This window comes from Cupressus sempervirens, chromosome 6, assembly GCF_028749045.1.
Source record: "Cupressus sempervirens isolate cs-2001-9-10 chromosome 6, ASM2874904v1, whole genome shotgun sequence".
Classification (NCBI taxonomy): domain Eukaryota; kingdom Viridiplantae; phylum Streptophyta; class Pinopsida; order Cupressales; family Cupressaceae; genus Cupressus; species Cupressus sempervirens.
Genome location: NC_143123.1, coordinates 553,495,713 through 553,639,891, shown reverse-complemented (window position 1 = coordinate 553,639,891; position 144,179 = coordinate 553,495,713). Strand labels below are relative to the sequence as shown.

Below are 144,179 nucleotides of genomic sequence, written 5' to 3'. Positions count from 1 at the left end.
ATCAACTTTATTATACAATTTTTTGGGAATGACCTGACCTAACTCTATAGGTGTAGATTTAAATTGTATCATCATATCTATCAAAGATTTTTCAAGCTTCTCTTGATCTTCTTTATTTGAAGAATCAAAATTGATTATCTTTAATGCTTCTATATTTCCTAACTCTTTCATCATCTCACATACCTGGTCAACAGTCGTTGGAGGTGGTCTCGACACATTTTAAAATTTTCTCAGATCGTTAGACTTTATTTCTTCATCATCGTCTTCCTCCTTTGTTACAACTAATTTTCTCTTTGGCCTCTTAGGTAATTTCTTCTTAGGTGAACTGGTTGGTTTCCTCTTTGATAGAATTTCTTTTCATTTGGCAGCCAAGAATTGAGTTGTCTTTGATCTTGTTATTATTCTTGTTTTTGGCTCTTGGTGTGTAACAACCTTTTGCACACCTTTCTTGAGATCTTCTTTAACCTTTGGATAAAAAATTATTATTTTCTTGTGCTTTGTTTCCTTAGGCTTGACAATAGCTAGCTCTTTTCATTTAGATTCCTTAGCTTCAACTGTATGTTCAGATCCTTCCTCTTCATCATCTTTTCCATCAAGACCTTTGATTGTCTTCATTCTTTTCTTATCTTTCTTGGGCTCACTTATTTCTATACTCATTTGAACCTTTATTTTTTCATATGTGTCGAATGGCTTGGCATTCACATCAATATCCTCTAACAAAAGTGCAGTCAATGCTGCTATGACTTCATCAACTTTTAACACATAAGGCATCAGTCTTAACTAGACAACTCTAGGTAGTATGGTCTAGGCATAAAAAAAAATTGTGTCTACCATGAAACATATATCATTTAAATATTTATCTATAATGGATTTAGGAATCCTCATATGAGTTCTCATTTTGTTCTTGAACTCCTCAAAATAGTTATCCATATTTGCCTCAAAATTTTCTCCTAGCCGACTTATCAAGTCATTCATTTTCTCCATAGTTGGCTTGCTTCTATCCCATGCTAATGTGCCAATGGTAGGAAATGAATTGTGTACATAGAAAATTATACAAACAAACAGAGATCCAAACCTACATTATGTATTCTCCACTTTACTTATAGCTTCAAGATTCTCCGTCAATTATTTCAATTACAACTCAACAAGATCATAACTAGGATCATTTTTAACAATTTTGTAGCCTAGGTCCACTGTAATGCATGGAACACTATCCAATTCGTTTGACTAATAAAGCTTATGTGCAATCACTCATACTACAAATTTGACAATAGGATCTTCTAGCTGATCAATCGACATACCTCAACCATTCCGCCTAGCTTTTTTTTATTTCTCAACTTCATTTCTTGTTGCACATCTTATTGAATTTGGTCTATCCAAGGTAGGGTATATTGTTACTTGGTGTATGATGGCCTTGTTGATCTTAATTGGCCCATCTTCTAACCATACCTTAATGTTATGAATATGGATCAACACAATTTTTATCCATTCTACTTTGAAAACTTTCAGAAAACCTAGGGCACATGTAAGCCCTTTCTCAGCAATAATCTTATGCTCATCCTTTCATGCTCCATTATCACATGGCTTCTCATAAGCTCTTCTCAGATAAAAATCTCCAACTTCTTTGATTTTGCACAAGTAACAAGTTTGTACATCTTGAACTATTAGAACCTTTGGTAGAATTGATGATAGAGCGCCAATTTTATCTATTGTTGCTTCAAAATTTGAATGATTCCTAAAATTAGGTGGGGGACACTAATTGTTCCTCACAATTTGTGTGTTTCTCTCCTTTAGCACTCACTCACAGTTGCAGATGATGTAATTTTGAACTAGAGTTTTGAAACAAAAGTTTCTTCAATAACCTCATAAAATAACTAGCTTGAAAATAAAGGTTTCACTTACTGAATTATGTCAAATCACCAATGGAACACAATGATTTGCTTGCTTTGTCACTAAATTTGCCTAAATCACCTTTGAATTTCTTGTGCACTTGAACTCGCTTGGTAAAGTGAAGACGAATGCCCAAATTTGATATATACCTTCATTTTTTTCAATTAGGTCTTCAACAAATGCATTTGTACTCTGGTGGGTGCACAATGGCCATCTCTACCTTCCACACCTCTTTTCAAATACTCTGTCACTATCACCTCACTCAGTTAGTACCATTTCACTCACCCAATACATTAGCTTAGTGAATGTATGTAATTTTTTGTTCCTGAAGTTACTTGCTAAATGCCTAAAATCAGAGCCCAAATCTAGTTGTACGCTTGTATTTAGGTAGTTTGTATGGTTGGAGCAGGTAGACAAGATGGCCACATGGCCTAAGAGTGAGGGGAGTGATGTTTGTACAACTAGTTGGAGGTTGTAAAATAGGAATACCATATGGTCGTATGGTATGTGTTTGGTTGAATAGTCGGTGTGCAGTATAGGGGGTCATATGTTCTAGGATGATTGAGGTGAGTGTACGGTATGAGAGTGTATTATGTACATCTAAAGAGAGAAAAGTCTAATCTATACGGTGGAGTAGGATGCCATATGCTCGAATGACTTGGTTGTACGGAGGAATGAATATGTCTATACAGAGGAATGGAATGTCATATGGTGGATTTGGGAGGATGAAAAATGGAAGATGGAGATGGAAGATGGTGGATGGAAGTTGGTAGATGGAAGATGGGAGATGCAAGATGGAAGATGGTAGATGGAAGTTAAGAGATGGAAGATGGCAGATGGAAGATGGTAGATGGAAGTTGGTAGATGGAAGATGATGGATGAAAGTTGGGGAATGGAAGATTGCAGATGGAAGATGGTGAATGGAAGTTGGCAGATGGAAGATGGAGGATGGTAGATGGAAGTTGGAAGTAAGATGGCAGATGGAAGTTGGTAGATGGAAATTGGTGAATCAAAGATGGAAGATGGAAGTTGGGAGATGGAAGATGGTGGATAGAATTTGGGAGATGGAAGATGGAGGGAGGAGTACAAGGAGTACAAAGGGATGGAGTAAGAAGTACTGAGGGGGTGGAGGGAGGAGTACGAAGAGAGGTGGATGGAGAGAGGAGTACAAAGGGAGGAGTACACAAGGTATTGTATAGAAATTGGAAAGAGAATACAAACTCATATGCAAATAATATTAGAACACAACTCCATCAAATAAATTCCATTCAAGAATAGATATTGAATACTTATATTTTCTAATTAATATTAACAAAGAAATATGGTGCTCTGATTTTCCAAATCTGAGAAAAGTATTACATGCGATGGAATAGGGTGAGGTTTGAATTCCACCAAAACTAGAAAGTCAAGTAAGGAAGATCTTTCACTTCCAAAACAGAGAACAATAGAGAACTCTAACAAGCAATCCAAATAAAAATAATCCAAACCACATGCCAAGTACTACCTACATGTGATGCTTAAATACCCTTCAGAGGAACTCCTGAGGGTTTACAAAGATAGTTGACGGAAACTCCTACAGAAACAATTGAAATAAAAATGGGTCTGAGATATACTAAATCAATCAGAATCAAAAATACAAATATTAATAACTTGGGCCCCATATTAATTAATTAAAGTAACTAATTAAAGGTCATTTTATTATATTATTTAAATTTTGGGACCAATTAATTAATTAATTTAATTTAATTATTACATTAAAATTTTAGGACATGACAATGTAATTTATCTATCTATATCACTATACTTGGTCAATATAGACTAAATTACTAATACTCGACACTTGATAGTAAAACATATTTTATTGCCCAATACTTCTTTTAGATTTGTCCTAATGCATCTTAATTAATGGTTATATGGACTTTTAACCATTTACTTGTTAGGAACTAATGTATGATATTTCATGAAGTATACAGTCCCTAAATACCTTCTTTTGTTCAGTTAGATGAGGTGTGATCATCTGATCAATTGGATTGGGTGATCTCAGCTTTGCTTTATCCATTGCTTCTAGCTTCCACTTTCTCTTTCCATATTTTCTTCATCTCAACTTTCCCTTTCCCTTTGTTGCTTCCATTTTTTGGTGTTGATGCTCAGGTCCTACAATTCTTAAAAGCATATCCAACTTTAAGACAACTGAAACAAACTAGGTTTCCATTCAACCATTTCTTGTAGTTGTTAGAATGGAGTTATTGTTACACCAAAAGATTGATCTATCAATGCCTGATACAACCACTCAACTTATAGTACACATGAGGCAATTAAGACCTTGTTAGGAATCTTGAGGGGAGCATTGAATAAATTTCTAATAATCTCCCCCTAAGTGTTACCCTAGGGTCTGAGGATTTGAACCTGTGAACAACCTCTAATACCACTTATATTAATGGGGTTTTCGTTGCACCAAAAGACTGGTCTATCAATGCCTAATACAACCAATCAAATTATACTACATAGGAGGTAGTTAAGCCCTTTTCACGAATCTTGAGGGGAGCTCTAAACAAATTTCTAACAACAATTACTTCTAAAATGTGTCTCTGTGCAATTTTTTGGAATGTTCATATACTCTCCACAATAATGACAAATATACCATGTGTTGTAATTCAAATTGTAAGAGTTGCCTTGCTTTTCAGATGTCTAGTTGATTTTTTCCTTGGATTTGCATTCATGAGCTTGGTATCTATATTTCTAACAATTATAACAATGTCGTTCAAATCTAGGTGTAGTAGGTACATCACTTTTCTTTGATCTGCATTTGTGTGCTTGGTGTCCTTTCTTCTTACAATTAAAATAATTACCAGTAAAATTAGGGTTAGGATTTTGCATACCATTTTTTCTCATGTATATGTTAGCAGTGTGTTCAAATTTACCACAATGTTGACAACTAGGTTTGTCTTTGGATTTTTTATTTTGTTGTTCTCCATTATTTGATGACTCTCCTACCTCAGTATATGAAGAGTACTTGTCATGTCCTAGACTAGAAGTATCACTATATGACCTTGGTGATCTCATCAGTTCTTCAAAGTATCTGATAGCTTCACTTGGTTTGTTCATTCTCTCTAGTATTTACTTTTTAGATCTTAACTCATTTCTTAGTTGGTCACTTAGTAATCTCAGATTTGTGATCTCCATGTCTTTTTTTTCAACTCTTGATTTGCAATTAACAATTGGTTCATCATGTCCAACTAATTGTTTGTGAGCTTCTACACCTCAAATGAGCTTTCTTCAAGTCTAGTAGCCATTTGTATTTTTTCTTCTTCAGTTATGTCTTTGTCTTCTTTTGATTTCTTCTTTTTTTTAGTCACTTCACATAATCTTATTGATTGAATTTCTTGTTCTCTCTTGACTTCTTTGACTTATTTTTTCAAAATGTTGTTCATCTCTAGTTGGTCTTTTATTGTTGCATTGTTGTCATCGGTATTCCCACTGTTAAGAAATCCTTTTGTATCAATTTCCTTATAGAATGTATTATTTTTTCGAATGGTCATTTCTTTCCTTTTCTATAAGGACTTCCTTAACTCTTCTTTTTCTCTTTCAAGTTGTTGCAATATGATCTAGATTTCAATCACTTGATTCTCAATGATTTTTACCATCTTGTATTCCTCCATCTTCAAGATTTGATCCTCTCAAACTATTAGACTTTTTCAAGAGAAATAAGCTCTGATACAAATTCTTGGAAATTATAATGGGAAATAAGATACTAAGGGGGGTGAATCAAAATGTATGTTACTTTTCACTGATAAAACAATTCACACCTAATCCGTCTCATATCTCTAATCTTATACCATATGATAATAAATGTGTAATGTTGAAATGAAATCTATCTAATCATAACATCCATGAAAATAATCAACACATAACACAATTATTTTGGTTAACAAAAAACACTTAATATGAACGTAAAACTAGGGTGGAGATGAAACCCATAAATCTTCACTATTGCAACAACAAAGTTAACCTGTTAGGGTTACAATTTTGATCATATTAGATGATCTACCCTATGAGGGGTCTACTATGTTAAAAGCATTTAAGATGGTTAGTTCTTACCCTATTAATGGATTTTACACTTACAATAAAGTAAGGACTCTATAAGGAGATTTGAAATAGGTCTATTAGAACCACTTTGTTAAGAGATTTTCCCTGACTCAGTCTATTTAAATTGATTCAGTACCCGACCCTTAAGTTTTCTCTGAAATTTGATTATAGGTCTCCTCTCTTAAATATCTCAATCTAATCTCCTTATATGATATCTTTGTCATGTCCTTCACTGCTCTGGTTGCACTATCTGAACTCCTTCACTCTATACTTATCTTATTCACTCCTTTACTTCACTTCCATTCACATACACACTCCTCTATATGATTCACACATTGATTCTAGGGTTGGAACCACTTTTAAATAGATAATCAACAATCTATATTTCATATTTTTTTCATTTTCCCTTCTAATTTTATGATTGGTTACTCTACTTTCCTAGGGATTAATACCATCTGACAAAATGCATAATTTCCTCCTTAATTGTCTCTTCATCTTTAAATGTCATGTAGAGGTCGGCTAGAATGATTTACATAAGTGTTTGTGTAATTACAAACTCATATATCAATACGGGTTCACTTAGCACTTAAATGTTCTAACACTCGGTCATAACTAACATTCATGTTGTCACTCAACTTCTACAAATTCAATATATTATGTCACTCAGCAATAACTGACTTTCTGATTTCTTGATCTCAACTAAATTACTCAATTTATATGTGTGCACGGTCTCAACTAGAGTGCTCAACAACCTTTTACTTTCTTGGCATGTGTTGATAAATAAATAAGTCCTTTCGTAGCTCATCCTTCTCTGGGTGGCTCGGTCCTAGTGATGATCATCCAGCGTTGTCTTGGAAATGACTAAGTGTTAGGCACTAATAGGCAACTTAGGCTTAGAAATCAACCATCAAGACTCAAACATATTACAATCAAGCAAGCTTACAAGTGCATGGATGACACAAAATACAACATAGAACATTCTCAACCATGGCTTCACAAAGATTCACAAATGGAATCATATACGTAGGGTGAAGGTGGGATCTCCAAGAGGGGAAATGTCATGTCAATACCAAATCACATAATTATGAAATTCATCATACCTCTCGAAGGCTTTCACAATACATTCTTCTCTCCACAAATTTCCCTTATCACCCCCAAAACACAATATCAAAATAATGGCTTCAATGGAGCCCGTACTCCATGAAACCTCTCTTATCTAACAAGAGAAGAGGCTCTCAACTACATTGTTGAGCCCAACTAACCCCTTCACCCAAGGCTTCTCTTCCCTCCCAAGGGTGATTGAAGCCTTCACACCCCAAAACAATATTCATTTCAAAAAAAACAAAGAAGAACAAGAAGAAAAAAATGCAACAATGCATCATACTTCTTCAACACAACAAAACAACAGTTACACAATATACATTTACAATCCTAGATGAACATAATTTCAATTATATCCTTCAAGCTTCAATGTAAGAACAAACTCAAGGCATGAAGCATCAACCTTGGTCCAAGCAAATGGCAATGAAAGTTGAATTGAGCTCCCTTGTCCCTTAGCTTCCAATTCTCCAAACCCTAAGAGTCTCCAAAATTGGAGAGTGGGTGAACACCCAACTAGTTTGTCACAAGCCCTCTAAAAAGGCCTCAAACTCACTATCCCACCCATTAACTCAATTTTTGGAAAAAACGTAAAGGTCACTATCTCTTACACTATTTTCCCTACTAAAAATAAAACCTTGACCTAGTGTGAGGGTGAGGGAAAAGTCATTGAACATCTTCATTTTCGAATTGCTTAAGGAATGACTTGTTTAGAGGGTCTCCAAAGTTATCTAGGCATTTAAATGGTGGAATTTAGACCCCTAACATGTTATCCTATCATGTGGGTACCTTATTTCCACTAAAATGACACTTTGGGACCACTTTTAGGCCCTCTAAAGTCTCTATCAAGTTTGAATTCGAAATCTCACATGATAGTGACCTCTCCTATTACTCTTCTAAATGGGATTAAATTAAATAGTTAACGAGGATTAATTTAGGTTATATGACTTCATTCTCAAAAATCCTAAATGACACGTCATCCACAGATGGACAATACAAGTGTCAAGTGACACACTAAGGCATATTACACGTGACAATGACATGTCTCTAATTACACATGAAGTTAAATCTATTACACAGACACAATTCACATTTATGAAATAAAACACCTAACAATGAGGTTTCAAATATTCCAATAGATTCACCATGGCTATACTCTGTTCACATAAGTTTGAGCCTTGGTTCTACAATTAAATTCCATGGTTCAATTTCCTGCACACTAACTTGAGCATCAGTAGTCCAATGAAAAATCATATAAAGGTACATGTATAAATGTGTACAACTGATTCACATTACATAACTGCATTCACATTAAACATGCATATCAATTCATCACAATTTAACTTTCCTTTCCAATAATATCATATGAAATACTTGTAACATCAAAATATCATAACCTACACATTGACATTAATTCCTACTTAAACATCACCAGTTTAGCACTCTGCAAATCACCATGATTCATTCTCTATGATAACAATGAAACACTAAAAATGTATCCATTAAACTATTAAAGCATGCAAGGTAGGTCTAAGTACATAACATGAGTAGAGATCACCACCCTATAACATCACAACTAGTATCTTTTCCATTCAATTAAACATAGTGAAATTACTAATAGTATCCAATTATCATCAGAAGATAACATGTCATAACATATGGTGTATATCCTTAAAATCAATTGTGTCGGCTAACATAGGTTCCAAATCAATCATCAGATAAAACCATTACATTTTATAGGTCAATATAATGTTTCCTCATGAAACATCAACATATTTAATTTATCATCTCACAACATCATATCCACATAAGACTATTCACACAATAATTGACTTATTAGTTTACATCATACCTTAGCCCTACCGCATAGACACTTATCCAATTCTAATAACAATTTCCACCGACATTTATTAATAACTCTCATAAGGGTGAATGTTGAATCATCCTAATGAAGCATAAAATACTATGGATTCCTCTGCATAGTTCTAGGGCTAGTACCATCACATCTTTAGCCTTAATTCAATAAGGTCTCAACATATCAACCTAATAAAATTAAAACATATCATCTTACATCCCTAAATTTTCTTAGCTTTATATGATATCCATGACATTTAGGGTTTATAATAAGGCACTAGAGAAGGGCTCTTACAAATGCATTATACACTCAAATGAAGGAAAATAGATAGCTAAAAGAGATAAACCCCTAGGAGTAACCTCAAATAACATAGTGGAACTGGAGGCTCCCATGGAATGTCTGACTCTAAGCCTGTAACTAGGCTTCAAAAAAGTGGTCATTGAAGGAGAGTCTCAAATAATTTTAAATATGATTAGGAAAAGGAACACCCCAAAGTGGAAAATAAATTCCGAGCTTAAATTTTCTCTAACAATATTAGACAAAGTGAAGGAATTCAAAATCCAACACATATATAGAGAAGCAAACAAGGAGGCATACCTCGTATCAAACAAAGGTGCAGATCGCAAAGAACTTAAACTTCTGAATAATCTGCAATTAAACTCTAAACAAGGAAATTTTCAAAATCTGAGGAGACCAACACCCATCCTACCATAAATAACTAGAAATTAAAATATATACCTTAACTCCCCAAACAAGAATTTGGGCTCTTTAAACATAAGGAATATTCACTTAAAATAGATATTAAACAATGACATTAATTAGAAAAAACACCATTTACCATCAAGTCACATCAAAGTAGCATTTAACTAAAAACAACAATCTAAACAATATTAATAAGACCTCTCAAAACATATAATTAATTCACAAAGTAATAACTTTGGCTTGGGATCCAAATCATTATTTATATTGATATATGATTACATATACTAACTCCATTGTTGAGTATGATGTGAATTTAGAGATGCAAGAACTTATGATGGGGAAAAGCACATAAAAATAGAACAAAAATCACTATGAGGGGAAGGATAGCATGTATAGTAGGCATTACTGAAATAGAAACAAGGCAGTCATGAAACATCAAAAAAACCCCAAGATAAGGGTACCAATAAATGTATAAATCTCATTGTACAAAAGGCAAATCTTCCATGCTCCATATTCAAATTTAGTATAGATGTAAAAAATTTATAGGATGAACTAAATGTAAGGGAGGGTATGCCCTCTCAAGACCTTTGTTAAAACAAAGGAAATTGTACCATATATGCAGGGCAGAAATATCCCAAACAAGATAGGGGGTTTTCTTCCATGTTCTTTACCCCCCAATGCCTGCACTTGAACAAGGGAAAAACACTATGTAATTTATATGGTTCATAATATATAGGGCTTTAAGCCTTTTACAGATAAAGAAAAAATTAAAAAATAATTATATATTAAAGTTAAGATTTTTTCGTATTATAAATTAAATAAATATTTTTTGAAAAAAAAATTTTATAAAAAATATCATGTATTTAATTAATTTTGAAAACTTACATAAGAATTAAGAAAAATAATATTGAGAAATCTATAAATGATAGTATCAAAAGTTTATTTCTTCTTCTTCTTCTTTTTTTTTATCGGTAAAATGGCTAAGGCCATTATGATATATAGATAAAATTAAATAGTTACAATAGTGTTCCTCCGTTCAAACGGGCACTGGTAGGAAAGAACGGGGAAAGAAAACCTCCAGTCTAGCCCAGGACCTTAGTCCTATATTATTACACATACAAAGGGGTATACCCCAGTTAGAATATCCTGATTAAAATTCCCATTTGGTACTAATTTACATTGAAAAAATTGTACATTGCTTTGAAAATCTAGCATCTCCTTTTAGAGAGCTTCCTGCATTCTTTAATCTAGGCGAGATGATCAGAAGCTTGCAACCTTGTTTGATTACCTTGCCATTGAAGAGGTTAGTAGTATTGCTCAACATAACTATCTAGTGCTATATCAAATAATATGAAAAAAGGAGGCCTCTAACAGACAATAATAATAACAAGACAGAGATAGACATAAACTCTAAAAAGCACTTGCAAACCAAAAAGGACCAAAAGGAGAAGGAGGGAACAGAAAAAAATAGAGGCCAATCAGATCCTGAGATCGAACCACAACCAAACAATAAACACACCAAAAACAAAGGAAAGAACAACAAACAAAAAGATAAAGACAAGAAACAGGCCAAGGAGACACAGGTAGGGCCACGAAAACCAAGGCCAAAATAAAACAGGGCAGAGAGGAAAAGAGAAAAAAGAAAACGGCAGAACTAAACAACAAAGAAACACAACAACCAGAAACCAAAATCTAACTAAACCTCTCAGAGAAGGGAAAGAGGGAAAGCAAGAAAAGCCTAACCAACTACATGCTAGGACCATTAGACCTCAGAAACCCGATACAGCAACTCGACCACCTTACCAGCAAACCAACAAAGGAGAAGGAAACAACAGTAGGCAAAAAATAGAGAAAAAAGAAAATCTAAACTAAGGCAAACAAAAAAAAAAAGGAAGAAGAGAAACCAGAGGACAGAAGACAACGAAAACCAAGGAGAAAAACCAAAAAGAAAGAAAAGAGAAACACGGGGAGGGAAGAAGACGGAGTGCTAAGAAGCTCAAAAAGGACTACACAACCCCTCCAAACCCCTGCTAACAAGAGAAGCACAGCCACATTTTAAAGCCAACAACGATAAGATCCCTAGCTAAAATGTCATGCAGAAGCTTAACAGAAGAAACTCGACAAGCATTACTCCTATCCCAGTATCTAGCAGCTATTAAGGGAACAGAGAGATGACCAAAGGAATAACTCGACAAGCCAGACTTAACATAGAATTCTAATCGAGCGTAGGAGTTCAGATGGACAGCCCTCTCATTAAAATGGAAACTTCATTCAATGAAGAGATCCATACAATTCGAGTATTTCGAAAGAGAGAACCTTCTGATTACCGCTAAAGCGCTAAGGAAACTCTAGCATTAATACCATAGCATTACATAAGAGAATAAGTATGTGTGTTTCATCCCTATTGGGGACCATATACAAATTGAAAGGGACTAAACTTCAACAATATGTGCAAAGACCAGTTAGCGAACATATCAGAGGAATGAAAACTAGCTACTAAAGCAAAGAGGGAAAACACGAGCAGAGGGCATAAGCCAAATTCTTATCAACACATTTTCAAATCAAAGAAGATAAGTAACCCTTATGCGAAAATAGATCTAAATTAAGAGATGAGGGCCTACCTAATCATTGCTCAAGTGTAATAAATCAAACTACTATCATTTAGAAATGCAAAGGATGAATATTTATATAAAGCCAGAGCTCCATAGCCCAGAAATAAGATTATCCTAATAGGTAGTCATATATTATATAAAAACTTAGAGTTACTTAAACACATAGCTAAGAGAGTGAGTTATGATATAACATATGTACATATGTATCAAACTAAGTTATTAAACTAGAGAGTCGACAGCATACTAACAAAATTGCTTGCTCTGAGTGGAAACCTTACTAATAAGATACTAATCCTAAGCAAGGATCGTATTTCAACTGGACCTCTGCCTTCCTTCCACTGGACTGTGATAACATCCTCGATGTCGTTGAACTGTTCCACCTGGTAATTCGGCGAGATCTCAAACTCGAACCTCCTTCTGCTCGTCCTTTCTGCATTTGGTGTGCTGAAGTCTAAATCATTCAAATTCTCGAATGTCACCCCAAGTTGGATGTAGGCTTTGAAGAGTTGGAGATAGTTAAATAGCCATTCCATATTTTCTTTTGGAATGATGTCCCTCCAGCGCAAAAGAAAATTCAAACTAGCCTCCATCTTTGTCCACTCATGGTAGAATGTATAGTGCTCTCGTATGAGCAGAGATTGGCAGCGGGGAGCTATGACAAGATCCGAATGGCCCAGAGGAAGATTCGTGTATCTTTCGAGGAAAGGAATTCGGAATTTGTTGTCTATACTATAGACCGATTGTTCAAGCCCCTTTCTCCAAGAAGGGACAAACAAGTCATGACAGAGCCTAACTATGTTATCAACTTGAACTTTAGCTCTTACCAAACAGCCTATGAATGACCCAATGATGTCACTATTTGTTCTCCAGGTGTGTTCGTAATCAAAAATCCCTTCACCCATGGCTTTGTTAAGAGCAAACCGTGTCATGTCATCTATTGGGTGTCAAATATGATTCCATCTTTCAAGTTTCACTGCTCCACAAAAGGCCATAGTGCGTTTCTCTGAAGAATGAAAGAGAGCAATATTGGATTCCATGCTCAACGATGGCAAAGCAGAGCTGATTCCGACTGAAGACCCTTGTGATATGCGAAGGGAAATTTCTAGAAGACAACAATTAAACTACAGGGGCAAATGTGAAGAAGAGGGTAAATAATGAAAATATATACAGGGCCAAAACTCGTGATCAGCCATGATTAAAGAGATAATTACGCGATTCTCCTGAGGTTCACACATACGAAGCCGGCATCGAGATGATGTGAATAGTACCGCAGCCATCCATTTCGACTAATGATTATAAATGCTATGCTACAAAGTATCAAATAAATTAATGAAGATACAAAAGTACTCGATCTTTCGTGACATAATAAAGAGGATGGTTTAAAGAAAAGCTAAAAAGGATAGGAAGAGAATTAAATTGGCTCAAAGAAAAGACTTACTCAAAAATGAAAGAAATAAATAAAAAAGAAAATATACTAAGGAGCCAGAGAGTAACCATCGTTTGAAAGTAGTGAGTTAATTCCATCTGCTCCTAAGTTGGCAAGATGATCTGCAAGTTGATTACCTTCCCTATAGATATGGTCGATCCTGAAATCAACAAGCTTGTCTATAAGGGACAGAGCCACTTTTAGTTGAGAATTAAGAGCCCAATTGGGAGTGGACCATTTCCTAATAGCATTCACAATAATTTGAGAATCGCCTTCGATGAAGACTTTATGTAAATTAAGCTAAAGACATAACTGGATTCCTTGGAGGAGGGCTTCAAGTTCTGCTAAATTATTGGATGTCGGTGAGATTGATTGAGCTTTTTTGGCTATCCATAATCCATCCTCATTACAATTTTTTAATTAATTAAAAAAAGAAAGTGAAAAATAAGAAAAACATAAATACAATTATAATATCTTTGTATTTAAAAAAATTAAATAATAATATCTTCCAAATTTATATATTAAATTTAAGAGATTTTTTTTAATCAAAATACTAAAATTAAGATTACTTTTTATATTAAAAGTTAAATAAATAATTTTTGAATATTTGTATTTTCATAAAAAAAATATAACCTATTTAATTAGTTAAAAAGACTTTCTATACTAAAAGTTAAATAAATAATTTTTCAATATTTGTATTTTCATAAAAAAATATAACCTATTTAATTAGTTTTAAAAACTTTCTATACTAAAAGTAAGATTACATTTTATATTAAAAAATTTATATATATATATATATATATATATATATATATATATATATATATATATATATATATATATATATATATATATATCATGTAAAATTAATTTAAAACACTAACATAAAAATCAAGAAAAATAATATTTATGAATCTCTATAATGAAAAATAAAATAGATTTGTATTTACTGATCAAACTAAAAATAAAATTAGGCAAGAGCCTACAACACAATGGTAATTTGTGAGCCTCTCATGTGCGAGGTCTTGGGTTCGAATCTACCTTCACTAAACATATAATAATAATTGATTTCAATAAACAATAATTAATCTAGGCTTCGGCCGTTTACATGAAAAAAACTAAAAATAAAATAGATTTATATTAATTGAATAAAATATAATTTAATTTTTTTATTAAATATTTAAAATCTTCTTATTTATTTTTTAAATAAAATAATAGTAAATTTAATTTTTTTAATAAATAAAAATATTAAAGTTGAGATAAATTATAGTAAGATTTCTAATTCTTTAGAATAATAAATAAAATAGATTTGTATAAATTGAAAAAAAAAATCTCATAGTATAACAATTTTTTTAATTTATATATTAATAATTAAAATAAACAATATAAATCGTCTTTTTAAATAATGAAAATATCAAAATTAAAATAAATAACAATAAGATATGTAAATCTCTAATAAGAAATAAAATAGATTTTGTATAGAATAAAATAGATTTGTATTAACTGAAAAAAAAATTAATTAATTAATTTTAGCAAAAATAATAATAAAATTATTTATTTTTTAATAAATAAAATAATCAAAAAAATATTTTATTAAATAAAAATGTTGAAATTGGAATAAATAATAATAAAATTCTAAATATTTAAAACTAATAAATAAATAAATAAATATCTATTTTTTAGTATTTAAAAATAAATAAACTAATAATTAAATAATTAAATAAATATCTATTTTTAAATATTTAAAAATAATAAAATAACAAACTATGCAAAAATCTTCTCGCGCGTTGAATTCCTGCTTATAAATATGGAGTTAGAGTATTTTAAAGACCCACAAATTTGAGAAGATTCGCATACTAAAGGGTATTTGACATATTCATATAAATGAAGTTCAAATTAGGAGTTATAGACAAAAAGAGGTATGTCTTTGTCATCCAATCTTTAAAGAAAATGTTTATTTTTTCATTTTGTTATTTCAATGATGCCCTCTATGATTCATTCCTTTGTTTTGTCAATGTCTTTGTCACTTTTTCAGGAAATGTTTATACAATAGTAATGCACTCCAACAAAAATTTCAAAATGTTCGGAGTCTTCTTTTGGGGTGGTATAAAATTGGTGAAATAGTTGGACTATTGCATGTTGTTTTCTTTTCTACTATTTGTATTATTTGCGAGAAGGAATATGTGTGTAAGACCTTTATGATTCAACTAATGTTACCTTTGTAGTTGATTAGGCCATTGCATGTAGGATTGGATATAGTTCGACTGTACATCAATGTCATTGCTTGCTTTTGTTATGCAATGGAGGTCCTTTTTACCTGCATTCAGTGATATTCCATATCACAAGAAATGATTTTTGAAGCACAAGACACATTTCTTGTGCTCATATATGTAATGCCCCTCTCGGAAACCCAACAGAAATAAACCTAGCATGCTACAATATTTATTGAACTATTATTATTTTTAAATTTTAAACAACATCAAATAAAAATACATAAGCAATATACATAGACACTCAATTACACATACACAAATACAATACAACTTTCATTCCTCAAGGATTCCTTCAAGTTGAGCCACGTTTAAAAAAAAATATCTTAATTAGCTTTTATCTTAAGCACACTGTTCACAATCATAAATAAATAACAAATGCATAATCTCATGACCAAATACATAAATACAACTAATATGATAAAGAACATCTAGATAGCATTATCCACTGCACATATCATAGGGTATGCAATAATAAATACAAGTTCATCAAATATACTACATCAATCCATAGGATCTCAAAATAAAAGATACATGATACATTGATATATCAAATTCATAGGAGTCTTAAAGACAAGAACAATAATGATAATGATACAACTACATCAATGAACATCCAACATCTGTCAATCTAAGGGGACTCAAATGGTATGAAGTCGCTACCTCTCGATCATGTGGTCACCTAATCAAGCTCCCACTCTCACTGTATAGGGATATAATGTATGATCCACATACAGATATCAAATCATAAAAGCAATCCTAGACAAGGAATCGTTATAGCCAAATCTACCTCAAGGGTAACACAAACTATTGATAAAGAAAAGATAACCAAAGTTGAAAGAACAATCAACCAATTCCAACACCATATATCAAAGTCAACAAGAGATACCAAGTATAAATCAAGTATTGAAACCAAAGAGATACAAGACTAAAAGAATAACTATTTCCAAACAAAGTGCCAAATGTCAAAAGCACAACAAATAACAAATAACAATTGTCATCAAAGGGAGTAAATCCCCAATCAATAACTTCAACAATAAATACACCACCAATGAATAAATGAAACTCGTCAATAAAAGTCAACTAACAACAATAAAAGGCATCCAACCAATATATAACAACCCACAATAAAAATCCAACAAGTACACCACTAGAGGCAAATATTAAAAAAATACAAAGGAGACTCATGCTACATACTAGGGGGTGTCATCAAATGGTCAAACTACTTAGTTACCATGGACTAGTCTCTCACTAGACCCTGAACCCTCAAGCGTTGAGTTACCCTGGATTGATCACTCTAGACCTCATAACCTCAATGTAACATATGCAAAACTAGAATACCCTCTCATGAAGACGAGGAAAATTAGTCATAGCTCTCACTAAGTATCATCCAATTCCCATCCTTAGCCTATACAAGCACTCAAGGCATGTGTGAGGCAATATCTCTAAGTTATGTTTTTAATGCATGTCTAAATATTTTAAATTATTTTTTTATCACTTATTACATAACTTACAATAGTTTACCTTGGTATTGACCACTCTAGGCCCAAGACCCCTATCGCAAGACACTCTCGAAGACATGTACCTAGACAAACTCCCCTAAGCATATAAACCATAGTGTTGTCCCATACAACAACACCCATAATGATCGATTTTGGTTCCTTAATAGGTAACCCAAAAATAAGTTTGTTCTCCCAATCCAAATATACATAAATGCACCACAAAGAAAGTCTCATAAATATCAATTTCAATTCAAATCACAAAACTCATCATAACATCTGTAACAAATAAGAAATGATAAAAATGTCTCCGCTCGAAAACCTGGATCTCCTGCTCGAATATCTAGTTCTGCCGCTCCTAGCGCTTCTGCTTCTTCAGCGTTTGGTTATGCTAAGGTCTTTGCTCCCGCTGGTCGATTGGGTGGTGGAGCTGATTTTGGAGGACGATCTGTGGTTGGGGATGGGGCTCTTTCAAGGCTTGAAATGGCTTCTGTTCCTGTTCGTAAACCTGGTTCTTTTGCTCCTGCTCCCATTCAAAAATTTGGACCTGCTGCTCATGGCATCCCCCCTCCTGCGTTTGGCCCTCCTGTTGGCCGCACAAATGGAGGTGTTGTTATTAACAGTGATGATGGGCTTCATTTGGCCTCTTCTGTGGGTGGGGTTAGGGCTTCTTCTACCCCTCGCTCGGCTCCTGGGTCTCCTCCTTGTTCGGGAGGAAGGACTTTTGCAGACATGGCTACCTTCGAAGCTGGCTTACATGGTGCTCTCCCTCATGCTGGCTTACATGGTGCTCTCCCTCAGGCGGCTTCATCTAGGCGCCCTCTTGTGTTGCCTATAAGAGCTTTAAATCCCATCAAGGTTTCTCTTGATCCTGAATATGTTGAAGAAATTTTTCATATGACAGAAGAGCTTTCCGCTCTTGCTGCCATTTTTCGATTCCGAGGTTATTGGCCCTCTCTAGCTAATCTACATGTATGGATCTCCAAGAACTGGATGCCACTTATAGAAAATAATATCCACATCTTCTCGTGTGCAAAAGGTTTTTTTATAGCTAAGTTTCAAAGTTCTGATGACAAGAAGATTATTTTGTGTCACAATAATTTTTCTTGGCAGGGCAGATTTCCACTTATGGCCAAACCATGGCACGTGGATTTTGATACACTCTCGGAATCCTTTAATAAGTTCCCTATCTGGGTCCAGCTTCCTAATCTTCTGATTCATCTTTGGCAGGATTCGATTTTTGAAACTATTGGTAATGCTATTGGTGATTTCTTATATGTGGATGCTGACACTTTGGATATTCTCCATTCGACCTATGTGCGCTTTCTTGTAGATTTGGATGTTTCTAAGGGCCTTCCTGAGGCGATTTTCTTGGATTCTCCGAGGGGCTCTTGGACACAAATGTTGGATTTCGAGGGTATCCCTTTTCATTGCAAGAACTGCCACTTGACAGGGCACGTTGCTGCCCGTTGTGTTGTTGGGAAATCCAAGTCTAGACGACCACCTTCTTGGTGGTCTAGGGCCTCCTCTGAGCACTACACAGTGAAACAATCCCAGGTTGTTCCTGTGGATTCTGAGGCTAGGCTAGCGTCCATTCTGAGTTGGTGGTTGAGGTGGATGCTTTGGTGAATTCCCTAGATGCTCCTACGAATGTTGTGGTTGTGGATTGCGTTCTTTCTGCGCCAGTGGTTGAGGAGGATGCTTTGGTCTCTTCCCCTTCTTCGGATGATCCTCCTAGGGAGTCTAATTCTCTTAGGGAGTTTGATGCGGCTTCTGTGTCCCCTGGATTCCTCGAGTCTTTATCTTCTGAGGATTGGGTTGTTGAGGCAACGAAGTTTGAGGATGGTTGGATTGCGGTTAAAAGGAAGAAGACTAAGTCTTCTGCTCCCCCTTTAGATATGATCCTTCGGTCGCGTAAGGACAACTTCAAATCAAAAGGAAAATCTTATGTTCCCTTATGCTAACTAGTTTTTTAATGATGGTGAATTGGCCGAGTTTCTAGTTTGCTAGAAACTAGTTTGGGAGGTTTGTCAGGTTGCTTTGTTCCAGTCTGTTGACTTTCCAAATTCCAGTGTTCTTATGGTTGATTTTTCTGGTCACATCCATTGGTCTCGGGTCCCTGTAAAACCTGGTTTAGTTGTTTTGCTGGTTTCAAGTCCTCTTAAAACGTGGGTGTGCTTAATGGTTTTTCTTTCTATTTGTTGTAAAGGGTTTCAGGACCCCTTCAAAACCTGCTTTTACCTTAATCTAAAACATCTGTAACAAATAAACATTATAGAAGAAATCACAAAAAGCCTCTGTTGCACATCCTAATTTGGCCAACTATACAAGTCACACAAAATCAACATGAAATAGATATCACGAGACTTTAAACAAAACATAAGAAAAGTATGATTTTCATCCATATGGTTTAATTCCATCATTTATTATGTTTATATTGAGCCACAAGGATGTGTTTATCAATAGGGGGTTTACATAAATTGTTAAGTTAATATACTTATTTAAATGAATAAGCATTTAAATGTCAAATCTCTATGTGCATATAAGATGTCATGCAATAGTATCATGTTATTAATTTAAATAATTTTAAATCATAAATAAATTATATTGTTAGATTAAAAATTGCTATCAATTTTATTTATTTTTAAATATTAATTTGACTTCAATTTAAGTCCAATATTAATATTTACTTTCTTTAAATTCGTAATGCAAATACTTCAATATGTAAATGTAATTATTTTTTGGATGGTGTCATATGATATGTATTTAAATGACAATTATTGTGTCTTCATGAAGATGAGTTGTTATAGTGAAATCTTATTGTATTTGTATTCATGATTTATGTATGGTACTTACATACCCCATACTTGCATGTGTATGGTGTGTATTTTTGTTATATATTTATGTGTGACGTGTCTAATGTGGTTAGGGGAGGGAGTTGTAGTCACCTACCAGTCAAGATGTACACAATGTATCACTCCCCATCATTGCATGTCTCTCTTTGCAACAATCTATGACAAAAACTTTTGGAATGCTTTGAGAAGTGGGTGTTGTAATGTTTCATGTGATCAAATCATTGTCCCTCTTTCCCCTAGCCTTTCAAACCTCATATTTCTACATCCATGCCTTGGAGCTACATAAATATGTAAGAACACAAAATGTGTGAATCTAAAAATAGTAGTCTTCATTAATATATTCTATAAATATTTGGTACAACAACCCATTGTAATATAGTTCTTCACAAACTTCTTATTGTATAATGACAAATATTATGTGTATTCAATTAAAATATATACAAACTATTACTTTAAGATTTAGGGTTATTGCATAATCTAGTAGCTATTAATAAATATATTTGGATCTATATTTGATAATAACATACAAAGTAATTTTAGTTGCCACTTGTAGGTGAGTTAGTTTGTGCCTTGAGGTTTACTTCCTTGAGGTCATAGGTTTGACTCCCTTTCGTGGTGGAGAAAGGTTGTAGGCCAGTTTCCCCTATGGGACTTTCGTGCCAAGTACCTACTCCACTGGCCTAGGGTATAGGATTGGACTTTTCCCCCGAAGTTTTTGAAAATTATTTCATTGCTCCCTCACTCGTTGCTTCCACCATCACTTGGGCCAAATGGCTATTAGGGTTGCGTCCACTCAACCTATTTCTTCCAGCAATGGATCGGGGGTTAGGTTTTCTATCTCTAGCAACAATGTTGCCTCTTTTGCGGATGTGGCAGCTTTTGAAACTAATCTCCGTGGTTTGGGGGTTCTAGCTATGGATTGTCTAGTTTTTTTCTCGGTTGTGACTCATGTCACAATTTGCAAACCTATCTGGTCGGAGTTGGAGGATGATATTGTCGAAGAAATTGCTCATAAGATTGACGACTTCTCTGAGAGGGTAGCTATTTTTCAAATTTCGAGGCTTCTAGCCTTCCCTTTAGGCTCTTCATGCTTGGATTTCTAAGTAGTGGGACGTGTTGATTTCTTAATATGTCCAAATTTACCTTGGTGGCTAGGCATTTTCCATAGTAAAGTTTGATGTTGCTGACAACAGGAGGGCTATTTTGTGTAGTCGCTTCAGCTGGGAGGGTCATTACCCTTTGTTGGCCAAACCTTGGCACGAGAGTTTCACCCTTGCATTTGAATCTTTTTCTCATATGCCTCTTTGGGACAAGCTCCTAAATCTTCTCCTTCACCTGTGGTTGGATTCGGTTCTTGAAGCTGTGGGAGATGTCATTGGTGACTTCCAAATGGTGGATTCTAAATCTTTTGACATTCCACATACTAATTATGCCCGCATCCTTGTGGTGGTTGATATTTCAAAGGGCCTCCCTAAGAAGGTCAAACTTGAGGTCCCTAATGGTTCCTGGATTCAAACTCTAGAATATGAAGGAATTCCATTCCGTTGTAAGGTCTACTCTGGGATAATACATATTGCAGCGCGTTGTCCTACGAAAATGAGGAAATCAAAGAAAAGACCTTCTTGGTGGTCTAGGGCTTTGGTTCAGCATTACTCTATCCTTAAAGACTTTGCTCCTATGGTTTCCCTCGCTATTGTGGTTGCTACGGGTGCTTGTAGATCTACCCCGTCTAACTAGGCTATTGATATGTTGTTGGATGTGGATGTCGTGGTTGCCCCTACCTCTACGGGTCAGGTCCCAGTGGGCAATTTTTCTAGTGCGATTTTGCTTGTTTCTCTAGTTGAGTCAAATGTTGAAGTTTTGGTTTGGCAGAAGGAGGCTTCTCTGGTGGAGAAAGGTTGGACAAAGGTTAAAGGAAAAAATTACAAACGTTCCCAATAGTCCTCTGATCGATTTATTCGATCTCACTCTATTGGGATTAAAGAGTCCTAAATGGTTCTATTGAGTTTTATTTGGTGGCAAAAGTGTATTGTGTTATCAGTGGGGCCACCCCAGTTACCTTATTTTGGTTGGTAACCTATTTCACCTCTAGTCTATTGTATCTTTTGTTTGGGCTCCATTGGAAATATTTTGATGTGTAAAGAGTTTCAGGCACCCTTCAAAATTTGTTTTACTTAATCAAAAAAACATACAATGTCATTTCCAAATATTATAATTTTAAAATTCTATTCTAATTACTATGATAAATGCATTGATAATAAATTAATTGTGTATGTCAAAAAAAAATATCACAAACCCAAATAGTACTTACTTTTCCAAAATTTTGCTAAACATTATAATTGCAAATATATTATCTCATTCTAATTATATAATAATATTTCCTTCAAGGTTGTATAAAATAAAATAACATCAATTTTATTTAAAGATAAAAAATGCTCTAACACAAATTTTGACCAATGAATCAATGTCTACATATTGATCACATATCACAACTATTTTATATTTTAAAATTAATAGTAATTATTCAATCATTAAAATATTTTCAAAGGGATCCAAACTTTTAATAAGTAACAATTATCAAAATCGTCACATCCAAAGTTGCCTATTGTCTATTCCCTTGCACCTCATATGGTGCAAGTGCTAGTATATATAAGTTTATTATTAATCTCACTTCATAAAGAGATATGACAAAAAAAACTTTCTAACTGAATGATTCAGATGTTTTCTAATATAAATTTGAAAGATTTAAGGTGAAAACTAGTTTTTGAACAAAGGAGTTTACAACATGTATAAGTTATCAATTCTAATTGATTGTTTTATAATTTTTATTAGATTCATTTATTAATTTTGTGTATTTATTGATCATTATTTTTTCTTTTTAATTCAGAAAAAGGCTTATTATGACTATGCTTGTGAGATTGTGTTTTTATATTAGTATAGGATATTCAAAAAATAGAGGGATGTGTACAATAATAAGCGATATATACACAAATTTAAGAACATTTTGTGTAGATTTTGTATGTGTTTTTTATGCATTATATGATTATGTAGTATGTAAAAATGCAAATTACAAATAAACATAAGCAACTACACATATTCCTAGATAATCACATGCACTTCAAGTAATATGGAGAAAGCATGCCTATAAATACATAGATAAGATAGATAAGATAATTTTATTAATGTCCAACAAAAGACCACAACTTGGGTCTATGGGATTGGAAGCTTACAACCAAGAAGATAGAAGACAAGTGAAGCACCAAACAGTGTCAACAAAAGAACAAGCACAAAAAGTGAAGAAGAAAGCAAGAGACATCACGAAAAAGATTAGGTATCCATCTTCCAAGGGATAAAATCCAACAGCAACTGATATGGTCGACGGCTACCAGGGACCCTATGGTGTAGCTGAGTGCTACAAGAGGAGTATCACTAGTGAAGAAGTCCACTGCAGGGTCTCACTGATCTGGAATGGCGCGTGTTAGGGAAACTACACGGTCGCTTCACACCCCGAGCCGAAGCTAAGGGTGAGAAGGAGGTCATGATAAGTTGTGCTTGGGTCTGACTCGTCGGGAATGATAGCTGTAAAGTATGGTCGCGGAGCTGTAAGGACTCATGGAGATAGAGGCAATACAACGCTGATCTATGTCCCTAAAGAACTCCAAGAGGGATCTGCAATCTCTAAACAAACAATAAAATCACCCTCTAAACAAAATAAGGATGAGAAACAAATCCATTCTACTCAAAACAACACTTGCAAACCTCCCAAAATGATAAGTGTGCATGACTTTTAATCGATGATATGTAGCTTCTCACAATCCTGCAACATAAGAATGGAAAAAGATTGATTCTTATTGTTGAATGGGGAGGAGAGCTCTAAATTTATAGGATTTTTAAAGCAATGGATGGTTGGAATGCATAGTTCAATGAGGAGTTAGGATTACATAGGATCCATTATGTAGATGTCATGTGTAGGTCAAGTAGACTTATAGTTTGACCATTCAAAGGGCAAGAATAGCTCACACATGTAATACAAGGGCACCTTGGGTTCTAAACAATCTTGCCTCAACCAAAAAACATTCTATTTTGAAGTTGTTCAATTTGCTAGTTTGTAGAACCTGTGTGATCAATTCAGTGATCATTTATTTACTCAAGTTAGCATCTTAAATGATCAAATTATAATCGGAAGCTACCTTGGATAATGTTCCTAGGTTCACATCTCAATTGGATTATTGGTTCTTGAGTTATGCTTCATTCTCTCTTGGGTAACGTTTCATTGCATGCTCTTGGACCCTTTTGGCATATTTTGATCTTGAAATGGAAATCTACAATTTGTGAAGCTTAGTGGCACATAACTCTATGCTCTTGGATCATGTGTGGACCTAAATCTTAGTTTGGTTATCCTTGCATGATTTAATTGATTTGTTCCTTTTGATTTGGGACTAGACCATTTGTTCTAATATGTTTCTCGTTCTTAGGGAATGTAAAGAAATTGTACTTCAACAAGGAGATGAAAAATTCTTAAGAACCTTGACTAGGGTTGATGTGAAACCAAATTTTAATTTTCTTGATTATGATGGTGAGCTAGATTGGATGAATTACTTGATTGGATTATTGAGATGATAAATTTTTTTGAGTATGAAAGTACAAATGCAAATAAGAAGATAAAAATTGCTAGCACTAAGTTGAAAGTACATGCATCTTTATGGTGAGCACACTTGCAACTAGATGGGCAAAATAGAAGAAAGGACAATCAAATCTTGGGATAAGATGGTAAATAAATTTAAGGGTAAATTCTTACATTGTGATTATCGAGTAATATTGTTGAGGAAAATGAATAACATGAAGAAAAGAGTGTGCTATGAAGAAATACACCAAAGAATTATATATGTTGGATATCGGATCTAGAAATAAAAGAATGACACCCTCCAGGTGGTACTTGAACTTTATTTCTATTTCCTCATTCAAAGTGATTGAATGGTGCAGTTGTCAGATTTTAATGTTGGCAATCACGAATCAGCAAACAAAACAGTGTGAAATACAATCTTGAGGAAGGACATAACAATGTGTGTGTATTTCATTCATCATGTTTATACTAATTTTAGCCTTTGTATGCATCCAATGAAATAAAATGTTCCTCAGTTGTCGCCCATTTTTTGCTCTTCAGCGTATCAAAATTTCATGGTTTGATCACATTATATTTAATCAACGTACTTGGCCAAAATTTATGATTTAAAAAGCGCATGAACTGTCTGTATCATGATAATCATGCAACATCTTATATAAGCCCATAAAGTTCTTGGCTACTCGTGTTTAAACCAAGGATAAAACTTACTTGCAGATCAAAGTTTGTTAGTTGGAAGCTGACTGTAACAAGCTACATGAACCCCCACAGAAAACATTAGCATTGCCCTCCAACCGTGAAATGTCTCAGGTTAACAACTAGATTAAGATAAGGACAACGTATCAACTTTGTCCTTGGAAAAAATTACTAAAAATGCAATCATAAAAGAAATACAAGTTACCTCACTCAAAGTGAAGCACGTTGCCTTCCCGCTTAAAGGAGTGTTTTCCTCCTTTTATTTGCAGTCATGTTGTCATAATCAAAGGTCATGTGCTACAAGTAAACCAACATCTAAAAGTTATCAGTAAGTTATCACTCCCAGCAGAATCTTTGACATATCATGAATTGAGTTCCATATTACACAGCCTGCTGTCTATCAACATCATAAAAATTATTAGCAAGTTATCACTCCCAGTACAATCTTTGTCAGATGAATGTTGCACTGTACAATCTTTACAAATTATATCTCGAATCAAGTTCCACATTGCATAGCTTGATTGAATGTTGCCGCCTTAATCAAAACTTGGAACTAAACAGGTAGGGTAGAGAGATTACCTTGGAAATAATAAAGAACCCAGTCTTGTTTTTTTGTAGGTCTGCAGCATTTAATTTCAAAGTCGGTACCCACTTAAATGGTTTACCTACTTGCAAGAAACTGCTGATATGGACAACTTATATGTGGCCCCTTAACGTAGTGTTATCATATAAATGTACACTTTAACAGTCTCATCTGATAACACAGAAAAATTTGCTGCAGAAACAAATACATGAGATACAATATCAAACTAGAAATACTCAGAACTTTAACCCAGACATATATATACACACCCACAAAATATGGGTGAATTCTTGAGTGGAATTGAATGCGTGCTAACCCATTAGCTTCACAAAAAGGTAAAGGTTCCAATTTATCTTGTGCTGATAAATAAAGGAACCCTGCATAATATAGTCCCAGAACAACCATACAACAGTTTAAAGACTGTAAACAGACAATTTTATTTCAGGAAGTGGAGAACTACAGAATATTGGTACTGAAGATTAGTACAATCAAATAAAAAGCTGATATAATTTGCAACCATTGGAATAATCCAGTGTCCAGACAAAAATCTGACTGCTCGAAATTCATTATATATTTTATATGTACATACCTCATTCCAATGCACAATATTTAAGGTTGTTCCTCTCGCCATACTCATATTACTATTATTCTTTACACCTCACTCTTGCCATACTCCATTGGTCTCATTCATACAAGCTCATTCTTCCGGTTACAGCCATACTACATTTGATTCATTCATACAACCTCAATCTTCCCATTCCAGCCATACTCCAACCTTGGGACTACAAATCGCTTCTTTTTGAGTTCAAGAATACCAAATTTATTTTTACTTTCCTATGTCAGGCTATTCTTAAACCTGCCTCATTATTTATCCCAATTTGAAGAAACACCTTACACCGTAATTTTGAACTTGCCATTGTTAAACCCACATTTAAATTTATGTAGTATCCGTCCTTTAAGAAGAACTAAACTAAGATTACTTGCCCCAAAGGACAATGCTTATGAAAGTATTCCAAGTGGACCATGGTTTCTAGTTGGCGAACTCTGCATCTTGCACATAGTTACAATGCAATAAAATTTGTTGGTATAATATTTCAACAAGCCTAAAGATACAAAAATTCGATGCCCTGCCAGATATAGTAAGAACACAAGCCTTTTAAGATAGGCATCTTGAAGTTTACAATATCATAGCAACAAGGACATGTGAAATTTGCATATGGCAATAGCCATTCCATAAGTACAACAGCTGATTCCAAATCTTCCACCAGCCAAGATGTTGATGCCATTGCTCTAGAATGCTTTGCAGAGGTGTTTGATCAACGAACTAGCTAGGACTTCTAACTATTACAAGAAAGGTTTACAGTATACAACCCAAATTGGGGCATCTTCTACTTTGGGAAGATCAGTTCTCCTATATGAGAACTAAACTACAGTACTTGAAACTGAAAACTGGCAAGACGGTACGCCACTCTGTATTTACAGTGGGAGCAGCTGTTGGTTTTACTAAAATAAAAGAACCCTCTTACCATCCTCATTGGCAAACCCTTAAAACAGGGCCGGTTATCATTTTGGTATTGCTTCCTTAGTTGTTACTTGCTATCAACTGTTGAGACTGAAGATGGTCTTCATTTACCCCATTGTGCTGAGGAGATATTTTCTGGAGTGAGCGATACTGAAGTCGGACAGTTTCCCCTGTATCAAGGGCCCGAAGCATGTACCTGGATGCAGCAATTCAATTTAAGTTTTTTATGAACGTAAATATATTCAACATTTACAAAGCATTTCAAACTTACCAGCCATTGAGACACTGAGCTGTTACAATTGCCTCCCTACCAACAAATTTGTCAGGAGTGCGCTTATTCCCCTGCATAATTCCCAGAGAACATCTCTATGTTATTGAACACGTAGATTGCTATAAATAATCAAATACGGACATGCATTAACAAAGAGGAGTTTCCTCACAACATGTGCCCCATATTATCACAAATTCCGGACTTTTTCGGATACTTTTCATTTCCATCACAAAACTATTGCTATTCTACTATAATCAAACAAGTCAAAAGAGAAAACTGGAAGATTGCTATTAACACATGACAACAATCACTAGAGTTGATACATTTGAAATATGCAATAGATAATATGCAGAATATAATATAAAGGAACATTGCTGCAGCCCTTCCACACGGTAACACACTACGTGATCTCTTAAAGCAAAAGGATACGAAAATAGGATAACTAAAATTTTACCTGAAGGGGACTATGTTTTGTTGTCTTACCCACATCTGTTCCAAGTGCCTATATGTTTCCTTTAAAAAATCAATAATTGGTAAAAATGACACAGAGTTGCAAGAAAGAAGCTGTGCATAAGAAAGTTAGAGACAGGTAAGTGTCCAAGAACTACTGTTGGCTTTGAAGCACTCCAAGAGCTACTGTTGGCATTTAAGGACTCTTCAAGAACTACTGTTGGCATTGAAGCACCATGCAAGAAAGATAATTAGATCTGTTGTTGTTGAAAGCACTGTGCAATGTATGGTTATCTGGTACATATTTATAAGAGATTGAAACTGGGTGTAAACTTTTTTAATGTATTGACTGGTGCAGAGCAACAAAGAAAGAGAATGCGCATGATTATTAGGGGGCTCATACATGCCCTGACTTTTGGTACCTGCCTACCTTACCAGAAAGGCATCCCAAACTCAGAGCCCAATACAACGGCATCTCCAAACACTAGGAAACTTCAGATGAAGCCTTTTTTTACCTCTATATGTATTCTAGAAGCATCACTTGAAAACTCGAAAACCTTTCAGGGCCCGTTTGGTAGCTGGAATTAGAATAGAATTGGTTTTCAGAATTCTAAAAAAATTCTAATCCATTGTTTGGGTCTGCACAATCAGAATTGGAACTGGGAAAAAGTAGAATCCTGTATCCCCATTTGACCCCCAAAACAAGAATTTCAAATTCCTTCAAAATACTTGTTATTTGGAATTCCTGTTTTAATTCCCATTTTAAATCCCATTTTTTGAAAATGAGGATTTCAACTAAAGTAAAATTTAATTGGGTTTGACATCCGGATGCCCATTTGGGGGCACCTAGTTTTGCACAAATTTTTGAAATTTAATTTTTTTAAATGGGGGGAAAATTTTCTGCTATTACTTGCTCATATGTTTGTCGCGTCTAGTTGTTGATTCATTCCACTTTTCGAAGTAATTTTTTCTAGTTCAAGGCCATTGGGAAGTCAGATTGTTTTTGAAGCCAGGGCGAACGATTTGCTCTCAATGCATTGTTGCTGTTGAGTAATTTATCAGGCTTTTTCCGCCTGATCCGCCTCATTAGTTACTGCAAAAAAGTTTGGTTTAAATAATTTTCAGTCAGAGTAAATGTATTGAATTTATAGCATTATTGCAATTGAGTTATTTACTAGGCTCGTTGTGCCTAATTAGTTCCTGTAAAGAGTATTTTTGTTTGATTGTGCTGATTAGATGGAAATGCAAAGATCGATTTTTTCCATTTGTCAGAAATCTTGTCGCCATTTGAATCTAGAACCTTTATGCATCCATAAGCTACAGCTGGATGATAGTATTTTGCATGTTATTTTGGCTAGTATTCCAATTCCACAATGTGCAACCAAACGGAGGAAATTTGTATTCTCACAATGAATTCTTGGTCAACCAAACAGTCCCAAATTGAATTCCCTAATCATAATCTGGATTCCAAATTCCAGAATCCCAAAGCCAGCATTCCGAATGCCAATCCTAAATTTAAGGTTTCTCAGAAGCATCATATAAATTACCCTAATAGAACAAAAGAAAATACACTAATAGACTTATAATTTTCTATATTTTACATACAATTTTTAAAAATGCTTCTTACCAAATTTGAAAAGAGCACTAGTATGAAGAGAAACAAAAATAAGACTTCAAATGTGTACATGCATTGGAGTCTTTAATTTATTGAAAACGTAGTCATCTCCAAGGATCCCCATACCATGTCTTTGAAATAATGGCATTCTCCTTCCCGTCCGTGTGCCATCTCTAGGTAATTATGCTTTAACATAATGTGTTATATGATAATGATAATTAAAAATATCAATGTAATTAAGCTTTTCTTTCATTGACATGTATCTTGACACTTTTCTGAATGCTAATTTTTTAAATTTTACAAATTCAACATTTTATGCTCTTTTGCCATCTCCAAGCACCTGTTTCCAATTTTAAGGTAATGGTCTGTCAATAGCCATCCCTTCTTCTCCTGCCAGTACCAATACTTTCTCCTGGTAGCTAAGTTCAAAGCGAGAGTGGTAACTAAGTTCAAAATAAGAGTGTTCCTCTGAGTTTCAGGGACAAATTTGTGGATAGTAACTATTTTCCATATTTTGGTAACAGCAAGAAGCAGCTTTTAAAGAATAAATAATATTAATATAGGAATGTATTGATCCAGAATACCTAAAACTAACATAACCAGAGCAAGAGAAGCTGAAATTCTAAAAAGTTTCAAACATCAAAATCATTGTGTGATTCAAATCTCAGAAACCGCTCCTCTTTGTATTTTGTCCTCTTTTCCTTGTCCTTTGGTGAATGTAGAAAAACGATGACCATGGATTTAAAAGAACTAATGGGTACTTGGGTAATCTTCCCATGGTCCCTTTTTACAGTTTACTCTGCTTCACAATATTTTCCAAAAAGAAGAAATGGTTTAATGAAGAATTTAATGTGGGGAATGCCCTAAAGTCTTAAGGATGGCTGAGGATTTCCAAACGAGTCCCCAAAAAGATCAGAAAAAGCGATAACTTGCACTTTTGGGAGGATGTTTGAGGGGTCGCTGAAGAATATAGTGTTACCGGGCAACTTCTTCATCACTATTTTGAGCACCATAAATGGAGGAGTTAATTTAAGAGAGGAAACAGTAGCTGCAAGCCATTGACGGTAAAATCTGTCTCGGGAATGGTGCATCCATCACTGGTATCAGTAAGTACATCACACCATATAACTGCAGTCGCTGAAGGAGTCTTGAAAACCTAAGCTAAGGAGCCCATGACTGAAGGGTAACATTCAAGGCACTACCATCAAGGTGACAGGTTGAACAACGAAAACAAAGTGGATCGCCGCTTAAGGTATTTGATGAGACATCGCAACATCTATCTTTCCATGCATGTAGACTCAACTTTGAGAGAGCTGTCATATCCAGGAGCCACATTTTGTGTGTGTGTGTGTGTACACACACTAAGTCATAGGGTTTAGCAAACTTAATGGATGAAGTAAAAAATCTGGAAAATCCTTATGATATTTTAAAAATTCGTTCAGATTCACTCTAATATTTGTATGGAAGAAGGCTCAGGCATTCTTTATTAAATACATATGACCAAAAGACACTCTCATGGAGCAGAGAAGCCCCAGCAAAAATTAACACATCGTGACCTGAAATTCTGTCCATCCCAACTGACAGCATAGTCAACCTCCATTCTATTCTCTCAATATTGGCATGTGCGGGTTCTTTTTAACGCAGCTTCCACTCATCATAATCAGGGAGGCAATGGTGTTCTCATCTGAGAGCTTTGGCAGCCTCACAAAAGCTCGATTTGTGCCTTTGCTCAATTTGCTCAACCTGCACAAAAATTGTGTAACGAGCATGTATCCTAGACATCAAAAGCGATATTTAACGGCAGCAAACCTATATAACCTAAATATAGTCACTCCCACCCAAGGATCCCAGACACCCCTGTTATTTAATATTTGAATATTTAAATAAGTTTTATAATTATAATACATTCATTATTATATAGTAAATTAACATATTTATTATTAATTTATCAATAAGTTTGATAGTTTTAATTGATGAATAGTTGTGGCATTTGTAGGGACGTGCATAAGCAATTGATAAAGCCACATAACTGTCTTAACTAAATAAAGCAAACCAATGTAATATCTAATATCTAAGCAGTTACACCAACATTCCTCCCTTATTATACCGATCTTGAAAACATCAAATTCACCTGGCCTAAATATTTTATCATATAAAATACTGCTGCACACAGACACATATTTTCCCTGATGAGCCAATCAGGAGTAAAAACATTCATGTTAAGATATTTGAATCTTTTTAAAATTGCAATACCTTGTCAAAGCCTTAATATAACATTTTATCTTCTTGTCAAAATTCAAATCTTACCTTAATCATCACTTTCTCGCTAACAGCAAACGGATACTGAACTCCCTTTCCTTGTCGAGAACTATCCCTATCCATAAAGTGTCCTACATCATCCTGATAAATAAATAGGAAGTAATTCTTAACTTAAATACACCTCTACTCCAAGATATGATAAATTATCTTCAGATCATGGCAGAAAATTAAGCAAACCATTTAACATCTACCATCATACACACCTTGTTTATTAATCTTTTCATTCCATCTCCTTGTTCTTCTTTCCTACGCTTCCGTAGTGCTGCATTATGTAACTGTCTCCGCTCATCCCCATTTTTCACTGCTGCAGCAGCGGCTCTGAGGGCTGCAACATTAGACCATCAACAACTCAGGATTTTTTTTTCTCTAGTCCTTCCTAAATACCTACATAATCTACAGAAATCACAACCATAATTCTTTTGAAAGTTGTTCAAGCAAGCTATATAGATTTCTAACTCCAGAATTACATCCACTTACCATGATTAGGAACCATTGATGCTACCTCAACGTCAGTCCCACATGTGATACATCTTGACTGTAAACAAAACAAATATCACTACATTTTATTCCTTTTCAAAAAGATGCTAGTAATAGTATAGATCAACTGCAAAGAGATAAGAGCATATAATACCAACAAATGATCAATTTCCTCAGATAAATTATCTTTGCAACTTCCCTTATCAACTAAATACTACCAAAATTAACCATCATTTTTCATATATTAGCATAAACATGCTTAAAACATTCTGCTATTCTGCACAAAGAGAACCTTCCATGACAACTCAATAAATGATAAAAATGTATGACTTGCTTATGATTAGTTACTAGTACAAGGCTTTGATTATTTCTGCTTAAGTTAGTTTTAATTTTTGACCTTGTGCCATTTGTTGATGTCCACTCCAATCACCCTTTTCACAACCAAATGATTCATATCGATTAATAATGCAGGATAACAAGAGACTGTTGTCTATCTAGAGAAGAGTGTGAACTCATGTTAGGTTGCCCACAGAAACGGGTTAGGGTTTTTAATATTTATAAATAGTGCATATGATTGCTTTGTTTTAGTCAATTATACCTCAAATTTCAATAGCCATTTTTCCTGAGGAGATGAACATAAATATTGAAAGTTAATTATGTCAGGTGACGTTACATAAGGTGAAACTAAATATATTTAAACTTTATGAATATGAGTTGAAACAAGATTAGTTAAAAATATTCGGTAACAACTATCACTAATATTATGAAATAAAACAATCATGAAAAGCAATAATGCATAGACATTTGAATCAAGCATCTTGGCAACTTCATCCATGAACAGCTTCAATGTAGCACCTCGCAATAAAGTATTTCACTTACTGTTTCATAAACTTTTCTCAGCATAGCACCACCAAATGAATGCCCACACCGTGCAACAAAGGCATCCTCAAGATAGTTACCCCTGTTCAAATCACAAATTATAATGGCGAATCAGTCAACCTGCTAAAAAACTTACCCAAATTAGACAATTTTGATCCTTCAAATAGGGGAAGCAATTACAAGCACAAACAACCATATGTGGAATTCATAAATCAACATGTGTGCTGCCACAACACTAATATTTTATTAGCTATTTGTAAACTTACACTACAATATCATATATTCAAGAAAACATGGTAAATGTTAATACTAATGCACACAGATGAATTAAAAATAAGTTAATGATGCTCAAAAAACACACTTGCACAATGATGCCCGTAGATTATGAACTAATAATCTAAATAGTAGGCACTGATGAAATGCAAATACAACAAAACGCATATTGCAATATCCCCTTCTAGATTTACCCAAGGATTTTCCTCCAAAGATAGGTATTAATGCCATAAGCTGTTCGATATAAATTCTATATCTGATCTTGGTTTCTACTGCTGCCCACTATAGTCTTTTCTGACCCGAATCCGTCTTTCCTTTACCACTGTAGATGCTTGAATCTCTCTTGATGTTCTTCAATGTTCCTTGCAGCCTATTGTCTCACCAGGCTCTTCTCTGTTCATATATTCTCATTTCAAATAGTCACAACTTTTAACTTGAGTCACATATCTTCATCCTTGTTAATTGAACTTCTTACTAAATCGCACCATTTCAATATTAAACACAAAGCTTCTTTAATGTTTATAAATATTCTACTTAGTCAGCCGTCATATTAATCATAGGATCGGCAAACGAATCTTTAATATTAATCTGCTCCCTGTTGTTCATGCTATATCAAATCACTGTCCCTTAGATGATTGCTGTTTGGTTTTACTTCAGAAAATTTTAAGTCTTAGGTAAGACATTTTTGTTCATGCATTCAGATAGGGGGCATGACATAGCTAGTAAGAGCAATTCAAATTTGCAAACTAGATTGTTATTCGAGCAAGCTTCTAAAATTAAATGACATTTTGTAATGAAAATTATAAATTAATCATTAATAGTTATGTCCTTGCATGAAGTTGCAGCCATTTTACCATTAAGCCTATATCTCTGAAACCCATAACTCCACATTCCTCTGCACACAAAAAAAGATGATCATTTATAGTTATGTCCTTGCATGAAGTTACAGCCATTCTACCATTAAGCCTATATCTCTTCTATTAATAATAATGGAGTCATTGACATAAACACTGATAATTCTCAGTCTTTATCCAAGTTCAGTCAGCTAAGTCATCACATAAAAAACATCTATTACAGAACAACTATCAAACTGCATTTACGTATGCATCTCGGTATCTAACAAACAATGATCAACTGGAGTATCACTATAGATCTCCGAGACCTACAAACTGAAGACAGAATACAAGAGTTTTGATTAAAATAACAGTGAGAATATAAAATAGCCACTGTATCAGTTCTCTCCTGCATACTGGAACCATGCTACCCAGCCCGTTGGCCTCTTCCATCCACTTTTGAACCATATCCCAGTTGGTTGGTACAAGGTTCAAATTCGAATTCGAGTCCGTCGATCATAAAATTCGGATGAAATTTGGCAACGGTAAAAATTTGGAAAAAAATCAACATTAAGTTTAAATTGTATAAATTTATTTATTTTTAAATATAAGTATTATATCCACAAAATTGTCAAAAATAGTTTGACATTGCTAAATAATTAAACTATATAACTCAATATTATTTTAAAATAATATAATATTATTATGAATAACAATATTATATTAAATATCATAAAATTCGGATGAAGTTTGGAGAGGGTAAAAATTCACTAAAATTCAAACTTCATGGATGAAATTCGGCAAATCTTGTGACTTAGGCTGGTAGATACCTTTATATTTCATAGTATATTAGTAAAAATAAATAGGTATAATTCCACCATTTGTAACGGATGTCCCTAATTGTAGGAGATGCCCATCCAAGCTCTCAATTTAAAAAGTTAAAAACCATAAAATGCATCATGTTGACCTGTCTAATTAGCAGCAAAATGCAGGATACATATGAAAGAAAATGTCCACATGACACACAACAATTTGCACGACACTAGACATGTATTTTAACAGTAACAGCTCCCTGTAATGTGTTAATAGAGTTTCATGTGTTTGTTCTATTGATCTGTAGGAATCAGCACTGCAATGTTTGACAAAGAGCTATAAAACAGACGAATTGTTTCATATATAAAGTCCCCTAATCTAGGAAGCCTCACAAGTCACTGACCTATAGAACTTTCAAGCCTATTAACAATCACCCTGCAGCACCAAAAAAATTATCATTTCAGCTTTCCTCTAGTTGAGCTTGACATATATTTGGTGTTTCCAATTTTAATATTATTATGTATAATTAATATTGTATGTTTCTTATTTTTAATTCTTGCAAATTACAATATATACTGTCATCTCCAAGTAAATGTACCGGTCCCCTGTACCAATACAGATCCCAGTCTCCTAGCAACTAGATTCTATGCTAAGCAACTCCTTATTCAATATAGATCAGAGTCATAATTTGTTCATCCATGGATATTTCTTCCAGAGATTTTCCACTGACATTCTAGAGAGGGCCAGTCACCTTGGAGACAATTTTGATGAAATATATCATACGTCTGTAATATCAGAGTTACCGGAAACTCCTGTCCCCATATCTAATTTGGAAACGTTTCCAATACTGCCTAGATTCACGTCGAATATTGTACCCATGTCTGCCTAAAAAATCTTGACTTTCCAACCATAAAAAATACTGTGGGATTTGATTTTTTTAAAGATTTGGCATAAATCTTCCAAAATTTAATTTTAAAAAAATTTATTAAAGCTAAATAAAAAATAATAGTATAAACAAAACCTGCAGCAAATGAGAAGGAAAGATAAAATGTTTTTCTATTTCAGCAACTCCTATTTTGGGTTATCTTCTAATGGAACTCTACTATGTTTACAAAATTACATATTGTAAAGTGTTAAATTAACTTATAAATATTTATGTAGCATTTATGTGTCAAAATTGCGTTTGAAGCAACAAAAATCTCCTATAATAACTTGGAAAACTGTGTTAAATATATGTATATGTGTTATTTATTAATTTCAAGTCCAGTCGTATCCATATTGGTGATCTTAAAAAATGGCCATATCCATACCCAATACTGATCTGTATTTGTATCTGTATCCGTATCTGTTCAACTTTGGTCTGTACACTTAAAACATTGCTTCCAATATTTGCTTGACTTCACACATTTTTCAGACCATGTTTCAGAACATTTTTTCAATTTTCTTCACATGCACTTGGATCACTTTTAGGACCCTTGTGGTATAGATTAATATCTTTACATATTTGATTCAAACCCCTCGATTCATTCCACCTGTCTAAGATTCAACTTCTCTTTAGCTATATTGTTCGCCACATCAAGTCTTAATGTCTAGAATGGGGTATAATAAATTAATAATTATGTTAATGTTTTGCCCAGAAATAAAGATAAACAACAATAAGCAAAATAAAGAACACTAAGACATGACAATCTATCCTAAGGAAAACCCGGGAAAAACCTAGCCACGCCAAAAATATATCTCTTTTATTAAATATGACTGAGTACAATGCTTCTAACTGGATACAATACTAATCACACAAAACAATCATATATATCTTGAATTGAGAGACTCTTCAAATCATAACTGAAAGTCTCTTCATTTTCCACATGCAAGTCTCTTCATATTTCCAAACACGTCTCTTAACATGTTGCATATCTTTTCATATTATTAAATGCATGTCTCTTCGCATGTTGCATGTCTTTTCATATTTCTAAACATGTGTCTCTTCGCATGTCACATGTTGCATATCTCTTCATATAAAGAACAACAAATGAATTTCAAGAAACCATGACATATAATCTCAAGTAGATATTCTCTCTTACAGCTATAAAACTTCAACACTCCCTCTTAGCAAGAGAGAATATTTATGTATTTCTATCTCTAACATGACAAACTTGCTGCAACAAAAAATCAGTAACAAAATCTCATAACAAAATTTCTCAATTTAAATTGTCATCTCAGCATGACATTCAGCATGGCTACTTCCAGAGGGTGCGATAAAAGAAAATTAAGTCATGGAGTGGATCCACCATAGCTACTCCCAGAGGGTGAACCAAGGGATTTCATCCCGAACTTCTCTCAAAGAGAACTTGTTAACAAGAGATTTCACCCCAAACTTCTCTTGCAAAGAAGAACTCATTAACAAGAAATTGCACCTCAAACTTCTACCTCAGTGAAGAACTCATTAACAAGGGATTGCACCTCGAACTTCTCTCTGACAGAGAATAACTCATTATAGCACATAACAAGATCAACTCAATGTTGAGACTTCCTCTGTGCAAGGGGTTGCATTCTCAAAGCTAAATTATCACAATAAATTACAGAAGACTTCAATGCTTGATCAAACAAGAAACTTTTGCCACATGAACATGTTGATCCTCTACACAACATTGCTACACAAGCTTGTTGATCCTCTACAAAGGACTTGGCACTCTTCATCTATAACACAAGCCCCCTTTGAATCTTAATGAACCTAAAGAAATCCTTCATCTTCAGCTCATCAAACATTCCCTTTATGTAATAAATATTTTCAGTCTCAAATTCATCTCCACTGCATTATCCCTTTGATAGGTTGCCTTGAATTCTCAAAATTCAACTCCCCCTGAATGTAATCTCTCATCATCGTTATACGTTTTTATCTGTCCTGGAAGCATTTCAGAGAGATTAGTAAATACTAGAAGCATACATGATTCACGATTCTCTATGTTATTGCATGAATATTCAAAGGTATAATCATAAAATACTTATCTCTTCATTGCAATAAAAGAATGACACCCTCCAAGTGATACTTGAACCCCTTGAGCAACAAAGCCTTCAGTTGAATCACTTGAGCCTCTAGCTCTAAGCAAATGCTACCATCGGTAATTATTGTGTAGCCGACGGGATGTATGTCATCAGTAAATACTATGTAGCCAACGGGGCCTTCGGGAAGGTTTTTGTTATGTAGCCAACGGCCCTTCGAGAAGGTTCTTAGGAAAGTACTTATACACCCTCTGGGATCATTGTAATCATCATCAGAAGCATAATGTAATCTCTTGGCATATGCGAATAATAAAAAGAGTACTGTTGTTACATATTCTTGTTTCATTGTCTATATGCATTAATCTATTTACCCCATGCGGTAAACATTTGGCACTCCCAGATCACTTCAGTCAGTAGCAATAAGTTTGCCACAGCCATCTCTTGTAGTAGAGTTGACAGCACAGAGGGAGGAGTTAGTCAGGGAGGCGCACAGGAGCAAGTCCGACTAGAGGTTATTGGGTCGGATGCAGTAGTCACCATAGCGGACACCCTGTTGGATGAGGCAACGGGGCAAGGTGCTGATTTGAGCATACCGGAAGCACAACCTCAGATACCAACAGTGGAACAGATTAGCTCAGCAAGTCGAGCGAGTGAGTACCTGAGGCAACAACTACTTGCTCTTGTTGCCAGAGGTCCCTCCATTCAGTCTCCTATGCGAGAGGATTTGCAGTTAGAAGCAATTTGGTCAAACAGCGGGGTGGTCAAGGTCCCCACATCACGAGAAGCAAGCGACCAAAGTGCAGAGGCACCAGAAAAAGCAGAAAGGAGGGTACAGACGCTGCATCCTACACCTGTAGCAGAGGAAAAGGATAAGGATATCCATTCATGCCTCAGTGACATTGCCGAGAAAAGCAAGTTCCTAGCAGAGTTGGTGCTTACAGAGAGACGGCCGACAAAGTCTAGGCAAGAAGCTTGGGAGGCTGCAAAGAAGGCTCGGGAGGAGATGGCCGACCGACTTGCTACTCAGCAATTGGCATGGGAAATAGAGCGGACAGCACTATTAGCACAACTCGAGGAAATGAGACGAGGGAGGCAGGAGGCCGATCAGCAACTAGCAGGAACGTTACAAGAGAAGGAAGCAGCAAAGAAAGCTCACGATCAGAAAGAAGTTGAATGCCAAGTCACATTGATGCTGAAGGAGGTAGTAGAGAACTCCCAGATCAGAGTTGATTTAAAGGTCCGGACGAAGCGAGTGTATCAGCTACGATGCAGCCGGTCTACGCAGTTTGAAACACACCCTTCTAGTTCATGATATTTATGTTGCTTTTATGAATAAATGTAATTAGTGTTTTGAATTTTGTTGTATTGTCGTCCGGAGACGACTTTTCTTTTGGGGGGGATGATGTCGTCGGTAATTATTGTGTAGCCAACGAGATGTATGTCGTCGGTAAATACCATGTAGCCGATGGGGCCTTCGAGAAGGTTCTTGTTATGTAGCCAACGGCCCTTCAAGAAGGTGCTTAGGAAAGTATTTATACACCCTCTGGGATCATTGTAATCATCATCAAAAGCATAATGTAATCTCTTGGCATATGCGAATAATAAAAAGAGTACTGCTGTTACATATTCTTGTTTCATTGTCTATATGCATTAATCTATTTACCCCATGCGGTAAACAAATGCCAAAAAAATGACCTACGGTAAGATAAAGAAGCCAATACAAAATCTTCATTTCAATGGTAATAAAATACTTATCTCTTTATTGCAATAAAAGAATGACACCCTCCAGGTGACACTTGAACCCCTTGAGCAACAAAGCCTTCAATTGAGTCACTTGGGCCTCTAGCTCCAAGTGAATGCCAAAAAATGACCTTCGGTAATGATAAAGAAGCCAATACAAAATCTTCATTTCAATAAATCTCTACACCCACACTGTGCATTACAATAATACAAGCAGCCATAGAATGCCAGCAGTCAATCATGCCTCTTTGTACGTGCTCACAATAGCAGCTATGAAATTTCTTCGAAGAAGGCCAAATAAATAAAGATACAACAGTAACCATCATTGACAATGAAAGAGAGGCAGATATGGAGATGCCACCGCACAACCATAGCGCTCACAGAGCGCAAGACACAAACTATCTAAGCACAAGAAAATACAGAAAGACATAAAAAAGGTTAACAGCAGAAGGTCTTTGATGGACAACAAACAACTGCAGCTCAAATAAAATACAGCTCCAACTAAACAAGGCAAGAGATAAATGCAGAGACTTGAACAGAACAGTGCAGAAAATATCTGACTGCTGAAGAAGCAACTCACAAACAAGATGAATAAACAGGAACAAGAAACAACCCGGCTTGATTATTACAGTCCAGCAAAGTAGAAGGGTCTTGGAGAACTCTCAATAATCATTTCAGGTAACTATGACCTCTATCGAAGCTACACTTTCAACACATACAGATTGCCTAGAGAATAACCATTACAATCTGCAACAAATACATGAACTAATGAACAAGACAAACTCCCTTATTTGTTGTTAGCTAGCCTGCTCCAATACCATGTTAATGTTTTGCCCCAGAATAAAGATAAACAGCAATAAGCAAAATAAAGAACACTAAGACATAAAAAGACACAACAATTTATCCTGGGAAAACCCTCCAACTTGAGGGGAAAAACCCAGCCACACCATAAATACATTTTTTATTAAGTAATAGAGGTCTGAGTGCAATGCTTCTAACTGAATACAACACTCATCACACAACGCAATCAAATATATCTTGAATTGAGAAACTCTTCATATCATTACCGAAAGCCTCTTCATTTTCAAAATGCGAGTCTCTTCATATTTCTAAACGCATGTCTCTTCGCATGCTGCATATCTCTTCATATTTCCAAATACATCTCCTCACATGTTGCATGTCTTTGCATATTTCCAGACATGCGTCTTCACATATCGCATGTCTCTTCATATAAATAACAGCAAATGAATTTCAAGAAACCACAAGAAATCATCCCAGGTAGATATTCTCTCTCACAGCTATAAAAACTTCAATAAATTATATTCTCCTATTGATATCATATCAAACCTGGTTGACTAACAATATATATTGGTAGTGTAGATTTTACTATCAAGAAATTTACAAAAGGGATTTCTAAGAACAATATACATAGCCATGATATGAAAGATAGTTATGCTTGACCATAATCCCAGATGTGCTGTAGGAATAATATTGTGTCATTACAAAGTAGAATACTTACGATAATGGATCTGATAAAACGGACCGAAGTGATGGTTCCTGATTTTGAGTTCTTCTGGTTTCCTACAATACAAGAAGCAACAAATTCCCAAAACAAAAGAGTCAGAACATCCAAGGTAATTTACTCAAATAGAAATGCTGCATAGTATGAATTTAGACGCTGAAGACACTAGAAAGGTCTACGCAACATGATGAATTAACTAAATATCAACATCAAACCAAAACATGAGACTGGAAAAAATCTGGTAATGTTTTCCAGTAATACAACCACATTTTTTACACACTTAAGACACTACAAAGCTCTACGCAACAATGGTGAATTAACTAAATAGCAACATCAAACCAAAACATGAGACACTGGAAAAAAACTGCAAATGTTTTCCATTAATACAACCAATAACCAACATGCATACATCATCCTTGAAAACACTTTCAGAACACCAAAATTTATGTACAAGTTTGAATTTTCATATTAGCATATTTGAAGTTAAACCATGATCATGCAATACAGTGAAAATAGTGGAAAATTGCATGCCAGGAAGATTGATATACAAAAAAAAAATGAATAAATCATGTGACTATTTTGTCAAATTTCAAAAATAAAACAGCTCAAATCATTATTGATTACATATTTTAGGGTCTTAAAGAAACAAAATAATATTACAACTTATCATTAGTCTATTTGTAATAACCCCAAAACCATATAGTAAATAGGATAAGAAAAAAATCTCTGTTGTAAGCAAATGGACTGAGAATTTATGGTAAAGTTGAAATGTAGTAAATGAAAATAGATTGAAGAAAGCTGTTGTGCTCTCCAGTTATATTAGCTTGTTTTGCATGATAATTTCACACATCATAGTCAATCTATTCACTCTAGTTATAAAGAAGATTATTCGACATTCAGTTGCTTTAATGCATGTTAGTTGCAATTTAAGAATACTCTTATCCCATCTGAATTATACAAATTACGAGATAAAGTTAAGTTTACTCTTTAAAAATGAGTATACTATATGTAAAGGCTATACATAGTTTTATCTTACTTTATAGGTTACCAGGAGACAGGGAGACCAGGAGGTATCCAGTATCGCTCAGATTATCATTACATATTCAAATTTTAAATTCAAAAATATAGAGTTTGATGCTAAATTGCTGACATGCAAACAAAAAACTTAGAACTGTAAACAAAAATCAGAAATCTATCTAGTATATAGTATCATGATGATACTATCAACTACTCCACAAGGTTGTGATCCACAAATTTAAAGTTTCAACAAATTTCTACAAATGTCAGTCATCGTTGGTAGGGTTGGGAATACAAATTAAAAAAAAGAATGATGTTTATAAAATAAATATTTCTAATGTCCTTTAATTTACTAAAACAAAATATTTTTAATGATTGCTGGTTGGGTTGGTTGGGTTGGATTCTGGAATTAAGGAATAAAACTTAAAAATGTTTGTAATGTTGTTTAAGCTGTTAAATAAAATATTAAAATGACTTCAATCATTAAATCATTAAAATTGTCATTGGTTTTCCATTTAAAAACATTATAATTAGGGCCAAAATACATAAAACAATTTAATATTATATTTAAAATTTGCTTTTTATATCAGAAGTCTTCGGGGAGACTTCTCTTTTTGGATTCGATGACTTGGAGTCTTCAAGAGACTTCGTCATGAAGTCTCCAAACTTTATTGAGGTCAAAAAGTCCCTGAGATGCATCTTCAACTCAAAGGCGCATCTCGAGGGGGGGACGAGTTTCGCCGTTAACACTACTTTACAATGAAGCATATTTATCTATTTACAGAAGGTTTGTGCTGAATTCAGGAATTGGCTTCGCTCAAGGAGCCCATGGACACATAAAAAACCACCCAACAATAGAATTGAATCATTTAATCATTCGACAACACAATGATAATTGAATTTAAAACATAAAAAAAAAGAATACTATAATTTTACCTTCTAATTGAATTACATGGGTGCCTTTTAATAGGCCAAGCGAGATGAAAGCCTCACTGAACACTAGCTAAAGTCAACTAAGATTTAATCCTATTTATTGAAGGTGATTAAGGGATAACCGCAAGATGACTCTAGCGTTGAGGATGTTGTCATTAATGCAATGTAACACCAATACTAGGGTACGTCAGGATGGCAAGACAAGTTTCTAGGACCGGCGGAAATGGGCCTCATTTTTTGGACGGCTGAGGTACGGCTAAAGGACGGCAGCAAGGGGAGAACGAGGCAAGGTGGGGTGTCATAGAGTATACATATAGAACTTGAATGCTTGTTATGAAATGATGTTTCAGTAGAACATACCAAATTAAAATACTTGAACATATAAAAACTGCAACATGAACTAGAACCATTGAACATTCAACATAGTAACATATTACATACCCAATAGTAACATTCAAAAATCAAAATTCAAATAGAAATCCAAGTACCCATTTCAGCGGCAGCATGATTTCGGAATGACAAAGGTGGGGGTACTTGGGTACACAAGTACCAGATGCGAGGACGTCTCGAGGACAAGTACTTCGAGGTTTGGGAGGGGGGTGTGAGTCCCTGTGTTACATTGCATTAATGTCAAAGTTTGATAATCAAAGTCATATAAATCTCAAAGGATTACTCAAAGTATCAAAAAATTTGGTTGAGTTGCTTGCTTGCTTGAGCTGCTTGCTTGTCTCCATCAACTGCTTAGTCAAACTAATATGACATGCCATCACTAGAATATTCAAAGGATCATCTTTTTGGGGCTACATTAGTTTATGATTTCGTAGCCTACTTAATATGCACTCACCTTATATACTTGACGGCTTCAGCAAATTTATGTGGCTATCAATTTTAAAAGTGAATTTCATCAGGGCTTTCTTTCTTTTGATATTGCATACTTTTAAGCAGATGCATATTTAGCTAGGTGTTTCTTTTTTATTGTTAACTGCTCTTGTGCTTGGACACTCAAAAGGAGCTTCATTGTTTGTGGAGCTTTAATTTTGAGTGATGGCATTTTTGTAGACTATCGGTAGAGTCGTGTTAAATGAATGGACAACGAATGAGGATGGACATATTTGGAAATACATATACTGATATAGATAAAAGTAGGAGATATTGAGAATTTAGAGCCGCTGACTTGTTTTTGAGCTACATGTTTATTTTTCCTTTGAGTGAGCAATTTTCCTTCTAGGAGTTGAAAATTTGTTGTAGTGAGGATTGTTAGGATTATAAGACTAGGATATAACAGTTACATGCAAATATAATCAATAACGTAAAAGGATAAAGCACACAAATAGAACAGAAGACACAAAGATTTAACAAGGTTCATCCAATCTTGACTACATTCACCAAATAGAAACCAATATTATTATCTAGTAATTCAACTTGATTACAATCTACAAACCCTTGCAACTCAATACCGCTGCAAGAAGCTACTAAAATCATCATACGAAAATCCCTAACTCTAAGCCATTTTATACAAGACTTATGTTGGTTACAAATTAGGGTTAGAATATGTTGCCTAGTAGAAAAAATAAATTTCGATGCCTTTTAGAATAATAAAGTCATTTTTGGCCTCGCGGGGCACTACCCCTTGAACCTACCCTCTACCGTGATAGGGAGCCCGCTTAAGGCCCTACCCAAAGACCCCACAATGGGAGTTGCCCCTTGACCACTACAAGAAGCTACTAAAATCATCATACGAAAATCCCTAACCCTAAGCCATTTTATACAAGACTTATGTTGGTTACAAAATTAGGGTTAGAATATGTTGCCTAGTAGAAAAAAAAACTCCTGACGTCTTTTACAATAATGAAGTTATTTTTGGCCTCGCAAGGCACTGCCCTGCCCTCTACCATGACAAGGGGGCCCTACTCGAGGCCCTACCCTAAGACCCCCAACGGGAGTTGCCCCTTGACCCTGTCATGAGGGCACTATCCGCAAACCCCCATAAAAAAATCTACAAGGACACTGTGTCAATGGAAGTGGGAAAATATCAATCTTTGAGTCTGATTAGGCTTCACATAACAGCAAGGATTGGGGTTGATGTCATTTTGATGTATTCATGTATTTTTTAGGGTATTGATACCTAAGAACACATGCAACATTTCCAGGAAATTGGAAGTTATCATATGTAATGAATATTTATCGTGCATCTCCTTCTAAGATATCATGGCTGCTTTTTGAAGCAGCATTCAGCTTCAGAATTATTTTGAGCATATAGATTTAGTTGGATCATATATGTAGGCATCATAGATAATACTTTTGTTAGCACATTGAAGACAAAGACAAGCATGAGAGACTTGAAATAGATATTTAAAAACAAGTGTTATTTACCAAGGTGTGAAGAGGATCAAACAAGGTGTACAGTTGGGTGTTATGATATAATATTCAGAGATGTCGTGCACTATTTTTCAGTAATAGTTATGCTGGAAGTAAAATGAAGTATTTTTATTTGACATGAGTTAGTAAAAAAGGTGGACAGCTGCCATTTTTGAGTAGTGTGAGGCTAAATGGAATTGTGTTATTGTTTTCCATGACCCATAATCATTTGCTAAGCTCGTACGAAGAGTGGTGGCGGGTTGTATTTTGGGGTTTTGGTGTTAGTACTTTCCAAATAAAATGTTTCTCAGCATGAGAAACTGATAAATGAAAGAAAGACTTCGCTGAAAAAGGAGCTAAAGATGCAGCTAAGTATTGGTTAGTTGTGTGAAAGAGCGGTATGTTAAGTACACAACATGAATTGGGTATATATTTGAGGTGATGAGTATTTGATAATTTCTTAGTTTCAGTGTTCAATGAATCTTGCTTTTTGGGTTGGTGCCTAGACAAGGATTGAGGCCCTCACTGACTAGAGTTGGTGCTTTAGTGGTTTGGAGTTGCTATTTTGAAAATGGTTCGTTCTCTTTGTGGATTGTGCTCATATCTGTAAAATGGGTTGGTGCACATTTTGTTTAATAAGAACTATAGTGTGTCATTTTTAATCCAAAAGGGTTTTCCACGAGAAATTTGGTATTTGTGTTTTGATGGTTGCTCTCTTTATATTTTAATTGGTTTTATAAAGTTTTTAAAGTTAAAAAGTCTTGATATACTAGTTCACCCACAACCCCCTCCCCAACTCTTAGCATTTCATGTGTGCTATTCATCTAGTGAGATCAAATGTCTATACAACATTGATTTTAATTAGAGTAACCTAAAGGATTGCCTAGCAAGCCAAAGAGGAACAACTTCTATCATTATCATATGAAGTGGATATTATAAATTATCCACATTTACAATTCAATATTCATATTTTTACATAATTTGAATGAACTAGAATATGCTACCTACTTAAAATAAGGTAATCTTAGAATAATTAAGGTGCATATATGATATAAGGAAGCATCCCTCAGCCAAGGAAATGGGCACAATATGGCCCAAAACCACTTCCTTTGCGCTACCCAAATGTCACCAGCGGCATACAGAAATCCCCTAGCTGGGAAACCACATAGAAAAAGCAATATCTAGAAACAAAATATTATGTATTGAAAATACATTTTGGGTTCCATTCAAACCCTATATGGGGTTGGGGTCTACTGTGAAGTTTTAACACCATCTCCCCATTGCAAATGGCAACCCCATTCTTGTTTTAAGGTTAGATGGTAGAGAGATTTTGGAAATAATTCAAGATATCCTACAATCCTTGCAAAAGTCGACTTGTTAAAAGGGGTTAAATTTGGCCAAGTATAAAGAATTGAAATTTGGAAAAATTTGGGAAGTCAAAAAAATGGGAAAAAAGAGGTAATTTGGCAAAAATGTGAAAATTGAAAAATTAAAATTAACATTGGGCCAAAATACATGTACTTGCCTAAGTGCGTGGTGATTTCCACCTCACTTTACATGTACATCCATGTTCAATTTCCACTTCAATTTGCATGCACACTAGATGCACTCGCCTAAGTCACACTTGATTTCCATTACACATTGGTTGTACCTAGCCTAAGCCGCCCTTGCTTTCCACCAAATAATTGCATAATTTCGCTTACGTAATGAATGGTTTCCACTTTATACAGAGGTTTAACCTAAGTAGGTAGTGATTTCCACTACAAAATTGATAAGAAATCTCAACCACAAAACCATACTATTTCTCCTCGAATTTAATTATTGGGAGATTGTGAAACATGCTCAATTTTCAATGGTACGAATGATATATGCACAAAAAAACAAAAAAACGTATGAGAGATTGATGAAAATGCAAAAAAAATATGAAAATAGATTTTTATTTTGAGATGAGATTAAATTTACCCATAGTTACACCACCCTGGGGGATGGGGGGACAAATGGGCCCTAATTTGGTGACAAGGGGACAGCGGATGGGGATCAAGGAGGGGGAGGGGAAGAGGGATTGTATATACTATACATATGGTACTTAAAATGCTAGTTATGAAAAGATGTATTGTAATATAAGATATAAAGATGTAAAAGAGTAAACACTTGAACATTGCATTGAACAGGAACATCGAACATTAAAAATGAATAGTCAAATCAGCAAATAGGTAACACCAGGATGTCCCCCCATCCTCGGCGGAGGTGGTACTACTGGGAGCGAGGGAACGAAGTCCTCAAGTCCCTACCATGTGGGGCAAAAAGGGGGGGGATGCATCAATTAGAATGAGATTAAATTTATCTTGATTTTGCAAGATATGCATTGCTCTATCACTGGATTAATTAATTCATTTCATGTGTCATTGATTTATCCAAACAGCATCAATTTTAATAAATGGGAAACTGAAATTAATGAAAAAAATCATAAAATGGAAATAAATTAAAAAAATTCCAATCAACTTTCCAAAGATGACATTGATTATTATTGGTTGCAAATCAATTTAATGATAAGAGATGAAATTTACCCAATTAAACTTTGTTATTGGAAACTAAAATAGCAAGGTTGTGAAGATTTTCTAAGTCTTACTAACTAGATATGTTGAAATTATCATTTAAAATTACAATTATTTATAGGAGGTGGTTTGCCTTGCAAGTTAAGGTGATGAGGTGGCATAACGGCCTTTTTTCTTATTGGTTCTTAGTTGCATTTCAATTTTCTTATTTGTTTGCTAGGTGGTGGCTTCTTCTACAAGTGATCTCTTCCAATTGGCCCCTTTGTTGGTGCATCTTATCAAGTGGTTATGCCTAATCTATTTTCTTATTGGACCATGAAGGACATGTAAATTTTTAATTGGCCCACATGCTAGTGCTTAATTGTAATTAGGTGGGCATTTAATATTTGTAGCTATAGTTATGGAAACTCTTACTACGGCTTTTGTGGATCAACCTTGGCCCTTGAATTCAAATCAATTTTGGTCATTCATTGTAATTGAGCTCCCTATATAAAGGCTTGTTCACATCATTTGTAAGGGGGGGGTTATTTTGGAGAATTACTGCGAGAGTACTACCAAAACTATTCTTCATTTATTGTTGGTCTTCATGGTAAATATATGTGTTCATTTTGGAGTATTGCATGGTTCTTTGCATCTACATCATCACCATCAAGAGGAGCAATCCAATCTGTTCAATATAGATCAATCTCATCCAAGTCAAGTGCTTCATATGAAACTTTCCCTTGCACCTTCTTTTTGTGCAACTAAAGGTTGTATTGCACATAAACCAAGTCATTCAAGCATTTCTCAGTCAAACTATTGCGCTTATTTGTGTATGTTCTCAAAAGTACTCCAGTTCCGCTTGCAACCAGAAGCACTACAAGGCTGCGGTAATATTCAGATGGCAAGATTTTGAAGAATAGGTGTTGTGGCACCATAATCTTCCTACTACATATTTGCACGGATTTTAAAAACAGACATTTATAATATGGTGAAGATTCCAATAAATTTAATGAGCAAAATAAATGGTTAAATAAAACTAAAACATGTTCTTTTTACCTGCTTGTAAGGTGTATCTCTTACGCTTGCAATAGGTAAAACAATGGCCCCTCTTTCTTCTCGTAGCTTTGTAACTCATCAAGTATGGGTCTTGAAGGTGCAAATCAGCAATCAATCTTTGAATACGTGTGTGTAGGCCAACTTGAACCTCTACATTTGCTCTAGAAGTGTCACAGAAATAGAACTTGGCATTCAAGAAGTAGGCAAATGCATGAATATGTTGGTGGAGTTGTCAATTCCACTTACGATCGATTATGTTTCCATATGGGTCTATATTTGGTCTCATTTGACCCATACAAGTGGTGAATGGCATCTTTGGCCCTATCAACAGTCTATATAGATACCCTATGGTGTTTTTATCCCCATCCACCATTTGTAGAACTATTGCCAACAATTCTGACGTCTAGACATAAAAAATTATATAAAAATCAGCTAACTGCAATATTTGAAAATTAAAAAATAAATCATTAATCAAGACTTGAAAACTACATTGATGATCTCCTCCATTAGCTTGCAAAATATAACATCAAACACAACCTTCATAACTTTCTCTACTTCAAGATTCTTGGCAAAAGGACTCTCCAACCATTTCTCCCTCACAAACATCTGCCTCAAGTTGAGCAATACGGCCAACATGCTCTACAATGTGAGAAAATTAGTAGCAAAGCGTGTAGCCCTTGATCGCACAAGATCCTTACCATCAGTGTGCTCTCTCATGAAACTTGGGCTCATGTGTGGTTGTAGATGTACCTTGTGAAATTCCTTCCATCTTCAACCACCTTCTCCACCCAACTTCAGTCTGTTGTGAGGTTTTCACACCATCGCCCCAAAAATTTGGGGACCCCCCTTCTTTTTTATCGCCTTGGCAAATTTTTGGATTGCCCAAAATTTTTGAGTTTTGAAAATTTCACGCCTTGGCACCTTCAGGACAAATATGGGGAGGCTTAGCTTATTTTCACCCGTTTCATCTTGATTTTCCAGAGCCACTAATTTCATCCTTAGGCCGAACAAAATTTTAAAGAGCAATATTTGGTAGGGTAAAATTGTAAATTTATACTTAGATGTTTTCTTTTGAAAATCTGGATATAAATGCGTAAATTTAAAAAAAAATCTTTCAAAAGAAAAAATTTTACTAGACTTACGTTTTGGAAAATCTCAAATTTTTCTTTGGTGAAAATTTTAGTTTTGTTGAAATGGGGCTAAATTGCAAAAAATCAATTTTTGGTTCTAGATGCAATTTTTTTTTTTTTTTTTTTTATTGGTATAGCAAAATCGATTTAGAGAGAAATGGCAAAAAATTGGCTTTAATAGATTAAAATTGCCTTGAAAGCTTTTTACCTTTAATGAAATTGGTAATTTAATGTTGAAAAAATTTCTTTTGGTTAGCCAAAATCCAAATTTAATGACGTATTAATTACTAAACCCTCATTAAATGGAAATATTTAACACCCTCAAGGCATTATTTAATTTCTTTTTGCAATTTGGAGCTAAATGGCAATTTAAAAGTGCAATTTTCCTTTTGGCAAAATTAAATTTTGAGCTAGGGATTTATTTATGTGCCATGACTTTGATTTAATTTTTGTTTCTTGTCTCCTCCAGGACCAAGTTGGCTGGCCTTGGGGGGAATAAGAAAGTTGGGTATAAGAGGAGGCCTCTCTCCCATTTCTTCCTCACTTCTCACTTCTCCTTCTCAAGGTGTTGGTGATTTTGCCAGAGCAGATCCACACTCTTCTTGCTTGGCGAAATTTGTGGAAGGCGTGGGAGCCGAAATTTGTGGGAACCGAAATTTGTGGAGGGCGAAATTTGTGGGAGCCGAAATTTGCGGAGGGCGAAATTTGTGGAAGATAAAATTTTGATTTTTTCAAGAGGCTGAGATTTTTGTCCTAGGTTGGGTAATTTTATTTGGAGGTGAATTGCATGATAAATTTCTGATTTGCAAGGGATTTGAAGTTCTTAAGGTCAAGTCCTAATTCCGAAAAGTCGCTGTAAGATTATTGGTTAAGGTGAATTTTCATCATCTAGAGTTGCAAGGGGTCCTTAAGCTGACATCCTTCTTTCGTTCTAGTCTAAGGATTGCTCCTCTTGGTTCTTCTTGCCTTCTGGTCCACCACTCTACCATCCCGTAATAGGGCGACGAGCGTGGAGGATGTTAGTGCAAGTAAGAATCCCAAGCGGGCAAACACTAAGAAAGACAAAGAAGATATGATGCCCAAAACTCCCTTCTTCTCGAAAATGAAGAGAATAACCAACACCAATATCGGTACAGTGGACATGATACGGATAAGGGAAAGACTGAAGGAAGGACAATCCCCCTTGGCAAAGAGGATATCAATGAGACAGATTTTGGATCGAGATTGGATGAGCTGGGAAAGGTTGCCATCAGGAAGAAGCATTTGGGCACCCTTTCCTCTCTCAATGCTTTTATTGGATTTGAGAAATAATATGAGAAGGATCACGAAAGCATACTACAAGCAGCAAGTGGCGTGGCAAAGTCAGCGGAACTCAGGGCGAAGCACACACCTTGTCCTCCTATGGAAGAAGTTAACGAAAGGCTAGCTAAGTTCATTGCCTTAGCTAAGAAAATGAAAGAAAAGAGAAGATTTATATTAGAAGATCATTTGATGTAAGCCCAAGTGACAAATTTCCCCTTTCTTCTAGAATAGGACAAGTGTCTATTTCTAATTGGCCACCATTTTGGTGCCTTCTCATTGGTTGCCACTTTTTGCACTTTTTTCATTGGTCCATTGATGAGGTGGCGGCTTCTCATTGGCCGATGGGGTGGCAACCCTAATTAGGGTTTTGAGGATCCAATCTGGATCGTTGATCTTGTTTTGATCTCCACCGTCCGCTATATTTTTGGCCCCTATAAAAGGCCATTTGCTCTCATTTGTAAAGTGGTTGGAGAAATTGTTGCGAAGATAATACCAAAATTGCTCTCTTCTTCATTGTTGCAATTTGCATGTTGATTAAGAACATTGGGTGTTATTGCATGTTTTCTACTTCCACTTAGTTAGATTTCCTTTCAAGTTGTTAGATTTGGTTTCATTTCAAGTTGCTAAGTAGGAGTGAAGTAGATGGATAGTTGTATGGTAGCATTGGTAAATGTTTGATAGGGATCAATACTAGGCCACTAGCATCCTAGTGGCTGGTTGGGAGGCTTTGTGTGGTAAACTAGTTTATTATTCCTTCGAATCATTGCACCTGTAGATGTGAGGCCGCTGGTCAGCTCTCATTAGGTTCGATCTCCGTCCATTTGCTAACCTTCCATTCATAGGAATAGGAGTAGAATAGTGAGTAGCTGGGTTGTCGAAGTTTAGGGAAAGAAGTTAGAGGAGTAGGTCGAGTATTAGAACACATCCATTCACCTTCCACCACCATCGCTTTCCCATCAACATCACCATTGGCAGACACATCCTACCTCATCGTACCATCAACATTATCTGCCTCCGCACATTTCACAAACCGAATCACCATCATTTTCATCCCACCGAAGTCCAAGTCATCCTCAAAAGAATAGCGTAAGGCCGCCTACGTGATTATCAGCGAATCACATTGATAAAACTGAGCGAGTATCCACAAGAGTAAGGAACATTGGAGTTATCCTCATATCCCATGAGCAATAACTTTTCAAAAGAGGAATTGTATGTTTGATACTCCGTATCAAATGTTCAATTGCTAATATGTTATGTAAGTGATACAAAACTCGCATCAACACAGTCAAGATAATGGTAGCAAAAGGGCTCAAAATAATGTGGGGTGCCTATCCATTAGAAGTCTACCAATTGCCACACATGCAACTACATTGGAAGTCACAATCTAGATGACATTACTCACTCCCACTTCCACCACCCCCTCATCCAACATGGTGCACAAAGTCTCTACGTTTTTCACTTGGTCAAAGGCATCAACTAATTTTAGAAATACTAGCTATCGCCCCTGAAGAAAATTAAATGTTGATGAGCATCTCATTTCTACTATTTGTCCACACATTGGATATAATAGTGTAACCTCTTTGTTCCCAAACTCTTCTTTTGCTCTTCCACAAGTTGATGAATGCTTTGGACCTCAAACTATAACAACGGTCCAATCACCCCACATAACGAGTTGGGGGCTTAAAACCCTTACCAGACACAAAAATCGCAATGACAATTGTTTCCCAATATGGACTACATAAAGCACCTAAGGTAATATTGTTGTAGTACCCAAATCTTGCAAATGTCACCCTTTGTCTTTGCATGCATCTCTTTGTTCCATGCAATGCCTAGCAATTCGGGTTGAGCATGCAAAGTGTTACGTGGAATCTAAAATTTTGATATATACTCGCCCACATTTCCCGAACCTCATATCTATGGCCCAATGGAAGAAGAAGAAGCCTTTGCACTTGTTTGTGACCTTGTAGAACTAAAACACTCCGTTGGGGCTGCCTCTAATGTCCTACTCCTCCTTTATGCTGCCTTATTTTGTGCATATGTTTCAAGGTTTGCCAAAGCCTCCCTTGTAGCCTCTTCCAAACATTTATCACATGGTATAATATCATTGCATGAAATCTTTACAAGATGATATTTCAATTGGCTTATGCCTACTTAAACGCATCCTATTGATTCTACTAGTGTAGTGGTTGCATTGGATATTCATAGGTCAATCTTTCGGTGCAACGGCAACCCTAGCTTCTAACAGTTTACATAACGGGTCCCTCTTTCTACCACCAAACATATTCTACACTAGAAGTCTACAAGTCCAAGGATATACAATCAAAAATGTGAGACAAGAATTCACAAATAAAGAGGACAACTAAGAAGTAATTGAGATCAAAATTCATCAAACAACAAGGAATGTGTAACAAGTAAAATAAATCAGCAGCCGGCTATTAGTGAGCGCAATCACCAAATAGTTGGCTAAATTCAAGCTCATATATTAGCCAAATCCGTGAAATATCATATCTACAATTTAGTAAATATTTTATAATTTAGTAAATATTTTATATTTTTATATACAATGCAAATATATTCTTTATTTTATAGATTCAATGTTAAATATTTATGAAACTTCATACATTTTCACAGTTAAATAAATTATAAATATTTGTAGAATATATATATATTTATTTATTTTTTATTTTTTTTATTTTTTTTATTTTATTTTTTTTAAATTATGCGTACAACGCAATGGTAAATTGTGAGCCTTTTATGTAGGAGGTCTTGGGTTTGAACTCACTCGAACAATAAATAATAATAATTAATCGACACATAATAAAAATTAATCTTCGCTTAGCTTTAGCCTCTTATCGATCCAAAAATAAAACTATTATATTAATTTACTATTTAGAATATTAGAGTTTACTATTTAAAATTTATATATTTTATGAATATTACATTAATTTACAATTTACTATTTTTTATGTCAATAGGCATTCTACAATGGCAGAATGGGTGGAGTGGGAAGGTGTGAGTGTGTTAATGTTAAACATTTACTTTCTAGGTTAAACTTGACAACCATCTACATGTCAAGATCTTAATATTTATTATAAATACGGTATATTCTTTTTTTTAAGTTTAATAAATGGTCCATAAAATATTTGAAAAAATTCAGAAATTAAGCGATAAATAATTATTTTAAAAATAAAAAAATTAAGTGCGTGCAAAAGAAGAGGCAAAATATTAAAAAATTAAGAAAGTGTAAAAAAAAGAATGGAAATAAAAATATTTTTCAATGTAGTAAATTAAATTTTAATCATGCTTACAATGGATATCTATCAGCACTTCCTTAGATAGATTTATTTAAGATATCCATACTAGTTATATTTAACTTTTAATAATATTTAAAATGTTAAAATCAAAATATTTACTAAATATAAAACATATAATTAAAAAACTTACCAATTCACTAGGTATATATATAGTTAACCTTCTCCTAGTTTCAAAACCTTTTGTTCTTATCACCAATTATTTGATTTTCCGAAATATTCAATCTTGCATACTTTGGAGTCTTAGGATTTGTACTAGTTCCTTCTTCTTGAGTCTCTTTTTCATCATTGACTAGTTCATCTTTATCATTTTAAATTATAGGAACAATTTGAAGTTGATTATGTGTTTGAGTTTGTGTTGCCAAATTTGCATTTATATCCTCATCATTAGAATAATATACACAAGATCTAGATTGTCTCTGATTGCTTTCATCAAATTTCAACTATCTTTGTCAGCCTTTTATTGTAGCACTTGTAATGCCTTGTTCATTGTAGTATAACCAAGACAGATACCTTCATCACTTCTAGGATCAAATTTCTCTAAATCTTCATCTCTTTTAATATAACATTTGCTTCCAAAGATTGTGAAATATTTCGCACTAGGAGTATTAGCATACCATAGCTCCTAAGCAATCTTGCCAATTCCAACTTTTATTTGTGCTCGGTTCAATATGTAAATTGTGGTTCTAACTGTTTCTCTCCAATAGATTTGTAGAATGTTTCCTTCAATCATCATTGTCCTTGTAGTGTCTAAAATAATTCTATCCCTTCTCTTTGCAACACCACTCTATTGTGCATTGTGATGATTTCGGAGATAAAGTTTACATGAAAATTACTGTGGCATTTCATGGTGCCTGTTGATGTTTCATAATTGTGTTCTATTTGTGTTGCTAGATCACACTAATTGATGTGATCACACTTCAGAATTCTCTAGTGGCATGCTAGTGCTTTTCATGTTCTTGGCCGACATGATGGTGTAGCATATTGCGAAGGATTGATGCGTAATTATTAGAGGCATTGTGTGTTCAAGGATGATTTGATCCAATGAAATGTTCTCTATGGATCGAATTGAGTATTGTATTGTAATTGATAAATATTTTGTAATTAAGGGTGAAGTCCACCTTGTCAATTCTTTCAAGGTTGATAAATTGTATAAATTAATGTAATGATTTGTAATTGCAAAGGTATGGAGATGATAAAGGATATGAGAGGGATGTATGAGCGAAGAGGTGTGAATGGAATCTATAATTGAGGCAGAGATCTGATGTATTATGTACTCCATTAGAACTGACCAGGCATGATGATGTTATTCAAACAATTCATGACTTAAGGATTATAGTCCACGTAAATTTGTTAAAGCAGTGAGTCTTCTGTTGTTATAATTGAACAGTGAGCTCTACACACTGTGCCTAATGCACGTGCATTGCCATTGTAATACCTTTAACAGGGTATAGCGCATTTAACAAACTACATCATCTTGTGGGTTTCATCCCCATCGTGTTTTTTCCCCTAACAAGGTTTCCATGTCAAAAATCTTGGTGTTGTGTGTTAATGTGATATAATATTGTGGATCTTTGGTTGAATGCTTAGTTATCAGATCTATGGTTTAAGATTTTATGTTCTGCAAAGTTGGTTTATGTTTATGAGTTCTGGGAGACACAAGTGATTCACCTCCTCCCCTCCCCGCCCTCCTCTCTCAGTTTCGTGGTGTTGCCTTATTTTGATCAGAATTTTGGTTTGTGGTGACTGATCAAGGAATTACTGTACAATCACCATGTATCCTCACCAACATTGTAAACTGCCTCAAGAAAGGCTTTATAAATAAGTAGTTGCAGTGGGAAAAATCATAAGATTGTTATTTTCACTTTGGTGGCTAGTAAAAAATAACGGGACATTTGTTTCTCTGATGAACATAACCACATTAAAACTGTGTTATTGTAGTTTTGTCTCCTTTTATTTTCTATATCATCTTAATACAGTTTATTGCTCATATCTCCCTAAAAGCTAACAGAAATTACTCTCACGATCCAATCACTTGATGTACTTATCCGGATGCTTCTTGTTGGCCCCACATATATATATTGACTTTGCAAGTTAACATGTAAAGTGTTACTGTTAGTTCCACTGTTAAAAAGTTTACTAATTGGTTTCAGACTTTAACCTTCCTTGAACATTTGATGTTTGGCATGATACAAAGCATGTTATACATATCATAGAGATCATTAAAAACATTCACCTTGAAATAAGTCAATATTTCTGTTTATCTTAAGCCAATTGAGTCCAGAATGTGGAAACATCCTTGATTGTATATGTTGACACATTGACAGCATGACATCAAAACACGTGATACCCTCTTTAATCAGTTCCCAAACGGCAGATATAAAATACAAGATTCTTGATTTTTAAAATCCTTGCCATTTGTTTTTCGAATCAAAATGACAAATTAACAATATCAAGGGCAAATTCTAGTGGCAGCTGCATGGTAGTTTCTCCTTCCATATCTGTCTTTAGGTATAACTTTACATCCATGCAGAGATCTTGTTCAAAAGGGTTTTAACAGCATTTTTCACCTCTCCGGTTCTCTATTTTCCATATAAATTGCTAGGCAGCGAGGGATGTACCTGCCCTAAACAGATAAGTAAATGGATCATGTGCCTGGGTACACCCAAGGTTTGTACAGGCAAACAGTGTTCATATAAGTGAATCCAAAGAAAATGATTTACTCAGTAACTTATATCAGAATAGTAGTAGATAAAAATCATCTTTCCATATAAGCATTTAGAATAACACTTCAGGATATAAATTTCTCAGAATATCAGTGTTTTCAGTTTTATTGAAAGCATGATTAAATAAATAGTAAATAACAGTCTGAAATATTAAACCAGTGGAAAAATATTCTAAAGAGTTTGTAGTCCAGAATCCATATATAAATTGTGGCGTGACATGGGAATTGTTACTCATTATGTAAATGATCCCATCTAAATTATTGAGCCAGAATCAAAATAGTAAAGCATGGTAATGATTGGCAATTTAAAACTGACCACTACTATCCAATATCTGCAATCTGTCAATAGAAAATGCTAATATTGCATGATGAGGAATACCCAAGCTGAAACAGATTGAACCATGTAGTAACCCCAGAAGGTATTCAGGTAAAAGTTTGGTTGAACCCTGTCCCAGGCAGATATTCCAATTGTCACATCAAAATAAATCTACTTTAATCAGTGTTAGTGGAGATATATTCCTACATCCCCTAGACGTGGATCATCTCCAGAATGTCCTCTGATGCCCCCAGGCCATCCATAAAAACGTGGTATTTAGAGGCATGTCCCATAAAAAGTCAGAGTATGTACAAGTCTTTTATCCCTTTTGAGCTTCTGTGGGTTCCAAGGAGCCTTCTTCATATTTGAGGATACCAAACACTAAAGTGAGGCTAAACACAACATTATTTTTCTTAGGACAGCTGCAGATGCAATAGCACTGCCATAATGTCTGGTATGTACTTTCTAAATGGCAGCGTCCTCTTGTATTTGTACGAGGAATAAACCATGAGAAGGGACATGTCCTTTCATGAGACATGCCTATTCATCAATATAATTAATATAATGGCAAACTTAATTATAATTGTGTGTGTGTGTGTGTGTAATTATATTAATTTCTCTTTGATCTCACAAGTTTATACTACTAAAGCTACCAAAACATCAACACTCCCTCTTAGCTAGGGAGGATAAACACAGAACACGTATTACACCATTGATAATATTAGATATGGCAAATTTTAAAGATATCTTTGATCAGAAGCTATCCACCATTTTGATATCACATATGATATCAAGAGTACTAGCCTTCAGAATATCAACATATGATATTCACCAAAACTCTGAGTAATGGTCTCCAAAATATCAACACTTGTGATATTGACCATGTACTCAATAAAGCATGGTCTCCAGAATATCAACACATATAATATTCACCATTTTGATATCACATTTGAGTATTGGTCTCTAGAATAACAATATATGATATTCACCAAACACTCTTTTGAGTAATAGCCTTCGGAATGTTGAGATGCAAGATATTCACCAAGTATTGTGAGTAATGGTCTCCTAAACATCAAGTTGCATGATATTCACCAAGTACTTTGTGTAATGGCCTTCCATGTACTCAAAAATGTTTATAAAGTATGTGCACACACATTCTCATAATCGTACCATATAACATCAACCATGCAAAGTATAATCTATCATGATCTACATAGACATCATAAGATATCCATCATAATAGAAAATTAGGTTATTGTAAGATTGTCACCTTTCAATAACTTTTGCAAATACAAGTGATAATCATTTGGAAGTCATCACTTGCTCGTGTACACATGGGGTAGGCCCATTAAAGTCATGTAGTCACACATAAAGGCTTTTGAACTCCCTCTGAATATCAATCAACTGAACTACTCATCCAACGATGCTTCTGATGGAGTTTCTGACTCCCTCTGAATCTTATATCAATCCTCCTTTAACTTTGAAGAAGTGTCAAACTCCCTCTAAATATGAAAGTCTTCTCTTTGAAGAATTGTCTTCATCCATCAATCTTATGACTGCAACCATCAAGACCACCTCCCTTCTTAATTTGTCTTGAAGACATTACAAATAATTCATAGAAATGAACTATTCCAAAGGGAAATGTCAATGCCACAAGCACATATGTTTCACTATTCTACATAAAATTCATGATCAATATTCAAGTGAATAATCATAAAAATACTTATCTCTCTTCCAATACTTGGATAGGGCTTATTTATTCATTTAAATTTCTTTTGTCTTCTTCCTTTATCTTGAAAAGAATGTCTCCCTTTATAAGAAACATACCATTTGATATGATTTTGTTTTAATAAACAAATTGCATTTCTTGTTTGCTGATGGTAACACCCAGTGTACTTCCCTCTTTTTCTGGTCCACTTTTCACATCGGTGTCATTATTTGTCATTGACTTCATTTCCCTTCTATTGTTGATGGAACTTTGCCTCTTACTGAGTAGGCACCTTCGTGGTCGATGGATCTCCCCCATTAATATATTCTTTCCCTTTCATATGTTGGCTGAAAATTAATTTCCTTTTCCCCAAAAGTTAAATAAGCTTAAAGCTCTTGTATGTGCACTTAATTATGTTGAATGATGTCTGATTTCAATGGAGATTTCTAAATAATTAATATCTTTGGAAACTGGGGAGGTATTCCGTGTGTTTTACACTACCATAAACAATTTCCTTATTGTTGAACTTGATATTGCAACGACATCTATTTGCTGCTACACAATGGTTCGTGAAACATACACTGGCCATGATGAATCATTTTTCTCTGTAATTTGGAATGATGTATTGTATTCTTCCTGTCAAGATATGTGTTACTTGTGCCCCATAAAGACCTGGAGTGGCTCCTCCATGAATTAATTTCTATTACATTTTGGATTCAGTCCTAAATTCCAATGTAGACCTCCTTAGCACTTAGTCTGACTTGGCATCCAACCATTATTCTGTAGGCTTCTGCCTGTTCGCATGTAATGTTTCCAACCCAAGATTTAAAGGAGCTTATATCTTTTATAATAGTTGTCCTCAGCTGTCCTTTTTTTTAATCCACTACCTAGTTCCAAAATATAGATAATTGCATCCCTCTATATCATTATGTGCTTTATAAAGGATCTACAAGATGACAAAGCCACGTCTTTTGATGACTCGTAGCAAATCAAAATATCATTGTCTTGTATTATTTGTGATAGATAGATGCTGCAATTTTATTACAATAATAGATAAGACGTCTATTATTAGTTAATGGTTATCTTGTAAATATCTTTAGCTTTAGTTTGCTTTCGTTTTTTGCTTTCTCTGGAATAGAATGTTTCTATTCTTTACGATCGTTTCCTAAGGAAACATCATCTCTTCCTTTTGTATAAATTGACCTTTCGGTCTCTGTTATTAATAAGCAAGTATTTACCAATTACCTTGTAATATGGTATCAGAGCTAAATACTTAAATTTTTTCGGAAAAATTTATAATTTCTTCTTAAAATTATTTGTTTAAATTTTTCCAAAATTATTTCAGCTAATTTCTCCAAAACCCACCTAGGGTTTTTCTGCTTGGAGAAATTCCCGAATTACGGGTCTGCAAATCGCGTGGAAATCGTGGCCATTTTTTGAAGACTCGCGTTTTTGGGGTGAAAATCTGCATGTTTCTGTATCAAATCTTAATGCTCTTAGCCGTCTCAGTATGTCATTGTGCTCTGGGAAGCAGATTCGACCATTTTTCATCAAGAAATCTGAAGTTTTTTCAAGCTTTTTTCAGCTAGGGCCGTTTTTTTTCGAAACCCTAATTTTTGGGGTCGAAAAAATTTTTTGTTTGCAGATTCTTGGTGGGTTTTTCGAGAGCTCAACTGGGTTGTCGTCCGTTTTTTCTGGGTGCCTCGATTTTTGTGCCTCGATTTTCGAGCCAGTGGATTCAGAAAACGACAGCAGATTCCTTCTAGGTTTTTCGAGCTCTCTTTTGGGTCATTCTCTGATTTTTCTGGGTCTTCCGTATTTTTGCCTCAAAGAACGTGCCTTCACAGATTTTCACAGTTTTTCATTGAAAAACGTGCTATGGCATCTCTAACAAATATTCTGCTCGAGCATAATTCCAAATTCAATGGTCACAATTATGGAACCTGGAAGCAACGCATCATTGCAATCTTCGAATATCGAAACACTGATCAACTTGTTCTGGGTGTTACGCAACGTCCGACTTCTCCGGGTCCTGATCAAGATACATGGGATCTGAATAATCGAGAGGCAGTAATGCTTCTCAAACTATCCATAGCTGATGACCAGCTTTCTTAGATTCCATCCGGCAAGACAGCGGCCGAAATCTGGACACATCTAAAAGGTCTTCATGAGACTTCCGACAAGAGCAGAGCCTTCTTTCTGAAAAACACTCTGTTTTCTATTGTCATGGATGAGCGCACCTCGCTCCAGGCACACCTGAATCGGATTCAGGAAATCCGTGATCAGTTACTTGCCATCGGTCGCAAGATGGAGGAAGAGGATATTGTGGTAATCACTCTTCGGAGTTTACCAAATTCCTATGAGCATTTTATCGAGACTCTCAACATCACATCTACTGGTGTTGATCTAAAGTTCACTGATCTCTGCACCCTGCTACTTCAGCAAGATCGGTGGAAACAACAGTTCGGTAGCAGCTCTAGTTCCACCTCCACTGAGCAAGCCTTTGCTGCGAAATCCTTTCAGAAGGATAAGGGCAAGTTTCAGCAACCATCTCAGCAGAAGTCTTCTGCTCCAGCGTCCAATGGTACCAAAAAGAAGAACATTCAATGCAACTATTGCCACAAGTATGGTCACATGAAGGTTGCATGTCGGAAACGCTTAGCTGCCCAGTCTAAGCAATCAGGTTCGCAACCCAAAGCGAACAATGCAGAGCACACTGAGCAGGTGGAATCTGCCTTTTATGCCTTCATGGCTAAAAGACCTGCAGATCATGTACAGTCATCTGCCTGGTACATTGATTCAGGTGCCTCTCGACATTTCACTCACCGCAGAGACTGGTTTACTGACTACCAGCCTTATTCAGATTCTGTTATCTTTGGTGGTGGAGAAGAGTACACGGTTGTTGGTAAAGGCAACATTCAAATTCAGTCTGTTGGGAGGAAGCTCATATTCCTTGATGTGTACTACGTTCCAGGGATGGAACTAAATCTACTCTCGGTCAGTCAGTTGCTGCGACATTCTCCACACTTGGCAGTCACCTTCAGTTCACATCAGTGCACCATCACTGATCGGGCGACTAAGTCTACTATTGCAGTTGGTCTTGAGGATCATGGTCTTTTCAGACTTACTGATTCTGGTGATTCTCAGGACTTAGCTATGGCTGTTCGGCGATCTTCCATCAGCTCACTTTGGCATCAGCGATATGGGCACTTAAATGTGCATTATCTCTCACAACTTGCTCGGTATGAGCTTGTTCTTGGTTTGCCAGAGATTCAAACCCAACACCTTGGAGTTTGTGACGCATGTCAGGCTGGGAAGCAACATCGCACACCTTTCCCCAGTGGCGATTCTTGGCGAGCTTCTCAAGTACTTCAGCTTGTTCATGCTGATATTTGCAGCCCTATGGCCACTCCTTCTGTTCTTGGGTACAAGTATTTTCTGTTGTTTGTAGATGATTTCAGTAGAAAAATGTGGGTGTATTTCCTTAAAAAGAAATCTGATGCATTTATTGTATTTCAGAAGTTTAAACCCTTAGTTGAAAAAGAGTCTGGGAAATCTATTATTACTCTTAGATCAGACAATGGGGGGGAATTTTGTTCTAATGTTTTCTCCAGCTTCTTGGATACACATGGCATCCAACGCCAGTTCACCACACCCCACACGCCACAACAGAACAGTGTAGTTGAACGTCGGAACAGGACAATCACCGAGATGGCTCGTTCCATGCTCGAACACAGACATGTTCCGAAGCGTTTTTGGGCAGAAGCAGTTAACACTGCAGTTTATCTGTTGAACCGGTCACCCACAATGGCGGTCAAAGGTAAAACTCCAGAAGAGGCCTGGTCAGGTCGCAAGCCCAGAATCAGTCACCTGAAGGTTTTTGGCTCTCTTGCTTTTGTTTGGATCCCTGATGCTTCACGCACCAAGTTGGATGCCAAGAGTCAGAAACTGATGCTTGCTGGATATAGCAGTCTTCACAAAGCCTACCGCCTTATTGATGTTGAGACATCTCGTCTCATATACAGCCGCGATGTAGTCTTTGATGAGCAGCGAGGACCATTCATGCCTGTTTCTCCTGTTCCTGATCCAGCAGACCAGCCTATGCAGGTTCATGATTTGGGAGTTCGGCTTCCATTAGGTCCACCTGATGGGAGGGCTCCAGTAGCTCCTACAGCTCCAGTCCTGCCAGTGATACCTGTACAGCCACCTCCGGCTTCTCCTGCAGGATCACCTCATTTTGAAGATGCTTCACCTGAGTTTGATCCAAATTCTTCTGATCAGGATCCTGCTGATCAAGCATCTCCTAGTACTACTGTTGGTCATTCTCCTCTCCGGCCTAAGTGGTGGGCTAAGACACTTGCTGATCTTCATGATGATGAGCTCATTGATGGGAGAACTACTCGGAAAAAGAGCAAAACTATAGATTCTGTTAACTTTGCTCTTATGGCCAACATTCACAGTGTGTTTGAACCTCAAACATATTCCGAGGCTAAAGGAATTCCAGAGTGAGAACAGGCCATGCAATCTGAACACCAGAGCCTGCTGAAGAACAACACTTGGGTCCTTTCTGATCTTCCCCCAGGGAAGAAACCCATTAGCTGCAAATGGGTCTACAAAATCAAATACAAATCAGATGGTACTTTGGATAAGTACAAAGCTTGTTTAGTGGCAAAGGGCTTTTCTCAGCGTCAGGGCATTGATTATGAGGAGACCTTTGCTCCTACTGCAAAGATGAGCACCATCAGATTAGTCCTAGCCATGGCAGCACAGTTTGGCTGGGAGGTCCATCAGATGGACGTAAAGAGTGCTTTCCTGAATGGTGATCTCCATGAAGAGGTCTACATGACGCAGCCTCCTGGTTTCAAGGTTGCTGGTAAAGACCATCAGGTTCTCAGATTGGTAAAAGCTCTCTATGGTTTGAAGCAGGCCCCTCGAGCATGGTACATCAAGATTGATACGTACCTCAGTGATCAAGGCTTCAAGAGGAGTTCTTCAGACTCAAATCTGTACATCAAGACTACTGGCAGTGACATCATCCTTCTGGTTATCTATGTGGATGATCTGATCATCACTGGCAGTTTGGCATCTTTGATTCAGGGAATCAAACAACACTTATGCCAGTCTTTTGATATGACTGACCTTGGGCTCATGCATTATTGCTTAGGTGTTGAAGTTTGGCAACAGTCTTCTGGTATATTCATCTCTCAGTCCAAATATGCCAGAGCCTTGTTAGACAAATGCCGAATGCAGGATTGCAAACCTGCATCTACACCTATGGAGAAAGGTCTCAAGTTATCAGCCAAGTCTGATTCTCCTTCCGTTGATGATACTACGTATAGGCAACTAGTAGGCAGCCTCATCTACCTATCTACTACTAGGCCTGATATCAGCTTCGCAGTCAGCTATATTTCACGCTTTATGACAGCTCCTAAGGCTGATCATTGGATGGCAGCAAAGCGTGTGCTTCGTTATGTGAAAGGCACTTCTGATTATGGACTTCTGTATTCTCGGAGTTCTAATCCTAAACTCAGTGGGTTCACAGATTCAGATTGGGCAGGCTCTATTGACGATAAAAAGTCAACATCTGGATATGTGTTCAGTTTGCGATCCGGTGCAGTCACATGGACCAGCAAGAAGCAGCAGGCAGTTTCTCTCTCTTCTACAGAGGCTGAATATAGAGCGACTGTTAAGGCAGGATGTGAAGCTGTCTGGCTTCGTCGGATGCTTGGGGATATGCAGATGTCACCAGCAGGACCGACTACTCTGTTTGTTGATAACGAAGGCATTATCAAGTTAGCACGGAATCCAGTCTTCCATGAACGAACCAAGCATGTGGATGTTCATTGTCATTACATACGACAGCTGGTTGAAGATGGGACTATAGATCTGCAGTATGTTCCTACCTCAGATCAGACTGCAGACATTCTCACCAAGCCTCTTGGTCCTGATAAGTTTGTCAAATTCAGAGGACAGCTTGGTGTGTTAGATAGATTAACCATTAAGGGAGGGTATTACAATAATAGATAAGACGTCTATTATTAGTTAATGGTTATCTTGTAAATATCTTTAGCTTTAGTTTGCTTTCGTTTTTTGCTTTCTCTGGAATAGAATGTTTCTATTCTTTACGATCGTTTCCTAAGGAAACATCATCTCTTCCTTTTGTATAAATTGACCTTTCGGTCTCTGTTATTAATAAGCAAGTATTTACCAATTACCTTGTAATAATTTTATTACCATCCTCTACAATAATGGTCTAAATACATTCTATAGAGGTTTCTATATGTATGAAGGATGGAGAATCAATCACATGATTAAAGAATAGATGACGACCTACGTTCACTGGTTTGACTGAGCACAGTTACAAAGGATCTTGTTGCAATCTTCTTATGTGACTAAGCAATGCAAAATTGTAATGTCCCCTTTTTGGGACATTAGAAAATTTAAAGACATATTCATAAAATATTAAAATTGACTTTGAGAGCATGGATTAAAATTATAAAAGGTCAAGATGCTGCAATTTTATTACCATCCTCTACAATAATGATCTAAATACATCCTATAGAGGTTGCTATATGTACGAAGGATGGAGAATCAATCACATGAAGAATAGACGACGACCTACGTTCATTGGTTTGACTAAGCACGATTACAAAGGATCTTGTTACAATCTTCTTATGTAACTAAGCAATGCACAATTGTAATGTCCCCTTTTTGGGACATCAGAAAATTTAAAGACATATTCATAAAATATTAAAATTGACTTTAAGAGCATGGATTAAAATTATAAAAGGTCAATTCAGTATTATAAAGTGGGGCTAAAATGACAAGGGGAGATAAAATGAAAAGCCAGGAAGGGAGTCAAAGAGTCACAGCTTTGTGGATTAAAAAGAGAGAGACTCATTCATTCAGATATGCTTGGTTTATGATTTAGATTTCAGTTTCTCTCTTGCGAGAGTTATTTAGAAAGCTTCAACTTTCAGCCAACATGAGGACATAGCCCCTCGTGCCAATAGACAGTGAATGCAAACCCATTGTTAATGGAGACGTCACATCAGGTGTCTCGTGTGTGCTTATAGGTTCATTTCTTAGTGTTCCAATCTGATTGTAAAACTATGTTTAAGATTGGACCATTTGAAAGCTAGTTATTGTATTGCTGATGTATAATGCAATAGCTTAATTCAAGGTATTTTCTGAGAATCTATGCTTTATATTATTGGTTTTATAATGCAACTTCATATGTTTATGTTCTGAATATTATCTTGAGAAAAAAATCGGATAAATATCTACTAGGGATATTTCAGTGGTATCAGAGCTATGACCCTGCCATCCTGTTGGGTATAGTCAGGTTTCATCAGTAATAAAGTTACAGATTTAAAAAGGGATTAATATGTATTTACAGTTCTCAAGAATATATCACAAACAAAAGCGTATAGAAACGTCAGTTTCAAAATCCACTAAGCTCAACTATTGAAAAATCTATTTTTTTGAGATTTGCTGAGCACACTTTGGTCAATATGTGTCCACATCATAGTAACGAGAATCGCTTGAAAATCGCGTGAATCGGCGATTCAGCGATAAGATTCAAGGTGGGCGATTTTTTTGGAGTCGAGAATCGCCACACCCGATTTTTTTGGATGAATCGCATGAATCGCCAGTAGCGGCAATTCATCAAAAAAATCGCATGAATCGGATGAAAAAATCGGCAAGAAATCACTTGTGGCCAAAAAAGTATGGAGTTGTAAATTTTAAAAAAATAACTTGTTTTTTTTACTTTCTTTTTGACCTACTCTCTTTGTTATAACCCTAAAGGGCCTTCTATTTGTTAAGCATGAGTAGAAGAAAGGAAAAGTGAGAGAGAAGAAGAGGCTTGAGCTGGAGCCTTGTTTTTATATTTTGTTTACACTGTATAGATATTGATAATGATACCGAATCACTGATAGACATACGTTTCAAACTTTCATGGATCTTCATCTTAGATTTATACATACATTTATGATTTGATGTCTTATAGATCTACATGATTTCATCTTACATACATTCTATGATTTGGATCATTATGATCATTTGATTTTTATTTACTTCAGCTAGCCTAAAATTTACATTTTAGTACATAATGATAACATAGTTACATATGTGATGGATTTTATGTTTCATGTTTATGTATGTTAAGTTTTAACTTCTATTTGATGATGTTATAGTGTGTTTAAATTATATTCAATAAAGGGTGCATGAAATAAGTCTTAAATTGTTAAAATCTCTACATTTAAAGGGTTTTTCAAATTTGCCGATTCATCGCCGATTCACTGGCGATTCACCCCCGATTCACGATTCGATTCAGCCGTGCCAATTCCGATACAATTCCGATTCTCGTTACTTTGGTCCACATATTATAGTAGCTATATCACACCTCTGATTTTGCCTTGAAGTTACCACAGAAAAATTACAGTTGGAACTATTGAAATATTTGTCCTATATTCAAGTAAGGAATTAAGCTTTACGAACATCAATAATATGGCTACTTTTCACATAAGCTGCGGAGCAAATTAAAATTCGAATGAAAAATGATTTAAGTGGGACTGTCCAGCAGTCCACTTCACTATAATTTCCCATTTAATATTTGTGATAAATAGGGTTGCATGGTGGCATTAAGTTTTATTTTCATGTTGTTAATGTTTGCGAGAGACTTATCTATACCGACTAGCGAAAAGATTGGAATATATTTTATATGTGGTAGTTGTGCCACACAGGAGGAGAAGCTTTCATTAATATCTTCAAGAAGAGTGGTTTTTGTAATAGAGTTTTTGGGCAAAAGCCAAGATTCCAGAATAAAGGTTTTCAAATGATAAAGAAATTTAATATTTTTTGGGTCGGTTTCAAATGTTCAAGCACTCAGAGGATGTTGGTCTAGCTTCCAAAGCTAGAAACTTGATCCTACTCGAGAGGTGTAGGTCAACCATTGTTGAAGATTAGTGAAATTGAACTTAAGGTTCGAGTATTGTTGTGAGCTGAAATTCAGTGTTGTTAATGGGGTCTATGTAGGCGTCTATTCAACATTCCTTCATCCAAGTTGGAGTGGTATATTTGATGAGGGAGAAGGCAAATTTAAGTGAACCATTCTTCAATTATGGATGTACATTCTAGGTTGAACCGCAATAGTTGAAGACAAAATTGCAAGGGCGTTAATATTCAAATTTTTGGCGTGACTAGAGGAAGATTTCTTGAAGTTTAGTGATATCGATGGTGATTGGACTCAGTAAGAATTGTTTCTTGGTGTAAAGTGAGTCTTTTCTACTACCTATTATCGATCTTAAGTGTTACACTTGCGCCTTTTGTTGTGGAAGTGAAAAGAATGAATTTGGCCAAGGTTTGACAGAGAACATCTACTATGAGTCTATGGTCTAAGCAAAGTTTTAGAAAAAATAAACTACAAGTCTATGATTCCTGTGAAGTTGTCGAAGAAGTGAAGTCGGGCTACTCCGCACATACAATGTCAAAGTGGAATAGTTGACGAGTTAAGGAGTAACGACAACAGATTAATAACTGTCGAGGGTAATTTAAAGGAACCGTTTTATAACTCTAGGCAACATGGCATCATTGATACCCATCTACAGCTTTTGCAAATCTGGAGGTAACGGATGAGTGACAGGATTGATTAGATGAGCACAATGTATATAGGATAATTCGGTGAATAATGTATGGCAGTTTCTTAATTCTTAATCATTGTCTACCTTGAAGGAGAGAGTTACGAAGAGTTATCGTCACACTCCAAGAAACCGTAAGGCAAGACAGTCTCGAGTTAAAGTACACTGCAGCATTATCGTGAAGTTTGGAAATCACAGCGGGTGTCCCTTGCTCAACAGAACGTGAACCTCACAATCTTCAATCACGAGAACATCCACGGGCCAAAGGCTATACAAGTAGCGGTTCAGGTGTTACCTTTGTGTAGCATCAGGGACAAGGGTTGAGAGCATTCGAAGGTGGTGTGACAGAGGTCTTCCTACGGCCGCAATAAGAACATTCAATCCTCAACAAAGACACCCTACAATTGGTGAAAATCGGGTCTATACACTACTTAGCAGTTCATTTATAACACACTGTATCTGTGCTTTGTGAGATCTTTCCAAACAATTGGGAGCTAAAGTTGAGCCGTCAGCAGTTGGAGTTTGAACTCATCTTTTTGCAAAGCGCTGGAGTAACATGAGGAGACAGTCAGCAGTGAAAATCTTACGGTTGGGATACCAACGTGTAATCGACTAAGGAGAAAGATTGAAGGTTGTTAATTGTCATCAAAGTAAAATCGTAGGTAGCTGGAAATGTATGCTCTTCCACCAAACTTAACACAATTCTTGCACAGCCCACAAGTCGAAGGTGTTGTAATCATGTACAACCTGAAGATTGGTAAAAGATCATCACAATCAACTTAGGCATAGCATCTATGTGTGACGAATATCTCAAAGCTTATCAAGCTCCCTCCATACAAGAAAGATTTGGTTATTATTTTGGGTGACACAATATGTAATCAAAAAACGTTGTGATTGGATATTACCGCAATGTGGGTCTAGTTCAGCATGGGATAATTGATTTTGAGGAAGAGGTAAACACCATTACACTTGATCATACTTTGCAGTAGATAACGTTGGGAAGGAGGATACAATTGGTTACACCAACAAAGGAGTGCTAGTACAAGGTAATAGGAGAGTGCAAATACACCAGAAGCAACAAGATGTGTTGACACTAAACAACACATTGGAACATTCAGCACAAGCTTTGCCATGAGCCTCCTTACACAAATCCTTTTTTCAGCAGCTTTTGTGAGAAATATTAACTGTGAATTGCCTTGCAGCTTACCTTGTTGTAATTAAAAACAAACTCGTTACTGTGCATGTAATTGATCTCTCATGGCAATTTGAAACACACAAGCAATAAGCAAGCAGTGTTAGCAAAATTTAAACACAGGCACTCAAACCCCAATAGTCACTACAGAAGGATCTACATTCTTTAATCAAGCAAAACTCAGGTAATTGAAGCAGTCATGGAAAGTTTGAAAAATCAAGTGTTTTTTTCAGAATTTAATGACACCTTTAATGATGAACAGCTGAGAAATTTGCAGAAAGAAAAACAATTGGGTCGGCTATACATAGTTGGATTGCAACTAGAAAACAAGGAATCCTCAAATAATATTATCTCCAAATTGAAAGAGAAACTTATTTGACCAATGTAGAGAAGGTAGATTGTAAACTCTTAAATTGGGCTTTAAAACCTTTAATGGTGACCTTGGCCCAGCTCAGCTTTATGGAGCATCTAGATAAACGAGTTAACCTTGGGGTTGCTTTTTGTCTCAATGAGATCATGCGAATAACATCTCCTACAATAGCCTACAATGATGTGGTGATGAAGAAAGTTTTGTAATTGATAGTGAAAAACTTAAAGGATTTACAATTTAAAGTAATCCCTATGAGGCAGGAACATATTTGCTCGACATGTGAGGACACTATTACACCCGATCCTGTTTGTGGGAATCGTAATAACGAAGAAGAGGCAAATGAAATTCAGACTAGCGCAGGGAAAAATGTAGATAAGATTATTTCAAATGTGGATAAGGAACATACAAGTTTCTACGATGGTGATTTGGAGGTTAGCTTTGACAAACATGTTGATGAGGTCGGTTGTACTCAAAGTAACAGCATGCTAGTTTCTTTGTATGATGAACCATATGTTTCGTATACGCATGATATTAACTTCCCTGAACAGTCCAAGATGACACTACAAGAAGATAAGTTGTATCAACATGACAATAATGAGATGCATGTCTTAAAGAACCAGCTGAAGGTTAGTGAAGACATGGTTGTGGCATCTTTGGTACGTTATGACAACACTCACTGGATGGTTGAGGATCTCTATAGGAAGGCTCAAAGGGGAATGGAACGAAATTGGCATGTTGCTGATTTGCAAGTAGTCAAAACAGCCCTTGAATCTATGAAGTCAAATTATTTATGCTTGCTTTCTGACGGGGATTATATCCTTAAGGTTGCTGGAATATATGTTGATCAGTTGAATAAAGAAAGGAATGAGATTATGGAGCTCAACAGGGAGCTTAAGCATGCTCATGAGGCATTGGATGATACTCAGATTTCTCTTCAGGAAGCAGAATATCAGGTTAGGATTCTGAATAATTTACGGGAACATGAGAATAGAGAGAGGCAAGAGTTTTTCCAAGCATTAATGGATGAACTTGATAGCATTCAGCAGACTTATGACTTGGATAGTTGTCCCAAAAAATCAAGTACCAAAATTTCAGATCACATACAGCTTGTAGACAACCCCATGTTTGAAGTAAATGCTGATTGGACTTCCAATAATCCCCTTTTTGAGATAAACGAGGTAACTCTTTTTTATTGTCATGAAAAAGATGATCGTGACTTAAGAATATTAGATCCAGATACAATCCCTAGCAGTGAATCTTGGTCACTGATGTGGTGAATTGACTACAGTTGCTCATCCTTTGATCAGCCCAAATATGGTTCCCGATTTCAACCCATATGGGAGTTGGATGGATTTCACATATCAGCTATTGAATAGATCTTGGTGGAGTATTGATGAGAGTGATGTTTCAATCATAGGGAATGGGTTTTCAGCTTCATTCTTACTCATAACACCTATGTACTTAGGGGTTCTCCAGATTGATGACTACAGTATGGTATTTGATGCGCCCACGGTATTATTTTCAGCTTTTGAGCAGTTTGTTTCTTACATCAATTATTTAGGTCAAGTCGTCACCATCCACTGGGTTATACATAGCTCAATACATTTCTACCTCATCATGTCAGCTGGTCATGACAACATGGTTTGGGATCCAAGTGTTGACCATATGTATCTATGGCTTGTTGAGGATTTTGTTGTAGTTCTACTCAGTTTGAAACTGGATGCGATGATAATCAGAGTTGTACAGCCTACAAATGCAGCGATATTTCATAGATTAATATGGGATCCAAGGATCTAGTTGATGAATGGGTTGCATTTGGACACCTTGCTTCACAGTGTGGCAAGATTTGTTCTTAGATTGGGCTACCTGTCGATTCATATGGGATCCTAGTGTTGATTGCTTGAAGACAAGCAATCTTGAGGAGGGAAGATTTGTAATGTCCCCTTTTTGGGACATTAGAAAATTTAAAGACATTCATAAAATATTAAAATTGACTTTGAGAGCATGGATTAAAATTATAAAAGGTCAATTTGGTATTATAAAGTGGGCTAAAAAATGACAAGGGGAGATGAGACAAAAAGCCAAGAAGGGAGTCGAAGAGTCATAGCTTTGTAGATTAAAAGGAGAGAGACTCATTAATTAAGATATGTTTGGTTTATGATTCAGATTTCAGTTTCTCTTTTGCGACAGTTATTCACAAAGCTTCAGCTTTCAGCTAGCGTGCGGACGTAGCCCCTCGTGCCAGTAGATAGTGGACACAAACCCATTGTCCGTGGAGACGTCACATCAAGTGTCTCGCGTGTGCTTACAGGTTCTTTTCTTAGTGTTCCAATCTGATTGTAAAATTGTGTTTAAGATTAAGACCATTTGAATGCTGGTTATTGTATTGCTGATGTATAATGCAATAGCTTAATTCAAGGTATTTTTTGAGAATCTATGGTTTTATAATGCAGCTTCATATGTTTATGTTCTGAATATTATCTTGAGAAAGAAATCGGGTAAATATCTACTAGGGATATTTCAACAATCCTGCATATAATCACTGTACACCGATCAAGGAAAAGAAAAAGGGTTTTTTTATTATTATTATTGTTATAATCTGTGCTTCCAATCACCAATTTCCATGCATCTGGTGATCATAATCAATTGCTGCATACAGATGTAAATTTGTATAGAGGAAGTTCAATAATCAAAGTATGATATAGAGGAGGTCTGATCATTTCTTTCTTTGATCATTTTCTTCTCAAAGTCAGATCCCAACTTCGATCCCTAAGATCGAACTGCTCTATTATCATCATGTTTTTCTTAGGACAGCTGCAGATGTAATAGCACTGCCATAGTGTCTGGTATGTACTCTCCAAATGGCAGTGTCCTCTTGTTTTTGTATGTGGAATAAACCAAGAGAAGAGAAATGTCCTTTCATGAGACATGTCTATTCATCAATATAATTAATATAATGGCAAACTTAATTATAGTTGTGTGTATATATATGTTTGTAATTATATTAATTTCTCTTTGGTGTCACAGGTTTATCCTACTAAAGCTACCGAAACATCAACACACAGAATAAAAGTTTTATTTTGGAGCAAAAAAGAGCTGGATAACAGCAGAGAGTAAACATTTTCTAATTAAATTTGTATTGAATTAGTAACAAGAATTTTGAATGTTAATCAGTCTTGATTAAGCTAATCTTAATTTAATTATTTGTTTGTGACTCGCTAATTAAAAACTATTATTTCATAAATTTCTCTATCTTTTTATACTTATGTCAAAAGCCCCTCATAAGCCCTCCAACTGAGGCAATGATCCCCTCACATGCGCCTAATACCCATCCCCGTATTATAAGCCCTACCCATCAGCACGCTTTTGGATCCCTTATATAGCTAGCAAAGGAAGGCAAACAAGAGAAATGTTTTGTGCTCAAGAATTTAGCCTAAAATCATTCTTGATCATCCAGAACTCTTTATTGAAACTGTCCATGCCTTATCTGATTGCTATCTACGAAAATAGTATTTTCTAAATTTCTCTATATTTTTACATCTTCGAGCCAAAAACCAATCACAGGCCCTCAAAAATGAGGGCAAAGCCCTCTCCATACCATATGTTCACCTATCCACATATTATGGTTTATTACAGGTTTTATTATAGATAATATGAAATATGGACATTTTTCGATCCTCTGGTAAAGCTACAAATGTAAGGCAATGAAAGTGATACAAATGTCTAGTGTTCAAGAATTGTAACTTAAAATCGGTCCTCTCCATTCAAATGTCATTACATGAAACTGACAATCAATTACCTGAGTATTATCTTTGATGAAGCTGGTGTATTATAAATTCAATTATTAACTAATCAATTTAATGAAATAAATATTCAGCCTTAAGTTCCATAAATAAAAGATAGATAGATTTTAAGACTATGTTTACTTTAACAATATTTGGTAGAAGGTTAATGATAATCCAATTATGCCTGTAAAAAAGGTAAAACTAAATACCATATTTGGTAAATCCTCTTTTGTTTTCAAATCAAAATCATTTAAATAAAGTACAAAGTACAAAAAGAATCATGTCTCTGACAAAAAACTACAAGGTTTTAAAAGCAGCTTACCAAAGTGCTATCTGAACCAGTGCTCATTCCAGCCTCCTCGGCCATCAAATCATCCATAAATTGGCTTACACTGATTGCACCATAGCTCTGGGGAACAATATGACCTGCATCTGATATTGGAGAGCAATCCAAGATAGCATTGTTCTGTGGCATAAGCCTAAAAGCCAAAGATGTCCTATAAGAGCACCAAAATGAAATGCTTAGCTTTAGTGTTTCATAGAGGAAGTTGGGGACTCACACAAGACAGAGCCTTCATACAACTAGAAATGATGAATGGATAGGGCCTTTTACAATCGTAACCACAAACGAAAAGACATAATATGTAATTAACTAACCTTCCACCCATTCCAGAGCCTGGAAGAAAATCAGGAATTACTCTATATGAAGCAGCATGACGGAGACCTGCAGTTGCATGACTAAGTGCCCTACCTGTCAGCAACAAAACATCTCCTGGCTGAGCTCCATTATCTGCTAGATACCAGCGGTTATTGGGATCACAAACCTGTGAATCAAGTGGGATGAGAGCACCATATTTTAGACCACAACCAATATCTATTAGTAGAAGAAATAGATAAGCACTTGAGCTAAAAAGTACTGGAAACGTAAGTGCTTTGTCTTGCTCAGAGGTTTACAGGTCACTCTTCTAGGCAGAGGTTCACCAAGCTTAGGTTCAAACCTTGTTTAGTGCTTATGATTGTTTTGACTCTTTTAGCTTTTGTCTTCATCACTTATTGAGATGTGGCATTCTTTCTTACACTGGCACGGCCAGAATGTACTTTTGAGACCCATTGACTTATGTTGACAAATTGCAGATATTACAACTTTTATTTTCTTTTCCTTATTAGTCACAGAATCACATCCTAGTAAATTATGAGTTGCATAAGATATTATGCATTATAATATTGTTTCAACTTTCAAGTGTGTTCTACTACTGCTTGTTGAACTGTTCTTGATAAATTGCAGAATACAGATACAGTCCTATTGGATATTTGCATCTATGATGAATTTTATTAGAACTTGCCTCCTAGATTGAACGCATTCAAGAGGTGGATCAAAGACAAAACTTGTGCCAACTAATGACTTATGTATGACCTAAAGTAGATTCCATAGCATAGCACCCTTCAAAATAAACTGGACCAAAAAATTTATAAGATTTAGAATTAACTCTAAACCTTGGGACCCAAAAAACGACTTTGCAAGACAAATAATTTACATTCAATCTACTCATTTATACTTGTGACTCCTTTGCAATTGAACTAACTTTTTCCTTTTTTCTTTCATGTTTAGATTATCAAATACCCTAACACACCCATGCCTCTATTAAACAACAAGATAGATAATAGTCTAATCCTTTGAAATATACACTATAATAGTCTAATCCTTTGAAATATACACTATAGTAACTTAATTCATATGACCTGGATGCAAAGCATGTTATACTCTATGGATACTTTTTGCTTACTAGTTTCAAAAGAAACCTCTCAAGACATGCACCCCAAATTTGGATTAACACAAGACTATTAAAATAATTTAGCAATGCATTCATTATCCATATATGTTGGCAAAATGGTCAGTGTTTCCCTCGGGATTTGTGACTAGGGACTCCTCTGGATTCTATAAGTCTAGCGATTGGGAATTGACAGGTCGATCTTTTGGTGCAACGGAAACTGCAATTAAAACAAGTGGTATCAAAGCTTAGTTACAAGTTCAAATCCCCTCAAGTAACGTTGAGGAGAGATTGCTAGCAAAATGGTCAGCGATCCCCTTGAGATTCATGATGAGGGACTAACAACCTCATGTGGGTTCTATAAGTCTAGTGGTTATATTAGACATTGGCAGGTCAATCTTTTGGTGCAACTGCAACCACACTTGTAACATGTTATACAACTTTTACCCCAAGTTAAAGAAGATATAAAGTCACCTTTTGTAATAAAGGAGAAAAAGAAAAATTTATATTTCGTAATGGAGGAGATACAATATAATTGACCATTAAATGTGATAGATGAAATAGATGCACTTTTATGTCATATTAAAACTTTTTTAAGGGCAATAAAGTTTGTAACTAAAACCATAATATTTATTGGGAATTTTGCTATGAATGTGTAATGCCCAAGAAAATTATTATCACTTTAAAAAGGGATGCAAGAGCATCTTGAAAGCACTCTTGTGTCACTCCTTAATTCCTTATTTGCCTTGCCTTTCTGCTAAATTTTGGTGAGCTGATGTAGGAGGAAATTTTGATTGAATTTTTGCCAAGAAGTTTATACAATAGAAGGGCTAAATGAGTAGTTGAAGTTTCAATTTAGTGGAATTTGAACCTAAATTGGCATGTTATGCCCGGTCACAAAATAACCTTGGTAACCCATGATAGTTCCTACTCCTAGTTCAAAATCCAACTATGACTTCACACTTTTTCTACGAAATTCCTAATATCCTACAAAACTCCAACATGGTTGACAGCCTCCAACATGATGAAGACTCAGTTGATTCTTTAAGTGTCTCAAATTAGAGCATGAGTGAGTTCTCAAAAGTCAGAACTCCCAATGAGTTCCAAGTTCCCTCAAAACCCCTCAATCGTTAATAATGAATCAGCAAAACTTCAATAAAACTTCAAATGGGAGGTGTCAAAGTACAAAGAACTAATGGAAATTTGACAAATTCTAGTTCAAAGCACAATCACCAACAAGCAAATAAATTGCACGGGTTCTAGAAGAAGTTCATAGCCACAATGATTGAAGGAAAAGGTACAAGCTCACAGCGACTCTCAATACCCCAACAAAAGAAAAAGTGTCAAGTTCTCAACAAGGTTCTTACCTCTAATGACAATGGAGGAAAAGCATGACTTCCTAATGACCTTAGAAACCCCAACTAAGCAACTAAGCCAAATTGAAAGAGTGAGAGAGAGAGAGAGAGGGTTCCAAACTCTTGCTAGGAGAAAACTGAATTCCTATTAATATAGGAACAACTAACAAAGATCCTTTTGTACATAGAAGGGCTCAGTAGCAAGGAGAATGCGTCAAAAACCCTCTAGAAGAAGGAAAAAGACAATAGGCATCATGTTACACAGTGACATGTGATAATATGTCAATGAGCCATTTAAATAAGTTCTTGAATCTCTTGTGGAACAACTGAACTAGCACATACAAATGTATAATTGGAAGAGAGATTTGACAATTGTGTGGGCTAACAATTTGGAGAAGAAAGTTCAGAGAAGAGAGAATAAGGTTGAAGGGCATGTATGCTTAAATGTAGAGAAGAGAGAATAAGGTTGAAGGGCATGCATGCTTGAATGTTGATCTGAAATCCTACAAAGTTGCAAGTCAAATAAGATTTCATTGTTGTTTATGTAATCCAAACTTTGAAACTATTGTTTCTGAAGGCTACGTGATTGGGTAGCCTAGCAAGGGACTCAATACCATCTACACCAAGTGGTATCAAAGCAAGTAATTTTCATGAATCAGTTATTGTGAAGAACCAATTTTGTGATCATGTCTGGAGAATAAGTCGTTCAAGAAATTTGTTGTAGGAAGAGAAGAGAGGAAAGTTGTTTCTATAGAGGACTTCAAAAGACATGGCACACAAATGACGTGGTTGAAGAGGTGCCCCATGAGGTGATGAGATTAAAAGTATTAGTAGCAGCACAAAGAAGACAAGTACATGTTATAGATGTCATTCAAGACGAAGAAGAAATTTGTTAGAAGGAAATAAATCAAATGACAATGGAGTAGACCAAGAAAAATAAATAAATTTCACGGCAATAGATAAAATCCATAGTAGACAAAGGATTGGTGTTCCCAATTAAATTGGAAGTTTAAATCCCAAATAACATATGGATACAATATCTAAGATGGAGAGAGACTTCGAGTTTGAGGAACTAAACATAATAGAAAGGTGAGGTGTATTTGTACCAAACTAAAAGGATGTGTTCCTATGGTGAGGTCACTTGTAAACAAAATGACAAAGAAAATAAAACTCGGAGATAAAAATCTTTGGCTAGAAAGATAAATAACATGAAAGAGAGGGTCTTGTTAACAAAGTTTTTTTCATAAGTAACTAAACATAAAGCAAAGAAAGTCTAGTATCAAAGACTATACAAAACAATTTTATAGATTCGGTATACAAGAGGGACATGTAAAATATGATGTTGAGAAAGTGTCAAGGTGAGTAATTAGTCCACGTTTGTGCTCAGAAGATGAAATAAGTCTAACTAAGTTGCAAACAATAGAAGCGTACTAGTATGTTTTGAAGGCACAAGAGAAGTTGAATAGACATTAAGAAAATAATTCAAAAACATGACAAAGAAATTCTTGTGGGAGAGGACATTCTAGTAGTGGAAGAGGTTATTCCGAAACAAGAAGAGGCTAGCATCGGTCAAACAAGTTCATACACTTGAGAAAATGGAGGAAGAGGAAGTTATCTTAGTGGCAGTGAAAAGGAAAAGGAAGAGTAAGAGGATTCACTAGTATGTGTTACTAATGTGGAAAAACAAGGTATGGGGCATTTGAATGTCTTATAATACAAGAAAGCAGCAATAGAGGTTATTCCATAAAACAAGAAGATGATAGCACCGCTCAAACAAGTTAATATACTCAAGAAAATGAAAATAGGGGAAAACATTTTAGAGGCAATGAAAAGGAAGTCGAAGAGTAAAAGAATTCATTGGTGCGTGTTACTAATGTAGAGACACAAGGCATGGGGCATTTGAATGTCTCATATAAGAGGATTTAATAATATGACTTACTAGTGTGGAGAAACAAGGCATGGGGCATTTGAATGTCTCATCATATAACAAAGCCACAATAAATGCAAACAAAACAAATTTGGGTGGCACAAGTTGAGGAGGAAAGTGTAGCTTTACAAAAGCATGGAATAATCCAAAAGATGAAGAATCCTTGATGTTAAGAAGAAACTTGTTAAAACCAAAACAAAGGAGAAGGAAGAACTAGCACAAAGGAGGATTTTTTTTGTGGACCAAATGCAAGTTTGGAGGAACCTATTGCTAAGTCATTATAGATGGCAATAGCACTAACAATTTAGAGTCTGAAGAGATGGTAGATAAGTTGCAATAGAGGACAATGAAGCAATCCAATCCCTACAAGGTTTCTTGGCTAAAAAGAGGTACAAATAATTGGTGAGTGAACAATGTTTAGTGAATTTCCATATAAGAAGTTGTAAGGATGAGATACTTGTGAGGTTTTCACACCATTGCCCCATTGCAAATGAGGACCACCTTTTTTTTCTTTTGCAGTAGGAGTCTTACGTGGTCTTAATAGAATATTATAATGTTTCTTTAATGGTCATCTTAGTTGGTCTTTAGTTCATTAGGTAGTTTCTATTTTGTCTTTAGTTCACGATTGTTTCTTTTAGAAAAGTTGTCTTTGTAAATCTATATAAGGAGCTTTCATCTTGTTTGTTTAATACAAATACAACAACATCAATTTACCATAACATGGTATCAAACTGGTCAATGGGATTTCATAGAATTTGGGAAACTATTTCAACCCTCTTGATCTAGAAATTTTGGTTTTTTGGTTTTTTGAAGAATTTTTTGGAAATTGCAAGCTTACTTGAGGGTTTTTGCAAGTGAGTTTGTTCTTACATGTGCTTGCATATGTTGGATTACCATGCAAAGTCTCGTGTTTTGCCACATGAAGATTATGCGACAGGTTTTCATAATTTTTTCCCTTAAAAAATTATCTAATGGGTTTAATAATTTTTTCTCTTGAAAAATTTCTGATGAGTTTTCATATATTTTCCCTCAAAATAAATGATTCTATAATTTGCAAAGTTGTGTGGGATTCCTTTGTAGGTTTATAATTTTCTCCTCAAAAATTATTGGGTGGGTTTATAATAATTTTCATAAATAATTATTTGTTGGATTTTATCGTTTTTCGGATGGATTTTCATAATTTTTTCCCTTAAAAAATTATCTAATGGGTGATATAATTTTTTCCCTTGAAAATTTTTTGATGAGTTTTCATATATTTCCCTTCAAAAAAAAAAGATTCTATAATTGGCAAAGTTGTGTCGGATTCCTTTGTGGGTTTATAATTTTCTCCTCAAAATTATCAGGGGGGTTTATAATTATTTTCGTAAATAATTATTTGTTGGATTTTGTCATTTTTCCTCAAAAACGAAGCTTTGTATTCTCTAATCCTTATTTGATTTGTTGTCTGGTTTTGACTGGTTTTTCACTGCAAAAATTGTGTCCAGTGTTTTTTATTTTCTCCTTATAAAAATTGTGGCTTCATGATAATCTACAAAGTTTGGAGCGTTTGTCGATTATTTCCTCAAAATCGTGCTAGTTGTTCTCAATGTTTGTTTCTGTCTCCAAGGTAGAGCAATTTCGTTATCCAACATCAGGGTGGATTTTTTTAATGATTTCTAATTAGATGTTTTTCTGATTCTGGGAGGGTTAGTGGCATATTTATCTCAGTGGCAGAGTCAATGGCACGGTCTTGTCTCTTGTTGCCAAGCATTCTAAGAAAGGGGGCACCTTTCTAGGTTCTTTTATAGAGGAATTTTGGTATCTTGGTCATTAACATTTTGTAGATCCAGGGAGGGTCTTAGCACCAGTAAAATGTTTTGCAGAATTTGTGACCAAAAGACAGCAGTTAGACAATGACCATTAAGGGAGGGTATTAGAATATTATAATGTTTCATTTATGGTTATCGTAGTTAGTCTTTAGTTTATTAGGTAGTTTCTATTTTCGTCTTTAGTTCACAATTGTTTCTTTTAGAAACATCATCTTGGTAAGTCTATATAAGGAGCTTTCATTTCCTTTGTTTAATGCAACTACAGCAACATCGATTTACCATAATAGATCTTAGGTGGTAGCAATTTTCATGTCTCCAAGTCTGAGAATGGGTTTGGGCAATTTTGGCTTCCTAAGAAGACAAGTTTGTCATGGATGTAAGCAAAAGTTGGGCTAAGCTAGTCATGGAGATTTGAGTTGAAACCAAGTGATTTCTGAGGAAGTGAGTTAGAATAATTAGAAAATCCTTGTTACAACTTCATCTTGACCTTAGAAAGTCAGTACAACGGGGTACAAACTATTGGTGAGTAAACAATGTTTAGTAAATTTTCATATAAGGAGTTATAAGGGTGAGATACTTGTGAGCTTCTCACACCATTGCCCCATTGCAAATAGGGACCCCCTATTTAGCAGTAGGAGTAGTTACCTTACGTGATCTTAGGTTATAGCAATTTTTAAGTCTCCAAATACGAGAATGAGCCTTCAGCAATTTTGGCTTTGCTATGAAGACAAGTTTGTCTTGGATATAAGCAAAACTTCAGCAAAGTTAGTCATGGAGATAGAGTTGAAACCAAGTGACTTGTCAGAAAATGAGTCTGAATCATTAGAAAATTTGTGTTCCAACTTCAATTTGATCTTAGAAAGTCAGGATAGGTTGTTGGAGGTAACATTGTTGAATGCATGTTGAATCCTGAAATGTGGCAAGTCTAGAGTTTTTTTTTTAAAAACCCCCATAGTATAGAATCTGTATTATAACTCTATGAAGTTGAAACCTATCTCAAACATCCTGACAATATTTATATCAATATAACTTATAGTATAAGTTATTTTAACTTATATTTATATAAATCCTCTAAGTTATATTAACTTAAATTTATATAAATCCTCCCGCATTCTAAGCTGGAAAAATGACTGTGTTGAAATGGGGAGTTAACTTGCAAATTCAAAATCCTAGCACTTGGTCAAAATCCCACTATGTCGAAGGATAAAATCCTCACCTACCCCAAATTTTCGACTTAATAAAATTAAAGCAAGTATGAGCACCCCAAACTCACTTTGTCAAAGGTAAGTAAGCAAAGACGATGGAGTTTTCATGAAAGTTTTAGGGTGGAGTTCAGTCAAAATCCTCAAGTAGGAGTGTCATTTGTCCCAAACCCAAGATTTTATCGTCTCATTGGTGAAATTTCTGTCCTCCAAGGACTTAGGCAATTCAACCTTGATGACATGAAGCAAGTTGAGGAATTGAAAGGGGCTAACTCTGGTAATTTAATAGTGAAATTGAAGGATAATGAGGTAGAATTTGTGAAGATAAATGTTGGAATCTTCGAGTAGGGGTGGAATATACCCCTACAAAGGATTTTAATCCTCTGAGGACCTCCATTTCCCCCTTTTTGAGTAAAACACTTCAACATTTTTATTTGAGAAAGACAATGCAAATCAAATGATTAGGGGCTGAAATCACAAGTTTGATATTGAAACAAAGGTACATGGTGGATTTGATGAAGTAAAAACACCAAAATCCTCAAGTAGGGATGGAATCCACCCCTAGCCTCAAACTTTTGTCCTCATGACACAAGGATTTCCACCCTATAAAGAGAGACAATTTTGACATCTTTAGTGGGGGAATAATGCAAATTGAATGATTGGGGAGTGAAGACTTGAGATAGATGGCAATGTGAGAAAGAGAAGTGAGAAATGATTAAGTAGAAAATGTTGCAATCTTCAAGTAGGGGTGGAATCCATCTCCTACCCATGATTTTATCCTTTCCTATATCAGATTTCCACCCTCTGAGTCACGCAATTAAAACTGTTTGATAATAACATGGTGCAAGGTAAAGGATGAAGGGTTTACGAGTTTGGTGGAAAGAAGTGAAGTTTTTTGGAGTACAAATGTTGGAATCCTAAGATAGGGGTAGAATCCGCCTCTACCCAAGATTTAACCCTAATTTCCATTCTCTTCTTGAAGTTGAAAGGTATGGAATCTATGGATAGAGGTAATGGAATGGAAGATGGGAGACCGATTTGAATAAATGCAATGTGAGGAGGGACTTGGAGTTAAATATGAAGGAAAAAGGGATCTTGGAGCGAAGGCAGATTCCATCACCCTCTGAGGATTAATTCTCTAAGACCCTAAATTTTCCCCCTTGCTTGCATGAGCTTCAAAACACAATAAAATCGTCCAACTTGCACTATGAAGAGAGAACATGCAATGTGGGAAGAAACATCAAGAAGGGTTGCGGATTTGAGGAAATTGATGAGACGTGTTGTTGACAAAAGAGGAATCCTCAATGGAGGGCAGATTCCGCCCTCTCATGAGGATTATTTATCATCCTATACATCAAAACTCCACCCGCGGTAGAAAGCTCGACTGGTCTTTCGTAATGTAGCAATTTTGATTTGAGAAAAGGATAAACATTTAAAATATTAATTCTCCTATCAGAGTCAGCCAAGGAGGCCTGAAGAAAAACAAATTAAATGAATAATTTTAATGGCCAAGTATAAACAAGTAGGCCTGCCTTGGGAGGTGTGCCTCTTCAGCACTTCAACGCCTATATAAGGATGGCATTCAATTCATTTTACATCAAACACAAGCAATTTCTTACCTCTTCTGTAGCAACAAAATACACTCCAGATAGGCAGCAATTTCTGTCATAGTAAGGCAGTGATATTCTACCAGAATTGGCAGCAAAATAAATCCTTGAAAGGGCAGCGAGTTATCTCTTAATATGGAGTGATTTTTTACAACAAGTTCATCTTGAGGGGCTTTAAGAAGCGGCGATCTAGCATGAGAGATGACATTATTTGAGAGAGGATCGAGTTATTTGTTATTTTATCTCGAAATTCAAGTATTTGATTCTGTAAATTGTACTAGATCAAAACTCTCCTCAACACTGAGTGATATTATGGCAATGGATGCATGTCATATTCTGCTAAATAAACCTTGGTAATACAACAAACAAGCCATTCGTAATGGAAAAACAAATTGTTTGTGCCATTGGATGCATATAATATTATGCTAAATAGACCTTGGCCATATCATAGACAAGCCATTCATGATGGAAAAACGAATTGTTACAAGACAGAGAAGAATGAAATCAGTACACCATGAATCCTGTGAAGGAATAAAGAAGAGCAAAAGCATTACGCCTTGAACCTCGTGAAGGACCTCCTGTGAAATCAGTACACCTTGAACCTTGTTACAAGACAGAGAAGAATGAAATCAGTACACCATGAATCCTGTGAAGGAATAAAGAAGAGCAAAAGCATTACGCCTTGAACCTCGTGAAGGATAGGGAGGAGGTACAGAATAATCCCAGAATTTGTTTACTAATTGGGCAGCAATTTTTCAAGGATTTGAAGAAAGAGAAAGTATATCAGGCTTTCATTCCAAGCCAAGAGAGGTCAGTATAGAAGAAAGGAAAGAAGAAGTACCCATGGAGGTACAAAAGATTTTACAAGAATTTACAAAAACATTTATGGGGATAACTAGAGGATTGCCACCAATGAAAAGTTTTAAGCATTGTATCAATGTGATACCAAGGGCCAGCTTGCCAAACTAAGTACCCTATTGAATGACTCCAATGAAGAATGAGGAGATAAACAGACAAGTGCAAGGGTTGGAAAGGCGAAAGGTCAGAATGAGTTTTGAGGCAATGTGTTTTACCATCAGTACTCACACAAAAGAATGAAGAATGGCATAGGTGCATTGATTCTAGAGCCATAAATAGCAAACTATCAGGTACAAATTTTCATCACCCCAAGTGGATTATATGATGGACTGTTTGAGTGAACCAAGGTACTTCACTAACAAAGACTTGGAAAATGAGTACCATCAGATAAAAATCCCAGATGGAGATGAATGGAAACCTGCTTTCAAAATGAACGATGCTGCGTGTGAGTGGTTGATTATCCTAGTTTAGTTAACAAATGTCCCAAGTACTTTCATGTGGATGATGACAAAGGTACTAAAACCTTATGTTAGAAAGTTTATAAACAGCTTACTAGATGACAATTTGATATTTTGTAAGCCAAAAGAAGAGCATTTGCTGCATATAAGGGCAATCTTTCAAATATTAAAAGAGTAAAGTTGATGATTAATCTAAAGAGATTAGTTTTATGGAAAAACAACTAGTGTATTTGGGTATTTCTTGCTTGAAGAAGAGTTGAAGATGAACCAAAAGAAGGTCAAAGCAATTGCCTACTAGCTATCACCTAGTATTATGTTTGAAGACAAGTTTCGATGGCTTTGTAAGCTTCTACAAGAATTTCATCATAAAGTTCAGTGGAGTTTGTAGAGCAACTATAGAAGCACTAGAGGGCAATCGAAAAGCATTCAAATGGACAGTTGCAACAACACATTTTCAGTTGTTGAAGAAGAAGATGACACAACAACCAATATTGACTTTCCTTGATTTCAGTTAAGTGTTCCAAGTTGATTATGATGCAAATGGATGTGGAATTGGTGGAAACCTAAGTCAAAAAGGAAGACACATTGCTTGCTTCAATGATAATTTGAATGAGGTAATTTGACTGTCATTAAAAGGAAATACTTTGTATATGATTGAATTTTACCATAGTTACACCCTCATGGGGATGTTGTATTGGGGGGACAGGTCTCTGAGCAAGGAGGGCAAAGGAGCCTCAATTTGGGGGCAGCAAGGGGAATGTATATGCTATATACTGTACATGTGGTACTTAAATGCTACTTACGAAAAGATGTATAACAATATAAGACGTAGACAAAAAGTAAAAATTACAAATTAAACAAGCCATGGGATGTGAAAGAAATGGCGGAGAGGAGAAGGAAACTAGGGTTTTGAGAGTTTGGGGGATGGCATTGTTTGCAGCAAGGAAGAGAGACACTTGCATGGTTTAGATTTCCATGGTGATCACCCAGAACACAACAGGATAAGCATGATGGACGGAGGGAGTTTCGGAGAGGAGCACTAGCACACAGAGGAAGGCTCACACCACAGGAAGGAGTTCGCATCCTTTGAATTTAAGAAATTGGGTGACACAAGGAGATGGATCAAAAAGGAGATAAATAAGAGACCGAACGTAATAACAAAGGACTCCCCGGAGACAATAAACAATAAAGCGATTAATATTCGAATAGATTCGGAGGAATGGAAATCCACAGTATCTCTTTTAAGAGAAAGGGCTTTTTTCATAAAATGGCGGGGGGGGGTTGGCCAACTTTGCCCAAGATAAGGCAGTGGACCTTAGATACATGGGAACCAGAAACAACTTTCAAAACCTTGACTAATGGCTTCTTTCTAATTACAATGGCGTCCAAAGTGGAGAAAACCAGGGTTATGTACAATGGTCCCTTTCTGATGGACAGAGTGGGTTTCTTTATTAAAGATTGGGTACCCAACTTCAACCCTAAGCAAGCTAAGGTGGAGGAAGTGCCTATTTAAATTCGGCTATACAACCTTTCGCACGAGTATTGGAACAAGGATATTTTCAAAATGATTGGGGATAGGCTCGGTTCTTTCATTAAAGCGGATGAAGCTATTGAACAAAAAGATTTTAGCCAGTATGCGAGGATTTGTATTATGTGAAAACCACATCCTCTACTTCCTCAAGCTATTGAGATCGAAACTGTTGAGGGTTATTGGTGGCAAAAGATTGAGATTGAGGAAGCTATTAGCCGATGTAAACTCTGTAAGATATGGGGCCACACAAAGGAAGAGTGCAATGTCAACAAAAAAAACAAGGAACCGATGAAGGATAGGGACTATGGAGTTGAGAACAGACCTAGGTCCCTTAGGAATAGCTGGGGAGGCACCTGACCGAGTTGAAGTGGAAATTGAGACCCAATCGGATCACGGATTAGATTCTCAAATGGCTTGCCCCTTGGCAATGGAAAGTACAGTCAAAGAGGAGATGATGGATCCAAGTTTATCAGGTACAGTAAATTTTGCCTTGGATGGGCGGGAAGTTGATAGGGAATGAAGGCAACACAAGAGGACTCCTCAAAGCTTGTGGAGGCCAAGATGATAGAAATTGAAGAAACAGTTAATAAGGACGAAGAGGAAGGGAATGTTATGAATGTTTTACACAAATTGGCAGAGAACTTGAAGACATCGAAGGTGGAGGATGGGATCATCCCACTCTCCTCACCCACAAATAGGGGAGTTGCATTTCTTGGAGGAATCCCAAAAATTGGAGAGTGATTAGGTGATGGAGACTCAACAGAAGAGGAGGGATTGGGGAATGTGGAACCACGAACAATTTCACAGACTAAAGCATGCAAGGTCAGTAAACAGTCAAGGGTCACAAAAGAAAAAAGGGAGGAATAATAATTTGGAAGAAGACATCAAAGGTGGAGGATGGGATCATCCCACTCTCCTCACCCACAAATAGGGGAGTTGCATTTCTTGGAGGAATCCCAAAAATTGGAGAGTGCTTAGGTGATGGAGACTCGACGAAAGAAGAGGGATTGGGGAATGTGGAACCACGAACAATTTCACAGACTAAAGCATGCAAGGTCAATAAACAGTCAAGAGGGTCGCAAAAGAAAAAAGGGAGGAAAAATAATTTGGAATTATTAGCAGATGCAACTAATATGCAAGGTCAAACCCGCTTGAGATGCAGGAGGGACATTGTCTCTACTAGGAGACTATGAAATTCCTTATGTGGAATGTCAGGGGCTGTAATGCTCCTGACAAAAGACGCTTAATCAAGCAATCCCTTGATCAAGCAAAAGTAGATATAATATGCATTTAGGAAACTAAGATGGAAGTAGAGGAGGCGGCGAAAGTTTTTGGAGTCAGCCAAAAGTGGTCAGGGTTTTTTGTTGGGGCAATTGGAGCTTCGGGAGGTCTGGGGATACTCTGGAATCCAAGGCTTCTAAAGGGAGATCCATTGGTGAAGGCTAGATGGTGGCAAGCTTTCAGGTTCTCTTCTCAAACAATAAACTTATTCGATGTTTTGATCAATGTGTATGGGCCTACCAAGACAGAAGACAAAAAGGTTGTTTGGGGGGAGATTTCAACTTCCTGTGCTTCTCTAGGCAATGAATTCAGAGTAATTGCAGGAGATTTCAATGCCACTCTGACAGCGGCAAACAAAAGGGGGGAGGCTCGCTCTCTAGGCTCTGTACAGGAGGACTTTCATCTCTTTGTGCAGAATAACATACTTTGGGAAGTACCTACTAAAGCCGGACACTTCACTTGGACAAACAGAAGAAAGGGCTTCTCTCGCATTGCTGAAAGATTAGATAGAATCTTCTTGTCAAGAGAATGGCAAAAGGTACCAGTTGTCTTTGAAGGAAGAATTTTGGAATTATCAGGCTCTAACCACTATCTGGTCTCAATGGTGGTACAAAATGACGACATACCAATTAGATGCCTTTTTAAATTTGAATTAATGTGGTTCAAAAAGGAAGGTTTTATGGATAAAATGAGATTTTGGTGGGCCAATGCCCCACTTGTAGAAGGAAATGGGGCTTTCAAAATTTTTTCAAAACTCAAACATTTTAAGGCTATGCTAAAGGAGTGGAACAAGAACCATTTTGGTAACATCTTCCAAAAAAGGGCAAGTATTGAAGCTGATATGGCAGCCTTAAATAATAAAGTTTTGAGTGCAGGGATGGATGATGTTGATTATAGCATGGAGTAGGATCCACTGGGTGAGTATCGGTAAGTCTTAAAAAGAAAGCAAATCTTCTTCAAGCAAAAATCGAGGGAGAGTTGGCTAAAAGCTGGAGATAGAAATTCTAAATTTTTTCATAGTTCGATGAAGAGAAGATGAAATGTAAACAGAATTCTTTCCATTGAGAATCAGCAAGAATTTCTCTTGGAGGATATGGACAGCATTAACAAGGAGACAGTGGACTTTTTTGAAGATTTGTGGAGAGAGGATCAGGTGGATAGGGCTAGGGCACAAGAGAAAATTCTGAGAGTTATCCCTCGTTCAATTTCTGCAGACGACAACAGAATGCTAATGGAACCAATTAAAATGAATGAATTGAAAGCTGCGGTTTTTGGATTAGGAGGGGAGAAGGCTCCAAGTCCAGATGGTTTCCAAGCTTTTTTTTACCAAAAATTTTGGGAGTATTTGAAGGATTATTTGCTGGAAGTGGTGGAGGAATCAAGAAGTGCAAGTTTCATTTTGCAAGATTTCAATAATACGCTAATTGCTCTCATTCCTAAGAAGTCACATCCATCCAAGTATGAGGAATTCCGGTCTATTTCGCTTTGCAATTTAGTTTATAAAATTATTACAAAAATTGCTGCAAATAAATTAAAGTTGGTGTTAGATTCTATTATTTCCCCCCGAATAGGAGCATTGTGGATGGTATCATTGTTGCCCATGAGGTAATAGATACAGCAAAGAAATGTAAGGATAGGAAAATGATGCTCAAATTGAACATTAGGAAAGCGTATCACAGGGTGGATAGGGGCTTTCTGTTGAAAGTGTTACGGAGTTTTGACTTTGAAGACAAATGGCTGCAATGGATTAAGAGTATGATCTCAGATTTCAGAACTTCAGTGTTAGTGAATGGAAGCCCACAAAGTTTTTTTAGGACTGGCAGAGGTATCCAACCGGGAGATCCATTATCTTCATTCCTTTTTATCATCCTTGCGGAAGCCCTAGGCAAAACTATCACAAGGAAAAGAGTTCAAGGATCGTGGAAAGGCATCTTGATTACTCTGGGAATAGAGGCAACTACCCATTCATAGTTCGCTGATGATACTTGTTTCTTTGGGATTGCAACCATGGCGGAGGCTAAATGTATGCAACAAGTTTTAACTAAATACAGCATGGCCTCAGGGCAATCAGTAAACTAGGAGAAATCGGAAATATACTTTTTCAACCAGAAGTGGGATCTCAAAGGGCAATTGCAAATCTTCTTGGAGTCAGAATTGGTACATTGCCAGGTAGATTCTTAGGTACACCTCTATTTGGCGGGGCAGCTATAGGACACATTTGGGACAAATTGACTGAAGACTGCAAAAAGAAGATGGAAAGCTGGAAGGGGCAATGGTTAAATTTGGCAAGAAGAATCACAATGCTAAAAGTAGTAATTTCAGCCCTATCAATCTACTCAATGGCATGCTTTAAAATCCCTAAGCGAATTATTTCTTCAATTGTGCGAAGTATGAGAAAATTCCTTTGGAATGGGGCCAAGGAAGGTGAGAGGCTTCCCCTTATGGCATGGTTGAAAGTTTGTAGACCAAAAGGGCGGGGAGGTGCAGGGCTTAGGTACTGGTCCCTCCTCAATGTGGCTCTTGGAGCCAAATTAGTATGGCAGATCTATAATGCAGGAAATCAAAAGATGGGTAAAGCTTTTCAGAGCTAAATACCTTGATAGCATGGATGACAATCGCATTTTGACAGTGGAAGACCCCCCAAGAGGCTCGGCTGTGTGGAATTTTCTGATGGAGTGTAGATTTTTAATTACAGACCACTTAATTTGGAAAATCAAGGATGGGAGACAGGCGGATTTTTGGAAGGATTCATGAGATGGGGGTCCTCAACTAGAGAAGTCGGGAGTCTCAGAATAGTTGATAGATACTACTAGGCAGCAGTGAGGACTTAAAGTTGAAAACTTCATTGAGATTTCGGTCAATGGTAAAGGGTCACAAGGTAAATGGAAAGAGGTGTCTACATTAAATTTGAATCCAGCAAACAATCTCAGCTTGCAACAGATTTTCACGGAAAGAATGTCAGCTCTATCTGGAAATAGGGATCAATTGATCCGGAACGGCTCGAAGAGTGGTAAATACACAATCAAATTAGGATATCAGATTCTTGAAGGGATCCGAAACCACATACCATGGGAATAAAATCTGTGTTGGGATAGTGCATGCCTTCCCAAGGCAGGAGCTTTCACATGGCTGGCAAGAAATGGAAAGATCCTCTCAGGGGAGAGATTGCTAAAAATGGGCTTCCAAGGTCCATTTCAATGTCCTCTATGTAAAAGTGAGGAGGAAACTGTAGACAATCTTTTTCTCCATTGTAGCTTTGTGCAGAAGGCTTGGGATATGGTAAAATCCAAATTGGGATGGGCAAGTCCAATATAATCCACCCTACTAGGATGGCTGGAAGCATGGCCAGCAAAGAAAAACAAACAAATGTTTAGGTCTGCATGGAGAGTTATTCCTTCCATAACCTTATGAGAATTGTGGAAAGAGAGGAACAGGAGGATCTTTCAAGAGAAGGAAGAAACATGGCTGAGGTTTGGACAAAGGTTAGAAAGGGCAATTGCAGAGGTAATATCCTCCGCAGCATCAACACACAATGCTCAACTCTCAGTTTACACTAGACATGATGCTCACTTACAATCTGGTTTCCCACGTATTAAGTACAGGCCCGTTCATGGGTGTGTTGGGGTTAATCCAACCTTGAAAAAGGAGAAGGCGTTATGGACACCTCCAAAGGAGGGATGGATCAAAATTATTTTTGATGGGGCTGCAAGGGGCAACCCAGGTGTATCAGGATGTGGATGTGTGGCAAGAGATCATAAAGGCAATATCATTGCATTTACAGCCAAAAGATTGCCGAACGAAACAAATAATATTGTAGAATGTTTAGCTATCAAGGAAGCTTTGGAATTAGGAGTAAAAATTGGAGGTCAACTAATACATTTGGAAGGTGATTCAGAAACCATCATCAATGGCATCAAGAAAGGAAAGATGGAAGCATGGCATTTAGATCAAAGCATTAGGGAAATCAACGAGTAGCTATTGGACTTTGAGGACTTTAAAGTTTCTCACTGTTACAGGAAAGCAAATAAAGTGGTGAATCGGCTAGCCAACTTAGGTGCCAATTGAACATTTGGTCCTCAATATGTTATTTGTGAGGACTTCCGCCACCTTGGAGAGTAAATTAAGAAAGAAAAGTAGATGACCATTAGTATAAATATCCCACTCATGGTACTCCATTTTGGATGTCTGAAACATCATGTTTTAGATTCACGAGGACATTAACCACCCCAAGAAAAGCAAAATCGATCATGATATCAAGCATAACTAGTGCAAGGCAAAGATGTGTGTAGTAGGCTTGGGTACATTTTTCAAAGTTTCTAGAAAGTTTCGAGGGTATTAAATCCAGGCGGGAGACAAGGTGAGATCATTGTTTTTCACAAAGAACAAAAATGGAGGCGAATTTTGCCCTTGGCTCAGATTTGCAAATTCAGACTTATGGAGGACGAATTTCTCTGCGGCGACTGAAACACATTTTCGTCATTTAGGATACAAGCTTTAAGAAGGGTGTTCAGCTGCTATTTGGGCCAGAGTATCTGGACGATTTTTGGAAGAGGCGGTCCAATTTGGATGTAGCCTCTCTATTTGTGGTGCTTGCACTGCTGGTGGGGGGATTAGAAGACTAAGTCCAAAGGGTGGGTGCGACTAGCGTTGATAGACAATGGCTTTTGGGTCTGGATGAAATCATTGATCGAGCGATTTTGGGGATGGGTATCAAAATGGACACTGAACCCTAGCATTTGATTGGTGGAGGGGATACCTCTATCCAACCGTTGGTGGTTTGGTCGTCTTCAAACCCGCAAGGAGTGCATATCCCAAAAGTTGCAGAGGGATGGAAATTGATTTTGGAATATATGGCTGACAACATCTAGAAACCGAAGGAGAAGGGGCGTGGTTTTATGAAGGCAACATCGAGAAAAAGCACCCTGGCTCCAGGACAAAAACTTCGCCACCAAATTGTAAAGAAAGCTCAACTGAAAGATGGGGTGTCAATTATAGGGGGTGTGGGTTGATGCTTGCCTACTGCCAGAGAAGGAAGAAAGCAAAGGAAAGCGTCGCAAGTTGGGACTGTAATACTCCAAAATTGGCAAATTGCTATATTAACCAACTTTGGTTTATTTGCTTAATCATAAGTCCTATTTTACTAGGCAATTCTAATGTTGATAATCACTACTTGACCTAGGTGTCAAAATGCAAAAAACCCTAATCTACATTAATCATATTATTTATTTAATTCCTAAGTATCGACTCAAATTAGCTACATAAACCTATTGATTTAATTTAATTTAAGTGTTCTACTTTAATTAAATTAAAATTACCTCTTAAGCTAATATACAAAGGAATTAAATACATTTAATTTAATAAGATATCTCCTCTTCTTAATTATTGGATTTAATTATTCAATTAATTAAAGTTTATCCATTTATGAGGACATATTCTATTTTATTAAATTAAATATTCTCAAAAACGTGATTGGTTAACTCCTTTTATCACTCAAAAGGCAGTCAATCAGCTCCTTTTATCACTCAAAGGCAACCAGTTAACTCCCTTTTCATGAGAGAGTTTCCTTTATGACTGGCTCTCCTCTTCAATCTTGATCACCCATTTCGATTAATCTTGATCGTCGATCACCTATTAGATTCTATAAAAGAAGCTCTCCATTCCTTATTACAAAAAAAAGAATTTTTGGAATTTGCGTCGAACTTATGTTGGAATTCTTACTCATCTTGCTCACATTTGCATAGCTTTATTTCTTACATTGCAATCTCATATTAGCTTAAAATGCATTCATTTAGCATAATATGTTTCTTTATTTCTCAACTTAATCATGCATTCTCATCTAGATTAATCTTGCATCTCTCATATAGCTTAAAATTCTTCGTTCTAGAGGTCTGGTTGCCCGCTTCTCATTCTGAGAGCAAAGGCATAATCCTCCTAGTTAGAAGGCAACAAGTCACACTGTTGGATTTACTCAGATGAATAATCTCATATTCATTCCAAGAAGATCTTTTGGATAATGACCATGTTGAAGTGTGTGTGAGGATTTGAGGCCTGCATTTCACGTACACATTTTTGGCGCCCACTGTTGAGCAGGAAAAATCAATTTTACTAGCCTCGTTTTCTATTTTTTTTGCATTTTTTATTGTTCTGTCGCGTTTGTCCATACAATTTTCTAGATTTTCGCGTGATAAATCTCATTTTCACGCGAAGATTTGAAGATTTCGTATCGTCCTCTACATTTTCTTGAGCAAAAAAAGTGCATGGACAATCGTGCAGTGCACTCTGTTTCTTTGTGCGCATCTGTGCAAGATTTCGCACGAAATTCTGCAACAACACAGTTTTCCAGATTACAAATTTTAATGATGTTTGACTGACAATTTTCCTCTGAAGCATATCTTTTGGATTTCTATTTTTCTACAACATAACCGTGGTTTGCAGGACGCTTAACAAAGACACCTTTTTATCTAAAACATTTCAAACATGTAGTGACTGTGTGAATGCAGGACGCTTGTCAAAGATACACATGACGAACACTTATTTCAAACCCACATAAACATTGTGTCTTCTTTTATTGCTTTCCACACATAGTATAAATAGGGCTTGTGAACTTCGTAGGGTGCAAGACAGGGGAACAGAGGAGTATGCTCTTTAGCACTTGGAGGTCATGACCAAGGGTAAATTAGAAAACTAGAAGCCTCTAAAAGACAGCATTTGAGGGAGGCAAGCAAGTTAGTGGTTCTCTAGTACAAGTCCTCTTCTATGAAGGGATGATGATTTCCTTTTAGGGAATCAAAATCTTGAGAAAGGACAAGTCTGGATCAATTAATCTAACTTGATGATTAACATGTCTTGCGTGTTTGGGCGAGGTGACGAGGTAGAGATGATGATTTCCTTTTAGGGGATCAAAGTCTTGGAATAGGCCAAGGTGGGATCAATTAAACTAACTCGATGATTAACATGTCTTGCGTGTTTGGGCAAGGAAATGAGGTAGAGAAGTATGCTCTTTCCCTTTGAGGGAAATCAGAAACTTTGACCCTTAGATCTGAAGCACCAGTCTGAGTCAACCTTTAGAGGGCCTGCCGGAGAGATCCAATCTACGGGCATCGAAATGGGCACTGAACCCTGTTGTTTGATTGGCGAAGGGGATACATCTATCCTGCCGTTGGTGGTTTGGTCGTCTTCAAATCCGCAGGGAGTGCCTATCCCAAAAGTTGCAGAGGGATGAAAATTGATTTTGGAATATATGGCTGAGAACATCTGGAAGCCGAAGGAGAAGGGGCATGGTTTTATGAAGGCGACAATAAGAAAAAACACCCTAGCTCCACGACAAGAACTCCACCACCAGATTGTAAAGAAAGCTCAACTAAAAGATGAGGTGTCAACTACAGGGGGGGTGTGGGTCGATGCTTCTCTGCTGCTAGAGAAGGAAGAAAGCAAAGGAAAGCGTCACAGGTTGGGACAGGGACTCTTAGTGGAAGATGATCATGCTACCCCAACATTCACCAGGGAGGAAGGGGCAAACTGGTTTAAGGTGTAGCTGACGATGGAGGTGGTGGCATTGTTTGTTTTGTTAATGTCTAGTTAATTTTGGGGTGGGTAATTGTGTTTTTTTGGAGTGTTAATACTCCCTTTTGGGTGATGTTTACCTAATGGTATATGTATGGGAATGGGTAGCTGTAAATGCAAGGCTTTATGCCGTACTGATACAATGTACTCTCTTTTTCAACATCAATGCAAACAATATTACCAATCAAAAAAAAACAATATAAGACATAGAGATGTAAAATAGTGAATTAGAATTATAAAATACGTGAACATTGAACAATAAATATTAATGCAAATAATGAATGCAAAACAAACAACATATCACAAGACGTGGGCCCGACATGCCCTCGGATTACAAAACGACCAATAAAATATTATAAAAGATTTTTTAAGGAACTTTATTTTTTAAAGTGACGTGGGACGCCTATTCGCCCCCTAGAAGGGTTGAGGGACGTGCTTTCATCCCCTTGTCCCCTCAAGGGATGTCACGACATCCTTGCATCTCCATCAAAACAACACCAATGGGTAGCACTGTCGAAAACATCGGAATGGCATCCCATGTTCCTAGTGTGTCCCCATCTTGGAGACATTGGAGATTATATGGGTAGACACGTCCTTGGAGTACTACACACTAATGCAAGAAATAAAGAAGGATAGACACTCCTTGCTACCCAAGGAGCTTTTATTACACATTTATCATCATGCACTACAATTCATAAACAAACAAGGTAAGTTGAACCAGAAACACATGAAATGTGTTGAATTTGTCGAACATGGTATTGTTTCAGTTGTCATTGATGTCCAAGGTGTATATCATGGGGGCTATCACATTGCATAATGCTCCCCTCAATTTTAGGTGTCCAAAAGGTTGTTGTAATGTTAATTACTACTGTCATAAGAGTCAGTAAATTTCCACCACTCATTAGATAATATGTATGTTGTTTTTGGATTTTATTGTGTGACCGATTTTGTAACAACATTTCAGATTGCACTCTATGATTCATCAACAAGATGACAGAGGGCGTAAGGAGAAAAATCATCCTGATGATGGATCATGGAGTGTGATGTGCATTGTTGTTGCAAAAATGCTCACATTATTGAATCCAGAAACAACATCCAAATGATGGACATAAGCTCTTTTGAGAGGTAAATTTGAGCACTACAAATTTGAGTATACATAAAGGGAATCAGAAAATAATAATGAAATGGATAAGGAGAATTTAGGCCCAGATTGAATAGTTACAACAGCCAGTTGATTTAACGGACCAAGAGTTCCATTGCTTCTTTCAAGACAAAAAGTAATTCAACTGAATTCAACTTATCTAGTTCCACCCCCTTTTTTACTTCAATATAAAGCATATTTCTTAAGGCATCAAAAAGTAGTTCAACTTCAACTTATCCAGTTCCACCCCTTTTTTACTTCAAAATAAAGCATTCTTAAGGCATCTCCTAGTTCAAAGAAATGTGCTTCTCCAAACTAAGCAATAGTAAGAAAACATAGTTTTTGATAGCAGTAATAATATCTTGTCCAAGTACAAATTCTCAATATTTTATCTATCAGCCACTTAACAAAACACGCATGACATAAATTTATACTTCACACACAACAGATAAACAGTGCAACTCTGTAGTTGTTCTCAGGACACATAAGTAGATGTGTCTGATTACAAACTAGGTGCCAATACAACAATAAATACACCCAGCTAAGAAGAATAAATATCAAGGAGCCATCAAGAAAAATTCCAAGCATCTTGCAAAAGTGCAACCAGATGTAAGGCTAAAATGTTGAATCTGGACTGCCATGCAGAATAACATATTTGAACTTTATCTTTAGGTACATGAAAGTGGTATAACATTTTAAGCAGAATACTGCTCCAAATGAGATTGTTGAACTTGATTTCCTATGAATACAAAGAATTATTTGAACTTTACATACTACGCATCGGTTGGTATTGCTTATATTTTTGTAAGATTAATAATGTAGGTTTTTGGGTATTCTGAGCATTTGTGTATGTCTCTGATTCCAAGTTTATTTAACAGTATCAAAATTACCTGGAGGCCAGGGCTGTCAGAAATAATGAGCATCAATAACCCTTTCTCAATCTCAATATTTGGCTTTGACCCTCCAAGTAGACCCTTTCCATTATGTGCAGAATAAGGTGTATATGTGGCAACCAATGCAGATGATGAAACCTCATTTGCAGGCAGAGGCAAGTCATCGAGCAGTAGATTGAACACACTGCCAAAGTCAAAAAGATCATCAATTATAAAAATAACTCAAATCTAGCTACATGTCTAAACATATTATGAGCACAAGAATGACATCAAAAATTATAAGTTATAACAAAGCCTACACTAATTGAATAACAGTCTTTTTATAATATCATCCTGTAAGGGGAAGATATATTTGAGCTTTTTCTTTTGAATTTCCAATCAGCTGTATCTACAATACATTACAAAACTGAGCTCCAGCATCCATATTTTAGTTTTATTCTGAAATGGCCGGCATAACTAACTCATTGCCCATCACAACTCAACACCAAGATTAAGCTACAAATTCTAGTGCATGGAAGAAACTCGATAAAACCAATTTAATATGAAGTTTAAGCTATGTCTGGATTGAAGAGGAAGGCTATATGATTTATTGTAACCTTAACATTCTTATTGCACTGCAGAATTAGTGAACTAGACCAGACCTACGTCACTTGTATTTAAGCTTGTTCCAACAATGCCTAAGTTATAGACCATACATTTTCTATGCTAGTAACTCAACAGCAAGCGGTGACCAATAAACCCTAAGCATTTGGAACTTAACAAAGTGAAAATTGTAGGCCATACATTTTCTATAGTAATTTAGCTGTCAGCGGCGACCTGTAAACATGAGCATAAATAATATGAATTAAAATAAAGCTACTGTAAATTGTCCAAGTTATGAGGGCGTACATTTCGAACATTTTAATTAAATATAAATTAATAATAACATGATTTATTAACAGTGGATTTTAAACATATGCATGTGCTAAGATCATTGAAATATGAAAATGTTGCCCGGGACGCCGAATTCAAGACTTGACTACGTTAAGCAGCAAGTGCTGCTCCGAGAGTAAAAAAAAAAAAATTCTATATTTCCTGATATTTTTGGGGGGGTTTTGAGAGAACTTTTCACATAAGAAATACTTAAAAAGAAATATTCATGAGCAAAGTTTTGTAGTATCGTATACAATTTGTCGGTTCATCCTTCGGTGTAGGACTCCTTGTTCAACCACGAGTAACTAATGAGGATCCGCAGAAAAGCCAGAATCGCTGAATTATGTACCGGAGAACCGTGAAGGCGAAGTAAGAAAAGGTAACTTGACAAAAAAAAGCTAATTTGAAATGGAGAAAAAGGGCGTAATAATTACTCGGTCCGGAGTCGAAGATGTCGGGCAATGGCGCTGAGAGCAGCACGAGACGCCTTTCCCAGACAGCGAAAAACATCTGGCATGCAGGGGGGCGACGAATCCCCTTCTTCTATCGCTCTGTACAATAATAATTCAATTACGTCCCATAATCATCATCGCCATTTTCTCTCACTCATTCATTTACTGAAAGTATATATCTTTCTGTGAACGTACATATGTATGTATATATATATGCATGTGGCAATTAAATGACCAAACATTAAAAAATATATATAAACACACAAAATTGAAGCATGATGGATGCCACATGAGAGTATAAGAGGGGCACCTACAAAACAAAACAGAGGCAAGTAAAATTGTACCTTCCAGCGCGGTAGGAATACATATTAGGCCTCGCGGGAGTTCCGGAGCCATATCCGGGGGATTTGGCAGCCCAACTGGGCTGAACCTGAGAGCGCGTTCTGAAGTAAAACTTAGCGGAATCCAAAGCAACTCTCAGCAATTTCGAATCCTCAGTGCCCAACTCAATCACCGCCGCATTGTACCTAGTGAGCGAATTGGAGAGCGCCTCCACGGCCTTAATGTACACAGGCGTGGGCGCGCCATCGTCTGGGAGAATGTCCGCGAGCTTAATCCGCGAAAGGAGGGATGCTGACGTGGCCGCTGACGGGGCCGGTAGGGGTTGCTGCAAGGGAGGCTCTGAAGCGAGAGGCTCAGCGTTGCTCAGTCGAGTTGCAGAGGCAGTGTGGGGGACGAGCCCCAGAGAGAGCGACGAGGCGGAGATGCCGTGCTGATGTGGATGGTGATGTGGCAGCGCGTGGTGATGATGTGGATGCAGGTGTGCCGTCTGCGAAGGGGAAGAAGAGGCAGCGGGATTTGGCCCCTGAGGAGGCGGCGGCGGCGGAGCCATGGAAGTCATCTGCTGCATCATCAATATCAATATGTTCACTCATAATACTCTTACAAACGCTCATAATAATAATACGCCCCACCATTCATCAACAACAACAACATGCCAATGACAATGGCGACGCCAGGTAAATATAACTTATAAATCAGGTTGATCTTGCGCTCTCTTCCAAACCAAAACCGAGATCTGTCGTCGCCTTTATTAAATCATCTTCAGTGCGATTGATTGATTGTTCGAATCCGACGAATTTTTCGCCCGGAAAATTATTTCACTGGCTGCTAGGGTTTTAAAGCTAGGGTTTTTTATTTTTTTCCCTTGTTTATTTTGACTGCGATGGGTGAATAAGGGTTGTTGAGCATGCCATCCATACCGGACATAGATGCATGAGACAGATGCCCGAGCATGCGTTTTGACGCCATTGCCGCATGACCGGCACACCGGTATCTTCTGACACGTGGCAGTCGTGTCGCCGGTATGGATAGTTGTGACCGTTGATGGCATCCATCGCGCTTTGGTAAGTGTAAGAGTTGTCTTTTGTTTTTTTTAACACTATCTTTTTGTCTTTTATTTTGTTTCCCACTTTTTTATGTATGGTCGATCATCCATACCTTTTCCAAAGTCCCGGGAATCAGGAAATTTAACTCGAGTTTAATTGGGACTATATTGTCACAAAGCCAGTTTGATTGATGGAAATAATTTCTTATTACGCTAAGAATATATGGTAGCAAAACTCCAAAGCTTCCTTTTTCAAACTATAGGATTGTGATATTGCACTACTCTAGTGCATTAGGAGCAACAAGGATGCTTTGATATAAAAAAATAAAAATTTACTTTGTTCGTTATTTTAAACATATTAAATGTATTATATATATTTAAGTGGTAATATCTATTTGTAATATTATAATGATAATATGACTATATATATAAGTATGCACGTTGTATTATTATTATATTATAGCTTTCAATGAAATTTTTACTTTATAATTGTTTGTCTAATTAGAACAATTTATTATTCAAATATTTTTTAACATATAAAGTTTTCATATTTCTTGCATTAATAATAATTCAATACAATATATTTATTGACATTTTGATTGGTTGTTTTTGCTATAGTAGAGAGTGCAACTTTTTCATCCAATCAAAAAAGTTTATTATTCAATTACTTTTTGCAACTATAGAGTTTTATTATATATTATATGTAAACTAATTCACAGAAATATATATTGACATTTCATATGTTTTTCCAATCAGAAGAGTTTATTATTTAATTACTTTTTGTAACTATAAAACTAATTCGCAAAAATATATTTATTGACAATTTGATTGGTTATTTTGTGCTACAATAGGGCTTGCAATTTTTCATACACAAAATACAACAAATTATTTTAAAGACTTTCTATAAACTCTTTTTTTTTTCTAACAAAATTTTTAACATTTATTTTAACTGTTAAACAACACTTTACATTAATATTACTTCTTTCTATTGAACTCAACAAAAATTAAAACTACTATCCGCAACACAAATCAAAACTATTAAACTACTATATGCAGGAACTAGATGCATTGTGTCCTTGTTATAAATAGATAGAAGAAGTCTAAAGATATTAAAGATATCTTGATATCTTAAAAATTTATATTATCAAATATAAAAGAAATTAACAAATATTACACAATTTAAATAATAATAAAAATGAGCAAATGTAGATATAATTAGATGGAGATTAAAAAAGATATTAGAGAGAAAATATGGAAGGGTAGAAATAGAGCAATAAAGAGGTATAGAGTTATAGTAAGGGGTAGAGAGGTTGACACATTAACAAATAGATTTCTTGTAGCTTATTTATATTTGTTAAATTTTATATTTTAATAAGAAGTGTTTATAAATTTATGATTGTTATTATTCTTAAGTTAAAAGAAATCAATGTATAACTTTTGAAATTGTTAACTAGGTTTGAGAGAGAGAGAGAGAGAGAGAGAGAGAGAGAGAGAGAGAGAGAGAGAGAGAGAGAGAGAGAGAGAGAGAGAGAGAGAGAGAGAGAGAGAGAGAGAGAGAGAGAGAGAGAGAGAGAAGCTTCGTCTACTTTGCTTTTTTAAAAAAAAATTGAAATTCTTAATAAGTTAAAAATATAATTAAATAATCAAAAGTTAGGATAGATTGATTTTTTGCTAATTAATTTATAATTATAATTAATGGGACATTTTGGGTACTCAACAGTGATGAGGTGAGTATAATTATAAAAGATATACTTTTTTTTGGTTCAGTAATCACTTTTGACTAGAGCTTTAAACCAAAGAGATCATGTTTGGGGGACCACGTCCCCATAGTAATTCTAAGGCATTAATACCTCTAGTATTTCAGTTTAGGGAACATCACACCACAAGCAACCTTGAGACTAAACCATGTGAGATTTGCACCCACTCAAAAGAAGTACTATCAAGAGACTCGAGGACCATTCATCTTATCAATCTAGATCATGTCTCTTAATACCTCCCAATCTCCTTATATCTCCCAAGCATGGATGGGTGCAACTAATCTGACATGAGAGAAGGGCAAAATTAAGTTTCCAAGGAATTCAAACACACTCCAGCACAAGGGAAAACAACCAATGAAGCAAGCAAAAGTAACCACCAAGGACTAGCACAAATCTCCAACCAACATGAGGGGCAGACAACACGAGAAGACAAACCACGATGGCTAATCAACATTTTTCAAACTATCAAGGTGGGCACCAAGTTTGATGGGTAGGAAGGGGTTGAACATCAAGACACTCACAAACAAGGCTTATGACTCACCGTTACATTGTGGGGCCATCCCCATAAAAGATATACAATTTAATTGAATGAAACATTTCGTTATATATAGAAATGTCCAATCATAACGATTCTTTTTATTTCAAATATGAAATATCATATTTAGTTTTATTTTTAGAAACACATAAGATCTTGTGATTGTGAGCTCCCTAATTTAAATCAACAAAAATTAATATTTTTGAAAATTAAACTTAAATATTGCTAAGACAATTTCAATCAACGTATTTAACTAAATTCACAAATTTTCAAATGCTAAATTTGTAGATGAAGTTTCCTAAGAAATGTGAATTTAATGTAGAAATTTTTTCCTTACCAACAACCTCTCAAAAAATTGATAAACCCTGAAGAAATGGGAGATATTCACCCTTATTAGTTTGAAGCTTTTAATTGCCTCATAAACAAAGTCAATTTTCATTTAGTTACAAATGAACGTATTCTTTTAGATTGACTAGGTCAATTAACTATCACACCAAAGATCATTATTTTAGTAAAAGAAAATCAAAAATCAAAAGAATGAAAGTTAACAGATGGAAATGTTATCTAACACAAAAATACAAGGAAAAATTACCCACACCATCACGACTACAAAAGATATATTCCAACAGTAGTTGAACACTACAGGAAGTAGGAGGTTGTTTACAAGAAAATGTGAAACAAGTAAGTTATAACTATTTATCCATGCTCCATTTTAACAACATGTGGTTTCATTGATGCTTTGAGTCTGCATTTGTAAGTGTTGGCTTTGTCTCTATGCAGTAAAATCAATATGTGAATGTCAACATCCATCAGTACTTTAAAATTACCTTCAACTCTATAAATATAATGATGCAAGGAGGGTGCAAGAAGAGAGAAAACTACAACCTGTAGAATAAGCTCAATTGCATCCATCTACAACAAAGAACATGAGGCTAGATACAACATCTTTTAGGTGTAATTATTTAACTTCACATAAAGAATAACCACAACATGCCTGACTATGAGGCCTTCCAGGTTGCGGCCTTAAATAAAACCAGAAGTATACAAAATAAGATTCTTATCTCGCATCTCCAATCCCTCTCTATCTCTTGCTATTGTTTTCCTACATCTAACCAAGCTTCTTGTATAACTAGTTAAGCCACTAGTCGACTAGTCAAGCATTAATTACAATTTAGGACCATACTTGGAAGAGTAAACAAAAATCCAAGCCAACAATCATATGAGATCTCGTGTGCTTAAAGGTAGGCCTATATGTGTGTTAGGAGTCAGCTCCTAACTATGCAAGACTCTAAGTAAGAAATTGAAATTGCACTAAATAGATCAACACATTACGCAAGGTGAAAATAGAAAGAAAACATAACTGCAAAGAATGACACAAAACTCGAGAATCATCTAACATAAGATATCATGTACTTAGGACAAGGATCTAGGATAAGTCCTCAACATGATGATAGTTGCTCATAACATGAAACCAAAAGTAGCAATGACTACTTCTTGAACAACAAACTGGTACAAAAACCAACAAATATTTTTGGTTAATGCAAGATTGCTCCAAGAACCAAGATGCTCATGCATCAGACACCTAGAGTTAATAAAGAATTGATGTCCACATCAAGCATTATGTGTATTCTAACTTGGATTATATAGATCTAACTTAGCTTATGCAATCCATGAACTATCTTCAACTGGGTCTTTCCACTGAACTAGGTATTCCATGTAGTATTTTCCTCTTGTACTCTTGCTTATTTTGCTATTCATGATCCTCTTAATATTGTCTCTCGTCTTCTTAGGATAATCTTGGTTATCTTCCAACTCCCCATCTAATTCAAAGTACTCAAAGATATCTTTAATATTGAATATGAAATAACCATGTCTTCGAGTAACCCCAGTTCATAAGTGTTTCCACTGTCAAATTTCTTCATAATTTTACAAGGACCAAACTTCTTCATTTTTAGCTTGTTGTAGGTACCAACTGGAAATCTATTCTTCTTCAAATGAATCATAACCTCGTCTTTAACTTCAAAAGATTTATGTCTCTTTCTCTTATCTGCTCTTTGTTTATAGTTTAGATTACTATCCTCCAAATTCCCTTTTACTTTGTCATGTAAAGCTCTCATGAAAAATGCAAAGTCCTCGTTTTCAGCACTTCTTCTTGTCTCAGTAGGAAAATCTGTCAATTGTGTGCTTCCCTTAGGATGAAATCCAATAACAATCTCAAATGGCATCTTCTTAGTGCTCCTATTCACATAATTATTGTATGTAAACTCTGCTTGTGCCAAAACTAAATCCCAATTATCAAGCTTAACTCCAACCAAACATCTTAGAAGATTACCCGAGCTTTTGTTCACAACTTCAATTTGTCCATTTGTCTGAGGGTGGAATGTAGAACTAAACTTCAATTCTATATTCAGCTTCTTCCATGGTGTCTTCCAAAAATAACCAATAAACTTAGTATCTCTAACCTTTACGCTTGCTTGAAGAATATCTCGGCTACATGTAAGGCATTAGTTGTCTTTTTACAAGGTATGAAATGAACCATCTTTGAAAATCTGTCAACCACCACCATAATAGAATTATTACCTCTCTGAGTTCTAGGTAACCCAAGAACAAAATCCATACTGATATATTCCCAAGGCTTATTAGGTACAAGCAAAGGTAAATAAAATCCAAAATTATGACTGGTTCCTTTTGTCGTTTGACAAATTCTGCAACTCTAACCATTCTCTGAACATCCTTATAATGTGTGGTCAAAAGTATCTATTTGAAATCGATTTTACTATCTTATCAATCCCAAAATGTCGAGCAAGTCCAACATTATGATTCTCCTTCATTATGTTCTCTCTCATAGATCCAGCCACTTAACAACATCTCTTCCTATTGAAATAATCAGTCCAGCCACTTATCAATCATTATTTTCTCCTTACAAGCTCTCCAAGGTTTTTCAAAATCGAGATCTATATCATACAAATGTTTCAAGTCATCAAAACCAAGTACCTCAACTCTCATCTTTGTCAGCAAATTTCCTCTTCAACTCAGGGCATTAGCAATTTTGTTTAACTATCCACTTTTATGCTACAATGAAAAGGAATTTTTTTGCAAGTGTAGACACCTAAATCTGATTACACCACTAGGTAATCATATTTAGTCATCTCCTAGGACATTATTGATTAAATGTTTTTTATTTAATTAATTAATCGCCATCCCCTAGTTAATTAATTATTTAATTAACTATAGTCTAATTGATAAAATAAAATGATCACCCAAAATCAATTTATCAATTAAATCCCAATTCCCCTATTAAATTGGATAAATCATTAAATCTATTCAATTTAATTCCATACTCCCATTTTATTGAATAAAATATTTAATAAAATATATAAAATCCAAAAAGCCTTCCTAAACCCTATCCTAACCCTATTCCAACCCATTCACCCATACTAACCTCACTTAGCGTCCTAACTAACTCATCCCATCAAAGCTAAATCATTTACCCCCTAACCTCCCTTCTAACCTAATCCTATTCCCCTTCTAAACATGTAACAACTTTAAGCAAGGGTTAAGACTTGCTAACCCAAGCCAAAGTCAACAAACTCAACCACACCTCTCACATCCTCAAAATATCTCTTACATCTCCCTTAATGACTCTTACAAAGCATTTATGGAGCCCTTGTCTCTTGAGCCTCCTTTGTTGACCATCCACCTTGCCTTACCTTCATCCAATCACCCTCTGACACTTGTCACCTCCCCATTGGTGATAAACAAGCACACTCCATGTGCTCCCTTTTGAGTGCATCCTGACCCTCCCTCACCATCTCATCATCTTGACATCTTGGCCCTCCATTCCTCCAACCCTTGGCCTATAAATTGAACCTCCTTCCTTCACTAAAATGATCCATCTTTCATGCAAAGTTATCATGCTATTTTGAGAGCCTAAAAACTACCAAAATACCATCATAATGTTGAAATCCCTCCATACCTCCATTGTTGAAACCCTCATCCACACCCATATTTGATTATCACCCATCCACTTGGAGCTTGAGCAAAACGTGAGCATACATCCCCTCTCATTAGGGACATAGCTTCGTCATCATGAGAAGCACTTGAGGAGTTTACCATTTTTTGTTTGCTTTCCTCAATTTTGTCCTCTTTGGTCCTATCTTAAGTGTTTACTTGTTTAGTTGTGTTAAAGCTTTCATTTAATAGTTAGTTTTCAATTTGTACTGCTAAACTAGGTGATACAGCAAGAACTTGACCCACTTCATATGTCTCTGATTCAGTTTATTCTGACTTCCCAAATACTGCAAAGCTTTATAGTCAGTATACAACACAAAATATTTAGGTATCAGATAATGTCTCCATTTCTTCAAAGCTTGAACAATAGCATAAAATTTATGATCATAAACTAGATATTTTCTCTTAGCATCATTCAACTTTTCACTAGCGAAAGTTACAAGTATTCCTTCCTAATTCAAAACAGCTCCTATTGTACTTCCATTAGCATCACATTCAACTTGAAAAACTTTACTAAAATTAGTGTAGGCAATTTTGTAGTCTTTTGTTTTAATGTTTCAAAACTCTTTTGTGCTCCATGTGTCCATTTGAAATCCTTTTTATCTCCTCTCATAGTTTCAGTCATAGAATTACAAATAGAATTGAAATTCCTAATAAACTTCCGATAAAAACTTTCCAATCCATGAAATGATCTTACCTCTTGCACATTCTTTGATGTAGGCCAATTAAGAATAACTCTCACCTTTTCAAGATTTATCTTCAAATCATCAGTTGAAATTACAAAACCAAGATACACAATCTCTTCTTTCACGAATGAACATTTCTTCAAATTAATCAACAACTTTTCTTCTTTCAACTTCTTTAGTACTTGTTTGATGTGCTCAAGATGCTCTTCTTACTCTTATTGAATATCAAAATTTTGTCAAGATATACAATCACAAATTTTCCCAATAATTTCTTCAAAACTTCATTCATCAGCCTCATGAGTGTACTAGGTGAATTAGTTAGACCAAATGGCATAACTAACCACTCATACAAACCTTCATTAGTCTTAAAAACAATTTTCCATTCATCTCCTTCTCTGATTCTAATATGATGATAATCACTCTTCAAATCAATCTCAGTAAAATACTTTGCTCCACTTAAACTATCCATTATGTCATCCAGCCTAGGCAAAGGACATTTTATTTCATTGTTATCTTATTTATGACTCTAGAGTCAGTGCACATTCTCCATTCTCCATTCTTCTCAGGTGCTAACACAACAGGTATTGCATAAGGGCTCAAACTTTCTCTAATCAAAGCCTTCCCAGGAAATTCTTGCTCTTGTATATTCAACTCAATATTTTCATTAGGTGTTAAACATATTTGGTGCTTTATTAAGCAAACTATCTCCAAGTATCAAATCCATACAATGACTTATACTTTTCATAGGAGGCAAACCATCAAGTACACTATTAGAAATGATGTTATGAAATTCAATCAACAGAGGTTCAATCTTAGGTGCATGTTATAACTCATCATGTTTCTCAATTTTTCTAGGCATCAAAGCGTAACAAATGTTATGTTCTTTCATTTCTCTTACAAACTTATTACCTTCAACCAAGCAAACTCTAACTAGGGTAGAGTGACTTTCATAAAACTTTTCTACCAAAGGAAACAGTATTAGTTTGTTCTTGTTAAGCCAAATAGTGTATTGGTTCAATCTACCATCATGCAAAGCTTATCTATTATACTACCAAGGCCTACCCAAAAGAATATGACAACAATCCATAGGCATAATATCACACAAGACTTCATCATGATAATTTCCAATTTTGAATTTAACAAGGTGTTGATCACTTACAAGTAATTTATGCTCCTTCTAGATCCAAGCAACATGATAAGGCTTAGGATGTCTCAACCTCTGTAACTACAATTTGTTAACCAGTTCCTCAAATGCCCAATTATTTGAACATTCACTATCAATGATTACCTTGCAACATTTCCCAACTATCTTACATTTGATCTTGAGTAGACTTATCCTTAAAACAAGTTCTCCATAAATTTCCTCACTCCATAAGATTCTTCTCAACATCAGGTTCTCACTATTTTTTGGTTCATCGGGTGTTTCGTCAACTTCTTCACAAGATAAAGTATTTTTGATACTACCTCCAATTTTCTTTTCAGAGTTTGCACATTCAAATGCTTCATGTCCTTCTTCTCCACACTTGTAACAAGTACCTTTAAACCATGATCTTTCTTCTCTTTTTCCACCATTATTATTCCTAGAGTAACCAATATAGCTACCCCTAGTGTAGTTACCTCTTCTGCCAGCAGGTTCTTCCTTCCATTTTGACTTTCTCTTATCTTGCATTGCATTGTCAGATATGCTACCTTCTCCATATGTTTTATCTCTAATTTGTTGAAATCTACCACCTCTGCCTCTTTGTCCTTGATCGTGTTTCTTTTCCAATCTTTCTTCAACCTTCAAAGAAAATTTATATGTTTCCTCCACACTATCCATCTTAACATTGCTGATCTCATCTCGAATTGACGTCCTCATGACATTCAGATATCTAGCCACCTTCTCCACTTCATCATCCGCATGTCCATATCTAATATCTAATTTATAGAATTCCTCAGTATATTCCTATACACTCATGTATTTTTGCCATAAATTTTGTATCCTCCTCAACAAACTAACTTGGTAGTTCGCTGGTAGGAACTTCTTCATCTTTCCAAGCATCTTCATCCACATTTTGATCTTTTCTTTTCCTATTTTCTATCTTTCACTTTGTAAATGATCCCACCACAAAGAAGCATGACCTTTCAACTTTGTGGTTGTTATCTTAACCTTCTTATTATCAGGAGTACCTTCATACTCAAAATATTTTTCCATCTCAGAGATCCAATCCAATATTACATCAGTTTCAAGTCTTCCATCATATCAAGCAACTTCAACATCATGTCTAGCATTCATTCTAGCCAAAACTCTTAGAAGCCTTTCTTCATCTTGTTCAAATTTAGGTTCAAGATTAGGATTAGGTGTTGCTTCTTCTTCATCACTAACATCTTCAAGATGTACACGTCTTCTCTGGGTTGTTTCCACAGCTTCCAGGGTGGTTGCAATACACCTCAACATGTTCATTATAACATTGTCTACATTTCCTCTACCATGAACAATCTTGACAATAATTCATGCAAGATCATAACCTTCAGCAAGTTATAGGCCAGACTCCAGATCTACCACCCTATAACCAATCCAATAAGCTTCTCCATGATCCAATCCACAAGAAATAACTCTACTCTGATACCACCTAATGCAAGGAGGGTACAAGAAGAGAGAAAACTACAACGCGTAGAATAAACTCAACTGCAACCCTCTACCCCTATTAAGAGTTACACATGGAAGCTATGCATAAAAAAAATGAATCCAAAGAGAACATGAGGCCAGATGCAACATCTTTTAGGTATAATTATTTAACTTCAAATAAAAAATAACCACAACATGCCTAGTTGTGAGGCCTTTCAGGTTGTGGCCTTAGACAAAACAAGAAGTATACACCATCATAGTCTTAGCTTACATCTCCAATCCCTCTCTATCTCTTGCTACTACTTTCCTACATCTAACTAAGCTTCTTATATAGCCAACTAAGCCACAAGTTGGCTAGTCAAGCATTAATTATAATTTAGGACCATACTTGGAGAGTAAACAAAAATCCATGGTAACAATAATATAAAATCTTAGGCACTTGAAGGTAGGTCCACACATGTGTTAGGAGTCGGCTCTTAACTGTGCAAGATGCCACGTAAGCAATCAAAACCATGCCAAATGGATCAACACGTTATGTAAGGTAAAAATAATAGGAGACTAGAACAACAAAGAATGGCATAGAACTCGAGAATCATCTAACATAAGAATTCATGCACTTAGGACAAGGATCTAGGATAGGTCCTCAACATGATGAGAACTACGCATAACATGAAACCAAAAGCAACAACAACTACTTCGTGAACAAAAAACTAGTATAGAAAATAAGAAATATTTTTGGTTGATGTAAAATTGCCCCAAGACCCAAGATGCTAAATATTATTGGATTTCATCCCCTATTTAATTTCAATTTTTATTCAAGAACACAATTTGATAGAAATAGAAATAGGGGAACTCTTCCCACAAATTGAGGATTTGATGGATGTCAACCTAGGATCCTTGGAGAGGATTGAAAGGATATTTAATACATTGAGGCCATATGTGGGGGCTCTTTTCCACTTGTTCTTTATGGATTTCTCCTGCAAAAGTGTTTGAATAAGGCATATGCATTACTCGCTTGTGTTGCATGCTTTTATGGCTTCATAAGAACCAAAGGTTGCTCACCATGGATTCCTAGTTCTTGCACACAACTTTGAGCTTGTTGTGGCTTTTGTAGGATAATTTTGATAGGCACTCTCAGCTTATTTCAAATATTTGTAGAGGAGGTTTAGGGTGTCAAGTGTGACGACAATAGCAGTGGCTTGTAAAATTTACTAGTTTTTTGCTAATAAATTTGAATTTTTTCCTTATTGTAATTTTCAACATCCAATAGCAAAGCAAATAAGTGGATATTTTAAAGGTTTTTAAAGTATATGTAATTTTATAAACTATACGAAAATGTATATGTTCAAAAAAATACTCAAATTCTATTGGTTGGATTAATTAGCATTTTGCATCAGATAGATGCAATAGTATCAATAGGAACTTATAATATACTAATAAAATAAACATAACAATTTTTTAAATAACATTTAGGAATATAATTAAAATAATTGTACTAACTTCGGATAAGAGGATTCTAAAGGCAGAGTTGCATAAAAGAATTTTGTATATTAATAATGAAGAGGACAACCTAATCTGGGCAGAGAGCCCAAGCGGAAAATACTCTACAAAGGCTAGATATAAATTGTTGTTACCAAGTAGAGCCCTTAAGGGGAATCCAATATTTTCCTTTTTCTGGCATGACACAGTGTTACCTAAGGCAGGCTCTTTCCTTTGGTTAGCCCTGCAAAATAGAATCCTAACAAGTGACATACTCCATAAACTTGGTTTAGCAGATCCCTTCACGTGTGTGTTGTGCAGTTTAATGGAGGAAGACACTAACCATCTTCTGTTGAATTGTGATTTCAATCAAGTGTACTAGAAATGGGTTATTAACAAGCTTGGTTGGGCAGGCCCATTTACAACCACATTGATTCATCTCCTCTCTGACTGGTCCACCCTTAACCAAGAATATATTTTTACTGAAATTTGGAGAATAGTCCCTTTTGCAGTTGTTTGGAGCATTTGGTGGGAGAGGAACAAAAGAATCTTTGGGAAAGAGAGCTCAAAGATGGCTATGGTGTGTGAGCAGATAGAAGGTTCAATCACTAAGTCCATCAACACATATTGTATGAGGTCAAAAACTCTTTCCTCGAGCTATTCTTTAGCTAACAATGACATTGTAAACAAGTGGAAGGGGGTGAAGATTCCCCTTAAAGATGTTTTGGTTGGGAGGCTTCCCAAGCAAGAAGCTAGAAGAAACATCAAATGGGCCAAGCCAGTTTCCCCTTCATCAAAATGAATTTTGATGGGGCTTCTAAGGGAAACCCAGGAAAATCTGGGATTGGTGTGGTGCTTCGAGATCATAGGGGGTCAGTTTTATCAGGTGTTTTTGCTAGAATTATGGATGGCACAAACAAAATGGATGAAGCTACAATGCTTCTAGAAGGCCTCAAGCTTTCATTATCTTTGGGCATAAAAAAATTCCATAGAAGGCAACTCTCAAACTATAATTTCTAAATTAGTGTCCAAAAAAATAATGAACTGGGATCTACAGTATGTGCTGGGGGGAGTTTGGAAACTTTTACCGAGGTTTGAGGAGTATAAAATTGCTCACGTTTATAGGGAAGGAAACATGTTGGCGAACTAGTTTTCAAATTTGGGAGCTAACGGAGACTGGGGCAATCACACGATGGTTTCAAGTTTGCTTTCCAAATTTGGTTTGCAAGTGGTTGCCCCAAGTTATCCGACTGAGGAGTTGGGTTTTTAGCTTCTCTTCTTCCTTTTTTCTAGACCGGTTTAGGGTCTTGCCTGACCTCCCGACTGTGTACTTGTCCTAGCTTTCTTTTAATAAAATTATTTCTTCATATAATGGCTCTGCCCACTTTTATCCTCAAAAAAAAAATTGCACTAATTGCATTATTATTAATTTTCAAAGTTTTGTAAAAAAGAGCTTTTCTTTTTATTTTATTATCTAATATTTATGATTTAGATTGAATGCAAATGAAAAATAATGTTATTATAATAGTTGATTTTTTTTAAAGATAAAATTTAATTTTCATTTTAATTAACATAAAAGTCTTTTAATTTTAATTCTACAACTAGTATCCAACATAGGAACAATAACATGTCAATTTATCTACAAGTAAAAATTTCCTTGCAACTGTTATAATGATTTACAATAACTGGGGGGGGTGGGTGGGAGGTGAATTAGCTATTCTTAGGTCTTTAATCACTTCAAATAGATTAATCAATCACAAATACCCACTCGGTCTCTATAGCTTATCATCAGCAATTTAACACTTCATGCAATATCTTAATTGTCTCTACAAGTGTTGACTACCAGTAAATAGACAACTAAAAAATATAGCATGCAAAACAATAACATCCACACATGAAAATAACAATTTGATGCTAGGATTTAACATGGAAAACCAATTTGGAAAAAACCACCAAGTAACATGCAACCAATTTTTCACTCTTTTGAAGTGAGCTTGGTTAAGATCCAACCATGTTAAAGGTTATACAACACACTATTAGGAGTGACCTTGTTAGAGGACTTCAAAACATTCCAATAGAATGTCACCTTGATTAAAGGATTTACAAAATGACTGTTAAGTCAACCTTGACTAAAGGATTTTGGACTGATATAATGGTAAGAATGTAATAGTAGGTTTGATCTATAAAGTGCAACTCACTTTTCAAATTTAGATCTTCATTCACTTATCTGTTGGTGAATTGAATGGCCTACATCACTCATATGCTTGGCATCTCCTCAAGCAATCACTTCTTCACAAACTCTTCACACTTCACCTCTATCGTTCTCCTTTTCACAGCTTCTCCTTAAGATTGCCAATCAACCATGAACCAACCTTAAAATTTATTCCTTATGTCTCCTTAAATAGGTAATTTTGATCTTTTGTCACTTAAAAATCAATGTTGATCTTAGGATTAGATCAGATTTATTGAATCCTTCCATCTTTTTGTTCTCCTGCTTCTTCTAGAAACTTCTGATCAAATCCTTGCCTTTTATCATGTAACGAACTCTCCTTGTGCATTAATTATTCCAACTCATCAATCCTTATCTTTCACAAACTTTGACTAATTCAAAATTATAACTATGTCAGCCTCAAAATCAAATCTTTCTCAAACTATATATTTTATTATGAATCAACAATCATTGTGTTCTTCATCTTGATCGATATTGTGTAGCTCAACAATCACTATAATTTCTTACTCGGTATCAACATGCTCACTCAGCCATTACTACGCTCGGTCATTACTACATTCATTCATACATTTTATTAGAAATAAGTAACGCTTAGCTTGAACTATTTTACTTGGCTTTTATATAAGTTCCTTAACCTTCTACTTCAACTTCTTCATTGACTGTGCAATACTAATACTCAGTCAATCTTATCCTTTTGAATTGTTCAAATCTTGGCTTCATCCAATTGTATTCTTTACTTTGTGTATTGATTAAACAACACATTATCTTGTCAAGGACTAACTCATCAAGTGTCCATTGTGATTTCATATTCTTAACACATCTTAACTCAATCTTTCACTAGGTCATCTCATTATCTCTTCTTTTCAAATCCTCTTCATCAATCAAATCAAATGGCACTCAACACTATTAGTAAATGTCTCTCTAATAGGTTTGACACTCTATCTTACCAATAGGTTTGACATCAATGACAACATAACAATTGCTCCAATTGTAGTTTCCAACAATCTCCCTCTTTGGTATTGATGACAACACCTCACATACTTTACTTACTGTACTAGTTACCATGCAATCCAAAAATTTTCAATATTGTATTGTTAGCTCCATTTGTGTTTGTGTTCTCTCTTTCTTAGTTTCATTTTGAATCTCATCCAATCAAGCTCATGATGCTCTCTCGATTAATTCAATACATATTATCCTTTATAGCAACATATGTCAACCTCTTGACAACAATCATTCTCTCCCTTTGATAAATAATTCACCTTCTCCCTCTTACTCATGCATTCTCATCACTAAAACTGATCAATGTTGTGTTGTAACTCAGTAATACTCTCCCTCTTTATATGGTAATCCACACATTCTCTCCCTCTTTTACAAAAATTCTAAAGACATGCCATACACTCACATCTTCATGTCACTATTCTGACTAATACAACAATGTCATCTCAACAATATCTCCTTGTTGTTTCTTCTACTCATAAGTCAATTCTTTGCTTCTCTTTTTCATAGCTTTAGGCAGATCCTAAAGTGTGACCTTCTGCACCAATTTGTAAGATATTATACTCATAACAATTGATGCAATGCACCATCTCTTCTCAATTTTCTTTAGGTAGGGAAATGATCCCTAACTTGCCTCTTAGATATTCAAAAGCATTCTTAGGTAGTGTCTTAATGAATTTGTTAGATAATTGTTCATTTATGTTTACATATTCTAGACTCGCTTCTTTGCCTTGTGCCAACTCTCTCAAGTAATGGTACTTGATCTCAATAAACTTAGTCTTTGTATGCATCACATGATTCTTTCATATGTTTATAACATTTTTCTTATCACAATAAATCAAAACAAGTTCAATGATCTCTTCCTTCACACCTTTCAACAATAGCTTAATCCATAAATGTTTGAACAATTCACTGTTGCAACAACATATTCAACCTTTGTTGTAGATTGTGACATACAAGTATGCTTCTTGCTTCTCCATGAAATCAATCTTCATACCAAGAAGAAAGCTCCTCCACCTGTGCTCTTTCTGTCATCATCATTTCCTACCCAATCAATGTTTGTATAAACTTTCAGTTTAAATTTATCACTTCTCTTGTACCATAGGCCATAGTCGTCTATTCCTTTTAGGTATCTTAGTATTCTCTTTACTATCATCATATAATTTTCTCTAGGATTAGCAAAGAATCTAGCAACAATTACAATGGCTAATGTAGTGTTAGGTCTACTATGTACAACATATTATAGTTTCATTGACCTATATAATGTTTGATTCACCTCAACGGAGTCATTGTTCTTTGACAATTTATGTCTAATCACCATTGGTGTTCCAAATGGTCTCGAGTCTTCCATACTAAAAGTCTTCAAAATTTCTTTGATATATTTTGATTGAGTAATGAAAATTCCTTTGTTCATCTAATAAAATTGTAAACCAACAAAGAATTTAATCTCTCCAGACATTACATCTCAAACTCCTTTTTCATTTGATCAACAAATGACTTGCTGAACGAGTCTCTTCCTCCAAATATAATGTCATCAACAAAATTTTTAGCTAGTAATATCTTGTTTTCAACTTCACTTTTCATATACAAATTGATGTTATCTTTGTTAATGCAAAACCAAATTTCACCAAGTAATTGTGTAACCTTTCATACCATGCTTTGGGGGCTTTCTTTAAACTATATAAAGCTTTGTGTAACTTACATACCATATTCCTTTTGCTTGGACCAACGATCCTTTAGGTTGCTCAATGTAGACTTCTTCATCCAAGAATTCCATTAAAAAATGAAGATTTTACATCCATTTGGTACACTTTGAATCCTTTGTACGTAGCATATGCAAGCAAAGTCCTCACTCCTTCTAAACTTGCAACCGGGGTAAAATTTTCACCATAGTCAACCCCTTCCTCTCATACATATCCCTTACAAACTTGTCTTGTCTTGTTCCTTGTGACTTCACCTTTCTTATTCAACTTGTTTCTAAACACCCACTTAGTTCCAATCACATTTTTTATCTTTTGGTCTAGGTATTAGTGTCCATGTCTTGTTCTTCTCAATTTGCTCAATTTCTTCATTCATTGCCTTGCTCTAATCTTCATTCTTTAAAGCATCTTTGATAGATTTAGGTTCAAAATCACATAATAAGCATGTGTCATTCTTCAATCTTCTTCTTGTTATAACTCTTGAATCTTTATTTCCAATAATTTGATCTAGTGCATGATGTCTTCTCACATACTTTGCTAATACTGGTTCAAATCTTGGTTCCTCTTGTTATTGTTCATTGGATTCTGCATGCTCAACATCTTCTATTATCTTTGGCTAAAACTCAGCTTCCTACGTTTGTTGATTGACAATCATTGTCTATGATTCAACTTCTATAGCCTGATGCTCGACAGAACTCTGTTGTAGAACCTCGACAATGTTTGGCTACTAACGCTTGACAACCACCTTTTTTGGTTTAGGTAAGGTAAGGTTCACCTTCATATATAGAGACAAACTTTATATAATCTTTAGGTTCTTTCTTGCACTCTTCTTCATTTTTCTTTGCAAATTCATCAACTCTAACATTTGCACTTTCCACAAATTTGTTAGTGTTGGAATTTAAACACTTATAAGCTTTGCTCTTAGTGGAATAACCTAGGAATATACCTTCATCACTTTTTGCATCAAGATTAACTTTTATTGCATCTTTCAATATGTAGCATTTGCTTCCAAGGACTTTAAAATAATTCACATTTGGTGCATATCCATACCAAAGTTCAAAAGTTTTTTTTTTTTTTTAATCCTTTCTTCACTTGAACTTGGTTAAGAGTGTAGACTATAGCGCTAACTACCTGTCTCCATTACTTCTTTGAAACATTCTTCTCCATCATCAATGTTTTTGCACATTCCACAATTGATCTATTTATTCTCTCAATTATACCATTATGTGGTGGTGTCCTTGGTGCACTCATTTGCCTCTTGTTTATTTTGTCAATGCAAAATATGTTGAACTCATCTGAGATGAATTCACCACCTCTAGCTGATCTCAAATATTTTAGACTCTTACCTATTTCTTTCTCAACTATAGAAAGACACCACTTAAAACATTTGAAATGTGTCTAATTTTTCCTTAAGAAACATCACAGTCATCATTCTAGAAAAGTCATCAACAAATAGAATAAAGTATTTTCACCGTAATAGCTTTGCATTCCAATAGGAACACACAAGTCAGCATGATCCTACTCTAAAATATCATTAGAAAATTGAGTCTTTCTCTTGAAAATAGACTTTTCCATTTTACCCATTTGACATTGTTTGCACATCACTTTATTAGGTTTGCTTAACCTTGGTAACCCTCTCACTCTTTTCATTTTACTAATGCTTACTAAGTTATCAAAGTTTACATGGCATAGCCTCTTATGCCATAACCAAACATCTTCATGTTGTGCAAATAGACAAGTATCTCCAGATAGGTCTAGATAGAACAAGTTACCTCTTGTTTGCTCTCCACTTCCAACTAGTTCACTACTAGCATCATAGATCTTTGCCTTCTTGTTCTAGAAATCAATTCTATAACTTGAACTTATCAATTTTGCTATAGTCAACAAGTTATATTTCAAACCATCAACCCAATATGCATTGTCACACTTGATATTTTCATTTAGTTTAATTGATCCTTTACCTTTCACATAACATGGTGCATCATTATGAAACTTAACACTACTTCCACTATATTGTTCAAGCTTGTCACACTTACTTTTATCACCAATCATATGATGTGAGCAACCACTATCAAATATCCATCTATCATTTGTACTCTCATGAGATATCAATGCCATTTTCTCATCTTCATCTGAATCATCTTTCATTGCAACATAAACAACCTCTTCACCATGATCATTAGAATTACTATTAGAACCATCCTCTTCAACAATATAGCAATATTTCTTACATTTGTCTTTGTACTCTCTTTTTTCTCTATTGTCTCTATCATCTCTTCTTCCTTTGTACTTGAAATCTTTCCTTTCCTCTTTGTCATCTCTGTCAAGGCATCTAGTAGCAATATGACCAAGTTTCTTACATGAAACATATAATAGGAAGTTTACCTTTGTATTTGCATTTTCCTCTAGGAAGTCTTCTTGCCAACAATGCTTCAAGTTCATAAAGGTTATTATCATATCCACTGTCACTTTATACATACTCTCTCTTCTTCTTTGTCTTAGATCCATCGAGGGTTAGTTGTGCTTTAAATGCATATTCAACATTAGAAGGGGATATCAAAATTTGATAATTCAAATGCAGTAAGTCTACCAATCAGACTATTTAAGGTTAGATCATTACTAGGTGTACATCTCAGTTCTTGAACTACATATACTCTTGTTGGATAGATAGGAAGTATGTCCTCAATACCTTACTTATAATAGTCTCATCGGTTATATGTCCTCCAACTCCTCTAATAACATTTACCACTTTTTTGATTTAGCTACAATACTGTGCAATATTCTCACCTTCTAGCATTCCCATGTCATCAATCTTTTCTCTCAAGATTTATTTCTTACCTCTTAATACATTCTTTTCTCCATCATAGATTTTTGCTAACTTGTCCCACATTTGCTTAGCAGTAGTGCATTCCTTCACATCATCAAATTCTGCATAAGTGAGGTTTGTTGAAAGTTCAATCTTCATTTGGTTGTGCTCTTGCTTCTCTTTTATTTTTTCAACTATCATAGGTCCAGGCACCTCAATGTATTCTTTATCCAAGTAGTAAGATGTGGAATCTCCAATCCCAGAATAGTGCAACCTCATCAATATTTTCCATGTTGGGAAGTTCTCCTTGTTCAGCTTAGGTACCTTTCTCTTGTACATCTTGATCTTTGGCTTAAGTCCCTTCAAATTTTATTGATACGCACCAACACTCTTATACCATTTAATATAATAATTTACAATAATTGTTTGGGGTGGGTGGGGGTGGGGAGGGTGGGTTAACTAGTTATCCTTAGGTCTAGATGTACTAATTCAACTTTTAATTTAACATTTCATGTAATATCTTTACTCTTTGTCTCTACAAGCACAAACTACTAGTAAATAAACTATTGAAAATATAGCATGCAAAACAATAACATCCACACATGAAAATAACACTTTGACACTAGGATTTAACATGCAAACCCTGTTATCTCTAAAAGTTGTGCCTTGACTAGATTCTAAAATTCAGTCACTTCAAGTAACACAGAAACACTCCTAGGTAGTGGGTGTACCAAGCTTAGGAGTGAATCTCCAAGTTCTAGGTTGGTTTCTTATGATGCTTCACCTATTTGTTCTTCAAACATGAACTTAAAACTTGGGAGGGAAAGGGATAGAATGATTTGCATGAATGTAAAGGTTGAAAAGTAAACTTGAGGTGATATGCCAAAACTTTAAGATGAGAATATTGTTGGTCTGACATGATGAAGCATTTCTAAATAGTTAAGGTGATCACAATATTGACCTCAGAAAACTCATATATAAATATTTCACAAGAAGGATATACTTCAAACAAGATGCTAAGGGGAATGATGACATTCACAGTTAACTACTTGAGACAAAGCACAATTTTGAGACTTGTAACCTATATGAATATTTCAAAAACTCCACTTGTAGATAAAACAGAGACATAAACTCAAGGATTTAAAATAAATCACAAAAGTTATATTAGACCAATGATTTAAGCAACAAAATGGAAACACAAGAAGGGCTTCTGAACTATTCCTTTATTCAAGCTTCAAAGTTAGTTCCAAAAAATTCATCAAGACTGGTTGCAAAGTGATCTGTAGAAAATGCTATGAAGGACTCTTAAGAAATCACGACAACACTATTTTTTGTACAAAACTCCAACCTTACCAGTCCCCTTTTCAACATCTTGGGAATCATTATAAAGAGAAGGATTGCCACAAGCTTCAGATGGGAGGGCACATGTCAAAAGACTATTGGAAGAATACAGAGATACTTTTAGAAAGTTACATTTTTACATTTTTTGTATTCGAGTAAAACAAGAAGATGGTTGCGAGATCGACTGGGTGGTAACTACTAGAAGAGCCTTTAACTAATTAGTCCTCTGATGCCCTTAATCATGTGAACCTTCAACTACCTTCACTGATAGAGCCACAACATCCTCAACTGCTTCCACTACTTCATGTCTTTTTTAGGGCTACTCAAAATATCTAATTTCATCTAGACCTCCCCTTCCACTTTACTCCATCCAAAATCAAATCTCCACATCTCCTTGTTCTAGCTCTACAAATTTGAAACTTGAATCCATTATTTTTTGCCACCTTCAGTCAATCTCCATTTGACTATCCCAACAAGAGCCACGTGTCATTATATAGGCTGGTCTCACCACCTTGTCACCTTTTCTCATCCTCACAGCTATATTTCTTATTAACCTAGTTAACTTGCGATGATGCACTTACTCTTCATTCTAACCTTTATTGCGCCTTCACAACTGTTTATATCTTTCTTTATTGTTGGCTGTGACTATGCAAAAAGGTTAAATTTTAACCTTTTGCGGCTTCGCACATCTTTTCTCTAACTATTAAGTTCAGCCCCATGATTTTGCAATCTCCTTATTTTCATGCTTTGTCACCAGGTCACTGACTTCCTTGCATTTATGCTTCTTAACCACCCGACTGAGTGAACAAAGGTTTTTATGACTACTTGCGGCTTATTCGATAGGTCATGTCTTGTTTTAGTTGTCATCTTCTTAACATTGTGACCTTGTGATTGCATGAAAATGACCTTTCGCACTGTAATTGTGGTTTTGATTTAACAACCTCTAAGTTGTGAATCCATTTAATTACCTTTGTCACCCCTTCACAACTTAAATTTGAGTGTCACATGAAATGACTGCGACACTGTGGCCTCTTCATAAACTTAATTGCAAGCGTACCTTTTGCACTGTTGCGGCTTAAAGCCTGACTGTATCTTTGATACCTGTGAAGGTGTGCCTAATGTTGACCTTCACTTCCTTGACCCTTTCGCAAGCTCATAACTTAATCTTTAAATTGACCATTAACTCTTGTAAACGAGCAATCAAAGCAATCACTGCATTGCAGCCTAAACTTTGTTTAAGCCTTATCCTCCTATGATGATGCAATAAGAGGTTTTTTTGCTGCATCACCACTTTGACCCCTTGGTTAGCTTGACCCTTAACAAATGTGCAATGAACTTATTTTGACTGTGGCCTATTGACCTTTTGCATGGTCATGACTTAAAATCTTTGAAGCTCTTCAATGGAATGCATTGATTTAACTGATCTGCTTTCATTTGATGGATTCCCCTTTGAAATTGACCCTTGCGATGCTACAACTAAAGGATTTCAAAAGCACTTGGACCACTATTTTGCAAGCTCATAGCTTAATCTTTAACTCAACCATTAATTCATGCAAATGAGTGATCAAAGAAATCATTGCATCATAGCCTAAACTTTGGTTAAGCTTTATCCTCCTATGATGATGTGATGAGAGTCTTTCACTACGTCACCACTGTGACCCCCTGGTTAGCTTGACCACCTATGACTATGTGAAAACTATAACCCTGAGTACTGAGAAGACCTCTTCACACCATTCCACCCTTTTGATAGTTAGGCCATAGCTACTTGCGATCATGCGAACAAGCATGAATCACAATGTCACAACTTAACTTTGATTAAGCATAAAACATGCAAATATAAGGGGTTACAAGACTTAGGGATATAAGAGGTAAATTAAGACCAACCTTTTATGTATCCCTCTCATGCATGCATGGTAACTATGAATAATACAAGAACGTGGGTCATAGCTACCAGCCTGGATGTCTGAGACTGTTCATAGTGATAAAAAGTGGTAACAAACCCAATTTGGGAAAAACCAACAAGTAACATGCTACCAATTTTTCACTCTTCTGAAGTGAGCTTGGTTAAGATTCAACCCTGTTAAAGGTTATACAATATAATGTTAAATGTGAACTTGTTAAATAATTTAATCACCCTGTTAGGACTGGCCTTGTTAAAGGACTTTATAACATTCCATTAGAATGTCACCTTGATTAAAGGATTTACAAAATGACTATTAGGTCAACCTTGATTAAAGGATCTTGGACTACTACAATGATTACAATGTAACAATAGGTTTGATCTATAAAGTACAACTCACTTTACAAATTATATATCCATCCACTCATCCATTGGCTCATTAACATCTCCATCACTGATCTTCTTGGCATCTCCTCAAGTAATCACTTCTTCACAAACTCTTCACAATTCACCTCTGTTTCTTCTCCTCTTTACAACTTCTCCTTAATATTGCCTCTCAACTACAAACCAACCTTAAAATCCATTCCTTATGCCTCCTTAAATAGAAATTTCAATCTTTTATCACTTAAACATCACCATTGATCTTAGGGTTAAGTAAGATTCATCGAATCTTTCCATCCTTTTGTTCTCCTTCTTCTAGAAACTTCCTATCAAATTATTGCATTTATTCATGTAAAAAACTCTCCTCATGCATTAAATATACCAACTCATCAATCCTTATCTTCCATGCACTTTGACTAATTCAAAACTCCAACTGTGTCAGCCTCAAAATCAAATATCTCTAAAACTCTAACTTTTGGTGTCACTCAATAATCATCATTTTCTTCAACTCAATTATCACTATGTAGCTCACCATTCACTATACTTTCTCACTCAACATCAACATGCTCGCTCGACCATTACTATGCTCAGTCATTACTACATTCCTTCATACATTCTCTTGGAAATAACTAACACTCGACTTGAAATCTTTCACTTGACTTCTATATAGGTTACTTAATCTTTTGCTTCAGCTTCTTCATTGACTGTGCAATATTGATACTCAGTCAAGATTGACCATTTGACTTGTTTCAACTCTTAACTTCATCCAACTATCTTCTTTATGACATGTATTGATTGAACAATGCATTATCTTGGCAAGGACTAACTCATTAAGTGCCCATTGTAATTTCATGATACTTAACACATCTCAACTCAATATTTTACTAGGTCATCTCATGATCTCTTCTTTTCAAATCCTCTTCATCAATCAAATGATATAGAACTCTACACTATTAATAAATATCTCTCTAGTAGGAATGACAATCTATCTTACCAATAGGTTTGACATTAATGACAGCATAACAATTGCTCCAATTTTAGTTTCCAATAGAAATAAGTGTGAATATCACAATGCTTGTGATGAGAAAAATATTTTTGTGCCATATTTGTTCTCTTTATATTCTTTAGGGTATAATTCCATAAAAAAATTGTGATAAAATATCCATTACATAGTGAAAACAAATAATCTTCTTGTTTGCTAGCCTAGAATTAAAAAACCCATGCCTGTAACCATCCACTAGTTGAAAATAACTATTTAATTGTATATTGTCTTTTATGTTACACAAAATGTCATATCTTTTCCAGTCAGTGTATGCCAAGCTCACTCAGGTGATGAAGATGGTTTCCTGTGTCTACTGAGCATTCCAGTGTCTGATAAGTTCAGAAGATAGTGTCAATTGAGTTCACTCAGGCGACAAAAAGAAGTTCACAAAAGTTGAGTGTTAACCAAGCTTACTCGGTTAACGAAGGAAAAGTTGGATAGAAGTAGTGTTAACTAAGCTCACTTAGTTACCAAAGGAAGTTTGTGAAGATGCAATGTTAACCAAGTTCACTTGGTTAACATAGAAAAATAATTTTTGAGTTAGTGTCTATCGAGCATTGTAACGAAGGATTTTCTTATTCTAGAATATTGAGTCTAATGGAGTTGTTTGTTGATTCTAGCTGATTGAGGAGATGAATATTAATTATTCTAAGTTGTATTCAAGCCAATTTGACAATGCACAAGGTATAAGTATAAGGTCAAGTTGAGGATTGAATGTGTGCAAGTGTATGAAAGAATAGAAGATGCTTAGAGGAAGCAAATCAGAAGCATAAGTAGAATATCCTTGTGGAGCTGCAAAGATACATTTGATAAAAAAGGATCAAGTATACAAGCCAAAATTTAGACCTGTAATCAACAATTTAGTTGCATTAGAAATTAGTTCATCTCATAGTTACTTTTTAACCATTGTAGCAGTGATCTAAATCTCTTAACAGAGTTGGCTTAACAACTATTTGTAAATCATCTAACAAGGTGACATTTCTAGATTGAAGTGTCTAAAGCCCTCTAACAAGGCCACTCCTAACAGGGTGATTAAATCCTCTAATAGGGTCACACCTAATAATGTGTTTTGTAACCTTTAACAAGGCTCACTTCAAAAGAGTGAAAATTAGTAACTAGTTGCAATTGGTGGTTTTTCCCAAATTGGGTCTCCACATTAAATCTCGGTGTCACTTATGTTCATGCTATTTCCTTTATGTGTATGCAACTAAGTAAAGTAAGGTTAATCACTAATAATACCTTAATATTTGCACAGTTATAGTTGTTATTCAAGTGGTTACTGAGTTAGAACATATTATTAGTATTAATTGAGTGCTTGTGAGTTTGCCGAGCAACAATATTTTAGTGAAGTTTATATTCTGTGTTGATATCTAAGGGATCTGGAATTTTTTTTAGTGGTAACTGATTCACCCCTCACCTCTTAGATACTCCTCTTATATTTCCAACAATTGGTATCAGAGCATCTTGGTGCTTGCAGAGAAGGTTTCAAGGACCTAGGCTAAAGATCAAGATGTCTTATAGAAGAGAGATTCCCAAGTTTAATAGAGATAATTTCGAGGCATGAGAAGAACTTATGAAGTTTCACTTGGCAACCATCAATGATCCAGGTTTAAAATATTTGGAAAATACTTACAAGGATCCTACTAGAACATTGATTGTGGAACAAATTGCTGAAAAGAAAAATCATAACATTACAATGATTGACATTGCATCAACTTTTAACTATGCTGAATTTGATGAGGTCAAAAGATGTGCTATTGCTCATGACATGTGGACTAAACTAAAGGATATCTATGGAGGTGATGATAATGTGAAAAGATCCAAGGTATAAATCTTGAGAGATTAGTTTGATCGAATACGGATGAGATAGGATGAAAACATTGCAAAATATGTTGAGAGAATCAAAGCTAGTTTCAATGCTATCAAAGCTTGTGGAGGGATAATTGAAGATGTGATAGTGGTAAGTAAGGTACTCAGAACCCTTCTTCATATCTATGAAATTAGAGTGTCTTCTATTCAAGAGATGAGATGTGATCCAAATAACAAGATAAGTTTGGATGCTCTAGTTGGAAGATTGACTGCATTTGAACTAGATAACTATGATAATTATACTCCTAGTTCTAACAATCTTGAGTTTGCATTTAAAGCCAAGTTATCAATTAAGAAGAAAGCTAAAAGGTCTAAAGGAAAATAATCTGAAAGTGAAGAGGAAGATAGTTCTGATAGCGATCTTGAAGCAATTGAAGCATTACTTGCAAGAAGGTATCCCAAAGGCAAAGGAAAGTACAAAGGTAAAATTCCTTTAATTTGTTTCTTGTGAAGAAGTTGGACACAGTTCTACAAGATGTCCAAACAAAGAAGAAAAATATGAAAAGAAGCAAAACAAGTACAAAGGCAAGAAGGATTTCAAGAACTTCAAGGATTACAAGGACAAAGGTAAGAAATCTTGTTTTATGGCTAAAGATTCAGATAGTAGTGAAGATGATGAAATCGTATATATTGCTATAAAAGATGAATTTGATGATGAAGGAGATCAAATGGCACTTATCTCTCATGTTAGAAAAAATGATACATGAATTATTGATAGTGGTTGCTCACATCATATGACTGGTGATAAAATAAAGTTCAAACATATGGAACATTATGATGGTGGAAGTATGAGATTTGGAAACAATGAACCATGTTGTATAAAGGGAAATGTTGTATCTCACTAACCAATGCACTTAGATGTGATAATGCTCATTGGGTTGAAGGAGTAAAGCATAATCTACTGAGTGTGGCACAGTTGAATAACATTGGATTCAAGGTAGAATTCATGAATGGGAAGGCCAAGCTGTTAGATAGAAAAGGAAATCTAGTTGGGTCTGATAAACAAATAAAAGGTAACTTATTCTACCTAGATCTTAGTGAAAGTTCATGTTTCATTGTTCAAGTAGATGAAAGTTGGCTATGGCATAAAAGGTTATGTCATGTGAATTTTGATAATTTGATCAAGATAAGCAAAAACAAAAGAGTGAGAGGTATTGTAATATCCCTCTTCCCAATCTTTTAAATATTTACCACTTTATTTCATAAACAATCGATGATTTCTCTCCTTTGTGTTTGTATTCATTTATATATTTCATTGTGAGAAGGGATTTGTCTATTCAAATTAGTTTTGTTATATTTATCATTTATTTATATTAATACTTTAATATTAAAATATTACTATATATGTGAATCATATCATATACAATTTATTTCTCTATTAAATATTACGATTATGATGTAATATCATATTATATGATAATGATTTGTATATTATTTATTTATATTTTTATATAAGTCTCTTTCTTATTTAGAGGTTGCATTTGATATTATGACATATTAAACTTATGATCCTATATAATATTTATATGTACAATTATCATATATTATTATTAATATATAATATAGTATTATTATTTCATTCAATATTACTATTTTATCTAAGTAATGTATTATTACTATGCCAAAATATATTATAACTCTTTTATTTCACTATCATGATTAGGGGACATGACAATTCACCCTTCCTCACATTGCTTGTCCTCAAGCAATAATCACGTACACCTATGTTTTCTTACAAAGTCAATATATATATGGTATACACTAGGATGCGAGAATCCATAAGACATACATGAATTTTATATCCTAATGCATGAAATTTAAAAAAAAAAAAAAAAAAGCGTTCATGAGTTCTTGCAAACATGAAGAAAGCACATAAATGCATGAAAACACAAATTATATGCGAAGAAGACACATTAATGCATGAAGACACGAAGCATACACGATGCAGAAAAATGAAGACACGATGTAAACACACAATACACATGTTATGCAATTCCTTGATTGTGAACCTGCAAACCCAAGAGTTGGTATATACCCCTCTTGCCTTAGGACTTAGCCCTACCCTCTTACCCACCTAGTTTCTTACTGATTAACATAATCTTGGAATCATTTTAGAATCATTAATTCTTAATGATTGCCTTACTAGAGTAATTAGGTAGTGTAGTGGGGTCCCATAGCTCGATAAGCCTAAACCTAAGAGTGGAATACATCCCTCTCTTGCCTTAGGGATCAACCCTACCCTCGTACCTATCTATTCCTTTCCTCATTAACATACATTTCTTATTTTTCATTCGTTATATTTAAAATGATCGAAGTTAATTACTCAATAAGTCATAAGATATTTAATCTTAATATTTAACTTCCTTATTTAATTATCCCACAAGAATATTTACTCCATGTTTCTCTTATTTTATTTAATAAACCATAAATATAACTATCCATCCTTCTGTTGGGACTCAAAATTTAAGCCCTGATTTTGAGTACCATTTCTAAAAATCAAGCCCTATAAATGCTTTTTAATGCAAGTGTACACAATTGTCTATTTGAGGTCTAAAGGTGTTTAATGTTTCTAACATCTTGCATTTAACATATCCATGTGTTCCATGAAGATAAATTTCCATTTTGAGTCATTTTGTGAAGTTCCATTTTTGAGTAATGTCCAAATCTGCATTTTTGCCTGTGTCAAACAATGATAGGAGCCCTTGTTTGCATTTGAATACCTCACACCTAGTAATGTTTCATGACTTCCTGGTTTGAGAATGTTTAAATATCCATATCAGAGAACCTATGTTTCAAATTTTGAGTTGTTTTGATATGTTTGGCTAGGTTTTGAATCCCTCAAAGTTGATTGTTTATTGTTGTCATGCTAATGCAAATTGTTTAGAATTCTGGGAGGCCTTGTTTGATTTGTTAGAACTTTGACCCAGTTGACCAAAATGAGAAAATTCCTTTTGTATTGCATTCTAGGGGTCAAAGACTTGTTATGTTTCAATTTTGAGCTTATGATGAAGTTGTTTGGTCAATTTTCAAATGTAATTCCAAATGCAATTTGTAAAGTTTTACTAGTGTCTAGAAGTGTAGATTGATCGGTCCCCCTATTTGTGATGTTAAAACTATGAATCCATGATAGGTGAAAACAAATGGATTGTACCATTGTGTTCTACTCTAAAAATTCTTTAAGTGTGCTAGTTTGCAAGTCTTGACGAATTCATCTGCAGACTTTCCCAAGTCTGATCCATTTGAGAAAATCACCTTTTTGCCATTGTTTTTAGCTCTACAATTCTGAGTAGCCCACTTTGACCACTCACCATATGCACCTAGTTATTCATCATGAGCCCTAATCATAGATTTATATCTCATGACAGTGAACCAATTCCCCAGTTTTTGTGCCCCTAGTGCCCTATTTTTAAAGTCAAATCCAAATGCATTTTATGGTTTTTTGACATGGTTTCTTGCAGGCAGTTCTGAGAAGGCAACTTTGATAGTTAATATCTTTTGACTAAGAATTTTTCATGAGACAAGATTTGATAGGGTGCAAGAATGCAGAACAAAGAATAAACATGTTTGATTTCAAGGCTCGATCAAGTGTTTTCATTAGTTTTTAAAGCTAGTCAAAGGGCCTCTTGACACGAAACTAACAAGTTGTAGAAGAGGTGAATTGAGTTTTAGAATCTTATTCAGTGGTTGAATTTATTTCTAATCAGGGATAGATGTTCTGTGGATCAATTTGTTAAGTTAGTTGTTCGAAAACAAAAAAAAATTAGCCAGATCCACTTGGGTCTCGACTATTTTTTTACAGATTGACTAGGCATTATAGATTGAAGTCTTGATAAAGTGTTATAATGGTTTCCTTTTAATCATTATAATTACTTAGAATGCCACATAACTTTGTCAAAGACTAAACAAGAATGTTGACTTTATGTTGAATTATTATTCTTACCTTCAGCATGCTCGATTATAAGAATGATGCAATTAAAACATAAATAGAACCATTGCTCAACTTAATATGAGAAGAATAAAGAAGCAAAAATCATCAGTTTGGGGCAAGTAGATATGTGGGAACTATAGGTTATAAAGATAAGAAAATGTCAAAGAAACAACAAGGCACATACGGGAGAAGGTATAAAAATGGAGAGGATTTTAGAGCCACCACAAAATGTCTTACGCTAGGGTCTAAATTTGAAAATATAATGGCCGATGTTCTGATGTTATTTACACTAAACAGGGAAGACACTCTGTTTGAGTTGTTGGGTGAAGAGTGTTTCAAAGTTTAAGATTTTACTTCCATGAATTTCTGTTATATACATCTTGTGCATCGCCTGTAAGCCATACAGAAGGTGCCTCCTCCTTTCATGATGACACCTCCTTTTCTTTGAAAGAAGACATTGCGAAATGCCATGCAAAATTTGGAGGAATTCATAGTAAGAAACTTACCTAGGATTGGGGGAATCTTTAGAAGAACCATTGTTTCTCTGCTCTTGAACATTATCTGTTGTTATTTCCTTATTTTCTTTGTCATTGCTATGATTGAGTTGAGTTTAATCCTCTACTTTAGATCCTTCCATATCACCTTGCGAGAGACACAAGACTTGAAATAGCAGGGGACCATGTCAGAGAGAGAGAGGCAATCTTGTTTTTCTAAACTGATATGCTCGATTTCAAGTCACAAGGAAAGTCATGAGTAGCCCACAATGTGGGAAGTCCAAGGCATCAAGGAGGAGAATTGGCTTCTTTTCATGCCACCATTTTTCCATTAGAATAAAAGGAGAAGAATCAAATGCAGGAGTTAGTTATTCATGATGGTAAATAAAGAATGGTGGTGAGTGATTACAAAATGGAAGGAAAATTTGAATGCTTCCATCACTTGGTAGAGTGTAACATTTTCTTTTTTATTACATTCATTATCGTAAAACTCCAAACTACCTTATTTATAGCCACAAGGAGCATGAAGCTATTGCAGGGTTTTGTTCTAGTAGGCAAAGGAGAAACTTGGTTCAAAGGATATATCCCACATGCATGGGAAGAAGCATATTATATGTATTTTTATGTGCCAACACATGATAATTTTGTGTCCAAAAGGCTCACACCTTATGGGACACAAGCAAACCTGAATAGGCCCACATGGCCAGCTAGAGGGAACTCCAGAGGTACTTTTGAATAGACATGCATATCAAGATGTTGACTGGAAATCCGGACCAACCTATAGTTGAGATGTGGCATTAGAGGATTGACTCATCTTGGCATAGAAAATGAGGTGCCACCATGGTATAATGGACACGTGGTAGCAAGGTGCCTTCCGACATTACAGAGATGTGCAAAGTTTAACTAATGTGGGGAAGTGCCTAGCTGCCACATGGCAATGGGTCCCAATCGGTGCTAATGTGGCATACATAGTTCTTAGCCAATGATGAAGTGCCATGTGGCAATGACATGGTAGGTACAAACAGAGTAGTGATGTGGCCATGATGAAGCAGTCTGGAGGACCAATAAGATGTTGACATGTGGTGGTCACTAGTGGACTAGTCAAAGGGTGCCACGTGGTGCTCGGGTGGAATGTGACATTCCAGACACTGCCAATGGCATGTTACCATGTGGCACAGGTGATTAAACTTGGGTTTGACTTGGATTCATGGGTAGGGTAAAAAAATAAAAAATAATTAAAAAGCAAATTTTAAATATTTTTGGCAAGTTCATGTGCAAATTTTTTTAATTGAAATGGATATATCCTAAAGTTTTGACTTTAGATAATTTGAAATTTTTGCATTAAATTTAAAGAGGCTAGTGCAAACTAGAGAGCTTTGAATGACCCTATTTTTCATTTTGATCCCCTAGGTTTTTCTAGTAAGCAAACATAGCGATATTATATATCACCAGAATTGGAAGAGAATGGACTTTCCATTTTTGGAGTTTATTTTTGCACAATAAGTCATCTATATAGGTTATACAAGGTTTGGTCCTAGATACTTAGTTTGCAACCACATTTAGGTATTGAAGGTTAGATTTGTTTTCTAGCACGATGATGGATTGAATGTGTGTAAAAGACAGTAAAAATGCAGTTAGGGTCGAGTTTTGTCACGTCCAAGTTAGTTGAATCAAGATATTATCAACATTTCATGATGCATTTCAGATATTTGAGTGACACAAGGGTTTTCATCATTCATAAGAGATATTTCCAAGTTTGTTACAAAATAATGATGGAAATTATATTAGATTTCATTGATAGAAAGATGAGAGAGGTTTTACAGCTGCATAGAATGAAGATTCAAGTGGACACATGTCACTTCGAGATTAGATCTGAGATTTCATTCTTCTCTTATATCTCTTTCTTTCTAATCCATTGCAAGGGTTGGTTCCAATTTTGAAAAAAATCTCTCATTGTTGTGATACCATGTGGGTTCTAATCTTGAGTTTTCTCATATTTGTGTGACTAGGGTTCCAGTATTGATGTGTTTTCATCACTGTGATATGACTTTCTTCAACATATTTTCTCTTGTATGAACAACAATAGTTAAGATATATAGCTAGTTCTGATCTACTTAGTGATTTTATGAATTGTTTTACATGCATCTGAATGTATAGTTTCAAAGAAATGAATACAAATGAACAAGAATCTCTTAGTTTCATTCTAATTCTCATCTCCTATCTCTATAATCTGCAATCTTATGTGGTTTAGGGATAAAGAACTAAGACCCATTTGCATCCCCTTACAATTGTATGTCTAATATGTTTTGCTATTGGAACAAAGGGCCAAGTAAATGATTGATTTATTTGACAGGGTTTCTGGTTATTTGAGAAGGATACTTCATGAGAATGAGGTCTTTATGAACACCAATGTCTGATTCACAAAGTGATAAGATAGATTTGATATCTTGATGTATGGAATATGTCACTAGTATCATAGATGTATGTGTTTAATTTGTGGAATTGCCCAATAGATAAGGCACTGATCAACTACAAGATCAACTTGTTCTTATTGTTGCATATTTTGGGTTTTTCTGAAATCAACATCATTAATCAAATATCTTTCCCTTTAATGTTGAAGGAACTGAAAAGGATGCTCTCACTTAGCTTATCAATTTCTTAGGCTATGTTATTAGCTATTCCATGTTTGAGATCTTTGCATAAGTGTTAGAAGATTAAGGGTTTTATCTGCTTTGTTAGATTCAAGTGTATGTTTTAGCATTGGTACCATATAAGTGAATTTGAGATCCACTCGCCTAGGTTTTGTAGAGTCTGAAGTAGAAGAAGGGTCTAGACTTATAGTTGGCTCGGTGTGTGAAAGGGTATGTTGAAGAGGGAAGTAGTTGCCCCTAGATGTATCTTGTTCTCATCGGGGTAATTTGAAACTGAGATGTTTCAAAACACCAACAACTTCAATATTAATTATTTACCAAAATTCAAAAATACAAAATTGAACTTACCTTTTCTTGAATCAACCATCTTCATCATTTTTGAATGGTCTTGCAAGTTATTTAAGTAGACTTGTCTTTTTCTTCTTCCTATTTTATTTGGTACTTTTCCCAATATACATTCATTATCTTTATTTTACTCTTCCCTAAAATTTTGGCCCTTTATGCTCTTTTTTTTTGAGGTTATTATTTGAAATATGCCTCTATATTCCATGTCATCAGAAGACATGGTTTTGGTCCATGTTTTATCATCTTACCAAGGTGACATGGCATGTTTGGATGCCTTTTTTTTATTTCCTTGCTGCATTGAAATATAAACAATATCTTCTACATGGGTTTGTGCTTTCTATTAACTCGTGTAACTTCTTTTTCTTTCATGTCCCATGTGTATGGGTCTTATTTGAGCTTATTAACTTTTTCTTCTCCTTATAATCACGTGGTTGCATATTCTTCTATTAATATTATCATGTTTCCTTTGTGAATATTCTTTTTTGCTTGCATTTAATATATTGTGGGAATCTTCCTTTTATTATATGTTTGTTGTATCTTATTAATACATCCTCTTCATATGGATTTTTAACTTGAAATTATCTTTGCTAATTATAATCTTGTTCAATCACTCTTTGCAATGCTCCTTGTCTGGTATTTTGCTGATGTTGTCTGCTGATAGCATTGTATGTTAAATGTTTCATTTCGGTTTTGTAATATATGAATATTAACTTTGAGTGGAATGCGGAGTATAGAAGTTGAAACCTTGTTATTGTCACACCAGAGGTATCTATTCAATAACTATTATCATCAATATTAGGAGCAATATTGTCTTCTTGTTAAGCTTGCTTCAAGTTAAAGTATAAAGAAAATAGTCCAACAGATATAATTGCCTTGGCATGGAGGTAAGGAAATCAACAATAACTATTGGGTCAAATAACAAATATGTTACAAATTGATATCAATTGGATCTAGCGATCTGGTATGTTGCTATAAAATGAAGCTATGCCTCCTTTAAACAAAAACTTCAAATATTTTTGAACCTATTTCACCTTCATATCCAAGAAGTTCTGTAGAATAATTCTTTAATACACCATGTTGTCCAAATTAAATAATCTTCATTTTTCATCCATATATTTCACACAATTATTAATATTTTGATAAATCTTCTGATAAAATTTTATAGGCTGGCAGGAGAACCAGCTTTGATACCACTATAATATCCCTCTTCCCAATCTTCTAAATATTTACCACTTTATTTCATAAACAATTGATGATTTCTCTCCTTTTTGTTTGTATTCATTTATATATTTCATTTTGAGAAGGGATGTGTCTATTTAAATTAGTTTTGTTATATTTATCATTTATTTATATTAATACTTTAGTATGAAAATATCATTATATATGTGAATCATATCATATACAATTTATTTCTCTATTTAATATTACGATTATAATGTAATATCATATTATATGATAATGATTTGTATATTATTTATTTATATTTTTATACAAGTCTCTTTCTTATTCAGATGTTGCATTTGATATTATGACATTAAATTTATGATCCTATATATTATTTATATGTACAATTATCATTTATTATTATTAATAGATAATATAGTATTATTATTTCATTCAATATTACTATATTTATCTAAGTAACATATTATTATTATGCCAAAATATATTATAGCTCTTTTATTTCACTATCATGATTAGGGGACATGACTGTAGACACCTAGATCTGATTACACCACTTCAGTAATCTTATTTAGCTATCTCTAAAGGCATCATTAATTAAATTCTTATTTAATTAATCCTTTTTCATCCCCTAGCTAATTAATTTAATTAATCAGCTATAGTCCTAATTGATAAATCAAATAACTCATTATTTATCAATTAATCCTATTCTCCTATCTAATTTCAAAAATCCCAAATTTATTAAAATCACTTTAATAAATAAAGCCCTCAAAACCTAATAATTCTAAACTATCCTAAATCCCCCCATTAGCTTAATCCACCCCATCCACCCATACTAACTAAGCTTAGCCACTAACTCACCCACCCTCATCAATACCATCCACTTGCACATCTCTAATATCCCTAATCTAATCCTAACCTAAGCCTAACCCATCCCCTAATCATTTGCACAATCCTAAATGAGATTAAGACTTTCCTAAGCCAAGCTAAAGTCTATCCCCTCAAAATATCTCAACCACCAAGCCATAAGAGCTCTTATAAGCCATAAATGACTCTTACAAGCCCATTTATTGCTCTTACAAGCCATTATGAGGGTCTTTATGAGCTTTGATCCTCCTTTGTTGACCCCTCAACCCCTCTTGCTCTAACCAATGACCCTATGACATGTGTCACTCCCTGATTGGCTATAAGGAAGCACAATCCATGTGCTCTCCTCTCATTGAATCTGAGCCCTCTATAAGCTTTCTCCTTTCCTTCCATCCTAGCCATCAATCCCTCAAGCCCTTTGCCTATTTAAGGAATCCCCTCCCAAGCCAAATCATCACAATCCATCAAGTAAAGTTACCATACCATTTTGAGAAGCCAAACTCATACCTATTTCAATCATCCACTTCCATGCTAATGTTATGATGCTATTTTGAGAGCTTAAGGACTATCAAAATACCATCATAATGGAAAAATCCATCTACAAATCCACTTTGATCCATATTTTTCATTGAAGCTTGAGCAATATTATTGAGCATACATCTACATCAAAGGACGCATCTACAAAATCAAGGAGGCTTTTGGAGTGATCTTGCTCTTAGTTTGCACTCTCTTACACCTTCTTTTGTCTAATCTTATATGGAAATATAGTTTTAGTTTATGAATGTTTTCCTTATTGTTAATGTTTTTTGTACAGTAAATCTTGTTCTACATTTTGGCACGCCCGGTGGGACCCCGCAAGGGTCATTTTGATCTTCATTAATGCTAGTTTCACATGCTTTTTCATGTTTTGGCTAACCATGGGAAACTAACGTTTTATGCTTTAACTTTTGTGTCTTTATCTTGTGGTTTTTGATTGAAGGGTACAATTGACCACCATAGGAACGCACACACAACCCTCTAAGCAGTTTTTACACAGTCAACTCTCGAAAAAACTTTTTTTGCATCCTCGTAGTCGCAGGAATGCAAACCCACAATCGCGGGAATGCACCATACTTCAGTGAGATCACGAACCCACAGCCTCGGAAACGTAGAAAGACCAGCGGGAACGCCAGCAAACTAGTTCCAATCAAATCACACGCGTCGATAAACCCAACCAATGAACTTGTCGGCCAATCTTTCAGCGGGAACATGCATCATAACAGCGAGATCGTCATTCCTGCCTTGTAGGAATGCTGACTTTTTCCTGTCTTAAACTTCTCAAAATTGTAATAAAACTTTGTCCGCAGGATCATCATTCCCGCTTGTGGGAACATTGTAAGGCCATAAATCCGCGAGATCGCTCTATCAAAAAGAGCTCTCGGGTTTTTGGCTCGTGGTTTTAATTTCTTTTTTTGACAGTCGTTCCTGTCATTCTTGTAATCTAGAATCGTGGTGAGATTTTCATTCTTGCGAATAGAAAGTTTGTGGGATCGCGAACTTGCCTGCGGGAATGCGGGTACCCTCGCAAGAACGCTGCTTCTCGCATTTTCTCTGTGGGAATGCTGTCTGTTTTTGTTGGTCTGGTTATAGTCATTGTCACTTGTCTTTGCAAATTGAAAAATAATGAACTTGTATGTCTAACAACCCCACAAATCAAAAACTTCATTTGGTGCTTTAAAAAGAACAAACAAATCTCTCTTTTGCATGCAACTTAGGCAAATTTGATTTTTGAACACTTACAAAATTTGTTAAGTTAAAAACAAATCAACAAAAATCAAATTGAGTAGTTTTCATTGGACTCACTATTTTTCTAACCACCCATCAATTCAAACCCTTTGGTTGCAATCTTAGCACCATACTCGGGGCGATGGGTCCACTTGAAAAAGGTGTTAAGTGTTCCATAATCAGATTCTACTTAATTAGCTTTTGAGGGTTTGTTTTAACTTATAAGATTTCTTGAATGTCCAAAAATCTAGATTAATCGATTACACTTCAAGCTTGGGTTTTAAAACTGAACAAAAATCAATTGACATGGAGGGCCTTTGGGCGCACGAGATTTAATTTGTAGACCCTAACTCTTCTTCTTGCTTGCATTCTTCAATCGATGTTACTTTTGTTGACACATCTCAAAGTTGGAATTGAACATTTATATCTTAATCACTTGTGTTTTCAATAGATCAAACAATCTAAGAATCAGTTGGTGAAAGAACTCTGCTTTTTAGCCCAAGGTCATCCAAATCTTCTCTCCCCTTGTCGCCTTTGCGGGCCATCTTGGGTGCATAAGACTAGGATCCAAAACCTTATTTTTAGTTTTAGGGGGGCCTGCTTGGGGATTTCATAACCCCTTGGGACAACCTCAACTCTAGCGTTCTGGCGGAGTATAAAGATTGGGAGGTGAATCCAAAGACACCTCTCTTGGGATCAAGATTTTGTCACTTGGGCTAAGCCTCAAGGAATTTTATACCCTTGAGAAGTGAAAGAGGAGAAGTGGGTTACCGCTCCTCTCAATTGTGTGACATCTTTTTGGTTTCATCTACAGATTTGGGCCTCACGTACCTTGCGTATATCGAGGACTCCCTAGATAAACCAACTGTTAGCTTTGTAGCCAACCATCTAGGATGTTCATGTGCTTGAAGTGATTGCTCAAAACATTTGTAAAAACATACACACTCCTTGGCGCAAGTATCACATTCTGGAAATCAAAACTTCTATCTGGTTGTTTCTATGTTTTGCTTGATCTTTTACTTGTTGAATGAATGTTTGCCAAACTTGGTCAATCCTAGCTTAGGGAACTTAGCGTAGTCACTACCTTCAAAAACCCCACCGTTGTGATTTTAATCCTTGGAAATATCTCATGTCAAGCAATCCCAAGACTAAGTTTAAAAAGGCTAAGCTTCCTCAAATACCAGCTTATAAGGAAATCGAAGCAAAGCATAAGAAACACACCCCTAACCCTAAGATTGCCAAATTGGATCAAATTGAGAAAGACAGAGCTAAGGTAACATTGCAAACTAAATGGGACTACAAAATCCAAAACCTAACCCTTCGACGTGGTGTTAATATGAGCCTTATCGACAACTCTACTGTTACTCATTCTGATTAGGTCCTTCCTTTTTCCGCACACACTTACACACTTATAGGTTTAGTCTCTCATCTAGGAATTGCACTATCCCATTCAAGCATTTGAAGTTAGACCATCTCCTCTCATCTTAGGTTGTTGAAGAAGAATCCTCCACCTGCATTGTTAAAATCTTAGCGTTATTTCCTCACTCACTTAGAAACATTTTTGCATCACATCTCTCATCATCTTGAGTATTCTCGAAACACAACACTTTGCTAGGAATAGGTTGTTTTTGGTGTCCTACATCACCTTGAGCCAAAGTTTAGGGTCACACTTTTTTGCATCACCATCACATTTCTCACATTCATACTTTAGGAAAACACAAGCACATATCATTTAGACACCCTTAGTATCATCCCTCGCTGCATTTGCATCTTTAGGAGAAGCATCCTTTCATGCCACCCACCACACGTTTTGGTAGGCACACGCGAAAAAAAGACATGGATCCTAGTCATAGTGGTAACACATCTCGAGCTTACTCGTACTCTGTAGTATCCATGACACCATCAGAACCACCACCACAAATCCTAGAGGAACTAGGATCATCCATAGATATTGAGGCTTTTATGAACCAACCTGGTCATGCTGCCATCGTAAATGCCATCATAGATCGCAACAAGGAAACCATCATGACAAATTTCTTATGAGACAATGTTGGTGTCTTTGAGTTTGGACGTCCACCACCTATCAACATAATAGATCCTACTCAACCATTGTTTGGATGGTAACCACCTCAGGTAGAAACAACAGACCCAAATATCCCCTCAACCCAAGTGTTGATTCCCATTCCACAGAACACTCATCCCATTGTCACCTAACCATTAGTGCATACTACATCTCAACCAACCTCAAGTATACCATTTGCATCTGTTTCCACCACTCATTTTTCTGCTCCACCAAATCCTCCATTTGCATCTAGCAACACTACCTTTTCACTTCCACCCCATATCGCATCTAGTCCATTTGCTACTCAAATACCACCATTAGGGTCGAATACCTCATCTTCCATCCCACCAAACATCACTATCAACCCCTTTGTAACTAGCCAAAGTTCTTCAGTCGCATTTCCTTTGGGACCTTGGAATATTGTTATGACACAAGCACCTATCACTAGTCTTCCCCCTAGCACTACAGTCACACTCGCACCTCCGACACTGTCATCCACTGCTTCACATAGTTATTCACTCCCACCCCTCACCAACTATTTCTCCATGCCACCTCTAGGTGATAGCCCAAATCCACCGCCACTGCAGTTCCCTACAGTAAACACTTTTTTCGCAAATTAACTACCTTGCGCCTACTCCAAATCAGTCCTACTCTCAAGCAAGCACACAACCCACATATATTGGGCATGGTATGTATTCCCAGAGCATAGCACAAGCATTATCTGCATTACCACCTTTTTAGTCACAGTCTTCACATCAGCAGTATGCCCAAGCACCCACACAGAACTATCTCATAGGGCAACAACCTCATAGTCATCTACCACACAAAACTCCGTAGATGCAACAGTATGCACAACCCACATTCCAACAAACCATAGCATCCACTCCACCGGTTATGCAAATCATTTTTCCACAGATGCCATATGGTCATCAGAGTTCTCCATATCACACTTTAGATTCTGGCACGTATCCTACACCGGGGGAACCTAGATCGGGGGCACCCACTCCTCCACCTGTAAAGTCTGAATGGGAAGAGATGAAAAATGCTCTCAAAGCCCTCAAGGATGGGACAAACACCAAAACTTTCAAATTTGAAAATGATTGCCCATACCCTTTTGATAGGACTATCACATTAACTCCATTTCCTAAACATTTTGAGATCCCCAAGTTTGACAAATTTAGGGGGAAAAGGGATCTAGTCACATATGTTAGGAATTCTATATGCATTGTTAGGAGGTAGCTTATAATGATGTATTCCTCATGCGGCTCTTTCCCAAGAGCCTAGTAGGACCAGCCTTGGAATGGTTCTATCATATCCCTCAAGGTACTATTAAAACTTTTGCAAAACTTTTTGAGGCCTTTGTTGCTCAGTATACCCATCTTGTTGAAACTAAATTATCTGTAGTGGACCTCATCCACACTAAACAAAAGGGAGGAGAAAGCCTTACAGAATACTTACAATGCTGGCATATCCTCACAACAAGGATCTCTTGTACCATCCCTGAACGCCATCTTGTGAAGATGTTCATAAACAACGCACACCCTAGCCTCGCTCATCATATGGTTATGAACTGTTTGCAAACGTACAAGGACATCAAAGAAAAAAGAATGGGCCTTGAGAAAGGCCTCATTAAGGATGGTGTCATCAGATTGTACAAAGAAAACACCTAGGACTGCGGTTCAAGCAATGAAAAAACTCGATATTGGAACAAAAATAAGAATACAGTGACAGATGGTGCCACTGACACTCGATAGGTCCATATTTTTGGGGTGGCTACCAATGTTCCCACCACATTTTGCCAACAACAAACTTATCAACAACAACCCCCTGTGTATCACCAGCCACTCGTGCAAACTCATCAGCAAATATCTGTTCCTCATAATCAAACTAATGCTATCACACTGGCAGTAGGTAGTAAACCTCGTGTTCAGAGGCAACCATGAACGTACACCCCATTGGGGGAACCTCTTGATATAATCTTCAAAAAATTGGCCAAAGATAACCTCGCTTGATATCCACAAACACAACCCTTGGAACCTAATCAGTCTAGAGCATCCTGGTACAAAGATAACGAATATTGCAAATTCCATCGTGTCAAAGGGCACACTACCCTTAAATGCATGCAACTTAAGGATTATGTACATGACCTCATTGACTAGAAAGAGATCACAGTGGGGGCACAACCCTCACCTAATGCAGGATTAATGATGTATCAAAATGCTTTCCCTCCTCATAACACGAACCTAGGAAAGGCACCTGCAAACCCTCCTGTCAACAAACCTAACAATACTCTGGGTAAACAAGGTGACAACTGAGACATGTCTCAAAATTATACCTCAACATACTTAGACTATGGTAGCTTAATTGGTTGCATATCCCAAGTTGAACCATCTATCAATGTCATCAATGTCAAAGGCCCAGACACTCAGTGTGGAATTGCTACCCATCAGACATGACTCAATATAGTTGGTCCACCTGTATCCACACAAGTCAGACCACCATCAGCACGACCACCTCCATCTTGAGCATCTCCATCAGAATCACCGTCACTAGGGCCACAGTATAACATTTTGGAACACCTTGGAAACACGCCAGCCCAGATCTCCATCCTGGATCTCTTACAGACAAGCCCACTTTATCAAGAGATACTTGACAACACTCTATGTGAGTCACGCGTCCCCTCCGACATAAACACCACTGAGTTTCACAACTTGGTTGGCCATCTTTTAGCCTCATGCACCTTATCTTTCAAAACCATTGATATCCTAGCAGTTGAACCCGATTGCATCCTCCCACTTCGCATCGCTGTTAAGGTTTCTAACTTTGCAGTTAAACGTGTCATGATAGATAATGGATCGGCTCTAAACCTATGCACTCTAAAGTTCATCAAGCAGGTAGGATATACTAAAGCAGATATCATCAATGAGGTGATCACCATCAAGGCATATGACAATTTGGAGCATACTACTAAAGGAACCATCTTGCTCCCTATCAGAGTCGGCCTAGCCACTCAAGAAACACTTTGTCATGTAGTTGATCTTAATCTTCCATATAACATCCTCCTCGGTCATCCATGGATTCATGCCATGAAGGCCATTCTGTCCACATATCATCAGTGCATCAAATTTTTGCATAATGGCACTAAGATAACCATCCACGCAGATCTTGAACCCTTTGCTTATTGCAATGCGATTGAAACTTCATACACCAATCACTGTCCTGGGATCAAAATTGGCACCACCATGGCCAGCTCCTTTGGCACCTGCCACGATCCAGACACCATTTTAGCCTCCACTCTCTCCATAGTTAAGATCAACTACCAAGGTTTTGGCGAGTATAATCTCACAGATTCTTTTTCTATTGGCGCTCTACCACTTGACCCACATACTCAAGGATGCCCAATACATCAAGGGCTTATACCAGAAACCACCTCTCAACTTCACCAGTTGGGCCCTACCACATTTGTCACCAAAGGTATCCTTGATGGAGCAGAAAACACACCAGACATTAACACATGGTTATACAAAGAGCCGCCTCCTAAAAGTGAAGCACTTATTGATCACTTTAAACAGAAATATCCCTGGTCACATCGCTTGGCCACGAAGCAATGGGATTATCAAGGAGGTGGTTTAGGCTACCAGGAATTATGCATGAGATAGCCTATAGAAGCACACCAAGGGAAGAAAACCAAAGGCTTGGGCTATGGACTCCCCACAACTGGGGGCACTACAACGGAAGGCCACGCCTTTATGAACATCCAAAACACTCTTGTTGAGGTTGAAGACATCCCTAAGGAAGTTGAAAAGAAAGCTTACAACGACATTTTTCTTGACGAAATAATCCTTGGAACCTCTGTGCTCTGCCAATTATCTTTGAATCTCATCGACCTCCCCCTTGCTCACCCCAAACTCATAGATTGGGACCAACCAAGTGTCGTTCATGTTGACGAGTTCTCTACCGAGCACACGCTCCTTAAATTCATGGGGCAAAAACACCACATAAACGGCCACCTCCACCATCGACATATGTCTCCAAGCTGGATCCTACAGGTTACTTCAGGGAGGAGGAAATCTCTAGTCACAAGAAATTCTAAAAGAAAAAAAAAAACAAAGA

At 35.7% G+C, this 144,179-nt stretch overlaps 1 protein-coding gene across 1 annotated transcript; it reads right to left on the bottom strand.

The window, feature by feature from the left end:
• Positions 1-26,728: 26,728 nt before the first annotated feature.
• LOC149553454 (RING/U-box superfamily protein) lies at positions 26,729-101,320 on the bottom strand. The gene is made up of 12 exons (XM_089788900.1): positions 100,390-101,320; positions 100,028-100,144; positions 98,679-98,865; positions 75,946-76,112; positions 75,611-75,785; positions 41,905-41,966; positions 33,727-33,808; positions 32,848-32,905; positions 32,574-32,695; positions 32,359-32,451; positions 27,987-28,057; positions 26,729-27,911 (listed from the first exon to the last, which is right to left on the bottom strand). The coding sequence occupies exons 1-12, from the start codon at positions 100,956-100,958 to the stop codon at positions 27,776-27,778; spliced, it is 1,839 nt and encodes a 612-aa protein (XP_089645026.1). The 5' UTR covers positions 100,959-101,320; the 3' UTR covers positions 26,729-27,775.
• Positions 101,321-144,179: the final 42,859 nt, after the last annotated feature.

Coding starts and splice junctions, on each gene's coding strand:
- LOC149553454 (XM_089788900.1), bottom strand. CDS start 100,958: ATGATGCAGCAGATGACTTCCATGGCTCCGCCGCCGCCGCCTCCTCAG. Junction 100,145..100,389: donor TATTCCTACCGCGCTGGAAG/GTACAATTTTAC, acceptor ATTATTGTACAG/AGCGATAGAAGAAGGGGATT. Junction 32,452..32,573: donor TGAAAAGATTAATAAACAAG/GTGTGTATGATG, acceptor TTTATTTATCAG/GATGATGTAGGACACTTTAT.